Raw genomic sequence first — 102,300 nt, forward strand, 5'->3', positions numbered from 1 at the left:
TAACACTCTTTGACACTGCAGCAGAGCCAGGAGGACCATTCCTGCAACTCATTGCTCCGCACTCGGGTAAGTCCTCTCTAAGAAGTGGTTTCGGATATATCACCCACTTTGGCTGCAGCAACAAAACACTTATATTAATGGCTTCCAAAACATTTCCAAATCTGAGAAAGAAACTGTAATTCCCCCACAAAGTGTATGCTGCCATACTCAAATCTGTGTGTTTGTGTATATTATATATATATACAAATATTTTATATAAGTTGAAGATATTTATTATGAAGCTTGAAGATCCCACAAAGGCTGAACCAATCAGTGAAACAAATAACTAGACTATACAGATGATGTAAGTCCTAATCTTACCTCCTGGTATTATAGTAGTTGTCAGGGTGGCAATAGAGGTTAGGGCAGTAGGTTATAATTGGTCCTCATCCTTCTGGGTTATAGGGAGAAACATTGGCTAAGGTGTTTATGTCTGGTCAGTTCAGAGACTGCTACTGGAGGCACATGTAAATCAGAAGATTTGATCCAGTTGTATCATCCATGTCTCAAAGAATAGCACTCTCACCTCTGAGCCGGTCCTAGGCTCCTGTCCCACTACAGAGAGTTAAGCACCTAATGCAGGCTGCTGCTCCCAATGCAGAACTGAAGGAGTGCTGCACTGTTGGAAGTACTACCTTTTGGATGAGGTCCCATTTCCTCTCTCAGGTGGATCCTGAGGTATCCTGTGGGCACTTTTTGGAAGAAGAGTAGGTGAGTTCCTCCTAGTGTCTTGGCCAATATTTATCCCTCAACCAACATCACCAAAGAAAACAGATTATCTGGCCATTAGAGCAATGCAGTTTGGGGGGTCCTTACTATGCGCAAATTAGCTGCAGCCTGGCTACACTTCAAAAAAAATTACCTCAATAGCTGGAAGATGCTTTGAGATGCTCTGAGGTTGTGAAAGGTGCTATAGGAATGCAAGCCTGTCTTTTTATATAAGTCTCATTGCCAACTCCAGATAGAAGAAGGGGTGGGGGGAAAACAGGCAGTAAAAAATGGAAAAAGGGAAAAAACAACATTCATCAAGGAATGATCAGGTTAGCTGGGATCTGTTCTGAAATTGACAGCAGTTATATAGTTATGGGAATAATGAGAATCAATTGACTATTGTAAAAGTAATCTTCAAATGATGGGTCGTTTGTGTTGACTTTCTTACCACTCAGAAAAATATCATTCAGATAAAAGGCTACAAATTGATGCAACAGGAAAGCTTAGTGCATATCTACCACCAGCTTTGGAGATATTTGATACAGCGCCTATACTCCATTTTACAGAGGCTACCCGATCACAGAAGCTTTAAATAGGAGCTCGTGTCTGCTGATGGTGCACAACCCTAAATTGTATTTTTAAAAGAGACATCTCATGTAACCGATTGTTATCTTAAAACGTTAAGTATGATGAACATAATTGTAAGTAGAAATATTTCAAAAGTCACTGAAATAAGACATTAAAAAAAAATGTCAAACTTTATTAATAATCTTACATACGTAGAATTTACAGCACAGAACTAGGCCATTCAGTCCAATGATTCTGTGCCAGTGCTAATACTCCACATGAGCCTTCTCCCACCCCCCTCATCATCTCCCCTATCAATATGTCTTCTATTCTTTTCTCCCTGCTCTGTTTATCCAGTTCCCCTTAAATGCAACTTTTTGGAAGAGTTTAACTTATTTTTGGCAACTTTAATCAGACCATTTAAGGAGACTTGAGAGAATAGGAATGTGTATTCCCTAGGAAAGACTAAAGATAAACAGTGCTCATGGTTAGGAGACACACATCCACCCTAATAATGAACTCATAGGGTGGAATTTTATGACCCCTCCTGCCAGTGGGATTTTCCAGTCCCGCCAAAATCAATGGAATTTTGAACGGCTCGCCGCATTTTTCAGCTCTGTCCCTGCCACGATGGGGCCATAAAATTGCACACGTATTTTCCAACTCTTCCTACTTTTCTCCACTTTCAGAAAAGGTAGAAAGAGCCCCTTGTGTAGCTCCAGTTTGTCCATTGATTGAAAACATCGCTCAGCTAGATCAGCAATCATCATATATATTTGGCTATTAATTTTGCTGTCTTGCATGTTAATACTATTTGGATAGCATCTTTGCTAGTGTTTTTAACAACAGCATCACAGAGTCATTTCAATGTTATGTTAATTGCATTGTTAAGGTTAAAGATAAACAGGAGGAGGGTATTGACTGAGTAAGCATCTTGAGCACATATAAAAAGGGACTGCTGGGACACTGGGCCAGTTGGTAGGTAGGAGGCAGGTATATGAAATGCTGCATCCTGTAAATAAACCTACTATCAAGAAAAGGATTTGTGTTTATATTCATACCTCACCATCTGGCTTAGGATCCAGTTAACAGTCATTAGGGCACAGAAGGAGGCTATTCAGCCCATCGAGTCCATGCTGGCTTCCTGCAGGGCAATCCAGACAGTCCCATTCCCCTGCTCGATCCCCAGAGCCCTGCAGGTTTATTTCTTCAAGTACTTACCCAATTTCTTCTTGAAATCATTGATTGTCTCCACTTCCACCACCTTCATGGGCGATGAGTTTCAGGTTACTGTGTAAAATAGCTCTTCCTCATATTCCCCCTGTATTTCTTGCCCAAAATCTTAACTCTGTGCACCGTCCCCACCGTTTCCGCCCCCCCACAAAATCTTTGTACAATCAGCTAATGGAAACAACTTTTCTCTGTCTACATTGTCTAAATCTGTCACAATATGATTAATAAAATTTGATAAATTAGCCCTGAGAAAATAATTTTATAATCATGGAAAGCTGATTAATTAGTAAATTTAAGTTATATTTTGTTAACAATTCTTAAAAAAGAAGTTTTTCAGAATATCTTAGCTTCTGCCTTACCCCATGTGTGTGTTCCCGTCTTTAATTTGCTCGATGTATATAAATGTTGAAAAGTGATTTAATTTTACTGTTTTTTGTTTCCTGTTTGAGGTCTGAAAATCCTTTAACGTGATTAGCTGCTTGCAGAGCCTGATGACGTCACACCGGCTCCAGCCTGGGAATCCCCTGTGAATTATGCTACAATCAGTTGCAATACCACTGCAGAGTGAGAGAGGTAAATTCTCACCACAGAAATTGCCAGATCTCTCAGTGAGACTTACTTCGAGGTCAGAATCAAATGCCCTTACATCGTTGCTGACCGCAAACTCCAGTCCAATGTCAATTGTATCCCACTAGGCTACAATTGAATAAGAGTGCCCCCTACATGGTAGCCTTGGGTCTGGTATCCTGTGAGACGAATGAGTCATGTAAATTATGGAGAGATGCCTGAATTACTTTAGTCCCATGAATGATTAGGGACACTATTGTGCAAGTTTTTTTACCTCGTGTACATAAATTTAGGAGTTATTGTTCTGTTACTTGGAGAGTAACCAGGAGTTTGATGTGATTTTTATATTAAAGAAGCAGCATGTCTGCGTTGAGGCCTCAATAGTTCCCAGCATTTAGTAAACACTCAGGTGCTAGGATACAAAGGCACATATCCAAATTTGTTGATGACACAAAGACAGCTGGCATTGTAAGCAGTGTAGATGGAAGCAGAAAATTACAAAGATAGATTAAGTAAATGGGCAAAACTGTGGCAAATGGGCTTCAATATAGGCAAATATGAAGTCATCTACTTTGAACATAAAAAGGGCAGAACAAGGTGCTTTCTAAATGGTGAAAAGCGAGAAACAGTGGAGGTCCAGGTACACAGATCAAACGCCATGAACAGGTAAGAAAAATAATCAAAACGGCTCTAGAAATGCTGGCCATTGTACGCAGAGGACAAGAATACAAGGGGATAGAAGTCATGCTTCAGCTATACAAAGCCCTGGTTAGACCACACCTGGAGTACTGTGAGCAGTCCTGGGCACCCTACCTTAGGAAGGATAGATTGGTCTTTGAGGGAGTACCTGGCCTTCAAGGATTAAATCACAAGGAGATTGTACAAACTACAATTGTATTCCCTGGAATTTAGAAGGTTAAATTTGATTGAAATTTCTAAGATATTAAAATGAACAAATAGGGTAGATTGGGAGAAACTACTTCGGCTGGTTGGGGAGTCTAGTACCGGGGGCATAATCTAAAAATTAAAGCCAGACCTTTCAGGAGTGAAATTAGGAAACATTTCTACACACAAAGGATGACAGAGGTTTGGACCTCTCTTCTGCAACTGGGAATTGATGCTAGATCAATTGGAAACTTTAAATCTGAGATTGATAGATTTTTGTTAAACAAAGGAATATGGTAAAAGGTGGGAAGGAGTTAGGTTGAAACAGGTTCGAAGGCTGAATGGCCTCCTCCTGTTGTCACATTTTTAAGGAGGACAGTCCCAGTATCTTGGTCTCTCCACTTAACTGAAGTTCTTCAGTTTTGGATAAATATTTTCAAGGAAAAAAGTTACTGGGCTATGGGAAAAAAACAGGATAGTGGAAATAATTGGGTGGCTCTACAAAAGAAAACAATAGGTCAAACGGCCTCTTTCTGTGCTGCGTTGTTCATAATAGAAACCATAATGTGGACACACTGAATTCATGGAATATGATCAAATGCCTTTTGAGAAGTTGTAAGGAAAAAAAATTCTGACATTTTAACCTGGGAATTTTACCTGAAAGTATTGAGCTACCTCAGGAGAAGGGGTAGATTTGGAAGATTCCAGTTTCTGTAAGTTAATTTTGAAAGCTACAAAGGCCAAGGTCCATTCAGCCAACAATGAGAAAAAGAAGGGAAATGTTGGGATAAGTCCTGGTAATAGTCTGAGGCTGAACCAGACTCTTCACAACCTTTTTGTTGTATTTCATCCCATGATGAGATTCCAACCACATAACCACACTATCACTAAAGGCGCCTATTTCCATCACTGTAACAATGCCCAGGTATGCTCCTGCCTCAGCTCACCTGCTGCTGGAACCCTTATTCATGCCTTCGTTCCTCTAGACTTGACTATTCCAACACATGCCCGGCCAGCCTCCCACATTCTACACTCTGTAAAGTATTGGTCATCCAAATCTCGGCAGCCCATGTTCTAACTGACACGCAGTCCCATTCAGCCAGTCCCGTTCACCCATCTCCCCTGTGCTCAATGACCTTCTTTGGCTTCCAGTTAAGCAACACCTCAATTTTAAAATTATTATTCTTGTTTTCAAAATTTCTCCAAGACCTCACCCTATTTCTGTAAACTCCTCCAGCTCTACAAACCTCCAAGATATCTGTGCACCTCTAATCCTGGCATCTTGAACATCCCCAATTGTAATAACTCGCCTATGGCATTTATACCTTCAGCTGCTGAGGCCATAGACTTTGGAATTCCTTCCCTAAACCTCTCTGCCTTTCTTTCCTAATTTAGGACCCTCCTTAAAACTTACCTCTTTGACCAATATTTTGCTTACATGTCCTAATATCTCCTGATATGGCTGTGTCAAATTTTATTTCATAATGTTTCTGTGAAGCACTTTAGACATTTCATTACATTGAAGATGTTATATAAATACAAGTAGTTGTTGTTGAAGCGGTAGCTTGGCAGTGTCAAATTTAGGTTTTGAAATTTGTAGGTGGGAGGTGAAAGGGAGGACTAAGGAAGTAAGTAATTGCAAAGTTCTGAGCTGCCAGGAATGAATGCATTAGAGGAGACTGTTTACTAAATCTTGTTGGATTTTTACAACATTCCAACAGTTTCACAGTCACATTACTAATACCAGCCTTTTTATTTTTTAACTGAATTCAATATCAGAAACTGCTTTGGTGGGATTTAACTCACATTCCCTGGTATAATAATCCATGCCGCTGCATTATTCATCCACTAACATAACCACTACATCAACATGACTGGGCCCGATCTTGATTGCCTACATGAAATGGACAATCTGAGCATAGAGACATTCTCCATGCGAAAACTGGGGTGCTGCCTTTGTGCAGAGCTCCATCTCACTAAGACTGATTGTAATATTCAAATAAAACTCTAATACGGCTTTGTGCTAAAGCACTTTAGTCCTGGCTAATAGGTCAGCCATAAGCTAATGTACAGTGCATCGTGTGTGTGAAGATCTGGAGAGAGTAATCTATGCCTGATTTTCCAATTTCCAGTTGCCACTGGCTGTCTGATTTCTCCACACCCCCACCCCCACCTTCCGACATCCCTGATGACCTACATGTAGTCACTGTCTTGTGAAAGTAACTGAATAATAAGATAGGCTGATCAATGTTTCACTTTCCTTCAAGGTTGCGATTCCAATTAAAACTATACAAGCGCATCAGTAAATTTTAGCTACCCAACCAACTTTATCTCTGTGAGATGCTTTGCGTCTGCACTTTAATGAAAAGTCAACAAGTTATATATTATTGTAGACAGAACTATCTCAAGTCCCACTACTCTGCCATGAGAGAAGAAAACCTTCCTTTGTTCGATTTGTACCACTTGCACTCATCTCAGGTTCAAGTGCAGTTCAACTTGCTCTACAGTATTAAAAGCGTTAAGGAAGTTAATCTTTCTGACAACATGTCTGTTAACTAGTACACAGGCATATATCACAATCCATGTAAAAATATCTCCAGCATCTGCAGAACTTGCTTTAAACTTAGTGCTTAATTCACTGCCACTTCTCTTCCAGGAAAGCCTGCTTTGAAGTTCTGTTCTTCTCTCTGACCGGATTTCCATTTGTCTCGTTTGCTTTGTTCGGCTTCCTTGCTGTCCATCTCCTTCCTGGTATTCGATAAGCCGTTTACCAAAATTCACTTTCACAGCCTCATCTCCTTCCTCAGTGACTGTCTCCGGCTCCCCACACGGATTCCAACTGAAGTTCCATGCTTCATGTTTCGAATCCAGCCAGGATTACAGGCCTCTCTGAAACATACAGTGTTCCTTGGACTGTTATTCCAGCCGCATCTTGAGATCCACACTCAGTGCCATGCGCTGCCACATATATACTCTCTCTCTCTCTCTCTCTCCAGAAACCCCAACTTACCCTATCTCAAAGCTGTCCCCAGTTTCATTTCGTTCTTTGGCGTTCCAAAGAAAAATCACATTGGATTCGAAATGTTAACTCTGTTTCCCTCTCCACAGATGCTGCCAGACCTGCTGAGTTTTTCCAGATCTCCAGCATCCACAGTATTTGGCTTTTATTTCAGCATGTAAAAAGAAAATTGGGGCAGATTAACATTAAAGCCAGGCAGTTCAAGGATGATGTTAGGAAGAGATTCTTCTCACAAAGGCAATATAGAATTGTATCCCCATAAATCTGTTGAGATTATGGCCAGTGTTAATTGGATAAATTAAAGTTAAGGATATGTAACTCTTTCGAGTACATTCACAGTTCTTGGTTTCCGGGAGTGGGACATGAACCCACAACCTTCTGATTCAAAGGCGAGGGGTTAAGGATATGTAGGTGAACGGCATTAATTAAATAAGTACTTGAACACATAAAGGCTGTCCTGCACTGCAGGGGCTGGGGTGCATCATCACTCGTGGAAATGACATTTTGATTTTGTAAGTTTCCTTTCACATTCTTGTTTTAGTTACTGTGCCCCACCAGCGGCTGTCACCCCCTCTGATTTATTGATTTTTAGTTTCATTTATTGAATTTTTGTTTCTTAAAAAGAGCCTATAAAGGATGTCCTTCCAAGTGGTTTACTCAAAAGAGTATAAAGGGTGTCCTTGCCCTGTTAAGGGGCTTTCAATTAGTTCATTTGTTTATTGATTTTAAAAAGAGCATATAAAGGGTGTCCTTTATAGATCTGAGGGGCCTTCGTGGCTCCTTGCAGGCGTTGCCCGTCTTTTACCAGGACCTGATCAAAGTCTGGAACATGGTCGCCTCGTGACGCAGCTCTCCCCCCTCAGGAGTAGTGGCTATCGTCAGAGAGCTGCTGCTCAGGAATCCGCCCCTCCGTCCTTTTCAGTGGCTGGCGGAGAGGTGGGCTGTGGCTGCTGCGGTGACCATTATCAGGGACATGCTGGGAGGTGGAGGAGTGGGCTAGATGCTTCCACTTGAGTTGGCGTGTCCGTGGACGTCCGGCTCGCGGCCGATGCCATTCAAGACCTTAGGACGGCCGTGCTCGGCCCCGACGTTATACTGGGTCTCGAGGTGGCCCAGGTGCGTGGTGGTCTTCCGTCTGAGCATTCCCCTGTTTGAACGTAATTCCACATTGGCCCCAAGCCCTGAACCCTCCCTTGGGAGCTGGTGCTCCGCAATATGAGCTGCCTCGTGGAAATGCCCTCCGTGTCCTTTAGCACGGCGCGGAGGAGTTTTCTGTACGGGCTGCTGCTACACACCCTTCACTTCCTTGCCCTCGCCCGCTGCCCTGACACGCCCTGGCATGCCTTGTTGCCGTCCGGCAGCGGAGGTCCCCGTTGGGGGGCTCTCTACGGAGGCGTCCTCCCGCTTTCCATCGGGGACCTGGGGTGGAGGATTTGCATGCAGCAGTCCCCTATAATCGTAGAATGTGTCGGCTCACAGACTCCCAAGATACCTGCCCTTTTTGTGGAGTCCGTGGACCACGTTTATATCGGGTGTTGTAGGCTGCACTCCCTTTTCAGTTATTTAAAAAACCTTTTATTAATGTTTTGTTTGCACTTCAGTCCCACGCTCCTGATCTACGGACACCTGGTGCGGAAGGGGGTCGGGAAGGAGGCTAACCTCCTCGTGAACCTTCTCCTGGGCCTGGCCAAGTTAGCCATTAATAGGTCCAGGCAGTGGGCGATTGAGGGGGTTGTCCCACCCGACTGTCTGCCCCTCTTCCGCGGGTACGTTTGCGGCCGGGTGTCCCTGGAGAGGGAGCACGCGGTGTCTGCCGGCACCGTCGAGGCCTTCAGCGCCCAGTGGGCATCGCGGGGACTGGGGTGCTTTATTGACCCCTTTAATCACATTTTGGTTTGATGTTGTAAGTTTCCTTTAAATTTTGTCTTTGGTTTTGCAGTGACCCTAACTTAGGGGCTGTGTTTTACTTTATCCCTCATTTTGTTAATTTAGTTTAGTTGGCGGGCTTTAAAAGAGCTAAAGGGTGTCCTTAATCTTTGTAAGTTTCCTTTGTGGTTTTGTCTCTTGTTGCAGTTCCTCTTTAAGGGGCTGCCCCTTCAATTTGGTCATTTGATCTTTTGTTAATTTATCCCCTTTATTTGTTAATTTGATACTGAAAAGATTATAAAGGATGTCCTTGGAGAGGGAGCATGTGGTGTCCACCGGTCCACTTGAGGTCTTCCATGACCAGTGGGTGTTGCAGGGCTGGAGTGTATCATCAGCCCCGGGAGCATTATTTTAATTGTCAATAATAAAAACAGACAATGCTGGGAAAAGCTCAGCAGGTCTGACAGCATCTGTGGAGAGAGAAACAGAGTTAATATTTTGAGTCTGTATGACTTAAAGGGTCATGCAGACCCTTAACTCGTGTTTCTCCTCCACAGATGCAGTCAGACCTGCTGAGTTTTTCCCAGTATTGTCTGTTTTTATTTCAGATTTCCAGCACCCGTAACATTTTGCTTTTATTTTAATTGTCAAGTTGCCTTTACAGTTTTGTTTCTTTTTGTTACAGTGCCCCTTTAAGGGGCTGTTAATTAGTTAATTTGATTATTAATTCATTTGATTATTCTACATGGTGTACTCAAAAGAGTATAAAGAGACATTTGTGCCTGGGTGTCCTTGGAGAGGGAGCATGTGGTGTCAATAAAAAAAGTATGCTTGAGGCCTACTGCTACTGGTGGGTGCCACAGGGGCTGGAGTGTTTTATCAGCCCTGGGAATGACATTTTAATTTGTTTCCTTTAAAGTTTTTTTACACACTGCCCCTTTAAGGGGCTGTCAATTAATTAATTTGTTTTTAGTTTATTCAAAAGAATATAAAGAGACACTTTCCCTTTAAAGGGTGGCTAATTAGTTAATTCCTTTATTTGATACTCAAAAGAGTATAAAGAGATGCTTATTGACACTGTTGTGACACTCCTTCAGTTCTCTGCCCAAAGGCAGGTCTGACCTACAATGTCACAATCTCCACCATGGATAGGGCATGGAGGCAGGTGACAAATCCACTCCAGCTGGAACAGAGATTGAACCCTGTTCTGCTGGCACCAATCTGATACACATCAGCTGTCCAGCCAACTGCCCCCCCCCACCCCAAGGAGTCTGATTTGCAATGGCAACATACACTTTTACATGCATGTGGGTAGCGTGGAGCTATGGATAGTGATGGTAGAGGCTCCAATTTTCTTTCCATCATACGGCTGAACAGGAACCCCTTCTGCTCTTACTGCCTGCCATTGGTGAGTGTTGGGAGGATTTACAAGTTGATACTCAATCTGTTATTAACACCTTCCTTGATTATCAGGCCTGGAGTGGGACTTGAACATGGAACTTCTCAGAGGCAGGGATGCTACATCGACATCCCAAGTCCTTCCCAGTTAGGAGCTATGCATATATAGTGATTCACTTTGTGAATAAATCTAAAACTGAGTAATGATTGACTTCTGGTCACCTCCTTCACCAACTGGCTGCCAGGAGTTTAACAGCCAGGTCAACTGAAGGCTTCAAAACTGAGATTGTTAGATTTTGGTTCAGCAAAGGATATTGAGGGCTACGGAAGCAAGGTGGATAGATGGAGTTAAGATATAGATCTAGATCAGTCATGATCTCATTGAATGGTGGGACAGGTTGAAAGGCCTTGAATGGCCTCCTCCTGTTCCTACGTCCCGAGATTTTCTTGTTGCTGCATATCAGCAGATTGAACCTCCTGAGCTAAGTGCATACAGACAAATCATCTGAGAAAGGGAGCCCATCCGATTGTCAATTCAATTTGTCAAGGCACAAGAGCAGTAAGATTTTCCCCTGTATGCCCTCAGTCTTCTAAGAAACTAAGGCTGGGATTTTCCGGCCCCGTCGTGGGTGAGGAAGTGCCCCAGCCAGAAGTCCGTCGACTTACAGCGGGACCGGACGATCCCGGCAACGAGCGGTTGCGGAAAATCCCCCCCCAACTATAACTTATTTTTAAAAACAGGCTGCATTATCATAGAAAAGCATAATAGAATAGGAACGGCACAGAAGGAGGCCATTTGGCCCATTTGTATCCATGATGGCTCTCTGCAAGAGCAACTCGGCAAATCCCACACCCCTGCCTGTAGCCCTGCATTTTTTTCTCCTCATAGTTATACTCATATCTTATTTTTTTAATATAAAGTCAGCCCTTTGTGCTGATCAAAAGGATGCCAATTTGGAGGAATGGAAGATCTCCACTTTTGAAAGTCAAACCCAAATTTTGCATAGGTTCTACTGAACCTTTCTGGGATGAGTGCGAATCACAAAATTGACCATGCAAGTTAGCATTCTCAGTTTGCAGTGAAGAAAAACTTTGAACATTTTAAGGCTGTTTCAGTGAACAGCATGTCTCTTTATACCTAGTCATTTGATTAACATGGTTCCCAGGCTGGATTAGCATTATACTTAGCACCTTCTTTCCAGTAGCACTGTTTTCCTATATACGAAACAGATGCAGCTAAGTGGATGGTATGAGCGGTAGGAGATGACTGAGGAATGCAGTAATCCAGAGTTGGAAAAATGTGATTTTGATGATGGACACGATGCCAGGATCAAGGAAGATATCAAAATTACATAACAGTGGGTTTAGCCTGAGAAAGCAGACAAAGAGGTTCATCACATCAATATCAATTACATATAGAAACTGGTGCATGATTAAAAGGAAAGCTTTGGTCTTAACTCTGTAACCTCCTCCAACCTTGCAGGATCTCTGCATTCCTCCAGTTCTGGCCTCTAGCTCATCCGCAATTTTAACTGCTCCACCATTGGTGGTCATGCCTTTGATGGCCGAAGTCTGAGTGTCTGGAATTCCTTCATGAAAAACCTCCACCCCTCTTTCCTCCTTTAAGTCACCCCTTAAGATCTACCTATTTTGATCAAGTTTTTTGTCACCTATCCTATGGTTCATTGTCGTACTTTGTTTGATAGTGCTCCTGGGAAATGCTTTGGGATGGTTTACTGTGTTAAATGCACTATATAAACGAAAGTCAATGTTGCTGAACTGGTACAACAAGAATATTGATATTTCGATTCCCATTCCTGAAATGTTGAGAAACAGTTGACTTCACTGTGCTTTCAACTTCCAGGCTGGAGAAAGATTGGGTTGAAATAGAATTTTCATCTGACACAGCAAGTATTTTTTCCAAATTTCTTCTTTTTTCATTCATTCATGGGATGTGGGCATCGCTGGCTAGGCAGCGCTTATTGCCCATCCCTAATAACCCTTGAGTAGGTTATAGTGAGCTGCCTTCTAGAATTGCTGCAGTCTATGTGGTGTAGTTACACCCACAGTGTTGTTTCAGGGAAGTAGTTTCAGGATTTTTGACCCAGCGACAGTGAAGGAATGGTGATATATTTCCAAGTCAGGATGCTGAATGGTTTGGAGGGGAACTTCCAGGTGGTGGTGTTTCCATCTGTCTGCTGCCCTTGTCCTTCTAGATGGTAGCAGTCGTGGGTTTGGAAAGTGCTGTCTAAGGAGCCTTGGTGAATTCCTGCAGTGCATCTTGTAGATGGTACACACTGCTGCTACTGTGCGTCGGTGGTGGAGGGAGTGAATGTTTGTGGATACCACATCCACAATCAAGCGAGTTGCTTTTTCCTGGATAGTGTCAAGCTTCTCAAGTATTGTTGGAGCTGCACCCATCCAGGCCAGAGGAGAGTATTCCATCACACTCCTGACCTGTGCCTTGTAGATGGTGGACAGGCTTTGGGGAGTCAGGAGGTGAGTTACCGCAGGATTCCTAGTCTCTGACCTGCTCTGGCAGCCACAGTATTTACATAGCTAGTCCAGTTCAGTTTCTATCACAGTCAAAGTATCACACTGTCTTTACAGTGCAGAAGGAGGCCATTCGGTCCATCGAGTCTGCACTGGCTCTCTGAAAGAGCATTCTACCTAGTCCCACTCCCCTGCCTTATCCCTGTAACCTTGCACATTCTCTCTCTTCAGGTAGCAATCTAATTCCCTTCTGAATACCTCGATCGAACCTGCCTCCACCACCCTTTCAGGAAGTTTGTTCCAGACTCCAACCACCCTCTGGGTGAAAAAAAATTTCCTCACATCACACTTACTCCTTTTGCCAATTATTTTGAATCTGTGCCCTCCAGTTCTTGATGCTGTCTTGAGTGGGAACAGTTTCTCACTAATTACCCTGTCCATACCTCACAGGATCATGAATGTCTCTATCAAGTCTCATCTCAGCCTTCTTTTTGCCAAGGAAAAGAGTCCCAACCTCTCCAATCTATCCTCATAACTACAGTTCCTTATTGCTGGAATCATTCTTGTGAATCTCCTCTGTACTCTCTCCAAAGCCTTCATAGTCTTTCTTAAGTATGGTGCCCAGACTGGACACAGTACTCCAGATGAGGCCTAACTAGTACCTTGTACAAGTTCAACATGACCTCCTTACTCTTGTACTCAATGCCCTTATTAATAGCCCAAGATACTATATGCTTTAGTAACTGCTCTCTCAACATGCTCTGCCATCATCAATAACCTATGTACGTATACACCAAGGTCCCTCTGTTCCTGCACTTCCTTTAGAGGCTCTCCCTTTATTTGATACAGTCTCACCATATTTTTTCTGCCAAAATGAATCAACTCACACTTCTCTGCAATGAGCTTGATCTGCCACTTGTCTGCCCAATCCACCAACATGTCTATGTCCTTTTGAAGTTCAAGACTGTCCCCATCACAGTTGACAACATTTCCAATCTTCGTATCAACTGCAAATTTTTAAATCATGTCCTGCACACCATGTCTAGGTCATTAATATATATCTGGAAGAGCAAGGGTCCCAACATTGTCCCCTGAGGAACTCCACTATGAACCTTCCTCAAATCTGAAAAACAACCATTAATCACTACAGTTTCCTGTCACTCAGCCAATTTCCTATCCAAGTGCCTACTTTCCCTTTTATTCCATGACTTAGAATTTTACTCACATCTGTTGTGTTGCACTGTATCAAATGCCTTTTGAAAATCCATATACACCACATCAACAACATTTCCCTTATCAACCTTCTCTGTTACCTCCTCAAAAAACTCCAGCAAGTTAGTTAAACATGATTTCCCCTTAATGAATCCATGCTGGCTTTCCTTAATTATCCTGCACTTGTCTAAGTGACTACTGATTTTATCTCGTACTATAGTTTCCAGGAGTTTCCCTACCACTGAGGTCAAACTGACTGGTCTGTAGTTGCCAGTTTTATCCTTGCATCCCTTTTTGAACAAGGGTGTAACATTCTCAGTTCTCTAGTCCTCTGGCAGCTCCCGTGTCTAAGGAAGACTGCAAGATTATCACCAGTGCCTTTGCCATTTCCACACTCACTTCTGTCAGTACCCTTGGATGCATTTTAAGTAAAGATAGCCTTTACTTAACTCCTTCCTCTCGATTGTAAGTTTTTTTAGTGTACCAGTTATCCCGCCTCTCTCACCACAGCCTGGGTAGCTTCTTCTTCCTTTGTAAAGACAGATGCGAAGTACTCATTCAGCGCCTCTGCTATTTCTCCTGCCTCCACAAGTAAGTCCCCTTTTATTGTCCCTAATTGGCCCTACTCTTTCTTTTACTACCCTTTTATTATTTACATGCTTATTGAAGACCTTGGGATTCCCTTTTATGTTTGCTGCCAGCCTCTTTTCATGCTTCCTCCTTGCTTTTCTTATTAATTTCTTCACTTCCCCTCTGGTCCTTCTATATTCAGCCTGATTCTCCATTGTATTTTCCACTTGACACCGATAATACGCACGCCTCTTCCTTTTCGTCTTTACCTCTATCTCTCTCGTCATTCAGGGCGTTCTGGATTTATTTGTCCTACCTTTCCCCTTCAGGGAAATATTCCTTGACATTGCCTGCAATATCTTTTCTTTGAAGGTGGCCCATTGTTCAGCCACTGTCTTTTCTGCCAACATTTGATTCCAAATCACTCAACTCAGATGCATTCTCATTCTACTGAAGTTGGCTTTCCCCTAATTAATTATCCCTGCTCTGGATTGTTCCCTGTCCTTTTCCATGATTAACCTAAACCTTATGATATAATGCTTACTGTCCCCGAGAGGCTCTCCCACTGATATTTGATACACTTGGGCCAACTCATTCCCCAGAACCAGGTCCAAAAGTGCTTGTCCTCTCGTTGGACCGGAAACGTACTGCTGCAGAAAATGATCTTGAACGCATTCCAGGAACTCTCGCCCATCTTGTCCCTTTGCACTATTCCTATTCCAGTCTATATTTGGATAATTGAGGTCCCCCGTTATGATTACTCTATAATTCTTGCACCTCTCCGTAATTTATTTGCAAATTTGTTTCTCCCCATCCTTTCCACTAGTTGGTGGTCTATATACTACACCAATCAATGTTATTGCACCTTTTTCATTCTTTACCTCTAGCCAGAGAGATTCCGTCCTTGACCCCTCTGAAACATCCTCTCTCTCCAGTACTGTAATACCAAACTTAATCAATACAGCCACTCCACCTCCCCTCCCCCGCCCCACCCCTTTTCTTCCTTTCCTGTCTATCCTAAACACCTTTCACCCAGGAGTATTTAACACCCAGTCCTGCCCTTCTTTGAGCCAGGTCTTTGTTATAGCAATAATATCATAATTCCATTTGTCAACCTGTCCCTGCAGTTCACCAATCTTATTAACCACACTCCATGCATTCACATACATGTGCACATTTTTACTTTTCCCTTTATTCTGACCCCATCTAATGACTTCTGGTCAATGGTAACCCTCAGGATGTTGATAGAGGAGTATTCAGTGACGGTAATGCCATTGAATGTCAAGGGGTGATGGTTAGATCTCTCTTGTTGCAGATGGTCATTGCCTGGTACTTGTGTGGTGTGAATGTTACTTGCCACTTGTCAGCCCAAGCCTGGATGTTGTTCAGGTCTCACTGCATTTGGACATGGACAGCTTCAGCATCTGAGGAGTCACAAATGATGCTGAATATTGTGCAATCATCAGTGACCATCCCTACTTCACAGAATTGTTAAGGTGTAGAAGGAGGCCATTCGGCCTATCGTGTCTTTACCGGCTCTCTTGTAGGTAAAGGCAGGTGCAAAGTAGTCATTTAACATCTCAGCCGTGCCTCTTGTCTCTATGTGTAAATCCCCTTTTTGGTCCCTAATCGGCCCTAATCCTCCTTTTACCACCCTTTTACTGTTTATGTGCTTATAGAATACTTTGGGATTTCCTTTTATGTTAGCTACCAGTCTTTATTCATAATCCCTCTTTGCTTTTCGTATTTGCTTTTTCACATCCCTTCTAAGCTTTCTGTATTCAGCTTGGCTCTCAACAGTATTTTCTACCTGACACTTGTCATAAGCACACTTTTTCTTCTTTAACTTAATTTCTATCTCCTTTGTCATCCAGAGAGCTCTGGATTTGTTTGTCCTACCCTTCCCTTTTGAGGGAACATACCATCACTGTGCCCAAACCATCTCCTTTTTGAAGATAGCCCATTGTTCAGCTACTGTTTTTCCCGCCAACCTTTGGTTCCAGTCTATCCAACCCAGCTCTGTTCTTGCCCCATTGAAGTCCGCTCTCCGCCAGTTGATTATTCTCACTCTGGATTGACCAACGTCATTTTCCGCCGTCATCCTAAACCTTATGATACAATGATCACTGTTCCCTAAATGCTCCCCCATTGTCATTTGATCTACTTGGCCCAACTCATTCCAACTTCTGACCTTATGATGGAAGGAAGGTTATTGATGATTGGGCCTAGGGCACTACCCCGAGGAACTCCTGCACTGATGTCATGGAACTGAGATAATTGACCTCCAGCAACCACAACCATCTTCCTTTGTGCTGGGTGTGACTCCAACCACCGGAGAGTTTTCCCCCTGCTTGCCATTGACTCCAGTTTTGCCAGGGCTCCCGGATGCCACACCCGGTCAAATGCTGCCTTGATTTCAAGGGCAGTCACTCTCACCTCACCTCGGGAGTTCAGCGCTTTTGTCCATGTTTGAACCAAGGCTGTAATGAGGTCAGGAGCTGAGTGGCCCTGGTGGAACCCAAACTGGGCATCAGTGAGCAGGTTATTGCTCAGCAAGTGCCGCATGATAGCACTGTTGATGACTGATGGGGAGGAAATTGGCTGGGTTGGATTTGTCCTGCTTTTTGTGTACAGGACATATCTGGGCAATTTTCCACATAGCCGGGTAGATACCAGTGCTGTAGCTGTACTGGAATAACTTGGCTAGGGGCACGGCAAGTTCTGGAGCACAAGTCTTCAGTACTATTGCCGGAATACTGTCAGGACCCATAGACTTTGCAGTATCCAGTGCATTCAGCTGCTTCTTGATATCACGTGGAGTGAATCAAATTGGCTGAAGACTGGCATCTGTGATGGTGGGGGCCTTCAGAGGAGGCCGAGATGGATCATCCACTTGGCATTTCTGGCTAAAGATTGTTGCAAATTCTTCAGCCTTATCTTTTGCACTGATGTACTGGGCTCCCCCATCATTAAGGATGAGGATATTTGTGAAGCCTCCTCCTCCAGTGAGTTGTTTAATTGTCCACCACCATTCACGACTGGATGTGGCAGGACTCCAGATCTTAGATCTGATTGTTGGTTGTGGAATCATTTAGCTCTATCACTTGCTACTCATACTGTTTGGCACAAAGTAGTTCAGTGTTGTAGCTTCACCAGGTTGACACCTCAGTTTTAGGTATGCTTGGTGCTGCTCCTGGCATGCCCTCCCACACTCTTCATTGGACCAGGGTTGATCCCCTGGCTTGGTGGTAATGGTGGAGTGGGGGATATGCCAGGCCATGAGGTTACAGATTGTGTTCGAGTACAATTCTGCTGCTGCTGATGGCCCACAGTGCCTCATGGATGGCCTTGAATTGCTAGATCTGTTCGAAATCAATCCCGTTTGGCACACACAATGGAGGGTATCCTCAATGTGAAGATGGGTCTTCGTCTCCACAAGGACTATGAGGTGGTCACTCCTACTATTACTGTCATGGACAGATGCATCTGGGGCAGGCAGGTTGGTGAGGACGAATTGGTTCCCTCACCACCTGCTGCAGGCCAAATCTAGCAGCTATGAGATTTGGCCAGCTTGGTCAGTAGTGGTGCTACTGAGCCACTCTTGGCAATAGACTTTGAGATCCCTCACCCAGAGTACATTCTGCACCCTTGCCACCTTCAGTGCTTCCACCAAGTGGTGTTTAACATGGAGAAGCACTGATTCCTCAGCTGAGGAGGGTGGTATGTGGTAATCAGCAGGAGGTTTCCTTGCCCATATTTGACCTGATACCATGAGACTTCATGGGGTCCAGCTCGATGCTGAGGACTCCAGGGCCACTCCATCCTCACTGTGCTGGATGGCAATGTCTGGGACATTATCTGTGATTATGATTCGGTGAGGATGACTATGTCAGGCTGTTGCTTGATTAGTCTGCAAGACAGCTCTCAATTTTAGTTCACCTGGTTTCATTCCTTGTTGAGTTGTTTTTAGTTTGATTTCAGAATCAACCACATTGCTGTGGGGTGGGGTTTGGAGCCACTGAGTCACTTTATTAGTGAACCAGATGGGTTTTACAACAATCGACATGGTTTCAGACTTTTAATTCCAGATATTTTTTATTGAATTCTAATTCCACCATCTGCCATGGTGGGATTCAAACCCAGGTCCCCAGAGGATTACCCTTGGTCTCTGGAATACTAGTCTAGTGACAATACCACTATGGTGTTTTTAAAAAAAATAACTAACTATTGTAATGTTATTTTGCTATCTGCAGTTGGTAATACAATAACACCCATTGATTTGTGATGTGGATTCAGGTCATTTCAGCCCTGTAACAGGCGGAAACCTGACTGAAGAGGTTAAAGCAGGAGAGTTGAGGGGAAAAATGGCCACAGATTCAGGAGGTGTCAATATGTTTAAGGTATTAATCACTATGCTGTTTCCTGTGTTCTTAAAAAATGAAAGTACACATTCAGAAACTGTTGCTAGGAGAGATGAGCAGTTCTGATATAGTGCCTACAGCTGTCATTGCAAAATAGACAATACTAACGCAATATATGAAATCTGATTTTCAAAACACAACTCCAGAAGCATAGATCCGCAAACTATAGTCAAATTAAAAGGTGCATTATCAGTTTCCTTTTTTTTCTGAAATCCAGGGTTCACAATGAACAGCTTGATTTAGTTAACAATAAACCTACTTTCTTAAAATAAGAATGTAAGAAATAAGAACAGGAGTAGAGACCACAACAGCCCCTCGAGCTTTTCATGGCTGATCTTCTGCCTGCACTTTCCCGCCCACTCCCCATATCTTCATTTCCTCTGAGACCCAGAGTCTGTTTATCTCAGCCTTAAATATATTCAGCCACGGAGCATCCACAGCCAGGGGGTAGACAATTTCATAGATTCACACAACCCTCGAGTGAAGAAATGTCTCCTCATCTCCTGAACGATTAGCCCCTTACTAAAGCTACACACTCTTTAATAAGGTGGGGGGAGAGAGAGAGAGAGAGGAGGAGGGGGTTAAATCTATGTCGGAGATTTGATTGTTTCAACAAACCAGCCTGTATATGAAATCGACAAAGCAGCTACTGTCTCCTCCAGGAGTGGGTTCATTTAGTCTCCTGTCCTTGATATTTTGTCATACCGGTACTATCGCCTAGAGGGAGTTCGCTCGAAGTATTTGCTGACGATTGCATTTGCAGCTTGCAAGGAGGGACAACGCAGCTGCAAAACATGGCATCGAACACTTGCGTCGGGGATGCAACATGAGAGCTGCTGATTTTTTTTTTCCCCCCCCACCGCTACCGTAGATTAGCGTTTTTTGTGCAAACTAATGCACCGATCAAAAGCGGAGAACGCAAAACAAAACAGAACGATGCAACAGCAAAAAAAAAACCCCGAGAAGAAGTGGTTTCTGAAGCGGAATCCAAATGGCCCAAAGACTGGAGATAGGCTTGTTGCAAGAGGCTGCGGTTTTCACATGCAATGATCGCACGGAGGTGCAAAAATCGATTTTATATGATTCATGCTGCACTGGTATTCGTAACAATTTATATTAAAATACCTTTTTTTTCCTCTGAATAGATTAACCCATTCTGCGTCCAGTCTGCTTTTGTATGGTTATGTAATAGATTTTTATTGCATGCTTTAATAAAATTCTGTGTAATGGCGCGTGATGGTCATGTGTTTGATTGACAGGCGTTCAGAGATCTGCCTTAATCGCTGTGCCTTTCCTTCTTCTAATTCCTTGTTTTGTTTGCAACCAGCTTTTTAACCAAATAAATGTTGACGTGTGGAGATTGTGCACATTTTCCAAGGGCTGAAATGATTTAATCAGCTGCAATAATTATAAAATGACAGTGTTCGTCCGCGCAGATTTTCAGTGTGGGAGAGGAGGGTTTAATGAACATATTTTATATTTCAGCCACTGATGAAATGACTAATGCCTGGACGGAGTCAATGTAATTTACTATGTACGAATATGTTAGTTTTGCTTACGAACGTAACATTGAAATGTCATATCCCACTCCTCCCCCCACCCCCCACCCCGGCCGGGTCAACAAAAAACAACTTGTACACAACATTTCAATCCTATCTGATCTAGGGGGGGAAAAAATAAATAAAATAGAGCTAACTCAAGATGGTTGGAAATAACTGCCTTTCGATTCTTATTAATTATTTGCATAATTTATGGAGTCTTTCAGTGCAAGAGCCTCCATATTTCACAACCTCTGGCGAGATGACCCTGTTTGTAAAATTGAGAAATCCTTCCCATTGAGAACAAACAGCAGAGGAATTTCCCGCCTATAGCTTTAACAGGCTTTATTTCCCGTCCCCAGGAGAGTTTTGCATTGCATTCCTCTCGGTGAAAGTTAATTTTTTAATATTCATTTGGTTTGAAATAATCAAGTGACCAATTTTTCCTAAAATTAAAGAATTTCTGTTCAAAGACTCTGCCCTGGATTGTAACACATTGAGTGACCATCTTCAGCAACTCCAGTGTTATTTAACAATCCATCTTTCTCAACAATTCACTGCCTGTATTATCTAATATCAACGCTACAATCCTGATAATAGTAATAGTAAATAATACAAACACGCTGGAAAAATCTCATTGTTCGGGAAAGCACCTTGTGGTTTTTATGGTGGAATTTGTTCTGCTTATTTTGCAAGTGTTGAATGTTAATTAACTTCCACTGCCCCATGGGGTGAGCTCAAAAATGCCCAAATGATACTTTTTGTGCTAGCATTGGCTGCAGGAATGTCAAGGTTGCTGGGTCGGAGCCAGCAAATTTTGCACTTCTGTGGATGCACCGTGAGGTGGCGGCTGCTGAAGGTTTTCTGAAAGTAGGTCACTTTAGTTCTGTCCAGCTAATTCTCGTCCTAAAACCTATGCAGCTAGGAAGCCCACTTCCATATAGACAGCCTTAAAACATAATTCAACTTAAATCGATTCTCATTTCATGCAAGTGCTATCGAGCAACACCGTCTTCACATCCCCTCCAAATATCCAGTGCAGTTCATCGAGCCCACTTTCCAATGACATTATCTTAGCCCAGTGCATGTTTCATTGCAAGGTGCTGGGTTATGTTGATGTCCCCCGGCCGAATAATACTTGCTGAAAAAATTATTACACCAATAAAGTACACATCATCTTCCAAATCATCTTGAAGAAAGTTCTACAAAATGACCCGGGAAAAAAAATCGATTGTGGGCACAGCTGTTTATATTCACAATCAGATGGTGACTTGTTTGGTTTTGAAACTATTAAACTGTACTGCGGTCCTGAGTACTTGAACAGATAGTTCACTACAGTCAGCTGAGTTATACCTGTCTCAAGATATTACAATGAATGGACAGAATGTTTTTTTTTCTCTTGAGAACATAGATGGCAATTTTCCCTCTTATCCTTGCACTCCTCCTTATTGCCTATTGGGTCAGCACCAGTCAGTGAGTGTAGTAGCTCTTTCACACATCCATTAGCCCTCCTAACTGAATTAGAATAAGTGAGTAGATGGCCCAGAGTCCCTTTCTCCCTGCTGTGGTTGATGGAGCAGATGGTGAGTGGGCTGAAGTGAAAGAATAATTGGGATAATTATTTTTTAAAGAAAATGGAGAAGTAATTCCTAAATACTCCTAAATGAGCAGTAGGACCTTTGAATGGGCTCTTTTCATTTTTGAAATGAACAATCCCTCTATGTCCACTACCAATTTCCCTGTAGATTCACTGATTACCAGTGGAAAGATATGGACTTGAACAGGTAACCCGGTTGATAAATTCATCATAATGTACATTTGAAAAACTTTTTTAAAGATCAGACATTTTTCTCTTAAAAATACATGTTTTGTACACATTTATTTTCTAGCCACGAGAATTATTAATCTCAGTAAGGAAAATTGCAAGTGTACTTCAAAAAAAAATCCAAGCTTTAAAAATTCTTTGATGGGATGTGGGCATCAATGGCAGAGCCAACATTTGTTGCCCATCCCTAATTGCCCCTTAAACAGGGTGGCTTGCTAGGCCAATTTATGGGCTTTCACAACAATCAATTCATGGTCACCATTATTGAGACTAACATTATATTCCAGATTTCTTAATTGAGTTTAAATTCCACCAGCTGCCCATATAGAGATTTGAACCCATGTCTCCAGAACATAAGCCTGGATTACCAGGCTAGTGATATTACCTGTACACCACCATTTCCCTCCCAACTTTTGATTACATTTTATTACATGTTCTGAAAGTAACCTGTTCTTTTGGAACCACTGCTTACCTAGTCTATAATTTAATATTAATAAAAGCCAATTATCTCACTACCAGAAAAAAAAACCTGATAAATGCTGATTTTTACAGATATGGAAATAAAGTTGATGCTTGAATTTGTAGTGAACTTTTTATTTTTAAAAAACTTATGGGTACAAGAGAATTGTTTGTTGAGTAGTAGCTCCATAGCTTTATTGGTAGGGAAGTGGACTCATTCCAATGGAAACAATTGCCAGCTGAGAACAGGATTGGATTCAGACATCCAAGGCACTGTTATTGAGGATTTATTGCCAGTTCTTGAGTTAGGTTGCTACAACGAGCACTGTGTAGTGGCAGAACTAATGGAGCCAACTTACATTTCAGAAGCATATATCTTGTTACCCGATCAAGAACCAACATTGGTCACATCTGTATAAATGCTTGCACCAAGAGCATCCTATCCTGTATGCAGATAAAGGAGCAAAGTAGCAAGAGTTTGAATCAAGACCTGTTTGGGGAAAAAGGCCAAATATGTAGATTTGGTACTGACGCCATGCAAACCTATTTGGGTATGTACAGTAAAAAACAACAGTATAGTTCCTCAACCTTTAATGTTTAATGTATTACACATGCTTAGGTTCTTTAAGTTCTGTTATGATAAAATTTTACAAATCAAAATGATCGTTCAAATAAATTGTAAATCAACAAACCAAATGTATGACTTGAGCTTCGAAGGAAGGTCAACCCTTTGTTTCTAATGGGGTAGTAAAACAAGTATATTAGTTTAGGTTACATTGATTAAAAACTTGATGAACATCTGGTTGGGATGAAAATAAGATTGAAGATCATAGAAAAAAATACAGACAATGATCAAATGGTGTATAATGTGAATGCTGGGGTCTTGGAAATGCCCCATCAAGGCAGGCTTCTGGTCAAGGATGAATTAAGTGGGATTATATTATTTTGCACAAACCAATACTGGGAGGTGGATAGCATTGGAGTGATCAACAAGAAGAGTTCCCACTTACAGGAGGGACAGAGTCTTATCGATTAAAATTTTTCAATTGAATTCCACCCACACAAATTTAATACTGCAATAAGTTGTAAGTAATTTTCACACGTAACTTGCCAGTGTCATATTTTTACTGTGGTAATTGTTACCTGTGTAACAAAATAGAAACAATTCCAACATTTTAGCATGCCGGCATGTGTAGCTTTTGTTTATGTTTGAAAGTGTATGATAACCAAAGCAGTCCATTGTGATTTTAGAGGTTTGGAGAACCAAGGTGGGTTTAATTAGAAACAATATTTTCTAGACTTACTCTTTGCAGTTCACACCAAGGGATCCTTATCACTCAATTGGACAATCAAGAAGGTGACCTTAATTTACTCTTTACTGGAACAAAGATTTCTCCAATAGCCCAGTCTCCTTTCCTATGTGAGATCTGTAGTTCAATGGTTCTGAGGTGAGACCACAGCTTCCTTGGAATGAACTGCTGGAATGAATCTCAAGGAGGATTATCTGACCACCCCTGTGGCTGAAATAAGGTGGAACGACTTTGCTTGGCTAAGAATTCCTTGGTGTTAGGAATTGGGCATTTAGTGTTGACATCAACTCAGGTTGCTGGCCGAAGATGTAAATTTAGGATGATTACAGGTACAGAAAGGTGCAAAGTGCCAGTTTAATAATTTGGAGGCGGGAGTTTGTTGAAGGGATGCAACACAAATAAGATTTATTAAAAAAAAATTTTGGTCCATGGAATTCATTTCCCTAGAAGGAAAGCACTGCTCATTATTTCTTAAAATGCAGATTTTCATTCAACGTTGGCAGAATTTGGTCGCGAAATGTATTTGTTGTAGAAATTAACTGGTGGCTGGCTTTGGGGAAGGGAATGCTCCTTTAACATTCTGTGATGTGGGTGTGTGTTTGCTACACTTGAAAGCCATCGGAGGCAGTAGCGAGTCTTTATTGCCACCCATGGTTCGCTCGCTCGTTCACAGGCTCTGCTCCTGTTTGGCGCCGGGGAGAGAACTTGGCGTTTGGTCACATTACCGACACACTGAGAGTAGATCGTCAAACTGACTCCTTGTCTGGAGTACAAATTCATCATTTTAAGCAATTGAGAATATTTTTTTTTAAAAATGGATATGAAAAGGAGAATCCATCTGGAACTTCGGAACAGAACACCGTCTGATGTAAGCTTCCCACCCGCTTTCCTCACTGTAATTTTTGCAACTAAGATTATTTTTGGTGCTAGTTTTGTTGGCGTTACTTTCTTTTAAAAAAATTAAGGTAGCCGTGACCCTTTGGTGACCACATAGTTTCCATTTTGTTTATTTTGTAGCGGGAGCGCCGTCATGTTATTTTTGAAATGCGTGTTCTTGAAGGGGAAGGGGGGGAAATTTAAAAATGTGTATGTAGCCATAAAATATATTTTTGAGTGCGAGCAGAGAGCGGTTTAAGCGAGGCGGGAGTTGCTGTTATGTTGAAGTTTAACTCTTTGAAAGCTGGATTTTTTTCCCCTCCCCTGGAGGAGCTGAATAAATAAGAACTTTCTACTGTAGTGGGAGGCGTATCTCATCTCAGGACGTGGAGGGATGTTGAAGAGATGGTGTCTCTCTCTCTCTCTCTCTCTCCCTGGAAATTTTGTGCACTGCTTTGGAAGCCATATTTGTAACATACAGTCAAGGCGCCCTTTTAAGAGTATGGGGGAGGGGTATTTAATCTCTATGGAGAGTTATATTTTCCATTTAGAAAAAAAGTTCTTGCATTTTTTTGTTGACAAAGCTCTGTTCTTGAACGAATTTTCCAATGGAGTTCGATTGTAACATCAAATCTAAAAATCACCAGGCTATTTCTACGAATATTTTGTAACAAGGGCCAAATATTAAATATGCAATTTCGACTTGGGTTATCCAGGGATAATTTGTTACATTAAAAAAAAACTTTCAATATCGTCCGATTGCTTCCAAATGCGGAGAGGAAAAGAGGTTGTAGTTTAGTTTATTCATTGTGGGGTCAAATCATTTGCAAAAGGTAGGTTTGCTCAGTAAACTTTTTTTTAAAAAAAGGGGAGAATTTCTGTATCGTTTCTTCTGGCGTAGGAAACGGCGGAACCCGTCACACGCGGCATTCGGTCTCCAACCGAGTATTGCTCAGGAAAACGAGGCGGTTATCTTACAGCCAATAACCAAAACCGAATACACGAGGCTGCCCCAAGTTAATTTTTCTTTTATTTAGAGAATCGGGATTTTTTAATTTAAAAAAAAATTAAACCAGTGGCGGTGGCAGGGGAGGCAGAATCCCCAGCTCTGTACTTTGAGAGTTCGCCATGTTGGTGGCACGTTTTTCTCACCCAGGCAGCACTTTAAAGTCCTCCAATTCTTGAGCGAGGGGAAAATTGCAATGCAACATCATTTTTCTTTTAAAAAAAAGTTTCCTGGAATGTAATTAGAAGATGGAGGGAGGGGCCGTATCTTTTTAAATAAACACAACACACGATTGTATATAATACATGCTGCTCGCTTGTTTGTGGCGAAGCAGCTTTTCCCCTCTGCTGGGTCCGGGCCGTGTGATGATGGGCTGATCACCCGCCTTGCCAGTGCTGTGGCAGCCCCGGAGTCCAAAGGAGGGGAGGAGGAAACCTTTCCAGGGAGAGGCGAGTGAGCGGTTACTTTGTAACCCGCGGGAGGGCTCGTCAGTTTCCCCATTGTTTCGCCCTTATTTTTTTGCTACATCACGTTCTGAAATGGAACCTTCAGAGGCGCCGCTAAAGTATCCTCAGCGGAATGTATCCATTCTGCAAATGTCGCCGCCTTCCAATCGTTACTTTAAAGGGAAGTGTGTGTGTGTGTGTGTGTTTGGGGGGGTGGCGGGGTGGGTGAGAAAAGACTGACGTCACTGGAGAGGAAAATAAAATTGACGTTTTGTAAACTCGGCCCTTTTCGTTTTTCTTTTTAAGTTTATCTCTCTGAACCTCTTTCTTTCTCCCCCCTCCTCCCCCTCCATCTCCCCCTCCATACTCCTTCCAACAACACAACACCCTCAAAGTTTGCAATTGAAAGACGATCTACAAAGACTTAAAAGCACTGCAGTTCAAGACCATGATCTGGGGACGCATAGTTAGGGGTAGTCAGCGTCTGAAAAGGCGAGGTCAAACCTTTTGGGGATGAAGTTGGCTCGTCAGAACGAGTGTAAAGGGAATAAAAGCAAAATACCGCGGTTGCTGGAGATCTGACATAAAAACGAGTGCTGGGGGGTGGGGGGGACTCAGCAGTTTCGGCAGCGTCTGGGAGTTAACGTTTCGAGTTATGACTTCTTCGGAACCAGTGTAGAGGGATTTGGGAATGAGCCTGCCATTGATTGATTAGTCCTTGACATATTGCACTTTTTTTTCTGAAATGGCGCTGTTTTTCAAAAGAAGAAATTGTCTTTTTAAACTCGAGATCTTCAAGCTGCATCCTGAGACATGGCAGGGCCCAGGAGTGGATCCTGCAGTGCACAGTGGCCATTCCTGACATCAGATTTGTATTTGTTTGAACATTATTTCTGGAAATGTGTATTAATCAATGTTTCCTTCAAGGATAGGAGTTTCATTTCCTCTTTTAGAGAGCTGGCATTGTCAGATGTTCAGACAGGTTTCACAGGAAGTGTCAATGTTTTCTCTCCAATCCTCAGATCTCTGCACTCCTCCAGTTCTGACCTCTTGCACATTCTCAATTAGCCTTGCCTTCAGCTGCCTGGGCTCTAAGCTCTGGAATTTTCTCCCTAAATCTCTCTCCTCCTTTAAGATGCTCTTTAAAATCTACCTTTTTCACCAAGCTTTTCGTTTTCTCCTAATACCTCCTATATTTTGGCTGGGCGTCAAATTTAGTTTCATAGCCTTCCTTGAGATGTAATTACAAAGTAATTTTAGTATAATAAATAAAACAAGTTGTTTTAACTCTTTGTAACCAGGTTTACAAAGTCAGCATTGAGTGATGCTGAAAAAAGACATTTATTTGTCAAAGCTTTTCATCTTGCACTCATCTGGACAATTCGCAAAAATACCAAATGTAAGGGAAACAACAAATTTATACTCTGCGAAGAGGGTGCTGATTGGTTGGTGATGCTCAAGCTCTGTAGTACAAAATGACTATAAAGTCAACATTGTTCATTTGGATTTCTTCCTTGAATGAAAAAGTTTAATCCCAGCTGCTTGAAATCTGCACCCCTGCCAAAGTTTTTGTGGTTCAGTCCAGTGACTGCATGAAAATAGTGAAGCCGCTAACAAATTCCATAGTGTAAATCATGGCCCCTTTTGCTTAGAGCCAGTTTTGGTCAAACTGTCAAAAATTCAGGCTGATACTCCCAGTGTAGTACTGAGGGGGTGCTGCACTGTCAGAGATGCTATATTTCAGATGAGACGTTAAACTGAGACCCCTTCTGCCCCCTCGGGTGGATGCAAACGATCCTGTGGCACCATTTCAAAGAAGAGCAGGGGATTTCTCTCCTGTTTACTGGTCAATATCCCTCAATCGACATCGCTAAAAACGGGCTATCTGGTCATAATCACATTGCTGTTTGTGGGAACTTGCAATGTGCACACTGGCTGCTGTGTTTCCTGTATTACAACAGTGACTATGCTTTGAAAGTACAGTAAAATTTCTGTCATCAGGCACTCTACCAACCGGATTCTCGATTAACCATTAATTCTGAGGTTGGAGATAAAAGCAAAATACTGCTGATGCTGGAAATCTGAAATAAAAACAGAAAATGCTGGAAAAACTCAGCAGGTCTGGCAGCATCTGCGGAGAGAGAAACCGAGTTAACGTTTTGAGTCTGTGTGACTCTGCTCTGAAGAAGGGTCATACGGACTCGAAACGTTAACTCTGTTTCTCTCTCCACAGATGCTGCCAGACCTGCTGAGTTTTTCCAGCATTTTTTCTGTTTTTAATTCTGAGGCCGGGCCTGTTTTTTGATTGGAGATGTCAAACTCACCGGTAATAGTTATCGACGGGCCTGCCCTCACTTCGGTCTCAGCCTCCCGCTGCTCTACAGCAGCATGTTCCCTCAGTGCCACCCACTCAGCTCATGCACTCCTGCACCTCCCACAAGACATCAGCACCCGCGTGCTCATCCTGGAGGTTTCTAGCTGGGTTAAAAATGGAGAACTCACCTTGCATCCTAGTTAACCGACAGATTTGATTAACCAGCGCCTGCCATTCCCAGAGCATGCTGGGTAACAGCAATTCTCCTGTACTTTATTGGTCGCAAAGCGTTCTGAGACATCCAGTGTTTGTGAAAGATGCTATTGACATGCAGGTCTGCCTTTCTTTCAAAGTTTATGCTAAACATAATTGTACTGGTAGGCAGAGGTCCTCTTGCCCCTGGACAACAGCTTATACAGTGCCTTTGATGTAAAAAGTTCCAAGGTTCTTCACAGGTTATCAAATAAAATTTAACACCAAGTCACATATTAGGGACAACTTGGTCTAAGAGATGGGTTTCTGAGGAACAGCCGGAAGGAAGAACTAGAAGTGGAGAGGTTTGGGGAGGAAATTCCAGAGTGCGGGGCCCAGGCATCTGAAGGCATGGCTGCCAAAGGTGGAGTGTTTAAACTCGGGAATGTTCAAGAGGACAGAATTGGGGGAGCACAGAGATCTCGGAGGGTTGTAGGTTTGGAGAAAATTGCAGAGAGCATTGGCCATGGAGGGATTTAAGGACAGGAATGAGAATTTTAAAATGACGGCATTGTTTAAACAGGAGTCAGTGCAGGTCAGTGAGCTTGGGGGTGAATGGAGGGATTTAAGGACTGGAATGAGAATTTTAAAATGACGGCATTGTTTAAACAGGAGTCAGTGCAGGTCAGTGAACTCGGGGGTGAATGGGAGTTGGTGCGAGTTGGGACATGGGTTTTGGATGATCTCAAGTTCAGAGCATAGAATGTGGCAGACCAGCCAGGCATGTGTGGGAATAAAAGCAAAATACTGCGGATGCTGGAAACCTGAAATAAAAACAGAAAATGCTGGAAAACTCGGCAGGTCTGACAGCATCTGTGGAGAGAGAAACAGAGTTAATGTTTCAAGTCCGTGTGACGACTCTTCACAGTGTGTTGGAATAACCAAGTCTAGAAGTAACAAAGGCATAGATGAGGGTTTCAGCAGCTGATGAGCTGAGGCAGGTGAAGTCGAGTGATGTTACGGAGGTGGGACCAGGTGGCCTTACTGGCAGCACGGGTATGTGGCTGGAAACTCAAGCCAGGATCATATATGACACCAAAGTTGTTAAACAGTCTGGTGCAGCTTCAAATAGCTGCCAGGGAGAAAGATGGAGTCAATGGTTAGGGGTTGGCTAAAGCAATGTAAAATTTTCCAAAATTAATGGCTTGAACTAGACCATCCTGGCCAGTCTTGTAGGTGTCAGCTGAAGCTCAGTGGCTAGCACTCCCATCCCTGAGTCCAAAGGTTGAGGATTCAAGTCCCATTCCAGAGTTTTGAATACAAAATCCAGACTGATATCCCCATTGCAGTACTGAGAGAGTGCTGCACTGTCAGAGGTGCCGTCTTTCAAATGAGGCATTAACCTGAGACACGTCTCCCCTCTCAGGTGGACGTAAAAGATTCCAAGGATTCCTAGTATTCAAAGACGATCAGGCCAACATTTATCCTTGACCAACATCACTGCAACAGACTTTTAGTGTCATTATCGCATTTGCTGTTTGTGAGATCTTGCTGTGCACAAATTGGCTGCTGCGTTTCCTACTTTGCAACAATGACTTCAAAAGTACTTCATTGACTGTAAAGTGCTTTGGGACATGCTGAGGTCGTGAAAGGTGCTATAAAAATGCAAGTCTTTCTTTCCCCACTAGATTCAGTGTCACAATGGCCCTGGTAAAGGGGTTGACACTGAATCATTCTGATGTCACTGGCCAATTCCCATGTTCCAGCTGTTCCATATGGCATATCCTTTTTTATTCTTTTCATCATTAGGTGTGGTGCTGCTGCAGTTCACTCTATTTTTGACAGTGCATAGCTTTCTGCTTTATTGGATTGCTGCCACAAATCTCCCTTGTACATTCCCTGTGCTGAGGATGGAAATTTATAGCTCTCAGAATAACTGGTAACAGAAAAATATTCCACCAGTTGGGTTTCTAAAATTTTAACTTTAGAAAGAGCTGGCATTTATGTAACACCTTATCACATCTTCAGAACATCCAACAGTATTTCATGTGTGATTAATTCCTTTTTAGGAACAAAAGTAAGTTATTCAGCTCCTCAAGTTCACCCAGTGTTTATCCCTAATATCCACACCATCACTAAGATCATCTATGTCCACCTCTGTAACATCACTCAACTTTGCTCTGTCTCAGCTCATCTGCTGGACAATCCCTCGTCCCCTTTGTTACTCTAGACTTGACTATTCCAATACACTCCTGGCTACTCTCCCACACTCAACCCTCCCTAAACTTGAGGTCATCCAAAACTCTGCTGTCTGTGTCTCAATTCACAGCAGATCCTGTTCCCTATCACCCCCTGTGCTCGCTGACCTACACTGGCTCCTGGTCAAGCAACGTCTTAGCCTTAAAATTTTCATCCTTGTTTTCAAATCCCTCCAAGGCCTTGTCCCTCCCTATCTCTGTAATCTCCTCCAGCCCCACAACCCTCTGAGATCTCTGCAGTCCTCTATTTCTGGCCTGTTGAGCATCCCCGATTTTAATTGCTCCACCATTGGTGGCCAGGCCTTCAGCTGCCTGAATTCCCCTCCTAAAGCTCTCCACTCCTCTCCCTCTCTCCTCCTTTAAGACACTCCTTAAAATGTATCTCTTTGACTAAGCTTTTTGGTATCTGACCAAACATCTCCTTATGTTGTACAGAGTCATATTTTGTTTTATAATGCTCCTGTGAAGTGACTTGGGATGTTTCGTTATGTTAAAGGCACTATATGCTGTAAATTTAAGTTGTTGTTAACAAATATTACCAAAACAGATTATCTGGTTATTATCACATTGCTGTGTGTGGTATCTTGTGTGTGCAAATTGGCTGCTTTGTTTCCTACATTATAACAGTCAGTACACACTCTCTAGCATGGAATCTTTGACACCTGTTTAAGCAGAAGACTGGATTTCACCATCACTTTTGAAAGTTGACACCATTCCTGACACCTTGCATTGAAACTTGTTTCTAGATTATATGTTTTAAGACCTGAAGTGAGGCTTAAACCCACAATCATAGAAACATATTTTTTTTAATTTGTTCATGAAATGTGGGCGTCGCTGACTGGGCCAGCATTTATTGCCCATCCCTAATTGCCCTTGAGAAGGTGGTGGTGAGCTGTTGCCTTGAACCGCTGCAGTCCATGTGGTGTAGGTACACCCATTGTGCTGTTCGGGAGGGAATTTCAGGACTTGACCCAATGATGTTGAAGGAATATAACAAGACCAGAACAGAAAAATTAGGAGCAGGAGTAGCCACCCAGGCCCTTGAGACCATTCAACAAGACCATGGCTGATCTGACCTTGGCCTTAACTCCACTTTCCTGGCTGTTCCCATAACCCTGACTCACCCATAGCTCAATAAGCTGTCTAACTGAGCCCTGAATACATTCAATAACCTGGCCTCCACTGTTTTCTCAAGCAGAGAATTCCAAAGATAAAGGACCCTCCAAGAGAAGGAATTTTTCATCTCCATCTTGAACGGGAGACCTGTTATTTTTGAAACTGTGCCCCTAGCTCTAGATTCCCTCATGAGGGAAACATTCTCTCAGCATCCGCTCTGTCAAGTCCCCTCAGAATCCTATGCTTCAATAAGATCACCTCATTCTTCTAAACTCCAATAAGTATAGGCCCAACCTGCTCAACTTTTCCTCATAAGACTACCTCTTCATCCCAGGGATCAGCCTAGTGAACCTTCTCTGAACCGCCTCCAATGCAAGTATATCCCTCCTTAAATAAGGAGACCAAAACTGCACACACTACTCTTGGTGTGATCTCACCAATGCCCTGTACAGTTGTGGCAGGACTTACCTGCTTTTGTCTTCAATTCCCCCTTGTAATGAAGGCCATTCTATTTACTTGCTGTACCTACATGCTAACTTTTTTGTGTTTCATGTATGAGGACACCCAGGTCTCTGTACCACAGCAATGGCAATATATTTCCAAGTCAGGGTGGTGTGTGACTTGAGGAGGGGGGTTGACGGGGGGTATTTTTCAAGTGGTGGTTTTCCCAGGCATTTGCTGTCCTCCTTTTTTCTAGGTGGTAGAGGTTGCAGCTTTGGAAGGTGCTGTCAAAGAAGCCTTGGTGAGTTGCTGCAATGCACCTTGTAGATAGTACCCACTGCTGCCATTGTGAGCTGGTGATGGAGGAAGCGAATGTTTAAGATGGTGGATGGGATGCTAATTCAGAGGGCTGATTTGTCCTGGATGATGTTGAGTTTCTTGACTCATCCAGGCAAGGGGAGAGTGTTCCATCACACTCCTGACTTGTGCCTTGTAGACAGTGGACAGGCTTTGGGGAGTCGGGAGGTGAGTTACTCACCAGAGAATTCCCAGCCTCTGACCTGCTGTTGCAGACTTTGGCTGGTTCAATCATGTATAGAGAATGAGGCCATTCAGCCACATCCCTGCTGACTCTTTGAAAGAGCTATTCAATGAGTCCCACTCCCCCTGCTCTTTTCCCCTAGCCCTGCAAATTTTCCTTTTCAAATATTTATCCAGTTCCCTTTTGAAAGTCAGTATTGAATCTGCTTCCACCATATTTTTGAGCAGCACATTTAAGATCAGATTTTTAAAACCTCTCATCTCCCCTCTGGTTCTTTAGAATTTCTTCTTTTACCTTCCCAATTACTTGCTGCAGACTTGGTTCAAACATGGACAAAAGAGCTGAACACCAGAGGTGAGGTGAGAGTGACTGCCCTTCACATCAAGGCAGCATTTGACCGAGTGTGGCATCAAGGAGCCCTAACAAAACTGGAGTCAATGGGAATCGGGGGGAAAACTCTCCACTGGTTGGAGTCATACCTATCACAGTGGAAGATGGTTGTGGTTGTTGGAGGTCAATCATCTCAGTTCCAGGACATCATTGCAGGAGTTCCTCAGGGTAGTGTCCTTGGCCCAACCATCTTCAGCTGCTTCATCAATGACCTTCCTCCCATCATAAGGTCAGAAGTAGGGATGTTCGCTGATGATTGCACAATATTCAGCACCATTCACTACTCCTCAGATACTGAAGCAGTCCATGTCCAAATGCAGCAAGACCTGGACAATATCCAGGCTTGGGCTGACAAGTGGCAAGTAACATTTGCGCCACACAAGTGCCAGGCAATGACCATCTCTAACAAGAGAGAATCTAACCATCACCCCTTGACATTCAACGGAATTACAATTGCTGAATCCCCCACTATCAACATCCTGGGGGTTACCATTGACCAGAAACTGAACTGGACCAGCCATATAAATACTGTGGCTACAAGAGCAGGCCAGAGACTAGGAATCCTGCAATGAGTAACTCACCTCCTGACTCCCCAAAGCCTGTCCACCATCTACAAGGCACAAGTCTGGAGTATAATAAAATACTCTCCACTTGCCTGGATGAGTGCAGCTCCAACAACACTTAGGAAGCTTGACACTATCCAGAATAAAGCAGCCCACATGATTGGCACCAAATCCACAAACATTCACTCCCTCCACCACCGACAAACAGTAGCAGCAGTGTGCACCATCTACAAGATGCACTGCAGAAACTCACCAAGGCTCCTTAGGCAGCACCTTTCAAACCCACGACTGCAACATCTAGAAGGACAAGGGCAGCAGACACATGGGAGCACCACCACCTGGAAGTTCCCCTCCAAGCCACTCATCATCCTGACTTGGAAATATATCACCATTCCTTCACTGTCACTGTGTCAAAATCCTGAACTCCCTCCCTAACAGCACTGTGGGTGTATCTACACCACAGGGACTGCAGTGGTTCAAGAAGGCATCTAACCACCACCTTCTCGAGGACAATTAGGGATGGGCAATAAATGCTGGCCTAGCCAGCGACACCCACATCCCGTAAATGAATAAAAAAGAACCTGCATGCTAACTTTTTATGATTCATACAAGATCCCTCTTTACCACAGTATTCTGAAATCCCCATTTAAATAACATGTTGCTTTTCTATTCTTCCTGCCAAAGTGAACAAGTTCACATTTTCCCACGTTATACTCCACTTGCCAAATTTTTGCCCACTCACTTAACCTACCCATATGCCTTTGCAGACTCTTTGTACCCAGGTCACAACCTACCTTCCCACCTATCATTGCATTGTTAGCAAATTTGGCTACAATACAGTCAGTCCCTTCATCCAAGTCATTAATATAGATCCTAAATAGTTGAGGCCCCAGCATTAATCCCTGTGGCCCTGCACTAGTCACAGTTTGCCAACCTGAAAATGACCCATTTATCCTGACTCTTTGTTTCCTATTAGTTTGCTGATCTTCTGGTCATGCCAATCTATCACTCCACATGCTATGAGCTCTTACCTTGTGCCGTAACCTTTTATGTGATACCTTGTCAAATGCCTTTTGGTAACCAAATACACTACATCTGCTGTTACCCTTTATCCATCCTGCTTGTTACATCCTCAAAGAACTCTAATAAATTTCTGAGACACTATTTCCCTTTCCCAAAATCATCTGTCTGATTGTATTATGATTTTCTAAATGTCCTGTGGCTGCCTCCTTTTTAATAGATTCTAGCATTTCCCCAATGATGGATGTTAGGCTAACTGGCCTATGCTTTCTGTCTCCCGCCTTTTTTTAATAGAGGTGTTACGTTTACAGTTTTCCAATCCAGGATGAGTAAAAATATAAAAAAGGGAAAAATTAGTGAATGAGGGAAAGCTAATAAGAAATATAAAAGCAGACAGTAAAAGCTTCTACAAGTATATAAAAAGGAAAAATGTAGCTCAAATGAGCATTGGTCCTTTAGAGGATGAAACTGGGGAATTAATAATGGGAAACAAGGAAACCACAGAGACTTTGAACAAGTAATTTGTATCTACCTTCACTGCAGAATCTAGGGAATTTTGGAAGATTGCAACCAATGGATTCACTATCTCTGCAGCCACTTCCTTTAAGACCCTAGGATGAGGCCATCTGGTCCAGGGGACTTATCAGCTTTTAGTTTTCTCAAGTGATCATGATTGTTTCACGTTCCTCCCTTCCTTTTGTCTCTTGATTTTCCTCTATTTTTGGGCTGCTTTTTGTGTTTTCTGCTGTGAAGACAGATACAAAATACTTGTTCAAAGTCTCTGTCATTTCCTTGTTTCCCATTCTCAACTTCTAAGGGACCAACGCTCACTTTAACTGCACTTTTCCTTTTTATATACTTGTAGAAGCTTTTACTCTCTTTTTATATTTCTTGCTAGTTTTCCCTCATTCTCTAATTTCTCCCTCTTCATTATAGTTTTAGTCATCTTTGCTGGTTTCTCGGTTCAAGAAGGCAGCCCACCACCACCACCACCTTCTCCAGGGCAATTAGGGATGGGCAATAAATGCTGGCTTAGCCAGCGAAGCTCACATCCCATGAATAAATTTTTTAAAATTCCCAATCTTCTGACCTACCATTAACCTTTGCAGCATTGTACACCTTTTCTTTCAATTTGATACTATCCTTAATTTCCTTAGTTAGCCATGGCTGGTGCATCCTTCTCATACAGTCTTTCTTTCTTAATGGAATATACTCCAGAATTGAACACAATGGTCTAGCTGAGGCTGAACAAGTGATTCATAGAATTTTAGCATATCTTCCTTGCGTTTATACTCTCTTCCTCTATTTATAAAGCCATGTTGTGAGTCTAGATTCAGTAAACGACCATGAAACAGCAATGGTGTGAACTCTGATGGATTTCTTGCCATGTCTTAAACTCTTTATTTTCTAAGTAGTGACAAGTAGATCACATTCTTTACAACCCAAGGAGTGTTTCCTATCGAAATACAATGCGGCACATGGATGGTTATTTTTGTATCCACACTATAAAGTGTTACCCCACTACCCCACCACCGGCCCTGCCCCCCACCCACCCCCCTCCCCGTCTGCTTCTATTCCTTATTGCATAATTAAGAGGCCAGGAGTTGGCTTCTTCCCTTGAATGATATTGTTTTGTAATTCACCACTAGATAGTGTCTAGTTTTTTTTTACTGTACATACATTTATACTTTAATTTATTATACATTAAAGAGAAAAAAGACTTGTATTCATATAGTGCCTTTCACATCCTCAGAGCATCCCAAAGTGTTTTTCAGCCAGTGAAATACTTTTAAAGTGTGGTCATAATTGTAATGTAGGAAATGCAGCAGCTAATTTACGCACAGCAAGCTCCCACAAACAGTAATGTGATATTGACCAGATAATCTGCTTTCATTAAAATGATGATGATTGCACAATAAATATTGGCCCAGGACACTGGGAATAATATCGAATATTTTCTTCAAAATAGTGCCACGGGATCATTTGTAAGGGCAAATGTCTCATTTGAAAAATGGCACCTGCGACAGTGCAGCGTTCCCTCAGTACTGACACTCCGACAGCGTGGCGCCCCCTTGCTTCGGGCCCCCGGACAGCGCGGCGCCCCCTCGCTTCTGCACTGGAGTGTCAGCTTAGGTTTTGTGTTCAAGTCTCTGGAATGGGACATGAACCCACAGCCTTCTGCCACAGTAACCCAGGCCTGTTGATGTACCTGAATGGAATATTATTCTGTTTCTGTTCTCACATAAATGATCATTTGCTGTGTCCTGGCCAAGATTTATCCCTCAACCAACATCACTAGGACCAGATTACCTGGTCACTATCTCATTAATTGTGGGATCTTGCTGTGCACAACTTGCCTTCTGCTACATTTCCCTACATTAACAACAGTGACTTCACATTAAGTGTACCTCTTTGGCTGTAAAACACTTTGGGATGTCCAAAGTGTTGCAAAAGGGCCTGGCTGGAGCGTGTACATGGGGGCATAATCTCAAAATAAAGGGATGGCCACTTAGGGCTGAGGTGAGGAGACATTTCCTCATAGAATCATCGAATGGTTACAGCACAGATAGAGGCCTTCAGCCCATTGAGTCTGTGCTTGCTCTCCAAGTGCAATTTAGCAAGTCCCACTCCACCGTCCTTTCCTCGTATCCTGCACACCCTTTTCTCTTCAGGTGTTTATCCAATTCCCTTTTGAAAGCCACAATTGAATCTGCCTGAACCACTCTCGGGCAGTGCATTCCAGATCCTAACCACTCGCGCATAAGAAGTTTTTCCTCATGTCCTCCCTGGTTCTTCGTCAGGTTGGTAGACATTTTGAACTCTCTTCTACAATGTTGTGAGATCAATTGTAAATTTTAAATTTGAGTTTGATAGATTTTTGTTAACTTAAGGTATTTTGTTAACTAAAGGTATTAAGGGATATGGGAAAGGTGGGTGTATGGAGTTAAGTTGCAGATCAGTCATGATCTCATTGAATAGCAGAACAGGCTCAGGGCTGAATGGCCTCCTCCTGTATTTATATCCCTTACTTCGCTTCAGAAGTGACTTTGTACTTGCATCATCCTGTATATATTTTTAGGAGCATTACATTTATTGTAATACTGCTTATGTTTCCTTCAAACCATGGTATCCAATGGCTCATCTCATTGAATAACAATTGACAGTAAGGTAGTAGCCTTTGCAAAATCAAATTGTTTGTTACAAAATATAGCAAATAATACCCCTCTCAAGGGCATCAGGTTTGTTGCCATGTGACTGACTGTGCACCAGCATTTAGTTTTTCCTTCAGTTTGGAAGCAGTGAGGTTTATTTATAGCACACCCAAGGCGGAACAGTTAAAATTGGTTAACTCGGTTACAGATTTAAGATCAAACAAAAATAACCTGCATTTATATAGTGCCTCTAACGTGGTAACATCTCTGAAGGCACTTCACAGGTGTGTTATCAAACAAAATATGATATGAACCACAAGAGATTGGATAGCTCTTTCAAAGAGCCAGCACAGGCATGATAGGCTGAATGGCCTCCTGTGTTGTAAGATTCTATGCATCTGTCACTAGCTAATGTACCCACAAACAGTTCCAGAGCCATACCTGCCTGAGGGGCAAGATGGGGCAAATGCCTCTATTCCATATCCTTTTGCAGATTCCAAATGCCTCCATTTTTACACGTGAAGATATAGTGGGGGCATGGCGCCTGCTCTGAGGATAATCCTTCTGCGGGGATTGTAACAGAATGAAGGAACTTTAACAGTCTTATATGCAGAAGGTTCATTTCCTTGTGGTTTACCCAAAGAAAATTCATAATTGCAGGATTTTCCATATTTGCTTTTTTATTGCTGCCTTAAGCTATCATCTGATAGGTTTAAAATTAACTTTAAGAATGGAGAGAACAGATCCTATTAAAGAAAATCAGACACTGCAGCACGAGTCCAGTAGGATTTAACTTCTTCAATTCTCTACCTGGAGCCGTGGGAAGGGTGGAATTGCTTTCAAAGTCGGAGAATCAGTCATAACTGTTAATGTTATTCTTTTTTCTCTAGAAAAGAGAAGGCTGAGGGGTGACCTGATTGAGGTTTTTAAAATTCTGAAGTGATTTGAAAGGGTGAACGTAGGGAAGATATTCACACTTGAGGAGGAGTACAAAACTGGGGGCCATAAGTGTAAGATAGTCACTAATAAATCTAATAAGGAATTCAGGAGAAACTTTTTTTTATTCTTTCATGGGATGTGGGCGTTGCTGGCAAGGCCAACATTTATTATCCATCCCTAACTGTCCCGTGCTGCAAAATTCTAAGTAGTTCTTAAATCCAGATTAGACGAGATTAATTTCCCATTTTATAATTGCAAGCTTTTGAAGGCATTCTCGATAGCAAGCTTAATAAATTAGTCCAAAGCTGAGCTGTAAGACACCAGGAAGATAGCTGGTTTGATTTCTGATCTCAGCTGTAGTAAAGTTGACATAAGCATTCGAAGGTTAAGGAAGAGAGTACCTGTGCGGTTTCCTGTTCCTGAGCATTATTGCAAGAGGATAACATGAGGAAGGTTATTTGGGTTATCTTAGGTTTGCATCCAGAACAACTTAAAGAACAAAGCAAAATATTGCAGATGCTGGAAATCTGAAACAAAAACAAAAATTGCTGGAAAAACTCAGCAGGCCTGACAGCATCTGTGGAGAGAAAGACAGAGCTAATGCCTCGAGTCTGTATGATTCCTCTTCAGAACTGAAGAGGAGTCATAAGGACTCGAGGCGTTGGCACAACCTAAAGAACTCCTCCGGACAGCAGCAGTGACAAGCTTTGCTGTAAATGTGCTTGTGTGGACACTGGGTGGGACTGTTGTCAACGATGTGGAAAAGCAGCCTTGTTTCAAAGGTGAAAGGGTTATCTAGCACTGCTCCAGGCACCCGTGGATCTGTAACCCTGGAAAGGAGGAGCAATTTTGTCCCAGCCAAGAGGAGTAGGTATTCTGCTCCAGGCCTGCTCCCTGTACAACTTCAACAAGGAGCCCAGAATGACTCATGAAATCATAGAGTTATAGAGTCAGAGAGATCCACAGCACAGAAAAAGGCCCTTTGGCTCATCGAGTCTGCGCCAGTCAAACAAGTACCTAACTATTCTAATCCCATTTTCCAGCACTAGGCCCATAGTCTTGTATGCCATGGCATCACAAGTGCACATCCAAATATTTCTTAAATGTTATGAGGGTTTCTACCTCTACCACCCTTTCAGGCAGTGAGTTCCAGATTCCCACCACCCTCTGGGTGAAAAAATTCTTCCTCACATCCCCTCTAAACCTCCTGCCCCTTACCTTAAATCTATGCCCCCTAGTTATTGATCCCTCCACCAAGGGGAAAAATTCCTTCCTGTCTATCCTATCTATGCCCCTTATAATTTTATACACCTCAATCATGTCCCCCCCTCAAACTCCTCTGTTCCAGGGAACAGTCTATCCAATCTCTCCTCGTAACTAAAACTCTCCAGCCCAGGCAATATCCTGGTAAATCTCCTCTGCACTCTCACTGGTGCAATCACATCCTTCCTTTAATGCGGATTCCAGAACAGCATACAATACTCTAGCTGTGGCCTAACCAGCATTTTATACAGTTCCAGCATAACCTCCCTGCTCTTATATTCTATGCCTCGGCTAATAAAGGCAAGTATCCCATATGCCTTCCTAATTACCTTAACTACCTTAAGGACCGGTGGACATGCACACCAAGGTCCCTCTGAGCCTCGGTACTTCCCAGGGTCCTACCATTCATTGTGTATTCTTGTGCCTTGTTTGTCCTGCCCAAGTCTATCACCTCACACTTATCCAGATTAAATTCCATTTGCCACTGATCAGCCCACAATTTTCGTGTCAACCATCACCCTCTGCTTCCTGCCACTCAGCCAATTCTGGATCCAATTTGCCAAATTGCCTTGGATCCCATGGGCTCTTACTTTCGTTATCAGTCTCCCATGCGGGACCTTATCAAAAGCCTTGCTGAAGTCCAAGTAGACTTTGTCAAATGCATTGCCCTCATCTGCACACCTGGTCACCTCTTCGAAAAATTCAATCAAATTGGTCAGACATGACCTCTCCTTAACAAAACCATGCCGACTGCCCTTGATTAATCCCTCCCTCTCCAAGTGTAGGTTAATTCTGTCCCTCAGAATTGCTTCCAATAGTTTCCCCACCACTGAGGTTAGACTGACTGGCCTGTAGTTCCCTGGTTTATCCCTTCCTCCCTTCTTGAATAACGGTACCACATTGGCTGTCTTCCAGTCCTCTGACACCTCTCCAGTGGCCAGAGAGGTATTGAAAATTATTGCCAGCGCCCCTGCTACCTCCCTTGCCTCACTCAACAGCCTGGGATACATTTCATCTGGGCCTGGAGATTTATCTACTTTTAAGCCTGCCAGACCACTTAGAACCTCCTCCCTTTCTATGCTAATTTCTTTAATTATATCACAGTCCTTCTGTCTGATTTCCATACCCACGTCATCCCTCTCACTTGTGAATAACTGACACAAAGTATTCATTTAAAACCCTACTGACGTCTTCTGGATCCACACACAAATTACCTCTATGGTCCTTAATGGGCCCTACTCTTTCCCTAGTTATCCTCTTACTCTTAATGTTCTTGTAAAATAACTTTGGATTTTCCTTTATTTTACCAACCAATGTTTTTTCATGCCCCCTTTTTGCTCTCCTAATTTCCTTTTCAAGTTTCCCCCCTAAGCATTCTATACTCCTCTAGGACTTCTGCTGTTTTGAGCCCTCGGTATCTGCCATAAGCTTCCCTTTTTCTCTTTATCCAATCCTGTATATCCTCGACATCCAGGGTTCCCTGGATTTGTTGGTCCCACCCTTTATCTTTACTGGAATATGTTGGCCCTGTCCTCTCCCTATTTCCTTCTTGAATGAGTCCCACTGCTCTGATGCAGATTTACCTAAAGGTAGCTGCTCCCAGTCCACTCTGGCCAAATCATATCTGATCTTATTAAAATCGGCCTTCCCCCCAATTTAGAACTCTGATTTCTGGCCCATCCTTGTCCTTTTCCATAACAACCTTGAATCTAACGGAGTTGTGATCACTATCTGCAAAATGCTCCCCCACTGATACCTCTACCACTTGCCCTGCATATCTCCCTAAAATTAAGTCCAGGACCGCCCCACGTGATGAACTGACTCATCAGTTCACTAACCTTCCACTGAAGGTGCAAGCTCACCATTTACTCTGTGGGCCACCTTGCTGGCCAACGTCTGGTGCTCCTGCACAGCCTTGTAATGAACTGTTTACACAGAAATACTCTCCCCATCCACTCCGCACCTTGTTATAAACTCTGAATCCCAACTGAAATGAGTGACAGGCAACCACAGGCACCTCATCGCCTTTCTCAACACCATGTTGAGGTGTGTTAGGTGATGTAAACCCTGAGGTAGGAACTGGAAGAGGCCATTCAGCCCCTTGACCCTGTTCCATCATTCAATGAGATCATGGCTGATCTGTAATCTAAGTCCATATACTTGTCTTTCCCCATATCCCGTCATACCTTTTGGATAACAACTTTAAGCCTGTGATTGATAGATTTTTAACAGTTGATTGAGCATCAATTGCCATTTGTGGATAGGAATTCCAACGTTTACCACCCTTTGTGTGTAGGAGTGTTCCAGCAGAATATTGTGCTCTCACTGTTGGTGAGCTTGAAGGCAGGAAAGGCCTGTAATATAATTAGGAGGGATGGTGGCGTATCAGAACCCCGCTGCCTTCCTGCCTCCCCTGAATTAAGTTCTGGGTGGGACGGTCCTTGGTTGACCTTCCCATCCCGCCGCCTATTGAGTTCCTTAAGTAGCCAATTAATGCTCACTTAAGGGCCTTGTCTATCTGCTGGTGGTATTGGCCCTGCTGCAAGTGGGCCTGTGGCCATGCAGTGTGCACGTTAGGTAAAACCGTGCGTCCAGCTGGTCACCTTCAGGGGTGAGGGGGTCCCTTAATGAAAGGCACTCAGTGCCTGACTGAGGGACTTGACAGCAGGAAGAGGGGGCAGAGGACACTGAGAGCCATCCCCCTGCGCTTACTGCTGACTCCCCTACACCACTCTTCCCATGACACTCCTGCAATACCTCCTCCCCACCCCAGTGTTACTTACCTGTGGCCTGAGTTGCTCTGCACTCCCTGGACTCCAATGCCTGTCCTTCCAGCAGCAATAATGGTGTCCAGCGGTGCTGCTGAGCACAAGAGCAGCCAGCTTCTGATTGGCTGGCAGCTCTCGGTAGGCTAGTCATCCACCCTTTGGGTCTTGATTTTGCCGATGGCCTCGCCATTGCCTGATTGACTTATGGTTCGTTGGGCCTTCCCAAATACGAGCAGCGCCAGTCTCTCACCAGCTGTCCAGCAGCAGGCGAGACCCCTGACACCTCAACAAGATTCTGCCCCATTTTTACTCCTGAAAGGCTTGGCTCTAATTTTTAGACTATGCCCCCTAATCCTAGACTCCTCAACCAGTAGAAATAAGTTCACTCTACTCTGTCGGTTCTCCTTAATATCTTGAAATCTTCAATTAAATCACCCCTTAACCTTCTAAATCCCAGGGATGCACCTCTAGTCTTGTTTCTGATCTACATGAGCCTCCTGCCATGCCTCTTCACCCCCCTTATCAGCATATCTTTCCATCCCTGCCTCCCCCAAGTGTTTATCTAATTGCTCCTTAAATGCATCAATACTATTTGTCTCCATGTGATTATGCGTTCCACGTTCTGAATGAAGATGTTTCTCCTGAATTCCTTATTGGATTTAATTAATGACTATCATATTTATTTCCAGTACTTTTACTCTTCCCCACAAGTAGAAACACCTCTAGATTCACACATTGAACCCCTTCATAATTTTAAAGATCTCTTATCAGGTCACCCCACAACCTTGTCTATTCCAGGTTGTGATGTGCTCTTGAGGTGATTTTTATTACAGAGTGTACCTGGGGAACAAACAATGATGGTTGCTGTTTAGCCTTTCAACTAGGAGCATTTTTGAAGAAAGGGACACGTCGAAGCTTTTTGTCTTGCACTTATCGGGACGCTTGCCAAGAATACCAATATGGGGGAAGACAACAATTTATACTGTATGTGAAGAGAGTGCTGATTGTTTGGCAAAGTGGATTCTGGTAGGGGCGTTGTCATGGAGAATGCACCAGTGATGGTGACTGACAGTGAACAGCCAAGCATTGTTTGAAATTTAAACCAGGTAGCTTGACCATGATTGGTCAAGGCATTGCCCTGAGTAATGAGTCAGCGAATGGCTGTCACTTATTTTGTTTTGCTGAAACAGGCGCAATGTGTGTACATGTTCTCTGTCTGCAAAGGACAGGGTCCTGTGTATTAATATATATGGCTTCCAGTACACACAAATGTGCCACACCTTGAGCCCGGCTGACGATCTGAAATTGGTGTCAGTGTAATTCTTAGCACGTTGAGGATTATTTAGAAAATGTTGTCCAATCGCGGAATCACATCTAATGTTGGACACTATGTTTTGAGTTTTGCAAGCATGGGTTAGTTGGATAAGTTCTGAACCTTGCCCGTTGTGAACAGTGACTGGGACATGCTGTTTGATACGATCCACCAGTCTTTGGGACATACGGCCTACATACTGAGCATCATACCGACACTGAAATTCATATACCACATTACTCATTTGTGTGATAGGCAGAACGTCTTTTTGGCTTTGATGGTAGCATCCTGTTAGTGGTGAATACCACTAAGTGATCTGAGGTAGGCTGGGCACTTTTCAGGGCCAAAAGTGACGGCCTTAGGCCGGTTCATGAGTTTGCCTGATATACAGCACGAAATGATCCGGTCAGGGTAGCCATTATCCTGCAGGATGCCTTTGATGTGCCCTATTTCAGCATCAAGCTTGCATGGTGAGCAAATGGCTCAGGCCCTATTTACAAGGTTGCTGATAAGACGAATCTTACAGCGCGTGGAACTGTAAGAATCCCAACACGTATATTGACCAATGAAGGTAGGCTTGCGGTCAACCGTGGTAGAGAACCCCCCCCTGGCAGATTTCTCAACTAGTACATCAAGGAAGGGGAATTTATTTGACTGCTCCATTTCAAAGGTGAATTTGAGCACAGGATGGAGCCCCATTAAGACATGTAAGGAAATGCAGCTGTGGATTTAAATATAGCAAAGGTATCATCCACATATCGGAAATATGCGAGGGGTAGGAGGTTAGGTGTCATTCCATCAAAGACATGTTTCTCATGGAACCCAACAAAGGTGTTTGCGAGAGCTGGGTCTCGAAGGGATCCCTTGGCAATGCCATCTATTTGGATACACACAGGGTGATTAAAACTGAACTCCACTGTATGAGTTGCTGAGCTCATGGGGTGAATTTTTAGATTGGCGAGTGGGGTTTGGGCCTGCTCCCCGACATGTAAAATGATGTGGGGTAACGCCGGGCGGGCGTCCCGACATCACCTCACGTCGTTTACGTTTTCGGGTGGGCGGACGTGAAGCCGAGTCAGCAGTGCGCCCGCCCAACCTGTCAACGGCCACTTGAGGCCCTTTAAAGAAGTAATTGAAGTAATCAATGGACCTGCCCGTCCAACCTTAAGGCTGGCGGGCAGGCCGGGAGCCCCTGGCGGGCTTCTGAAAAAGCATCAAACCTCATCCACCGGCGGGATGACAGCGTCACACGAGGGGACATGTCAGAAATATTTTTTCTCATCTTTATTCAATGTTTGAAACCTGAGCCGATCTCCCTGAGGCAGCACTTAGCCTCAGGGAGATCTGTGCACTCTCTCGCACGCACTCCTGACTCAGGGAATCCACTGTCTCTCTCCCCCCCCACCCCGCCCAGCCCATACAGGGAGTGCATAGCGCCTCCTACGTAAGATGGCGAACTCGCCCACTCCCGCACAACCCCCCTGACGGGGAAGATCCTGCCCCATAAGTTCGATGAATATTGAATAATGAATACTGATTGACGCTATGGTGGTGGGTCTAGATTGCCATGATATAGCGCTGCAGCGCAAATACCTATGGCTTCCTTAAGTGGAACATTGGTGAATAGGCTAGCAATGTCAAATGAGCACATGGACCTAGGATTGCTATCAATATGCAAGTCCTGTATGACCTTCGCAAATATGGAGGACTCCTTTACTGTGTTTGTGGAAAACTTGGTCAAAACTGGTTATAACAATTCACCCGACCATTTGGTCAATTCATGTTGTGCAGGACTGGTCATAGAGCGTAAGGAAAAATCACTTTTGTGTGTCCCTTCGGCAGCCCATACATATACAGACATAGCGAACTGTGAGGACGAACCCTGTCATCTGTATCACACGGTAGCTCATCACTCAAAGCCTCGTAAGCCTCAGAGCTGGTGACCAAAAGCTTGGTTAGAGAGGTAGCTTTTATTGATCCTCTTAAAAGGAGAAAGAAGTAGGGAGGCAGGGAGATTTAGTGTGGGAATTCCAGAACTTAGGGCCTAGGCTGCTGAAGTCACGGCTGCCAAGCGTGCAACAATTAAAATTGGCGATTCGGAAGAGCCCGGAATTGGAGAAGTGCAGCGATCTCAGAGAGTTGTAGGATTGGAGGAGGTTACAAAGATCGAGGTGGGGGGAGGCCATGGAGGGACATGAAAATAAAGTTGAGAATTTTCAAATTGCAGCATTGCTTAATTGGGAGCTAATGGAGATCAGCGGGCGCAGGGGTAATGGATGAATGGCACTTAGGATGCAGGCAGCAGAGTTTGCATAGGTCCGGTTTATGGAGAGTGTAAAGTGGGAGGATGTTTTTCTGACCCTTATTTTGACTCTTCTATCTATGTCGCTACTTTGTAATACTGGAAACCTAAACGCAATAAATCAGAATGCAATTTTGCTAAGCAAAACGCATCAGTGTGGGTACATAGCCACCACCTCCACGTGTACACACTGTAAAGAGTTTTGATAGAGTCAATAAGGAGAAATTGTTTCCAGTGGCAGGAGGGTCAGTAAGAGGGACACAAATTGAAGATAATTGGCAAAAGAACCATACGAAACGATGAGGAGCTTTTTTTACACAGCGAGTTGTTGTGGTCTGGAATGTGCTGCCTGAGAGGGCGCTGGAAGCAGATTCAATAAGAATCTTCAAAAGGGAATTGAATACAAAGGGAAAGAAAATTTGCAGGGCCGCAGGAAAAGAGCTGGGAAAGTGGGATTATTTGGATAGCTCTTTAATATACCGTCACAGAGTCAGTGGGCTGACTGGCCTCCTCCTGTGCTCTATGTGGGTTATTTTACTTGTCTTTTTAACAGATGTGTTGCAGTAAGTGGTGTAGTTAATTCAACACTAGGATTAACTTTGTTACGATGTCAGTGCTGGAAGGCAGGTTTGAATTGCATTTAAGCCCCCAGACACAGTGAACCAGTACAGGCATGATGGGCTGAATGGTCTATTTCTGTGCAGCTATGATTCTCAGTAAAGGCACAAAAATATAAGATGAATCCGTCTTTGTCTGCTTACTGAATTTTTTGACCCTAGTGCAGAAACCTTGTCGTGAGACGGTTTTGTGTTTGGGCTTTATTTTTACAGCAAGGGCCTTGTTTGCTAAATCATCTTTGCTTTGTTCCAGGTGCGAGAGCTTGTCCTTGACAACTGCAGATCGAATGAAGGTAAAATCGAAGGGCTGACGGCTGAGTTTGAGAACCTGGAGTTCCTTAGCTTGATAAATGTTGGGTTGATGTCCGTCGCAAATCTCCTTCGCCTTCCCAAACTGAAGAAGGTGAGTCTTGAGCATGGTGACCATTGACCTGAGTTGGTGGAAAAGATGTCTTTTCGTTATGTCATAACAGTGTAATGTTCAGGATGTGGTCAGGTACGATTAGCTTATATTTTTATGTGAGGAATGGTCACTCAAGATCTTCTAGCAAGAGGAATCTCAATCCCACCCTCTCTTGTAAGGCCATTAATTGGACCGCCCGCAAAAAAAAGAAAGACTCGCATTTCTATAGCGCCTTTCATAACCTCAGGACATCCCAAAGCGCTTTGCGACCAATGAAATATTTTTCAAAGCCAGTCACTATCATCAGCCCCATTTTCATGGCGTTGGTCATCTCCGGAGCCTTTAAATGGAGGGGTATGAGGGGGCATGGTGGTATGAGGGGGCATGGTGGTATGAGGGGGCATGGTGGTATGAGGGGGCATGGTGGTATGAGGGGGCATGGTGGGTGGGTTGGGAACGAGGGCTAGAGGGCCGAAGACTCAGTGAATTGAGGCAGGTCTTTTAACCAGCTGGCCTTGGCGCTTGTCCACCTTATATCTGCCCATGAACGGCCTCCAGAGGCAGTGGGCCCAACTTGTTCATGCCCCTGCTGCCCTGAGTTAATATCGTGTGTGTAGGGGTGTCTGCTGAGTCAGCAGGTTTCCCAGATTTGAGTTTTGCACCTCAATGTTGAAAGTCCAGTCCCTAATGTAGGAAATGCATTTGGGCATAGCAAGCTCCCAAAATAGAAGTGTGACATGAAGCTAATCTTTGTTTTTTTTAGTGATGTTGCTTGAGGGGTAAATATTGGTGAGGACATTGGGAGAACTCCTTTGCTCTTGTTGAAAACAATGGCCATGAGATCCTTTACATCCACCTGAATGTGCAGGTGAAGCCTCAGTTTTAAGTTTTATTAAAAGACGGCATCTCCAACAGTGTAGCACTCCCTCAGTACTGCACTGGGGATGTTATTTTGGGTAATGTGCTTCATTCTGTAGAATGGTGCTGTAAACACCTGATGACTGACTGAGCCACAGCTCCTGATGGTGACTCCAATCTGTGCATCTGTTGGGGTAAATGGGGAGGATAAAGATGAATCCGATCTGTTTGTGGAAAATTCCACCTGTGTCTATGGAACTAGTGGAGGGATAACGCCTCATTTTCATTCGCCCACGTGCCCTCTTCCCCCTTCCCCTCCTACCCCTCCCCCGTGCGCCCTCTTCCCCCTTCCCCCCCCCCCGCGCGCGCCCTCTTCCCCCCCCCCCCCCACGCGCCCTCTTCCCCCTTCCCCCCCCTGCTCTGACACGCGCGCAGGGCCCTGTGCCCACACTGGGACACGCATGCTCCCTCCCCCATGCTGCTACAAGCGCCCACCCACACGCACACTTTTGTCGATGGCCACCCTCTCCCTGCCTACCCTCAGCAGCGAGAAAGCTTTCTCAGCACATGTTTCATGCTGGCGCACGCTCTCTTGACCCCCGCCGTTAATTGGCCAGTCAGTGCGAAATTGCGTTCGGGGCCGATCGAAGGTGGAAGCGCATTTCTTGTCCGCTTACTGGCCCGCCGATCGCCTGCGGCCGATTAAACGTAAGATTCAGGCGCATGTCTTTTTTCAGCAATACTCAAAGTCAATATTTTTAGCATCTTCACTTGTAGAAGACTGAGGGGATGACCTAATAGAAGTCTTAAAGATTATGAAAATGTTGGATATGTTTGGTGTAAACAATACGTTTCCATTTGTTAGAAGAACTATGATAAGATAGTCAATATTAGATAGTCACTAATAAATCCAATCGGGAATTCAGGAGAAACTTCTTTACCCAGAGAGTGGCGAGAACGTGGAACTCACTACCACAGGGAGAGGTCGAGGTGAATCATATAGATACATTTAAGGGGAAGCTGGAGGGAGAAAGGGATAGAAGGATATGCAGATAGGGTGGAAGGAATCTCCTTTGGATCATAAACACCACCATAGTCTAGATGGGCTGAATGGCCTGTGTCTGTGCAGTAAATTCCATGTAATTCTACGTCTGAATATTGTCAGATGTAATAGGGGGAGGGAGGCAGGAACCTGTACCCATCATTTCACTGCAACATGTGACTCAAGCTGTGGTTTAAACAAAATTGTTTCATTAATCTTCACCTTTCGGATTATTTAAGGGTCTCCCCTTCCTTTTCAAATCTGTGGGCAGCCTTTTTATGTTACTAATGTTGACGGGTGCTCAGACAATCAGGAAGATTTAATCATCTGGTATTGTGGCATTGTCTCTATTTGACACTAAAGGCTTTATGGTCACAAAAGCGAATGCACTATTTTGGATCATTTCCAAAACCTGACATGTCTTAATTATATCACCAAGATAATGTTCTTATAATTACTAGTGTAAAGTTACTGGATTGTGCTACTGTATTTACCATCAGTTTTTTCCCACCCCCCCCGCAAAATGTGAGCAATTGCATCTCCACAGTTTTAACATGTGAGCGAGATTGAAGTTACATACTAAACCTCCAAAACAACAGCCTGCATTTGTATAGGGTATCAGAGTCAGCCACCTAAGGCACTTCACAGGAGTCTTATCAGACAAAATTTAACACTGAACCATGGAAGGCAGTAATAGGTCAGGGGCCTCAAAGCTTGGTAAAAGAGCTAGCTTTTAAGGAGCATCTTAAAGGAGGAGTGAGAGAGGTCATGAGGCAGTGAAATTTAGGGAGGGAATTCCGAAGCTTTGGAACCTAGGCATTTGAAGGCAGGGCCACCAATGGTGGAATGATTAAAATCAGAGACGTGCACTGCAAATTTACACTGGGTTGGCCAAATTTAACTTCAAAGGGCATTGGATGATGCGATTAAAGTCTGACAGCACAGCTGGTAAATAAATAGTGAGAAGTTCAGCACTCGGCGTTGAAGAATTACTTCAAAACAGCTTGGATTCATATAGCGCTTTTAACAACCAGAGTGGTTCAAAGGAGCATTATCAATTCACAAAATTGACATCATTATTATTATTATTATTACCCAGTAGAATAGAATATTATTACCCAGTATTTACAGCACAGCAAACGGTCCACTTGGACCAATTGGATATGTTGATAGGGTGAGATGAAGAAGGGTAGGAGGAGGCTTGTGTGGGTCATAAACACCAGCATGGACCAGTTGGGCTGAATGGCCTGTTTCCATACTGTAAATTCTATACAAAATGCATTAAAAGTTCAAACTGCAATGATGTTGGCCGTGGGGAGTAACCCAATGGGATAATGGGTTTGAGCGCTGTATTGTAGTGTGTTTGGTCTCATCTGTGTTAATTCAGTCTGGTATTTACAGGCTGGCTGCTGTTACTCTATTGGTTATAGCTTGAGGTGAAGGCCCAATTTTGCCCGAACTCTTGCACACCTGTGTTTTTCCTTCAATCATGCTCGGTTTTTGAGTGTTGCTGGCAAGGCCGGTATTTATTGCCCATCCTTTTTGAAAAGGTAGTGAGCTGTCTTATTCTTGAACTGCCGCAGTCCATATGGGGAATGTGCTCCCACTGTGCTCTTTTGCGGGGGGGGGCGGGGGGGTGTTTCCAGGTTTTTAAAAACCGGCAACAATGAAGGGACGATGTTAGATTTCCAATCCAAGGTGGTGTCGGGCTTGGAGGGGAACTTGGGGGGCGGTGGTGTTCCCTTGCGCCTGCCCTCCTTGTTCTTCTAGGTGGTAGAGGATGCAGGTTGAAGAGAAAGAAAGACTGGCCATTCCTCTCGCAAGTTTTATAACCTCAGGATGCCCCAAAACGCTTTACCGCCGGCCAAGTGCTTTTTGAAGCATAGGTACTGTTGTCATGTAGGAAACATAGCAGCCAATCTGTGCACAGCAAAATCCCACAACTGCAGTTCGATAACAGCCAGGCCATTGGCTGTTTTAGTGGCTTTGATTGACAGATTGATATGGGCCAGGTCACCAGGGAGAACTCCCATGCTCTTCTTTGAATTAATTCTTTGGAAGTTTTATATCTTTTATTATGTTTTTATTTCGTCTCCAATCAAGCAATTCAATTCCCTTCTTGGCTAACTTAGAGACACATCTATGACTATCGTGCAGAACTTTACATGGGAATTTTACATTTATCTCCAGCTGTGTAGTTTCTTCAAGTGCCTTTGCAACCCACCCTCTGTCTATAAGAACATAAGAAATAGGAGCAGGAGTAGACCATTCGGCCCCTCGAGCCTGCTCCACCATTCAATAAGATCATGGCTGATCTTCTTGTGTTTTGATTTCCACATTCCCATCTAACCCCGATAATCTTTGATTCCCTTGTCTAACAAGAATATACCTACCTCTGCCTTAAAAATATTCAATGACCCCACCCCCACCGCCTTCTGAGGCAGAGAATTCCAAAGTCGTACAACCCTCCGAGAGAGAAAAATTCTCCTCATCTCTGTCCTAAATGGGCGACCCCTAATTTTAAAACAGTGCCCCCTTGTTCTGGACTCACCCACAAGAGGAAACATCCTTTCGACATCCATCTTGTCGAGGCCGATCAGGGTCTTATATACGTCAATCAAATCACCCCTCGCTCTTCTAAACTGCAGCGGAAACGAGCCCAGTCTGTCCAACCTTTCCTCATAAGACAACCCACTCACTCCAGGCTATGTGCCACTACCAGTGTTTTGAGTCATGAAGGGTATCGTCCTGGTTACATTTAATATTGGTTAATAATGGATGGGGATCTAAAACCCCTTAGTGAGCCTGATCCACACCTGTCCCCTGTCGGGAGTATCATCTTCTGGATGAGACACTAAGCCAAGGCCCCGTATGTTCTCGTGGGCTTAAAAGATCCTACAGTTCTATTTTGAAGAAGAGCAGGGGGGTTGTCGTTGGCATCATGGCTAATATGTATCCCTCAACCAATACCTTAAAAAAAAAATGGCGGATTATCTGGTCATTATCTCGTTGCTGTGTGTGGGAGCTTGCTGTGTGCAAATTGGTCCGCATTACAACGGTGACTACACTTCAAAAATTATTTCAGAGGCTGTAAAACACTTTGGAATGTCATGAGGTTGAGAAAGGTGCTGTAGAAATGCAAGTTTCCCCCCCCCCCCACCCCAGATTTCTGTAAATGTTTTCCTTTGTAGATTTTGGACAATTCTATTCTTCCAATAATTGTTCTGTTCATCTTTCCTGCATGCGGTTTACTTAGTTTACATTCAATTCTCCATTTAATTGCATACCGTGCATTTAACAGTAATATGCCCAAATCCTTCACTTGGTGTACGCAGTGAATCAGTCTTTCAAGGTCTCTTTGACCCTGGATGGAGCTTGCAACTCAGTATCCTCATCCATCACCATGACTGCCGAATTCCACCTCTGTGGTATCGCCCACCCCCTCACACCAGTCTCAGCTCATCCATGGGCAGCATCTTCCGGTCGGCAAGTGGGGGCGGGGCCCGCTCGCCGTTGCGTAAAATGACCCGGGCGATACGTTGGGCGTGTGTCCCAACGTCACCCTGCGTCATTTAGATTTGCAGTTCGGCCTATTAAGGCCATTAAAAAAACTAATTAAGATGATTAATGGGCCTGCCCGTCCATCCTTAAGGTTGGCGGGCAGGCCGGGAGCCCTGGTGGGCCTCGGGAAAAGCATCAAACCTCATCCACACGGGCGGGATGAGGTTTCATGAGGGTATTTAAATTTTTATGAAATGTTTCAATAAAAGTTATGGACATGTCCCAACTCATGTGACAGTGTCACACGAGGGGACGTGGCAGGGAAATTTTTTTATCAGCTTCATTTGAAGTTTTCAATCAGAGCTGATCTCTCTGAGGCTGCACTTAGCCTCAGTGCGATCTGTGCACTCTTCCACGCGCATGCGGGAAAGAGCGCACTCCCGGCTGAGGGAATCTCCCCACCCGCACTGGGAGCGCATAACCCTTCCTGGCCGATGTCACCCTGGGCGGGCCTTAATTGGCCTGCCCACGTAAAATGATTGGAAGACAGGCTGGCCGCCCGCCTGCGCCCACTCCTGCACCCGCTCCTGCACTTCCTTCCCCAGCGGGGGGAAAATGTTGCCCCATGTCTTTGTTACCACAAGACTCGACTGTTCCAACGCTCTCCTGGCCAGCCTCCCACCTCCCCCACTCTCCATAAAGTCCAGCTCATCCTGCAGCCTGTATCCTGACTCGCGCTAAATCCCATTCACCGGACATCTCTGTGCTTATTGATCCACATTGGCTCCCGGTCCAGCAACATGCCTATTTTAAGCTTTTCATTCTTGTGTTCAACCCCCCAGCCCCCCCCCCATCTCTGTAACCTCCTCCAGCTCTTCAACCCTCTGAGATCACTGCGCTTCTCCACTTCTCCTCTTCTTTGAACATCCCCGGTTTTTGTCACTCCTTCAGCTGCCTGAGCCCCTAACTACTCCACCTCTCCATCTCTCTCTTCCTTAAGAAAGTTCTTAAAGTCTAACCCTTTGACCAAGCTTTTAGTCACCTGCCCTAACGTAGCTCCTTATGTGGGTCAGTGCTAAATCTTGTTCACTAGGGCTTTGTGTGTAACCTGGGAATCTTTAGGTCCATTAAAAGGTGCTATATAAATGCAAGTTGATTTTTTTTAATTCATGGAAACTTTTTTTTTATACATATAATCCCAGCTCGAGCTAAGTGACAACAGGATTTCTGGAGGATTGGATATCTTAGCGGAGAAACTTCCAAATCTCACACATCTAAACCTCAGTGGAAACAAACTCAAAGACATCAGTACATTGGAACCTCTGGTACCTTGCTTTTTTTGTTCTTTCTGTTGTTGAGTCTTTAAAATGTCTGTTGTACGCTCTCTCTGCACCTGCTGGCTGTCAGGATGTTGCAATCTGCTGTTTTCTTTCGCAGAAGGTCAGCAGATTTTTCTAGAATGTGATGTCGATGATGAATGCCGTTGCATTAATCTAAAGCAAACCACCTGAGTTAAACTAAATATAGACATGGTGGAGGGGAGGGGGGGGGGCGGGAGCGGGTGGATATTACAGCATTACAGCCCCCTGCCAGCCTATTTAAAGGTGGGTGGACACATAAAATAAAATGGGTGGCTAGTCCACTGCCTCCGTGCCCACCTGTCCCACTTATTACAGTAGGCGAGTGGGGCATCAGGCAGCCCGCCCACCTTTAGGCTTATTGAGACCCTTAACTAGCCAGTTAATGACCTGCTAAAGGCCTATGTCCACCTCTGCTGCCGGTGGGTGGGGGAAGGCAGAAGGAAAGTGGCCAGTCCGCTACCTTTCCTACTGGGGGTAAAAGGCGGGAAGGAAGGATGGGAGTACCTCCTTGGGGGTCCCCTGTGCCCATTAGGGGCACCCTGCCAAGATGGTGCTCCACTTTGTGCCTCCCCCAACCCGGCCTTTAAAACCAGATCCTCCCCAGCCTCATCTCGCTCGGGTCCCCAAACCCTCACTAATCACAAGTCAGGAGTGTGATGGATGAGTGCAGCTCCAACAACACTCAAGAAACTTGACACCATCCAGGACAAAGCAGCCCCGCTTGATTGGCACCCCATCCACCGCCTGAAACGTCCACCCCCTTTGCCACCGGTGCACCCTGCCAACAGTGTGTATCATCTACAAGATGTGAGAGCGATACCATCTGAGCCATAGCTGGCAACAAGGTGATATCAAAGTGATAGTGGTGATGGGTGAAATGCTGATGAATACTTTCAGGAGATAAACATTTGGGATGTTAATTCATTTTGGCTCATCTTCAGTTTCGATTCGCATCCTGGTAAAATCTTCTAGCTTTGGTTGTTTATCTTATTGTTTCAATGTGTCAGTCATGACTCAGTGGCTAACACCTTCACCCCTGATTCAGAAGGTTGTGAGTTCAAGTTGTTGAGCACAATGCAGTACCAAGAGAGTGCTGCACTGCCGGAGGTGCTGTCTTTCAGATTAGGCGTTAAACTGAGGACCCCCCCTCCCCCCGCCCTCTTGGGTGTGTGCAGAAGATCCCACGGCACTACTCTGAAGAAGAACAGGGTAGTTACTACAGTATCATGACCAATATTTATCTTGAATCAACATTGCATAAAAAGAACAGATTATATGGTCATTATCAAATTGCGGGAGCTTGCTGTGCACAAATTGGCTGCCATGTTTCCTACGTTACAACAGTGACTGCACTTCAAATAGTACTTCCTTGGCTGTTAAATGCTCCTGAGGTGGTGGAAGCCGTGATAGAAATTTAAATTATTTCCTTCTCTGTCCGTCTATCTGTCTGTCTGTCTGTCTCTCTCTCTCTCTCTCCTGAAGGCCATGCTCATTTATAGAATCATTGAGCCATTTACAACACAGAAGGAGGCTATTCAGCCCATCGAGTTCCCTGCTCCCTGCAGAGTAATTCAGTCAGTCCCACTCCCCACTCGATCCTTGTAGCCCTGCAAGTTTAGTACTACATCCCTCTTTACCTTCTGCGTTTCTCTACATTTTGGTTTGTTGGTTTCTCTATTCTTCCCAGTAGTTTCTCATCCCGTTTGAACTTTGTAAAGGTTGCTTTTTGTTCCTCTTCTTGCATTTTGCCATTACTGCTCCATTTACAATAATTGAAACTGTTGACTAATGTTACAACCAGAGCTGATGTTACTTGCCAAACACACCAGGCCCCAGAGGGAACCCTGTCTTACTGATCATACGCTTTTTCTTGTACTTTGAAAACGAGGAGAGAAAGCTACTGATCCCAGAAGCATAGAACTCTAGTAACACCTTTAGGATTTTAAAACATTAAAGGATTTATTTACAAGAGGAAGAAAAAATACATAAGCAGCATAAGATTAAATTTATACAGTTGAAACAGACTTCCAAAACATCCCAAAAAAAAAACCCCACATGGTCAGAAGACACAAGTAAACTGCCTGGCAACAGCGCCCTTATAGATTTTTAACCGTAAAAATCCAGTAATGTTACCCAAGGCAAAAACTGCTGCCACTTTAGTAAAGGTATACCACGCGACTTCTCGCGCTCTTCCACTCTGCTGTGGAAATCCAAAAGAAAGGTTCAGAAACAGACTGCTTCCTGAGAACAAAGGCTTCTCTGGCTTGAAAACACGATGGCTGCTTCAAATTCACAACTTTCACACCTTCTCCCAGCACAGATCTGGTCTCAGGACCTCTCCCAACACAGTTACACCAGAACTCAACAAAACATCTTTCCTTAAATATCCTTTCCCCCTTTCATCTTAGATTCCATTGTCCTAAGCACCTCTTTGAACGCAACTTTTCCAAAATATAAAAAGCTTTCATGTTTTCCTTTTACCTCCACTTTTGGGTCAAATAAAATTTAATAACCTACTCTTGTTTACCTAAGAAATTTTTGTAAATTGTATAAGTTCCTTGTCACTTCTAAACTCCCTTTTGAAATTCAACAGCTGAAAAGTCAAGACCCTACTTATCCTATAATGCTAATTTTAAAACCCAATGTATTTACTTGTAATTCCAACTTCACCATAGTCCCTCATTACAAATGCGTGCATCCAGCACCTTTACCTTTCATCTCTGTTACCACAGGCAAGCTGTCTTTACTAAACTTCCTCCCCCCGCCCACCCTGAGTTTAATTAATCACGGACACACACACACACACCCTTCTTTACAGAATACCACCATATTCCCAAAATATTTTTTTAAAAATCTATCTTCACAAGTAATAAGAGGATTTAATCCATACAATAGGCTGCAAAGAATTCTCACAATTTCCTAACAGCATTGCAAATTATTGTAACCTCTGTGTAATTGATTCGTTTTAATCGTCAAGAAAGTTTTAACGGTGGCATGTTTGGAACATATTCAGGAAGTGATGGCCACTCTTTTGCCAGCGATGCAGTTGTATCTGTCTGAATATTCCTGTAAAGGGGTATGCCCCAGGAACACTGCCTCCCTTTCCCCCAGACCCCTTTTCATTTCCTGCCAAGACGGACAATCAAACACCATGGGCCTGGAGTTGCCACTTGGCTGCGATGGTTTCTCACCGTAACCGGTGGAAAGGATTGTAGAATTTTAATCTTCGTTCAGGGCAACTGAGGTTTCCACTAGCTTTTGATCTAGTTCTAAGCACATCTATCTAGAAGCAGGCCCCGTCCACAAAATTGGCTATGGACTTGGGTCGAGTCACTCCCCATTGGGGGTTTCTGTTAATTGCCCTCGTTTACAAACCTCTGAGGAGACTCTTAAAAACGAAGAAGTATTTTTTGGACGCAATGTTCTTACGTTGTTAAAGGTTTTGAATGAAACTTTAGGAACCAATGACCCAATGTAAACATAAAATAAGTTTTCTGTTCATTAGGTGGTTGTCTAGTTTTTAAGTCAATTTTGGGTTACTCACGGTTGATGGATTAACACTCTGAGTAAAAAAAAAACTTTATTTGCGATGAACTCATTCTCAGCTGAATTAATCAAACTTTACCAAGTTACTGTTCTTAAATATATCGAAGAGCATCTTTTGAAAAGCAATTAAAAAAAAAAAATTATTTAAATAAATGCCATCCGGTTGCACTGGATCATGGCTGATTTTACATTCACTGTGATGTAAATGATTTTGTGCAGAAACTCAGGGGAGTACTTTTCAAAGTGGACCTAGTTTTGGCCGCAATTTGCGCCAGAATCACTGGGCAGGAACTCTGTTTAAAAACTTTTAGCGAAGAGCAGACTGAGGGGTGAGCTGCTAGAGATGCTTTAAGATAATGAAATGGCTTGATAGGTTAGACGTGGAGAAAATGTTTCCTGTTGCAGATAGGGCCTGAACTAGAGGCCATCAATGTAAGAGAGTCACTAATAAATCCGATTGGGAATTCAAGAGAATCATCTTTATCCAAAGAGTGGTGAGAATATGGAACTTGCTACCACAGGGAGTGGTCGAGGTGAATAGTACAGATACATTTAGGGGGAAGCTGAATAAACACATGAGGGAGAAAGGAACAGAAGGGTATGCTGATAGGGTGAGATGAAGTAAGTTTGGGAAGAGGCTTGGGTGGAGCATAAACACTGGCTTGAAGCAGTTGGGACAAATGGCCTGTTTCTGTGCTGTAAATTCAATGTGATGTTTCCTTCACAGAAAAAGTTAGAAAACTTGAAGAGTCTGGATCTTTTTAACTGTGAAGTGACAAACTTGAACGACTACAGAGAAAGTGTGTTCAAGCTCCTCCCACAGCTCATGTACCTGGATGGCTACGATCAGGAAGATCGGGAAGCTCCTGACTCAGATGCGGAAGCTGATGGGGTTGATGATGACGAGGATGATGAAGGTAACGGCCGTTGTTCTAGGGGACAAACCAATACGAATGCTAAATTGGTGCACTATGTAATGATGTGTAAATCTAACTTCTGTTTCTCTCTCATATAGAACGAAACAGCACAGAATGAGGCCATTTGGCCCGTTGTGTATGTGCTGGCTCTTTGAAAGAGCTGCACAATTACCATAGATTGTGGCGTATAAGTCAACTTGGTATATAAGATGACCCCATTTTTCCAGCCCCAAAAATTGTGTTTTTGCATATCCTTGACATATAAATTGAATCCCTCCTCCCCCTTCACCCTTGCTAAACTTGCACTAGTATTCAGCCTCAATATTTCACCCCACAAATGCATAATTTACTTTCACTATAACTGGCCACAAGGGATCAAGCAAGCGATATAGGTTGTACTGCAAAGATCCGTGGGAGATTAAGACATGCCCACATGGAGCAGACCTTGTGTGGCGAATGACGAAGAGAAATGTGCCTTCCAAAAAAACAAATGAAGTACGAAGCTGATTTCAAGCTAAAATTTGTAATACTCGCTATCTCGTCAAATAACCAATGCTGCAGTGAGGTAACCCGGTGTTAGTGAAAAACTGGTGTGAGAATGGAAGAAGGAGGAATCTGCCCTGAAGACGATGTCCCAAGACCAAATGTGCCATGAGAACAGCGACCAGCCACTGCTCTGATCTTGAGTAGCGTGTGTCGGAATGGTGCCTCGAAAATCAACAGAATGGTTACTTTGTCACCAGAAATGCAATGTGTGTACGCCCTTAAGCAGGCCAAGTCAAACCCCAAGTCAGGCAAAGATTTCAGACTCAAAAGATTTGCAGCTCTGAAGAAGACTCATACGGACTTGAAACATTAACGCTGTTTCTCTCTCCACCGATGCTGCCAGACCACCTGAGTTTATCCAGCATTTTCTGTTTGTATTATTAAAGATTTCAGACTAACAAATAGTTGGTGTAACCACTTAATAGAACGAAACAGTCTAGTGTTGCGGCAGAAGACCAAGAACTTTCGGAGACTACCAAAAGACCTCGATATGAAAATGACCAGTTTCCAGTGCTTCTTAATCAGACTGCAGCAAAGACACAAGTACCCATTGTGTCACATCAGCAATGTGGATGAAACACCTATGAATTTGATGTGCCCAGCAGCCGAACTGTGGAGTGGAAAGGTTTGAAAGCGGTTCTAGTGAAAATGACAAGACATAAGGAAGCAGTGGTACCAGCCTGCATGGCTGACGGAGCAGAATTAACGCCTATGGTAATTTTCAAACGTAGAACCATGCCGAAAATCAAGTTCCCTGCAGGAGTTTGTGTGCATGTCCATGACCATGTTTGGATGGATGAGGATGGAGTGAACTTGTGGAGTGATTAATGTGTAGAATAGGTGTCCAATCTGCTTCAGAACTTCGTTCCCTCTAGACTTGACTATTCCAATGCACTCCCAGCCAGTCTCCCACATTCTACCCTCACGTAAACTTGAGATCATCCAAAACTTTTCCAAAGAAGAGTCATATTGAACTTGAAACATTAACTCTGCTTCTCTCTCCACAGATGCTGCCAGACCTGCTGAGTTTTTCCTGGGCTTTCTGTTTTTATTAGCAAAAATGTTTGTGAGGTGCTATGGTTGAGAGTGACGGTTTAATTAAGTGGATGTGTTGAAATCTTCCCAGAAATATATTACGACTTAAAGACAATTGCGTCCTTCTATTCCATTTATATTCTCCTAATCTGAATGACAAGGCAAAAGAGTGTCATTGAAAGGGATTAAAAAAACACGATGAGGCCTTTCAAGTAATCAAGCTGTTGGAATGGGATCTTTGTCCTGGGCAGCTGTCACAGATTTATACCAGGCTTGTGGAGATTGTGTGACCTCCCAGTTACAGGCCATGTTAGAAAGTGTAAACTTGCCACGGGTGAATAGTAAGGTTTCCATGGAAAAATTTGAAGATTTTTGTTTAATCACTTGTAGAAGGAGAGGAAGAGGAGGAGGAAGATGAAGAAGAAGATGGAGAAGAAGAACTTGACGATGAAGAGGAGGAAGATGAAGAAGGGGAAGATGACGAAGATGAAGTCAGTGCAGAGGAAGAGGTAAGAACTCAATGGAAATATCAAGCCAGTCCTGCCGCCTTTGATGCTTGCTTTTAGCACTGGCTGTGGAGTCTACATTGTTTTTTTATTAATAATTTTGAGGTTCATATTGAAAAGCTTGGCTCTGGTGTTTTAAGTTGCACTGTTTAAAGCTGGTTAAAATCTTCAGGAATGGGAACTTTTGATTTTTTTTACTTATGGTTGTTGAAAGTGATAAGATGTTGAAATCAGCACAGCAGGTAATGATTAAAGAGGTGAGATTTGCGGTTATTATAGAATCATACAGTCCAGATGGAGACCATTGCATCTGAGCTGGCACTTTGAAAGAGCTATCCAATTAGTTCCATTTCCCTGCTTTTTCCCCAAAGCCCTGCAATTTTTTTCCTTTTCAAGTCTATATTCAAATCCCTTTGAAAGTTCTTATTGAATCTGCTTTCAGGCAACGCATTCCAGATCGTAACAACCTGCTGTGTAAAGAAAAAAATTCTCACCATCTCTACACTGATTTTTTTTTTAGCCAGTTATCTTCAACCTGTGTCCCCTGGTTACCAACCCTCTGGCCAATGGAAACCGTTTCTCCTTATCTACTCTATCAAAACCCTTCATGATTTTGAGCTCCTCTGTCAAACCTCCCCTTAATCTTCTCTGCTCCTAGGAGAACAATTCCAGCTTCTCCATGATAAAAGCAGAAAATGCTGGAAAAACTCAGCAGGTCTGGCAGCATCTGTGGAGAGAGAAACAGAGTTAACGTTTCAGGTCTGTGAGCCAACTTCTCCACATTTAGTAGTGAACTGTTGAACTATAAACTTAATTGACCTGTAGAAATAAAAAGATAAAATTTTGTAGAAATGAGTGGATGATATTCCAAGTGGAGTAGATTTATGCATGATTTGTGCACATTTAAGGTGAGCATTGGGGAATGGAACACTTTCCGTGTTTAGTATTCCCAGGTCAGATGCGACTCTTACCCAACAATGTGACTTAGCTCTAATGATGCAAGGGGGGTGTAACAAGGAACCAGGCTGTCTTGAAAGACGTTGCTTATATGTGTGATTATGTGCTATAAAGCTGTGTCTACCATGGGATAGATTGGGCCAGGTTTCGGCAGTCGTGAGTAGGACCCTCAATGGCTGCGAGTGGGGGGTCTTTCATCTGATTGGTCTGTGAAAAATTTGAATCCAGACCCTCGAGGTGAAAGGTTAGTGTCTAACCTACTGTAATGCCCATTCTCATAGATTTATATTTCAAAATTGGTACTGTATGGATAAGTCAATGTGAGGACTCCTGTATAATGTGCAGCTAAATCGATTACTGTTTCTGGTTACTAGTTCCAAGATTCAGTGACTTTCTTTGCCCCATTCCTTTCCATTTCCCATGGAATAAAAAGAGGAGGGTGTCATTGCTGTGGTGCAGTGAAACTCTGGTCAGACTTTACATGAAGGACTGTGTCCAGTTTTGGGCACTGCACCTCAGGGAGGAGATATGAGCCTTACAGTGGGTGCAATGCACATTCAGCAGAATGATACCAGAACTAAAAATGTTAATATAAGGACAGGTTGCATTGACCAGGTTTGCATTCCCTTGATTATAGAAGATTGACAGATGATCTAGTTGTGATATGATAATGATACCCATCTCTGCCTCACCACCACCTCTCTCAATCCTTCCACTGCTGCTAAATTAGACTGCTTATCCGACATCCAGTACTAGGTGGATAGAAATTTCCTCTAATTAAATATTGGAAAGACCAAAACCATTGTTTTCAGTCCCTGCTCTAAACTCCGCTCCCTAACTATGAACATATGAAATAGGAGCAGAAGTAGGCCATTCGGCCCCTCGAGCCTGCTCCGCAATTTCAATAAGATCATGGTTGATCTGTTTGTGTTTCAAATTCCACATTCCATCTACCCCTGATAACCTTAGATTCGTGTTAGACAAGGGAATCAATCTAGAGGAATCTATCCACCTTAAAAATATTCAATGACCCCAACTCCACTGCCTTGTGAGGCAGAGAGTTCCAAAGTCGTACAACCCCCTGAGAGAGAATTTCTCCTCATCTCTGTCCTAAAAGGGTGACCCCTAATTTTAAAACTGTGCCCCCAAGTTCTGGACTCAGCCACAAGAGGAAACATTCTTTCCATGTCCACCTTTTCAATACCGTTCAGGATCTTATATACTTCAATCAAGTCACCTCTCACTCTTCTAAACTCCAGTGGGAATAAGCCCAGTATGTCTGACCTATCCTTATAAGACAACCCACACATTCCAGGTATTAATCTAGCAAACCTCCTCTGAACTGTCTGCAACGCATTTACATCCATCTTTAAATAAGACCAAAACTGCACACAGTAAACAAGATCTGGTCTTGCCAATGCCCTGTATAACTGAGGCATAACACCTTTCCTTTTATGTTCAATCCCTCTCATAATAAAGGATACCATTCCATTAGCCTTCTTAATTACTTGCGGTATCTGCATACTAACTTTTTGTGACTCATGCACTAGAACACCCAGATCCCTCTACACCTCAGAATTATGCAGTCGTTCTCTGTTTAAATAATATTCTGCTTTTTTATTGTTCATGCCAAAGTGAACAACTTCATATTTTCCCACATTGTACTCCATCTGCCAGATTTTTGTCCACTCACTCAACCTATCTATATCCGTCTGCAACCTCTTATGTCCTCTTCCATCCCCATCCCCCTCCCTGAACACTCTTGTGTAGCTGAACCAGTCTATTTGCAACTTTGGCATCATATTTAACCTGAAATAAATTAGGGAGACAGTGGCATAGTAATACTGTCACTGGACCAGTAATCTAGAGAGCCAGGTTAACACTCTGGGGACATGGGTCTAAATCCCACCACACCAGCTGGTGGAATTTAAATTCAATTAATAAATCTGGAATTGAAAGCTAGTCTCAGTGATGGTGACCATGAAACTGTCTTCTATTGACGTTCACTAATGTACTGTAGGGAAGGAAATCTGCCATCCTTACCTGGTCTGGCCTACATGTGACTCCAGACCCACAGCAATGTGGGAGAGGTGGTGGCATAGTGGTATTGCCACTGGACTGATATTGCAGAGACCCAGGGTAATGCTCTGGGAACCTGGGTTCAAATCCCACCACGCCAGATGGTGATATTTGAATTCAGTAATTCTGATGATGACCACAAAACCATTGCCGATTACTGTAAAAACCCATCTGATTCACTAATGCCCTTTAGGGAAGGAAATCTGCTGTCCCATAGGGATGGGCAATAAATGCCGACCCAGCCAGTGACACCCGCACCCCATGAACAAATAAAAAAAAAATGTGGTTGACTCTTAATTGCCCTCTGAAATGGCCTAGCAAGCCCTCAGTTCAAGAGCAATTAGGATGACACCCACATCCCAGGCAAGTATAAAATATAATTTCTGACCTTGTATTGTTCCATCACTAAGACCACATATTTCCAACTCCATAACATCACCTGACATTGCCCTTGTCTCCATTCACCTGCTGCCAAAACCCTCATTAATGCTTTTGTTACCTGTAAACCTAACTGTTTGAACCCACTCCCGGCTGGTCTCCCACATTCTACCCCACCTTAAGCTTGAGATCATCCAAAACTCTGCAGCCTGTGTCTTAACTTGTACCAGGTCCCGTTCCACTATCACCCCTGTACTGGCACCCGGTCAAACAATGCCTTAATTTTAAAATTCTCATCCAGGCTTTCAAATCCCTCATGGCTTCACCCCTCCCTATTTCTGTCATCTCCTTCACTCCCACAGCCCTCCAAGATATCTGCATTCATCAAATTCTGGTCTCTTGAGCATCCCTGCTTTTTAATTGTCCCACCATCGGTAGTCATGCCTTTAGCTGCCATGGCAAAACTCTGGAATCCCTTCCCTATGCCTCTCCGCCTCTCTATCTCACCTTCTCCTTTTAAGACGCTCCTTCAAGTCTATCTCTTTGACCATGCTTTTGGTCATCTGACCTAAGATCTCCTTATGTGGCTCAATGTCATACTTTGTTTTATAATGTTCTTGTGAAGCACCTTGGGATGTTTACTGTTAACGGTGCTATATAAATATAAGTTGTGTTGAGGTGTTTAAGATAGTTAAAGAGTTTGATATGGTAGATAGAGAAACTATTTCCTCTGTTGGAGGTGTGGTGGAGGCAAGTTCAGAACAAGGGGGCAGAACCTTAAAGTTAGAGCCAGGGGTGATGTCAGGAATCGCTTCTTCACACAAAGGGGAGTGGAAACCTGGAAACTCTCTCCTTCAGAAAGCTGCTGAGGCTGGAGGTCAATTGCAAATCTTAAAATTGAGATTTAAAGATTTTTTTTGGGTCAGTGTATTAAAGTTTACTAAAGCAAGGTGGGTAAATAGAGTAAAGATACAGATCGGCCATGGTCTAACGGAATGGCAGAACAGCGCTGAGGGGATGAATGGCCTTTTCCTGCTCTTCTGACAGCTGTGCCTTACTCTGACCTGGGCGATTTGCATTAGTTTATTTGCTCCCTATCCAACACAGGATTGTAGAAACAAACTGTTGTCTGAATCTCCAGCTCAAACGCCTACTTTGTTTTGAGGGAGCGCTCTTCAGATTTGTTAGAGCTGAGGGCATGGGTCGTGAAAAGGACACAATCTCAGCAATCAGTGAAGGTCCAATCAGAAGACCTTACAGCACAGAAGGGAAGGCAGTTCAGCCCATCATGCTCGTGCTGGCTCTTTTCGAAAGAGCCAACCAATTTAGTCCCATACCCCATCTCTCTCCCCATGACCCTACATATTAATCCTCTCCAACCACATGTCCTTTTGAAAGTTCCTGTGAAATCGGAGGGTCCACGTCAATGTTCCCTCTAATTTTCTCCATCCATGTGCAGAATTAATTTTGTTTGGTGCATCAATATCCAGGTAATATGTGGATGTCCTCCACCAGTGGAAACCTCATTTCTTTAACCTTTCACGTTGCATTCTGGTGGCTGCAGTGTAGCCATTCACACCTCATCTGAACACACCTTGCCTCTCTTTACTATACCCATTGCCATTTGCACTATGAAATTTTTGTTATTTAATCTCCCTTGACCTCCACCCCATCACGGACCCTCCCCTTTGGTATTCCTGGCCCTTCCCCTCTTGCACTGACTTAAAGACTCTTAACGTTCCTGCCTTTCTTCACTTCTGATAAAAGGCTATTGACCTGAAATGTTAACTCTGTTTCTCTCTCTGCAGATGCTGCCTGACCAGCTGAGTATTTCCAGCAGTTTTTATCTTTATCACTAATTAACTTAACTAGTTGACCATCTCCTGCAGAGCTTTGATGATGAGGGCACTTTCAGAAACTCAGTTCATAGAAAAGAAAGAGCTTACATTTATATAGCGCCTTTCACCACCTCAGGACGTCCCAAGTTGCTTCAAAGCCAGTGATGTACACCCATCCCTCCGTTAGCACTCCTAATGTGTTCCTAAAATCAGCACGCTAAACAAGAACATGCGAAACAAAAATCACTTTTCCATAAGAAACCATGTAATAGGGTGGGTTACGTTCCTGATTCTGTAAATCCTCATGTTCCTGGTCCACACTGGATCCTTACCAGCCAATGTGAGCAGCTGCATTTCTGCTGAGAGAACATCAAACCCAAAATTGCGCCTCAGAAACAAATATTTGTGCCCACAGATCTCGGGGTCTCTCTGAAACTACTTACTGGTTCTTAGCGTGTCAAACAAACTGTTCACATGGCAGCTCCTATTCTCCCCCCATCACCTTCTGGAACTCTCTCGCTCTTCCTGCACTGTCATTGGTTGAGCTGCCAGTGAATCAGCTGTTGCCATGTGGCCTGCCCATCTGCATCGAGTGGGATCAGACACCGATGGAAATCCGGCCATATGTGGCATCACAGCTTCATAAAGCATTGATCGGCGGAGCAGCAGAATACTCTTCACATGCCATGTATGCGGTGTTGATGATTAAGTTTGCATCCGCGCAGGCATGTACCGTAGAGGGAACTTAAGTCCAGGTACTTAGATCATCAACATGCCTTGAACAGATACAGACAATAACCACCAAAGGCTAATAGAATGCTGGTCTTTGTATCCAGAGGGGGTGGAAGTCATGCTTCAGCTATACAAAGCCCTGACTAGAGCACACCTGGAGTCACTGTGAGCAGTTCTGGTCACCACACCTTAGCAAGGAGATATTGGCAATGGAGGGAGTGCAGGAATTTTCCTGAGTTATCCCTGGACCCCAAGGGTTAAATTACAAGGAGAGATTACACAAACTAGGATTGGATTCCTTGGAATTTAGAAGGTTAAGAGGTGATTGGATTGAAGTGTGAGATATTATGGGGAATAGATAGGGTAAATCAAGAGAAACTATATTTGCTCGTTGGGGAGTCTAGGACTAGAACACACAGTCCAAAAATTAGTCAGACCTTTAGGAATGAATTTAAGAAACACTTCTTCATGCAAAGGGTGGTGAATGCTTGGAACTCTCCCCTAAACGACAATTGATGCAGGATCAATTGCTGATTTTAAAATTGGATTTGATAGTTTTATATTAACCAAAGGCATTAAGGGATATGGGGCAGAGGTGGGTTTATAGAGTTAGGTCACAGATTATCCACGATCCCATTGAATAGTGAACCAGGCTCAAGGGGTTAAGTGGCCTCTTCTGTTCCTATGCTTTCACCTGTCTTTCAGGGAGTTCATTCCAGATCTTAGCAAGCCTCTGTGCAAAGACATTTCTCCAGTTACAGACTCACTTGCCTACATTACTTTCCAAGAAACCCTCCAGATGGAAGCCTGAAAATGGAAGTTCATTTTGAAGTCCCTATTGGCCATTTTGTCTACTGAATGGACGTTTCTGTCAATTTTCATGCAATTTTAATTTGAAGGAAAGATTTTTGTCTTTTCTGACAATTAGCTCTGTGGAAATTAAGACTTTAGGTAGATCTGTTACAAAACAATGGTTAACAAATAGAGTTCTGGAGTGCATTATGTGCCCTTATATTATGGACTGGGCCTTTCCAGAATGGTGTCGGGGTTGAGGGACTTCAGTTATGGGGAGAGAGCAGAGATGTTGGACTGTTCTCCTTAGAGAAGTGAAGAGAGATTTGACAGGAATGTTCAACGTTATTAAGGGATCCAAAGAGTTAAGTAAGGAGAAACTGTCTCCAGAGGGTGTAACTAGAGGACACTTTTAAAGGTAAAAGACCAGAAGAGAGATGAGGAGAGTTTTCTTTTACACAGCAAATTGTTATGATCTGGAATCCACTGCCTGAGAGAGTGGTGGAAACTGATTCTATAGTAACTTTCCAAAGGAGAATTGAATAAATACTTGAAAAGAAAAAAAATGCTAAGCTGTGGGGAAAGAACAGGGTGAGGGTGGGGCAGGGAATGGGACTAATTGGGTAGAATCTTTGAAAGCGTCAGAATGGTCTCCCATCTGTGTCGCGTGATTCCATGTCACTGTCTGGCATAGAAAGATCCAGTGGCTAGAGTTGGAAAACACAGTTTGTGCATTGGGCCCCACACAGGCAGCAGGTGAAGAGTCTCTCGAGACCAGCGGTGTCTAGAGCAGTTTGTGTGCTTTGATCAGCACTGTTGATTTAGCTTGGCAGCCCAGGATGATACAAAGTGGGGGCTACCTATCACAAAGCTAGCCTGAAGATGTAGATCCAGGTTCTACCTAGTTTAATGTCCTTCTGTAGGTAGTTCTTGGGTAATATCATCTGACTGAATTAACACTGCCAGCGGTAATTATTGACCACAGAGATAAAAACAAAAAACTGCGGATGCTGGAAATCCAAAACAAAAACAGAAATACCTGGAAAAACTCAGCAGGTCTGGCAGCATCGGCGGAGAAGAACAAAGTTGACGTTTCAAGTCCTCATGACCCTTCAACAGAACTAAGTAAAAACTTAGTTCTGTTGAAGGGTCATGAGGACTCGAAATGTCAACATTGTTTTTCTCCGTCGATGCTGCTAGACCTGCTGAGTTTTTCCAGGTATTTCTGTTTTTGTAATTATTGACCATATTGGGAGCGAAATTGAATCCAAGACAACCAATAGATTATTGTGTACATCTTGTTTTAGCTGTGTGACAATTTATTTCATTTAAAAGTACCCCTGGTGAAATTCGAGCAGTGAAGGAGCTACCTGGACGGTGCTTAGGAACCTGGAACTCACTTAGACTGACAGATTCCCTTTTGCATCTATTCCTGTACCTCAGTTTGAATAGGAAACTGAACGGTGCTGCACTAACAGTTGGCACTATCTGCTGCTTCCTGAGGAAAGAAAGGCTTGCATTTGCATAGCACTTTGCACATCCTCAGAACATCTCAAAGCGATTTACATATAACCTAGTGTTTCTCTGAAGTGTAGCCATCTCTGTAATGTATGAAGCACAGCAGTCAATTTATCACATTTCTGTTTGTGGGAGCTTATTGTGTACAATGTCCAGATAGTGTGTTTTAGTGATGCTTATTGAGGGATAAATATTGGTCCAAGACACTGGGGAGGACTCCCCTGCTCTTCTTCAAAATGGTGACCATGGGGGTCTAATGTGGAAAGAGGCAGGAACTAGTCACTTGGGGATGAAATCGTGAACCCTGAGATCCAAATGGAGTTTCAGTCACTCTTCAGTCCGGCCAACTGAAATAACTTGTAACTAAAATATGGTTCTCTGTTTGCAGGAGGGGTATGAACATGATGGTGAGCTTGATGAAGAAGAGGATGATGAAGAGGAGGATGAGGATGACGGTATTATTTGTCTTCTGATTCTTGCTTATTTAGAATTATAGAAATCAGAGGAAGGCCATTTGGCCCATCGTGGCTTTATCAACTCTTTGAAAGATCTATCCAATTAGTCCTACTCCCTCCTGCTCTTTCCCCATAGCCCTGCAAATTTTTCCTTTTCAAGCGTTCATCCAGTTCCCTTTTGAAAGTTCCTATTGAATCTGCTTCCACTTCCCTTTCACACAGCGCATTCCAGATCACAACAACTCGCTGCGTAAAACAATTCTCCTCATTTCCCCTCTGGTTCTTTTGCCAATTACTTTAAATCTGTGACCCTCTGGTTATCAACCCACCCTGCCAGTGGAAACCATTTCCCCTTATTAACTCTATCAAAATCCCTCAAAATTTTGAGCGCCTCTACTAAATCTCCCCTTGACCTTCTCTGCTTTTAAGGAGAACAATCTCAGCTTCTCCAGTTTCTATGTGTAACCGAAGCCCTTCTCCCCTGGAACCATTCTAGTCGATCTCTGCACCCTGTCCAAGGCCTCGATATCCTTCCTAAAATGCAGTGCCCAAAATTGTACCGAGGACGTCAGCTGAGGTCTAATCAGTGATTCGCAAAGACTTAGCATGAACCAAGCGTTAGTTGTAGCCACTTGTTAGGAGGATAGATGGGTCGAGCAGCCAAGCAGAATTATTACGAGCTATAACTTGACATTGGAATCACGCGTTCTGTATCTTGGCACTGAAAACACTTGTGTTATTTTACAGAGGAGGAGGAAAGCACTAAAGGACAGAAGAGAAAACGAGACACAGAGGATGAAGGGGAGGAAGATGATGATTAAGAATCGAAGTGACCTGAAGGACTATTTAGTACTGGATGGGGCATAATGCCCCCCCCCCTCCCCACCCACCCCTCCCTCCCTCCCCCAACCCCTGATCCCTACCCCAGATTGATGACTGTTGGATACCTGCACAGCACTGAATTATCACCAAGCCAGCAGTTGCCAATGTCTTGACATTCCTTGTATTTATAAATGCAGTTAATCCATATTCCAAAACCCACATGGAGTAGTGAAACTGGGTAGAATTTGGTCCAATGCTTTTATGATGTTGGGGTTTCTTAGGTTTCCTGCTAAGACTATTTCCATAGCAACGAGAAGGGATGAGGTGATTTGGATAGTCATGTTCGTAAATGACTGCCTGTTACAGCGAGGTTATAGCATCGATCTTTATGTAAGTCAAAAAGCTTTGTAAATAAAATCTTAAAATTTTTGGTTTGTTCTTCGATATTGCAATACCATTTTGGGTGTTATTTACAAATGCAAGATGTTTCTAAACTAACAGTTTTTGGAAAGTTAATAAATGGTTTCTTTTAAAAAGGCAGTATTCATTTTTACTATCAGTTTCTGGGCAGGCACAATAAGTCGAGCTCTTGGTGGGTTTCATGCGATTGAGTAGCTGAGCTGTGTAGACTAGGGAGACTTGGTTCAACCTCTGGTCTGTGCAGAATTAACCGATCTCAGCCCAGTTGGTAAATAGCAGTGCAGCAACTTGCCTCAGCAGCCCTCAATGGCCAAGGTTCCCTCCTTGTGATTGTTGTTCAGCACCCAGCCCTGCTAAGGGAGCGACCAAGGACAGGAGTGATGCCCAACATGGTCAGATAGTCCCTGTCAAGGCACATGCACAAATAATGGCCACTAGGATGAGATACCTTGGGGTGAACTTCTGCTGTGTAACTCTACAGAACAATGAGTAAATGCATTCGGGAGAGGGGAAGAAGGGGTTAGGAATGAGTAAAACTATTCATAAATCTATCTGTGGATGCCTGGAGATCATTGTATACTTGAGAAGCTATCTCTAAATATCTATGTGCTACTGCCCAAAATGGGACATTCACCTTAGACACAACAGAATTATTCTGCTGTTAATTTACAGGAGACGCCTATTAAATAATAATGGATTCTTCGCGATTACAAGGTAAGCCAATTAATGGACAAACTCTGGGAATACAGTAGCTCTATAGGATGAGCTTCCTCTTGTTCTGTAAAAACTCCCCATGCTTAATCACTATGTTTGGTGTTTTCACTTGCCATGCATGTGAATGAATGCTATTCTGACTAATTGTGGTTATGTTTTCTGAGAAGCATTGTCACTGATTTTTCTTAGTCAGTAGAGTTCATAACTGAGTTTTGTTCACCGCAGTGATAGGTGTGCCCTGGATTTAATGCTTCCACGAATGCCTTTCAATTTCATTCAAAGCAGTTTTAAAACAGCACTGACTGCCGGAAGATAGTTTAGTGCAGCTCGCAGTGCACAATTACTGTCCCAGCGTCGTTTTGCTTTGCAATTTTAAAAGTCTCCAAAATACTGATTTTTGTTTTCTCCAGCAGAATTGAAGCATGAGTCTCAATGTAACAAGCTGAACCTCTCACATGCCAATTTTACCGGGAAGTGCGCTGTGTTGGTAAAGAGTCCAGTGCATCACAGTAATTCATCCTACAGAGAACTTATCACACCCACCAGTTATTGGGGTCTTAAGCCTGTCAGATATGTACTCATGGAAATCCCGACCCTTTTCAGAGGGGGCACCTCACCGTGTCATATTGGCATCGGAGTTAATGGTCTGGGTGGACCTGGAGGAAGGAAAATAGAAAACAATGTACAATGACCTTGCATCCTTAAACAACCTTTGACAATCCGATAGATTGATAATCAGATAAGAGGCATCCAAAATATGTAAACGATCCCGAGAAAGAAACTATGAACAAAGTAGAGGATTTTGCTTTTACCAAATTGAAGCCAAGTGACAAATCTTCCTAAAGTTAACAAAGCACAACTATAGGATGATGCCATTTGAACCCACAAACTAGGAGCAGGAGTCAGCCACTCAGCTCCTCGAGCCTGCTCCGTCATTCAATAAGATCATTGCTGATCTCACTGTAACCTCAACTCGACATTCCCACCTACCGCACCCCCCTCCCCCCTTGCTTATCAAGAATCTATCTAGCTCTGCTTTAAAATTGCCAATCACCCAGGGTTGGTGGGCCTCCTATGGGAGGTTCCTATTGTTCACAATGATCTGATCATTTTTTTCTTGGCCTCTAGAATTAGCTTGTATTTTATTACTTTGGAATGTCAGTACTATTAGAAACTCTTTTATTTCCATAGTGCCTTTGGGTCAAAATCCTGGAACTCCCTTCCTAACAGCACTGTGGGTGTATCTACACCACAGGGACTGCAGTGGTTCAAGAAGGCAGCTCACCACCACCTTCTCAAGGGCAACTTGGGATGAGCAATAAATGCTGGACCAGCCAGCGATGCCCACATCCCATGGAAGAATTTTTAAAAAACATACTTGGGGGACTGAATTTTAATTCTGGGGTCCAGACACTGATGATGTGACCATTTCCAGTTCTCACCCCATCCAGGCCTATGCCCAATGACCAATGTGATATTGGAACGGTTGGTCAATCAGTGGCCAGGGTTTTATGCTGGCTGTCCACTTAGGGACAGTGGGTGGGCTCCTGAGGCTGGGGTCCTATAGGAGGTCCTCCAACCCTGAGTCATTGGCAGCCCACCATCAGTGATGGAAGCTGCTGATGTAGGTAGGAGAGAGTGGGTGTGGGGGGACTCCAGATGGAGAGGCCCTCTGAAAACTGTCAGCTGAGATGGGTTGGGGGAGGGAGGCAGTTTAAAACGTATCTGGACCACTGGCCCCTCCACCCCCCCGCACTCTGCCACTGGGAAGCCACTTCTGTGCATTGTCTGGGCTTTGGCTGCTATGGGTAGCCCATCAGCCAGCCTCAGGCATTGCCTTAAATGGCCCTTTAATTGTTTCAATAGGCTACCACTGCTTGCAAGAGGGTAGCTGTCACTCAGCCTCTTACTCCCACCAGCTAGTTCCAAAATGGCCCAGAGGCGGAAACATGCCGGAAAACTGGCATGTCAGCTGGTGATGGAAATTGCAGCCTCACCCACCTTCAGCCCTGCCCCTTCCCAAGATTGAGAATTTTACCCAGGGTGTCCCAAAGGTTTTACAGCCACTTAACTACTTTTGGTGTAGTCAATGTTCTGATGTGGAAAATTCAGCAGCCAATTTGCACACAGCAAGATCCCACAAGCAGCAATATGATTTAATAATCAGACAATCTGTGTTAGTGGTGTCAATTAAGGGATGGCTGCTGTCCAGGACTTCGGGGAGAACTCCCCTGCTCTTATGGGATCTTTTACACCTATCTGAGAGGGTAGACAGGACCTTGATTTAATATCTCATCTGAAATCAATGCTGCACGGGGAATATCAATCTTGATGATGTACTCGAGCCCTGGAGTGGGATTTGAACCATCTACTTTCTGACAGAGGTGTGTGTGCTGCCCACTTGAGCCACAGTTGACGCCTTTAGCTAATATTTTCTGATGGTCTTGGTCCAGGGTGACGCAGAAACATCTTTGTGTTAAATAGGGTTAATGAGAGATGGAAAAAGTGAAAATCATTTCCCCCCACCCCAAGTGCCTTTGGCCTCTGATAAGCCTGATTTTCAGGTCTGTGATTTCGTATGAATAAAGGGGCAAAATATGCAATTTTTAATGTTTTAAAAAATAGTCTTAAGCTGCTTTTAAAAGAAAAATAATGAGCCTTTGTAAAGCACTTCTTGTATTCTAGGTAAGTTACGAAGAGATATACAAACTAATTACTTACTTTTTTGAGTCTAATCACTGTTATGAAGGCAAATGCACAGAAAGCTCCCTCAGACCTCAAATGAGATAAATGACCAAATAATCTTTTTATTTTATTGACATCGGTTAAAGGATAAATGCCAGGCAAAATTCCACGTTATTCAAAATAGTACCACAGGGTCTTTCACATCCAGCCAAGGAGGCCGAGGCTTCAGTTTAACATCTCATTCAAAAGATACCTTCCCCAGAAGTGTAACAATACTTCAGTAACGCACGGGAGTGTCAGCCTGGGTTGTGTGTTCAGATCCTATAGTGCGATTGAACACAGGCTTCTGTCTCTGGAAATGAGGTGGAAACCAAAATGCAAAACCAAGGTTTTCACAGTCCAGTGGGCATTGCATTGAGACTTCAGCTTTCAATGGCTTTTAAGGTTATTGCAACTCTATTGCAGTTCCTCCAATCGAGGAACTTCCAACTGCAGAGTATGTTGAATGATGGAATGTTTGGGGTGGTGTTGGTGCAGAGGAAGAGCAGCTAACAGTGTCTGCAGGAGTAAAACTGCCTGCTTTTCCTGGGCTTGAGGGATCTGTCCGAGAATATCCCCAAAGTGTGAAGGTATTGTGATTTGGGGGTACGTATTTTGTTGAGGTGGTGTTCAGAGTCTGAATGTGGTCAAACATAGTTAAATTGCACCTTTGGTAATAAAGTTCAATAACCACCACATCACTAAACCCATCAATTCCTGTTTGCTCCTTTATCTAGTTTGATGTTGTTGATTTGCCAGTTGCTTGGCCATGGATCTGGGGCTGGAAATTATTCATTCCCTTTCTGTCTGTTGCCACATGAAGATGGACTGATATTGGGTCTGCCCATAATGTTCACCTCTCACGAGAGAATGACCCACCATATGGGAGTGTAGTGCTGGTAATGAAAGGTTATTGTCCTCATTGTTGGATATGCCCAGGAGAACACTTTGATCTTGATGCAAAATGATAGTGTATGTATGTTTAGTCTGTGCCAAAACTGTGACATTTAAGCATTCTTAAGGAACCTAAAAATTGAGATATCTGAACTTTAGGGAGCGATACTGACAAATACAGATTTTGCAGTTGTCTCCTTTGAAACAAAATCTGAAATCTGTAGGAATTGATTTGCACAGTTTGAAATGAGAGTTGTTCTACTTTTAATTGTGCCTTCTGTTACAAGATACCTAAAACAGCATTGATTATTTGCTATTTGGATTTGTTTGAAAAGTTTTTTGGAGACTTATTAAGGAAGATAACAATGATGGTAAATGACTCATTTCTAAATTTCAAATGGTTATGGTTTAAATTAAATTTTCTGCCAGTCTTCCTTCTAGACTACAATCTAGAATTAATTATCAGGGTTTGAATACCTAACCTATGTTCAAATTGAGTTTAATGATAAATATGAGTATAAGCCCTCCTCACTGCAAAACAACATTGGAAAAACATTTTGGGCAGGATTTTTTTGCTCAGTGTGTGGGTGCGCGCCCAACATGCCTGAGCGTGAAATAAAGCGTGTTGACGTCGGACGAGTGTGCCGATGTCAGTGTGCACTCTCGCGATAGTTCGGTCGGTGGTTGCGCACTGGAGCCAGCAGCGTGCCCACCAACAATTAAAAGGCCTGCTAAGGCCACTATGTTAACAATTGTGCTGAATTTTTCACTGCCCACTCAACCTAATGGTCGGCGGGCAGGCGAAAAGGCCAAGCGGCCTTTGCATTTTTTAGGAAACCTCATCCATGGGCGGAATGAGGTTTCCCCCAAAGCTAATAAAAATAAAATGAAAATTTTACACTTGAATTAAAAACATGTCCCTGCTCATGTGACAGAGTCACATGAGGGAACATGTCTTACGATATTTTTGTTTTGTTCATTAGTTTTTTTAAACAGGGTGCCTCAGGGAGATTGAAGCGCTCTTTTGTGCGCGAAGTGTGCACTAGGCCCACTCGTCCTCCTCCCCCAACTGCACAGGCAGCACTGCCGCTCGCGTTCCATGCTGGGCAGGCCTTAATTGGTCTGCCCGTGTAAAATCGCGGTACAACGCCGATCACGGGCGGTGGTCAGCTTCCCGACAGCCCCTGCCCTCCCCTGCCAAGCACCCCTGCCGAGGGCAAAATTCTGCCCCATAGATGGGTTCAAAAGTAGATTCCCTTAAGGAAAACCTAATCAACTCTCTAACAGCTAATGAATGCAGGTTCGCCAGGAATTTTGGAATATGCTTACACTGAAGCTGTTTATATTGAGAAACTCTTGGACAGTATGAGCAAAACGTGCATGGAGGATATTACGAAAGAGTTAAGTTTTTAAAAATGTATTGTGAAATTGGGACAGAGAAAGTGTTTTTCAGTAAAAATCGTTTTATCTTTTCCGGTTGCTGATGCTTAGATTAACTTGTGCTTGATTATCTTCATTTATCAACTATAAGCAATTTAGTAAATTGAGGGTGTGGAACTTTTTATTTAACTTTGCACCGACTTTACAAAATTGAGTTAATCAACAGGTAAGTTGGAGGGATATATTTATGGTTTGAAAATGGCAATTGACTGAGCCCTGCCTTCAAAGAAACACACCATGTCCACGCGATTCCCAGTTGCATGGCTTATCTTAATTGCGATATGTACAGGAAGGCATTATTCGATGGAGGAGTATTACTGCAGGTTTCTGCAGATAAAGATGTAATATAATCACCTCAAACCAAAAGGGAGGAACATGGAACATAAGAACACAGGAAGAGGAGGAGCCTATTCGGCCCCACGAGCCTGTTCCGCCTTTCAAATGAGATCATGGCTGACCTGTGACCTTATTCCATATTTACTTCATCTTTACCCCATGTTACGAAAATACAAACTAGGAGCAGGAGTAGGCCACTCGGCCCCTTGACCCTGTTCTGTTATGGCTGATCTGATTGTAACCTCATCCACATTCCCACCTACCTCCAATAACCTTTCACCTCCTTGCTTATCAATAATCTATCTACCTCTGCCTTAAAGATATTCAAAGATCCTACCTCAGCCACCTCTTGAGGAAGAGAATTCCAAAGTCTCACGACCCTCAGAGAGAAAAATTTTCCTCATCTCTGTCTTAAATTGGTGACCCCTTATTTTTAAACAGTGACCCCTAGTTCTAGATTCTCCCACAAGAGGAAACATCCTCTCCACATCCACCCTGTCAAAACCCCTCAGGATCTTAAAGGTTTCAATTAAGTTACTCTTTTAAACTCCAACAGATACAAGCCAACCTTTCCTTGTAAGACAACCTGCCCATTTATCAACACTTTTTGGCTTACAAAGATCTATCAAGTTCACATTTAACAATTGATCTGACATCAATTACCATGAACAGATCTTACTTTGTCCAAATTTCTTGACCTGGTTTACCTTTCCATATTTTCATGAGAAGCCCTCCTTTTCAGCCCTTTTCAATGATGTGAGCTTAATAATTTGAGCAGTATGTTTCAGAGAGTCCAAATTTTGGGTCACTTTTTATTCTAGACTGCCCTGCTCTCTCGTATTGTGGTGTCAGTAGTGAATGTTTATTGGAGAAATTGAGTAGAATATTTTTTAATATGCGGAACTTTGGCACAACTCTTTGGGAATGGGCCAAAAGAAGAGTGTTAGTAACCCCAAGCGAAGTGAAGATAAATAAAAAGCTCACTTTTTTGATTTATTGCACAATGTGCTCATTGAATCTGATTTCAGTAACAAGATCAGCTCTCTGTAACACTCAATGATCACTAGATATGTATTCAGATGTATCACTGTTGGGAGGGGGGAAATATTTTATATATAATATATATAGAAAATGTATATTTCTTCCTTGTAAGGTGTAGATGAACTTGGATCAATTATTTATAGGTAGGAGGCAGATTCGAAACCCCAAAGTTCATTTGTGAATAAGCATGTCAAGCTTCAAGTGTAAAACACCATGCCTATGTCTGAACTCTTTCTGCAGTGAGAGTTTGAAGGGATTTGTTTTTGGTATTTAGTTTTTTTGTCATATAGAATACTGGAGCAATGCTTTTGATGATAAACCTTTGTGTGTGCATGTTTTTGGTTATCTCTTTGCATTATCTGTCAATTGTAGCCAGCAGACTGTGATTAAGTGCACTTGAAGCCACACTGTGGGGTCTATGGCTTTACTTTTGGTGCAGGATGTTCCTGTTTATTGCACTGTTTTTGCTAGGCAGGAAATGGGAAGGAAACAAATGTGACAATTTAATCCTGCAGAAGTAACAATAAGAATCACAACAGAATCCAAGGAGTCCATAAAGACCAATGACAGTGATAAAGAATTTTGTTGAAATTGATCCTCCTATTTCGGCCGCTTGTGCATTCCCGATTTCCTTTCCTTCATCGTTGGTAGCTGTACCTTCAGCTGCCTGGATCCTAAGCTCTGGAATTCCCTCTCTACATCTCTCTTTTCCTTTTAAGATGCTCCTTAAAACCTACCTCTTTGGCCGTGCTTTTATTCACCATCCCTAATGTCACCTATGCGGTTCGGGGTCCAATTCACCCGATCGTGTTCCTGTGAGAAGGCGCGAGTTGGTATATGACACTAAACAATAATAATGTTCTCGCTTCTCTGATCCTGATAAAATTTGATATGTAAAGCGTCTTTCTTTAACTTGTCTTCCAGCATTTGGGTTTTAATCTGGTTGTTACTCCTTAGCCAATTTGTCATCTTCAGCTTGCTCTTTGTGGCTGCAGATACAGTTTGGAAGATAACCTGAAGTTTTCTATCTGAGCTCAGGTACAGACTCCACTATGACAGAGGAACGCTGTACAAATACAATTGTTGCTTTGTCTTGTGACTCAGCTGCTGCTGCCGACCAAGTTTAAGTTTTTTTGTCTTTAAGTGGAACGGGTTGAAAAAGTGCACTCCTCCCACTCCATAGCTCCCCCTCTTCTCTGTCCCCTCCCTCTCCCCAGACCTCCCTTCCTCCTCCCTCTCCTTCCAGTACTCTCCCTAACTCCCCTTCTCCCTCCCGTCCAACTCCCTCCCACTCTCTCCTTACTTCCTCTATCCCTTCCTCCCCTCTCTGCCCTTCCCTCTACCCTTCCCTTCCCTCCCACTCTCCCCACCATGTCCCCTTCTCCTTCCTTCTCAGCCCTTCTCACCAATCTCCTGCTTCCTTTCTCCCTGCCCCTCCACCCCTTACCTACCTCTCCCCCTCCCTACCCTGGCACCACATAAAACAATGATACAAAGACTAATTGTTTGCTTTTGACCCTATTCTTTTAGAGTGAGGGTATAAGATTATTAAAAAAAACTAATTAAAATATCTAAAGTACATGAAGTTAGAGTATCTGTGAACTCCTTCCCTCCTCTCACTCCTGCCCTCACTTCTCTTTCCCTCTCTCCCCTCCTCTCCTCCCTCCCGTACATACTGAGCTCTGCACCTTATCGTGAAGGATGATGATAGATCCCCACTCACTCTTCATGGATGGGTAAGTTGTTGATGAGCGGGTGTCATTGGGAAATTGACTGATAAACATCACAGCTGAGTCCAATCCAGTCATTATCCCAATAGATGCTGGTACACAATTCCCAGCAGAGGTTCCCAGCTGGATAGTGACTAGGGAGCAAAACACTCCCGGCCGCTCCCCACGTCAATCGTCCCTTTCCCCCATCAGGAGATTCTGGAACCCCCTCCCCCCCCACCCTCCCACCTTCCCATTGGCACCAGACCTGATGACGGGGGAGATTTCTACCTGTCCTTTATTGTGGCCGGCTGCAAGGTTCCCACTCCCACCAGTCAGCCAGGTGGTGGATCTGTCTGGGGTGAAGCCCTGCTATTAAAATCAATTGGGAATCCAAACTCTATGGGTGTTGCCATCTGTTTTGGAGCCTCATGCCCACCATTCCTGCATGTCCCCTCCCCACACACTCGCCCCTCCAGGGCAGGGACCATGACTGTGCCGATGTCATGAGTGACTTCTCTGGACAAACACTTAATCTGATGCCCCACTGACTAACTGGGTTTACGCCTGTCAATTGTAGAGGATGTTTTCATTTGCAGGATGCAAGAGAGACCTTACAAGATATGTCAGCTTAACTGTGAATAAAGGTTAAAGCCCCATTTAACACATTTCACACTCTAATCCCCTGTGGGCCAGTCAGGCTGATACATGGGAAGCTTTTGTTACTTCGTCAGAGAGTTTTGTAGATTTCTTCTTTCTGTGGACATTATTCTCAAGGGTTTTAGTGGAATGAGTGCTGATCTCATTAAAACATAGAGAATTTCTTAAGGAGTTTGATAGCCGAGTTGCTGAGAGGCTGTTTCCCCCTGACTGGAAGTCTTGAACACGGGATCACAGTCTCAGAATAAGGGGTTTGTGAGCCTTTGGAATTCTCTCCCCCCAGAGATGTCCGGATGCTCAGTCATCGTGTATATGTGACAGATTTTTGGATGCTAAGGAAAGTGATTGTGGGTGTTTATAACCTGGTAGTAAGAAATAGAATTAAAGTCTGGTGTTTATACACATTTTAAAAAATTCATTCACGGGATACGAGTGTCGATGGCTGGGCCGTCGTTTATTACCCATCTCTAGTTGCCCTTGAGAAGGTGGTGGTGAGCTGCCTTCTTGAGCCGCTGCAGTCCCTGTGGTGTAGGTGCACCCACAGTGCTGTTAGGGAGGGAGTTCCAGGATTTTGACCCAGCGACAGTGAAGGAACAGCGATATATTCCCAAGTCAGGATGGTAAGTGGCTTGGAGGGGAACTTGCAGGTGGTGGTGTTCCCATGTGTCTGCTGCCCTTGTCCTTCTATGTGATAGAGGTCACAGATTTGGAAGGTGTTGTCTAAGGAGCCTTGGTGAGTTGCTTTTATTTACAGAGACCCACACTGGGCAGAATTTAATTCCTTCTCCTGAGGCACCTTTGGGGGTGGGAACGGAGTGGGGGGTGCACTCTGTCTTCCTGCCTCTGCTCCGATTAAGTTTGGGGCAGGAAGGCACTTAATCACACAGCACAGGAGGCCATTCCACCCATCGTGCCTGTACTGGCTCTTTGAAAGAGCTATCCAATTAGTCCTACTACCCCCTGCTCTTTCCCCATAGCCCTGCAAATTTTCCCCCTTCAAGTATTTATCCAATTCCCTTCTGAAAGTTCTTATTGAATCTGCTTCCACTGCCCTTTCAGGCAGTACTCTCTGGATCACTGAGTAAAAACATAAAATTCTCATCATTTCCACACTGGCACTTTTGCCGATTATCTTAATACTGTCCCCTCTGGTTCCTGCCTCTCTGGCTTCTGAGTGTTTTGTCTTGAAGAATTAAATGATCAACACTGTTATGTAACATTACCAAACGAAAACTTTCTTTTAAAAAACTTGAAAAGCAAAGTCTACTGCTGAGAAAATGAGAAATAATTGTACTCGTTATGCTAATAAAGGGTGACTGCAACCGAACAACGTGTACAAGAGAATTACTAGTTCGGTTGAAGGGTGTTTACTCATCTCTGGTAGAAGACTGAATTTTTTAAAAAATGCATATATACATATATTTATTTATATGTATATATGTGTGTGTGTGTGTGTTTATATATATATGTAGATATATGTAGATATATATATGTAGATATATAAATTGAACTGTGTAAAATGATGCTCTGTACATTTTCTGATAGACATCTGAACGCCTTTCTGAAAATGAATTCTTTGTAATTTCCTGTTAAATGCAGCTATGGGAAAAGGGTTAGACTTGCAGACTGTAACTGGGTGGGATGAAATTGCAGGTTGCTGTTGTATGAATAGCTGCAAATGAAAGGATGTTATCCCATCATCTTTGTGCCAAAGCAAACAAATTATTTCTGTTATCATTGAAGAAGATGATTTGTCTGCAATACAAATAGTTTGTAAATATGTTTGCAATAAAATCTTCTGAAGTACAGAATACAATGCCTTAACAATGTGAGTGGGCTGGTAGAAGGGGAAGTGGCTATTTGGACTCATTATGGCTTCTCATTTGGTTTCTGTGCTGTGTATACACCAGCATGGACCAATGGGTCGAATGCCCTGTTTCTGTGTTGTAGACTTTGTATTACAAACAAATTATTAAGAGATTGATTGATTAAGAAGATCAACAATGGTGTGTTTCCATTATCACCTTAGTTAAGGAGGGATGCAAATGCATTGGAAGCAGTTCAGAGAAGGTTTACCAGACTAATAGCTGGAATGGGTGGGTTATCTTATGAAGAAAGGTTGGATAGACTAGGCTTGTATCCGCTGGAGTTTAGAAGAGTAAGAGGTGTCTTGATTTTTTAAAATTCATTCATGGAATGCGGGCTTTGCTGGCTGGGCCAGCATTTATTACCTGTCCGTAGTTGCCCTTGAGAAGGTGGTGGTGAGCTGCCTCCTTGAACTGCTGCAGTCCATGTGGTGTAGGTACACCCACAATGCTCTTGGGAAGAAAGTTCCAGGATTTTGACCCAGCGACAGTGAAGGAACGGCGATATATTTCTAAGTCAGGATGGTGAGTAACTTGGAGGGGAACATGGTGTCCCATGTGTCTGCTGCCTTTGCCTTTCTAGATGATAGTGATCGTGGGTTTGGAAGGTGCTGTCTAAGGAGCCTTGGTGAGTTCCTGAAGTGCATCTTGTAGATGGTACACACTGCTGCTACTGTGCGTCAGTGGTGGAGGGAGTGAATGTTTCTGGACGTGGTGCCAATCGAGCAGACTGCTTTGTCCTGGATGGTGTCAATCTTCTTGAGTGTTGTGGGAGCTGCACTCATCCAGGCAAGTGGAGAGTGTTCCATCACACTCCTGACTTGTGCCTTGTAGATGGTGGATAGGCTTTGGGGAGTCAGGAAGTGAGTTACTCGTCATACAATTCCTAGCCTCTGACCTGCTCTTGTAGCCATAGTATTTATATGGCTAGTCCTGTTCAGTTTCTGGTCAATAGTAACCCTGAGGATGTTGATAGTTGGGGATTCAGTGATGGTAATGCCATTGAATATCAAGGGGCGATGGTTGGATTCTCTTTTGTTGGAGATGGTCATTGCCTGACACTTGTGTGGCGTAATGATGGGACATCCACATGGCACTTCTGGCTGAAGATTGTAGCAAATCCTTCAGCCTTATCTTTTTCACTGATGCGCTGGGCTTCTCCATCTTTGAGGATGGGGATGTTTGTGGAGCCTCCTCACCCAGTGAGTTGTTTAATTGTCCACCACCATTCACGACTGGATGTGGCAGGACTGCAGAGCTTAGATCTGATCCATTGGTTGTGGGATCGCTTAGCTCTGTCTATCACTTGCTGCCTATGTAGTCCTGTGTTATAGCTTCACCAGGTTGACACCTCATTTTTAGGTATCCCTGGTGATGCTCCTGGCATGCCCTCCTGCACTCTTCATTGAACCAGAGTTGATCCCCTGGCTTGATGGTAATGGTAAAGTGGGGGATATGCCGGGCCATGAGGTTACAGATTGTGTTCGAGTACAATTCTGCTGCTGCTGATGGCCCACAGCGTCTCATGGATGCCCAGTCTTGAGTTGCTAGATCTGTTCGAAATCTATCCAATTTAGCACGGTGGTAGTGCCACACAACACTAAAACATATAAGATCCTGAGGGGTCTTGTTAGGGCGGATGTGGAGAGGATGTTTCCTCTTGTGGAAACATCTAGAACTAGGGGTCACTGTTCAAAAAAGGGGGTCGCCCATTTAAAACAGATAAGGCAAAAATTTTTTCACTCAGAGGGTCATGAGTCTTTGGAACTTTCATCCTCAAAAGGTGGTGGAAGCAGAGTCTTTGAATATTTTTAAGGCAGAGATGGATAGATTCTCGATAAGCAAGGGGGCGATAGGTTATTGGGAGTAGGTGGGATGCAGATTTCCGGTTACTATTAGATCAGCCATGATCTTATTAAATGGTGGAGCAGGCCCGAGGGGCTAAATGGCCTACTCCTGCTCCTTGTTCAGATGTTCGTATGTTCCACTACAGATTGTGACAATTATTAAAAGTAGATTTAGAAATAATCGTTGTTTCAAGACCTAATAAGTGAACATAGTAATAGGAGGAGGCCATTCAGCCCCTTGAGCCTCTTCTGCCATTCAATTAGACAATGGCTGATCTGTACCAACTCCATCTACCGCTCTTGATTCTATATCTCTTAATAGCAAAAATCTATTTCAATCTTGAAAATTTCATTTGATTAGTAGCCTTTTGGGGAAAGAGAGTTCCAGATTCTTGCTATCCTTTGTATGAGAAAGTATTTGTTATCTGGTTTCATTCCTAGACAACCTGGCTGTAATTTTAAGACTATTCCCTCTTGCTCTGGATTCCCCAATCAGGGGAAATAGTTTCTCTATAATTACCTCTGAAAGTGGATGGTGCTCCTGTTAGTTAGTCGACATGTCTGTAAATATAGCTCAAAAACTAATGGACAGATTTTGACAAAACTTGGTACACAGCGTATGGCCCAAGGAAGAAATGATTAGTTTTTGGTGAAAATTCAGGTCTGGATCCTGGAATTTTTTTGAAGGATACGTTAACATTAGTTGGTAGATATGTTTCACTTTTTTTTTAAAAGAATAATGTGGGTTGTTTTACTTAGAATTGCATTGGTTGTTTTAGAATGTTGCGGATTGTCTCAGCTGCTGTGGTGGAATTTGTCACAGCTGTAAAAAAAAAAGTGAGCAGAGTTTTCAGAGCAGGTTGTTGGATGCGGATTGGCTTGAAGCTTCCTAGGTGAGGTGGAAGTTCTTAATAAAAAGATTTCTTTTTTTCAGCTTTTGTAGTTACACAGCATCAACCAGGCAGGGAAAAACCTTGAGGTTAAGAGCTGCATAATTGTCATGACACTGAATTAGCACAGCTTCACGGTGGTATACCCGCTACTGAATGCCCTCTTCGCTTGTTACCCTATTGATTTTGCTCAATATGGAACATATTGTAATATCTGTACAAGATCATGATGACATACTCAGAATCTGTTTTTATCCCTCTGAGATTGTTAACCCAATGGAATATGGAGTCAATCCTGGGTTGTTACAATCTGATATGATAAATGTTCATTCTGAGTTTACAGTTACAAGGGTAACATGACGATAAGGCAGGATATCTTATCTCTGTAGGTCAATACAATTTGAGTTGTTTTCCTTTTAGACAACAACCCAAAACTACCAAGAGATTTCACCCATTTGTGTGAAGTATTGTTGCAGTTGTTGGTGCCAATTTCAAGCACATGCACAAAAATTATAATGGTAATTGTTTGAGTAGAGTTATTCACTTGCATATTTCAGCAGGACAAGGAGGAGCAGGAAAGAAATTGAATAGGATAAAAAGTAGATAAACGGGAAGTGCTGAAGTCTGGCAATGTCAAAGTAGAACAGTCACCTGGACTGAACGAGTTGCCTCCTGGGTTGCTGAGGGAAGCACAGGTAGGAATTGCACGGACTGGCCACAATCGTTCAATTCCGTTTAGATATGGGAGCGGTGCCAGAGGCCTGGGGGTGTTGCAAACGTTATACCCCCTGTTCCAAAAAGGGGGAGAGGGTTTAACCCAGCAAACTAAGGTCAGTCAGCGCATCGTCGGTGGTGAGGAAACTTTTAGCGATGACAATCCGGGCCAAAGTTAACTGGCACGTGGAAACAAATATCGGTTAAAAAATGAAAGCGGATTTGTTAAAGGCAAATTGCATTAGACTGACTTGATCGAGTCGTTTGAGGTAACGGAAAAGTTGATGAAGCTGGTTTATTCTGTGTATATGAACTTTCAAAAGAACTTGTTGGGCAAAGTTGAAACCCATGGGACTAAAGGGACAGTGGCTGCGTGGATACAAAATTAGCCAAGGGACAGAAAGCAGAGGGTAGGAGTGAACAGGAAAGTACATAGTTGTGTTTCCCAGGGAACAAAACCAGGACCAGTGCTTTTTTTTGGATATATTAATACCTGGACTTGGGTACACAGGGCATAATTTCAAACTTTGTAGGTGGCATGAAACTGGGAAATATAGTAAATAGTGAGGAGGATCAACTTCAGGAGGACGTAGGCTGGTGAAATGGACTGATACGTGGCAGGTGAAATCAACACACACAAGTGTCATTCATTGTGATTGGAAGAATTGTGGGGGTGGGGAGAGGTGGGGGACAATATTAACTAAGTGTTATTTGTAGGAAGGGTTGCAGGAACAGAGAGACCTGGGAGTGAACATACAGAAATCTTTGAAGGAGGCAGGACAAATTGAGAATGCTGCCAAAAAAGCCTATGGGGTCCTGGGCTTTATAAATAGAGGCATAGAGTACAAAAGAAAGGGAGTTATACTAAATGTTTCTATCACCAGTTAGGTCCCAACTGGAGTATTGTGTCCAATTTTAGGGACAACACTTTAGGGAGGATGTCAAGGCCTTGGAGAAGGTGCGGAGAAGATTTGCTAGATTGGTTACAGGGATGAGGGTCTACAATGTGGAGTGTTTGAGCAGCTGGGGTTGTTTTCCTTGGAACAGGGAGGTTTGAGGGGAGGTTTAATAGAGGCGTTCAAAATCATTAATGGGTTTGGGAGGGTAAATAAGGAGAAACTTTCCAGTGGTAGGAGGGTCAGTAACCAGAGGAGACACGGTTTACGGTAACTGGTAAAAGAACCAGAGGTGCTATGAGAGAAGGAAAAAATGCAATGAGTTGTTGTGATCTGGAGTTCACGGCCAGGAAGGGTGGGAGGAGCAAATTTAAAAGAGAATTGGACAAATGCTGGAAGCGGAGGCTTTGCAGGGCTATGGGGAAAGCGCAGGGGGAAATGGGATTAATTGGATAGCTCATTCAAAGAGCAGGCACAGTGGGTGGAATGGTCTCCCCATGTTCTATATCATTATCCGTTAAATGATTGTACACTGAATACTGTGAACTGAGCAAAACACATTTACTTGTCGTGATGCTTCCACCAAGTGCTGCTGTGTTATTGTGCCCTCTGTTTCTGCTTTCACTGTACCTTTGGTTTTGACGAAAGGCGATTAACCTGAAACAATAACTGTTTCTCCCTCCACAGATGCTGCCAGACCTGCTGAGTATTTCCAGCATTTTGTGCATTTGGGAACAATGCGTTGAAGGTTGCCGTTCTGATGCACAGCAGCACCACCAGCAGACACCCAGCGGTACTGCAGGTAGGAACAGCACCACCAGCAGATGTTTGCTGAAAATGCTGCTGAATGTAACACTCATTTGATCACATCCATCTTTGGAGCAGGGATTATTCTCATTGGAGCAGAGAGGTTAAATAAGAGATTTAATAACGGTGATCAGAACCATAAATGAGTTCTTCTGGCAACAACAATTTACATTTAGAGAGCAGCTTTAATATGGTAAAATATCCCACGGTGATTCACAGGAGCGTTATCAGGTAACATTTGACCCTTAGCCACATAAGGACATGTTAGGTCAGGTAAAAGAGGTAGGCTTTAAGAAGCGTCTTAAGGGTGGGAACAGGGAACAGGTCCGGAGAGAGAATTCTGGAGCTTGGGACCCTGGAGGTTGAAGGCACGAAGGCTGCCACTGATCTAGCCGATTAAAACTGGGGATGCTCGCTAGGCGAGAATTGGAGGGGAGCAGAGGTTTTGGAGGGTTGTGGGGTTGGAGGAGGCTACAGGGGATGGGGAATGGTGAGACTGTGGAGGGATTTGAAAACCAGGATGAACGTTATTTCAGCTGAGGCGTCGTTTAACCAGGTATCAGCATAGATCAACAAACACAGGGGTGATGAGAAAACAGGGCCCGGTGCAAGATTTACTCCATCAAAATGCCTCATTTTTATTTATCAAGCATATCAGGCACTTGGGGTCACCTCCCCTCACATTCAGAATGATACAGCACAGAAGGCCATTCAGCCCATCATACCTGTGCCAGCAATTTTGCTCATTAAAAGCCTCATCTTGTTACAATCATGAGGTTTGTAAGATTATTACATTTTGGGACTGCAGCTTTAAATTTGGGGTAAACAAAGGGGGTCATGTGACCTGCTCTGCAGCCTGCCTTACAGTAAGTCTGGGTGGTTTGATTGTTAGAGATCAAAGGAAGGCTTAGATTGTTTACTGGGAAAGTACAAGTTATTTACGCTTGGAGACAAAGGCAACAGTCTCTGAGTTTACAATGAATAGACTGAGTCTCCCAAAGCCCCAGAAAGGTGTTGTAGGCAGTGGCTTGTAAACAGTTGTGCTATAAACTGTCCATTTACTTCTAAGGTGAAAGAATGTTGGGGTCAAGAATAGCTAATCAGCATTTCTACATGGGTGCAAGGTTATTGTGTTTCACGTTGCCATGGGGAAGAGGGCAGAGGAAGCCATTTATGAGTGAGGTTACTGGCTTCCCTACAATTCAACGAAAATCACAGACAGACAGCAGTTCCATGTGGTCAGCAGAGAGAAGAGGCTGCTTGGCTTTGTGAGCTATCACAATGGGACGTGGGAGGGAGAAGGTCCGAAGGTCTCTAGTTGAAGATCCACATCCTGCAGCCTTCTAAGGATTCCAGGAGATTTACTCTGGGATGGCTAGGGGGAAGAAGAATCATCAGAACGGGCTTTACTGTAGGTGGTGGATTTAAGAAACTCTCCAAAAACCATGGAGAATACCTGGAGACGGTCCATGTGAAGTTACTACTCGTTGAAACGGAGATATGGGAACCCACCGGAAGTTGCGAGTAACCCAGGACTGTAATTCTGTTTGTGAGTGTGATAAGTCTAAAAGGGGAACGTTCCTCTCCTACTTCAAAGTAAATGTTGCCTACAAAAAGAAAATAGTGTAAGTCAATAGTAGTTTTAGTCATTTGTTACAGTAAAAGTTTTAAAGTCTGTACCCGTGACACAGGGGAGCAAAGTCTGAGATGAAACTCTTGAACTTGAAAAAGGTTCCCCCAACTTTTCAAACGGCTTCCAACTTGGATGATTTCCGAGCAGGTTAAATTATTTTCTAGGATTTTCCACCGTTAATTATTCACAAGTTCTTTTGACATTTCTCTACCTACAATTCCATAATTCTCTGTTACCTCAGCTATATTAAACCCCGGTTGGAGTATTGGGTTCAAATCTGGGCCCACCTCAGGAAGGATGAATTAGCCTTGGAGGGAGTGCAGTGCAGATTCAGCAGAATGATACTAGTGTACAATAACATGCTAAACTTATATAGAGCACTGGTTTGGCCTCAACTGGAGTACTGCGTGCAGTTCTGGGCACCACACTTTGGGAAGGATGTTAAGGCATTCGAGAGAGAGTTCAGAAAAGATTCACAAGAATGGTTCCAGGGATGAGGAACTTCAGTTACATAGATAGAGAGGAGAAGTTTGGACTGTTTTCCTTGGAGAAGGTTGAGAGAAGAGTTGTTCAAAATTATGAGAAGTCTGGACAGGGTAGGTAGGGAGTAACTGTTCCCATTGGTAGAAGGATCGAGAACTAGAGGGCACAGATTTAAGGTAATTAAGATGCAATGGAGACATAAGGAAAATCCTTTTCATGCAGCAATTATGATGTACACTTCAATTTCAGAAAGTGATTTCATCTTCAAGGATTAAGGACATTCTGGAAGAATTTGTGTTTTAAAAGACATTGTCCATTAAAGGGTTAATGCAGGAATCTGATTGCTATTCCTGGAAAAAGCATCCTTTTACAAGAAAGGGTCATGAAACAGCTGAGAAAAAACTGTAAACTTCTTGACCCGGGTGAACTGTGTACAAAAGGGGTCACATGGGTTTCATGGCTCTTAAAAAAAAAAACGATGCCTGGAAGGCTGTGTTTAAAAAAAGTGGGTTTTGGTTTTGCTTTGAGAAAAGGAAGACCAACTGCTTGAGAAAAAAGACAGCAGCCTTTTGCCGTCTAGAGCCAGGCCACAGCCAGAAGTGAATATAAGCTGCTCCTGAGATGCCCTACATGCTGGAATAGAGCACCCTCGAGTATTCCATGAGTCCACCTGAAAAGCAGTGCCAGCGTCATTGACTATTTCATGAATCAGTGCTGGAAGACCAACTGTATAACCCAGACGCCATTTGAAGAACTCCACTGTCTAACCTTTGCCTTTGAACCATTGACTTGTAACCTTTGGCCGAATCCCTCCATTTCTATTTTATTTTGTTGTTTTGTGTGTGTGTGTGTGTGTTTTTGTGTGTGTGAGAGAGACACACTTGGGGTATCTCGAAAGAGTAATTAGTATAATTTCATTTTCCATACTCTATGTTGATGAGTTTTGCCTTTCTATTTGACAAGATTTTATAATAAACTAATAAATTTGAAAGAAGCCTGGTTATAGTCTCTTTTGTTCTGGGTACCAGTAGTGAAGATAAACAATTGGCCAAGTTGGTGAGTAAATTGAACTTTTTGACTAATGGTACAACCTATGGAGTAGTGGGGCTAGACCAACTATGCACTCCTCTCTTCCTGGTCGTTACACAGGTGGTTAAGATCTGGAATGCAGTCCCCAAGAGTGTGGTGGAGGCAGGTTCAATCGAGCCATTCAAAAAGGAATTGGAATATGATCTGAAAAGGAAGAATGCGCAGGGGTTACGGGGAGGAGGCAGAGGAGTGGCACTAGGTGAATTTCTCAGCACAGACACAATGAGCTGAATGGCCTCCATCTGTATTGTAACTATTCTGTGAACGAGGACCAGTTGCGTAGACTAAGCCTGTACTCCTTTGAGCTCAGAAGATTGGTGGGTGGTCTGATCGAGGTGCTAAGCTGATTAAAGGAGTTGATGGAGAGAAACTATATCCTCTGTTGGGGGTTGAGTCTGGAACAAGGGGGCAGAGCCTCAAAGTGACAGCCAGGTCGTTCCGGGGTGACGTCAGAAAGCACTTCCTCACACAAAGGGGAGTGGAAATCTGGAACACACTCCCTCACAATGGTTACAACGGGCTGGATTTTCCATCCCCGCACACCACAAGTCAATGGACTTTGGGCTGGGCCATCGAACCTCCAGCCACAACTGGGCTGGAAATTCCTGGCAAATGTGTCAATTGAAATTCAACATTACGGATTAAAGGGGTTACGAATGGCAGACAAATGGAATTAGGATTGCAGATCAGCCATGATCTAACGGAATGGTGGAATGACCTCGAGGGGCTGAACGGCCTCCTGTTCCTGTCCTTTATGCATAAATATTCACAAATGAATACTTTGGAGATAGTACGTGAAGCTTTAAAAGCTGTAGTAAGTTAGATTGATTGTATCAAATTTGTGTATACAAAGTCAGTTTGTGAATGGCACAATGTTATTCAAGAGTCAACTAACTTTTTTTTAATGTTACCTTAACCATTTAATAATGTTTCAGTGACTTATTTTGATTGGTAGTATTTGAGGTATAAAATAATTTTTAAAAGCATTTACATTTCAACCAAAGTACTGCACACAAGAACTTGCCGTTAATACAGATGGGAAAATGAATACATTTTCTTGTTCCAAGCTGCACTTAGAGTCCTCATGCCCTTTGCTTCAATTCCTGTTCCAGTTTAGTTAGTCTTTTCTCAAGGATTTTAAAGTTCACCTTGTGCATCATCAGAAATTGTCCATTCAGGTGAAAGACCGGAATGTCATACTTGTACCTCTCGAACCAGACAGAATTTTCTGGAACTGTGATGTCTACTTCCTGCAGGACGAACTAAGAATTAAAAGATAATCACAGTCATTATGGTTGTATTTCTATGTTTGCTTCATACAAATTTACCGATCTCACACAGGACTGGTAAACTAAATGTAGGTTTGTTTTATTTGAAGATGTAGTACAGGATTGCTCATCAGACAGATTTACTATAAAGATTCAACACCTATTGTTAACAGGAAAGTGCAGCTGCAATTCCTTCACACCCCATGCTGCTAGTTAAATTGAAAACACCCTCAAAATCTGCTGGCCACATGGTTTACACTCTGGCTACTTGCTCATGAGCTTATTCTTTCTTGAAGCGATATCACAACAATTATCTGAAATGGAATTTAAGGGGAAGCTAGATAAACACACGAGGGGGAAGGGATTAGAAAGGTATGCTGATTGGCTGAGGTCGTTTGTGTGCAGCATAAACATTGGCACAGACCAGATGAACCAAATGGCCTGTTGCTGTGCTGTAAAATTCTTTATGTAATCAAGGGTAAAGTTAAGACGGCAGGTTGCATAGATAAGGCTTGCATTTATTTCCTTGAATATAGAAGATTAAGGATTGACCAAATTAAGGTGTTTTAAGATGGATTAATGGATTTGATAGGGTAGATAGAGAGAAGTTGGGAAGAATGTTAGTGTTATTGTTCAAAATTATCTGCCTCCCTTTTATATCTGATGTACCAGAAAAAAGGCTGATTGCTCTCTTTATTTTTAAGGCTTTGTACCTATGGACCAGTTGGGTTGATGCTAAAACTGCCGGTACTGGTTGCATGTCCTGTTGGGGAAAAAGTACAACTCAAATTATAAAAAGAAGCAAATCCCAGAGATGTTTGGCCAGTAGCTGAGACAGAGCGATCTAGTCATATCTCAGATGGGATCTTTCACCAGAACCAGAACTGTATTTTTTGGGCAAGTGACAATCATGGCATACTGCTGCATGCTCTTGACAAAGCTGTGTGAAAAGGGTTACTACTTAAACTCCAAAACAATGGGGAATCAGGAAAGGATAAGATATGGCTGAACAGTGGAAAGTAGCAGGTATTGAAGTGCAGTGTTAGTGGGGATATGCAGGTTCAGGAGAGCAGGGCCAAGAGGGGAACGCTCATTATTTCAAATAATCTATAATTTAAGACAGCATCACAAAAGGAAACTGGATCTATACTTGAAAGGGACAACATTTGCAGGGTTATGGGGAAAGAGAAAGGTGGAATGGGACCAACTTAGATGGTTCTTTTAAAGAGCTGGCACAAGCACGATGGGCCGAATGGCTTCCTCTGTAATAACAACGCCAATAACTTATATTTATATAGCAACTTTAACGCAGTAAAATGTCCCATAATGCTTCACAGGAACATTTCAAAACCAAATATGACGCCAAGCCACATATTAGGTCAGATGACCCAAAGCTCGGTCAAAGAGGTATTTAAGGAGCAATCAGACCAAGGATCCAGAAATTCAATGTGAGCTGAAAACAATCTGTAGAGATAGCAAAACAGGTGGCTGAATCTGAGGTGGCAGCCTTTGAAAAATCAGTTGAATCAAATAGGGAATGGGGAAACACAATGGTAGATTTAATTTAATATAGACAAGTGTTAAGTCCTACACAAGGAAGGAGATTCACAAAAGGGTGTCAACATGTTTAACTATGAAGCAGAGAGAGATCTAACATCCAGCAAAGCAAATAAAGCAGTTTACTATATAACTAAAACAGCACAATACAAGTTAGAAGTACTGTAGTCATGATCAAACATAAGAAATAGGAACAGGAGTAGACCATTCAGCCCCTCGAACCTGCTCCGCCATTCAATAAGATCATGGCTGATCTTCTTGTGTTTTGATTTCCACATTCCCATCTATCCCCGATAACCTTCGATTCCCTTGCCTAACAAAAATCTATCCACCTCTGCCTTAAAAATATTCAATGACCCCACCCCCACCACCTTCTGAGGCAGAGAATTCCAAAGTCGCACAACCCTCAGAGAAAAAAATTCTCCTCATCTCTGTCCTAAAAGAGCGATTCCAAATTTTAAAACAGTTCCCCTTAGTTCTGGACTCACCCACAAGAGGAAACATCCTTTCCACGTCCACCTTGTCAAGACCATTCAGGATCTTGTATACTTCAATCAAATCGCCCCTCACTCTTCTAAACTCCAGTGGAAACAAGCCCAGTCTGTCCAACCTTTCCTCATAAGACAACCCACTCATTCCAGTTATCAATCTAGTCAACCTCCTCTGAACAACCTCCAATGCATTTACACCCTTCCTTAAATAAGGAGACCAAAACTGCACACAGTATTCGAGGTGCAGTCTCACCAATGCCCTGTGTAACTGAAGCATAACATCCTTACTTTTATGTTCAATCCCTCTCGTAATAAAGGATAGCATTCCACTTGCCTTCTTAATTACTTGCTGTAACTGCATACTAACCTTTTGTGACTCATGTACTAGAACACCTAGATCCTTCTGCACCTCAGAATAATGCAGCTGTTCTCCATTTAAGTAATACTCTGCTTTTTTGTTCTTCCTGCCAAAATGAACAATTTCACATTTTCCCACAAACTCCATTTGCCAGATCTTTGCCCACTCACTCAACTTATCTATATCCAATTGCAACCTCCTCATGTCCTCTTTACAACATACTTTCCCACCTATCTTAGTGTCTTCTGCAAATGTAGCTACCATCTCTTCACTCCCCTCATCGAAGTCATTGATGTAAATCGTAAAAAGTTGAGGCCCAGTACAGATCCCTGTGGGACTCCACTTGTCACATCCTGCCAATCGGAAAAAGACCCATTTATGCATACTCTGCTTTCTGCCAGCCAGCCAATCTTCTATCCATGCTAATATGTTACCCATTACACCATGCACTTTTATTTTCCGTAATAATCTTTGATGAGGCACCTTATCAAATGCCATCTGTAAATCCAAGTACAGTACATCTACAGGCTCCCCTTTATCCACTGTGTATGTTACTCCTTCAAAAAAACTCCAATAAATTGGTTAAACATGATTTTCCTTTCAAAAAACCATGCTGACTCTTCCCAATTGCCTTGTGCTCTTCTAGGATTCTGATCAGACTGCACTTTTAACACAATACTCTCCTGGTCACCCTCCAACCTTGCATCCCTTGTAAACTTAAGCTCATTTGAAACTCTGCTGCTCGTATCCTAACTCACACAAAGTCCCGTTCACCCACATGCTCATTGACCTACACTGGCTCTTGGTCTCTCACTCGATTCTAAAATTCTCATCCTTGTTCTCAAATCCCTCGAGGGTCTTGCTCCCTATCTCTGTAACCACCAGCCTTAAGGAAATCTCTGCACTCCTCTAATCCTGGCCTCTTGAGCATCCCCGATTTTAACTGCTCTACCATTGGTGGCCAGGGCTTCAGCTGCCTGGGCCCTGAGCTCTGGAATTCTCTCCATAGTTCTGGTCACCAAAACTTCAAGGGAGAAAATCAAACACTTGAGGGTTATGCAGTAAAACTATGAGACTATTCATGGCAATTCAAACCAAAGGCCATGATTTCTCTTTAATATCCATTCACAGGTTGTGGGTCTTGCTGGCTAGGCTAGAATCTATTGTCCATCTCTAATGGTGGGGAGCTGCTGCTTTGAACTGCTGCAGTCCCTGTGGTGAAGGAATACCATCTTTCCTAACGGTTTAATATACCCAAGTGGTTTGCTTGACTAGACTGGATATGGACAGCATATTTTCTTCCCTAAAGGACATGGGTGAATCAGATGGGTCTCATGGTCACTTTCACTGAGACTAGCCTTTAACTGCAGATTTATCTAACTGAATTTTAATTCCCCTGCTGCTGTGTTGGGATTTGAACTCATGCCTCTAGACCATTAGTCCAGGCCTCTGGACTACTAGTAATATCACCACTACATTACCATACTCATAATGAAAATTTCCAATGTTTGAAAAGTGAAAATACCCAGTGGATTAATGAAAATGGGATTTTTTTATTGTATTTCAGAGATGTTGTCTCACTATTGAAATCCAGTGGAAGACACTAAATCCACTTTAGAAAAAATTGTATCATTTTATGTACAAGTGAGTTATTAATCTTGAGTAAAAGAATATTAACTGTTTACTGTTAGATGAGATTCCACAAACTGGTAGCAGGTGTGCTAATAGCTACACTAACAACCAATTTAAGATAATCAGTTGAGCTTGTAATGTGGCTCATTTACACTTGCTAGAAGCAATATACACAGGCAGGGACCCATTCTCTGCAAACAAAAGGAATATGTTCAAGCCTTGTGCCTTTTTTGATTACCAGGGAGCTTGAGGAACCTATACTACCCCATTGCTTTCTCTATGGCAATGCCTTGGCTAATCAGAGTCGACTTGCCAACCAATCAGAACCCTTTTATCCTGTAGTATAAACTGTTGTGATTATTTGAAATTTGGCATTCTGGTGTTTGTCCTGAGGAGTGCAAGATGAAAAGATTCAGCAACATCTCTTTTCAGCAATTCAAGTTCTGTACCAAGCGACTGATCAACAACTATCTAAAACACTGAAGATGATGAATACTTAATCATTTACTTTGCTTAAAGGACCTGGGTTAATTTTGAAAGGTGGTTATTGTATCTAATTTCATACCCTGTGTCTGTATGGCTCCAATGCCTCCTTGGCTTCGTCGCAAAGTGTGCAAGCATCCTAAGGATATAAAAATTCAACCTGCGTGTTAGTGAATAACTATCCAATAAAATACAATAAAATATTCCAGTGACTTAAACTTTTGCTTAACTATATTATCCACGAGTTTGTACCAAACAGACCGTGCACGATTGAAATACTAACAACGATAATTTGCACTTTTCACTAAACATCTCAAAATGATTCACAAGTGACGACTTTCCAAATGATTCACGAATGAGGATTGTCATCACACACTGCTGATTAGTGAGGGCAAAAAGTAAAGGGCGGAATTCAGTTGAACCCTTGTTAATTTTGCTTAAACGATATGACGGCTAAGAGAAATTTTTCTTTTTTTAAAAAATTACAACCAATTCCACATGAATGTTGGTTCAATTTGGGCTGCTGTCACCTACGTTAGTGAAATAAAGTACAGTTCTCCCCTCTTCGTCATGTATTCAGCTGGACTTAAAGGGGAAGCTGTTTGTACTTAGCCAGGACAAAGTAACATCAATGCCTTCGCGTTGCCCCAGAGCAGATTATAAACTTTTCAAGGTGGATATGCCAACTGGTCAGATTAGGAGAATATGATTCAAAAGGGTGTGCAATATTCTTTGTTTAAAACTAGAAAACCAATTTTGTTGATGCACCAATTCTTCAAATCTCCAGTGGAAGATTGAAGCTCTGCCTTCAATCCATTGTCCACCCAAATTATGAGGAAGTGGGACTGATTGGATAGTTCTTTCAAGGAGCTGGCACAGGCACGATGGACCAAATGGCCTTTCTTGCTGTACGATTCTAGGAAGTATAGTCAGTTTGTACTGTACCTTGGTAAATAGCGTTAAAACTGGCAGATCCTTCCTGAGTGTAGACGTTCTTCTTAATAAAAATTCCAAAACAGATTGTGACGATTGCCCAAATCTTATACAGTGAAGTAAATACATTGCTCCAGTGTGCCACTGAAAGTAATTAAAATGTCATTAGACGGTGCATTGATTTACTTATCAATAACATAGGACATTTCACCAAATCAAACTTCCAACTTTCTCCTCCAAGTGGACATGTTGCTATAACATAATAATTCTCTCAGGTTGTGCAGGGAATTGGTTCTGCAAGATCTTTAAAAATCAAAATGGCTCCTGGAGTGAGACATCTTGCAGTGTGACCCATTAGTTAGACTTTATCCCGCCGCCTTCAACTTTGGAATGCTTTGACGCTGTAACTCACTAAGGATGAGAGTGGTGAGGGCAACAGGGCATCTGGGACCTCAGTCAACATTGGGACCCACAGTCTACCTCCTTAACCAATGAGATTGAAGGATTGAAAGAGAAACAGAGGAATTATGGAGAAAAAATTCTGGTGAATTAGAGTCAAATCGGGGACAGAAAGAGAAATAAAGAGAGGGAAAGAGAAATAAAGAGAGGGAAAGAAAGATTGGATTGAGAGAGATGAAAAAAAAGACAAAGGAAAAGCAATTTGACATTTTAAAATCTATCTGTAGGAATGAGATTCCACAATTAAATTGTTCCCTTTCTAGACCATAAAGATAGATTGACATTGCATTAACAATTATCACATCATTAAAACAGTGCTTACGTTGTTAATTACCAGCTGTCACTTTGTGGCAAGTTTAATAGGCAATTAATGTGCAAATTCAGTAAATTCTTGAAAATAACGAGGAAGACGAGAGTGAGTTGCTGTTTGTATGAAGCAGGAGGAGTGGAGTAAATCAACCATCAAGTTCTAGAGATTCACAACTCAGTGTATCTTTTCATCCCCTGAAAACGCCAGGCAATTTGTGTACTAATAGCAGCCTGTATCATTAACACACCACTACTGTTCCAGCCCAATGACTATAACAAAGACTCTTTAGAGGTGAAAGTCCTTGTACATAACTTTTGTTACGATCGCCACAGAAACCAACTAACTTTAGAAATTTGAACTTCCAGTTAATATCTGAAGAGATGACATGACAAGATTTCACAATTTAAGACTTTACTGTAACAAAAGACAAAAAGAACTGACTAAACACTATTGATATAGGCAACTTACACTTACTACACTCAGGAAGAATCTGCCAGTTTTAACACTCGTTATCAAGGTACAGTATAAGCTGATTCCAAAACAGATCATTGCCCTTTTTCTTTTAGCGCAACTGAAAACACACTTCACAGATGTATTTTACACTGTCCTTTAAGTAGACAATCAATTCTCCCGGAATCAGTCTAAGGTGATTCTTAGCTCTCAAGAGTTTACTTCTGTTCTTTTCCTTTCTCAGCCTGGGAACGTTTAACATCAGAACTGTCTTTCACAGTGAGCTTTTTTTCTCCAGAGGTTCTTCCTCTAGTGCAGGCAGGCTAGGCATATCCTGCAGGCTCGTTTGAGCTCCTCATGAATTCAGTCTTTTCAACCCGAGCGCAAGCTCCATCCACATTCGTGTGTGGTGAAACACAACATCTTGCTGCCTATAGTTGCTCTCCCTCTCCTGGATCCTGGCAGGCTAACCTTAGCTGTGAGCTTTCAGGAATATCTTCCACCCCTCCCCCACCAAAGCTCATTTAATGAATCACATGGGCCTTATATCCAGGTGGAAGTGCTGATTAACTATCCTTTAAAGTAAATGGACAGTTTGGAGCACAACTGTTTACAACCTGATATTCTCAACACGTTCCTGTGACTTTGGAGACTCACTGTCTAACCACCGTTAGCACACAGGCTGCTACTGTTGTCTCCAAGCCTAGACGCCTTGCACCTTCTTCCCAATAAAACAATATGGGCCCTCTTTAACCTCTAATCAAAGTACTCAAACTTGCTGTCAGACTTCAGAACAGGTCACTTGACCCTTTCATTTTTTTTTACCTTAAAGTCACAGTCCCAAAACATAACAATCTTATAAAGCTCATAATTATAACAATCTAACAAAGAAAATCTACACTGGTCCAAGACAGGAAATCTGTTTTGCACTCTCACTTATTTTTTTGCTAAAATTAACGCCTGGAGGATTTTGACCTCAAAGTGAACAAGTGTACAAAATATTTTGCAATATTTAAGGCGTCAGTCTTGGTTCAGTGGGTAGCACATTTGCTGAATCAGAGGCCAGCAGTTAAGTCCCACTTCGAAGACAGTAGACTGATACTCTCCAGTATTGTACAGAGGGTGTCGTACTGTCGGAAGTACTGCCTTGCAGATCGGATGTTAATAGGAGACCCATCCCCCCACCCCCCCCGCCCTCCCCTCACCCTCCCCGCCCCCCCCCACCCTCCTGCCACCCCCCCACCCTCCTGCCCCCCCCCCACCCCCACCTCCTGCCCCCCCCCACCCCCCACCCTCCTGCCCCCCCCCCACCCCCACCCTCCTGCCCCCCCCCACCCTCCTGCCCCCCCCACCCTCCTGCACCCCCCCCACCCCCCCCACCCCCCTGCACCCCCCCCACCCCCCACCCCCCTGCACCCCCCCCACCCCCCACCCCCCTGCACCCCCCCCCACCCCCCTGCACCCCCCCCACCCCCCACCCTCCTGCCCCCCCCCTGCCCGCCCCCCCCGCCCCCCTGCCCGCCCCCCCCGCCCCCCTGCGCCCCCCCCGCCCCCCTGCGCCCCCCCCGCCCCCCCCACCCCCCTGCCCCCCCCACCCCCCGCCCTCCTGCCCCCCCCCAACCCCCCACCCCCCCCCCACCCCTCCTGCCCCCCCCACCCCCAGCCCCCCCCACCCCCCAGCCCCCCCCCCACCCTCCTGCCCCCCCCACCCCCACCCTCCGCCCCCCCCCACCCTCCTGCCCCCCCACCCTCCTGCCCCCCCCCCGCCCCCCCCACCCCCCTGCCCCCCCCACCCTCCTGCCCCCCCCACCCCCCTGCCCCCCCCACCCCCCTGCCCCCCCGCCCCCCCCTGCCCCCCTCGCCCCCCCCCGCCCTCCTGCCCCCCCCCGCCCTCCTGCCCCCCCCACCCTCCTGCCCCCCCCACCCTCCTGCCCCCCCCCCCACCCTCCTGCCCCCCCCACCCCCCACCCTCCTGCCCCCCCCCCCACCCTCCTGCCCCCCCCCCCACCCTCCTGCCCCCCCCCCCCACCCTCCTGCCCCCCCCCCCCACCCTCCTGCCCCCCCCCCCCACCCTCCTGCCCCCCCCCCACCCTCCTGCCCCCCCCCCCCACCCTCCTGCCCCCCCCCCCCCCCCACCCTCCTGCCCCCCCCCCCCCCCCCACCTTCCTGCCCCCCCCCCCCCCCCCCCCAAACCTGCCCTCTCAGGTGGCATGAAAAAAATCCCATGGCAGTATTTTGAAGTACAGGGGAGTTCTCCCTGGTGTTCTGGCCAATATTTATCCGTCAATCCACATGCAGCGGTTCAAGAAGATGGCTCCCAGCCCCTTCTCAAGGGTAATTAAGCACGGGCAACCAATGCTGGCCTTGCCAGTGCCACCCCCATCCCACAAAGAGTAAAGAAATCAGTAAAGCCGATGATCTGGTCATTATCAGATTCTGTTTGTGGGAGCTTGCTGTGTGAACATTGGCTTCTACTATAGTGGCTACACTTCAAAAGTATTCCATTGATTATAAAACTTTTTTGGTGGTCGTGAAAGGTGCTTTATAAATGCAAGTCTTTCTATTTTTTTTCCCCTCAACCAACATCACTGAAACCACAAAGTGGCTTAAATTTAGGGTTGGCGACAGGAGTCCACACATAAATCTGACCATATTAAGAGAAAACTCAGAAGCACGGTGAAGGAAATAATATCAAAATAGGGCAAACAGGAAAATCGAGGCCCCAGGCGATAAATCCCTTGTGCAGGCATGGGCATCGACAGGTGGAGATGGGGGATAGGCCAACAGTGATCTTACCATTCATTCTAAAAAACAAAGCAAAATACTGCGGATGCGGGAAATCTGAAATAGAAACAGGAAGCTGGAAAAGCTGGGTTCAGCCTTTACACCATTTCCTGTTCTTATTACCATTCCAAATATCATCTGTAACAGGACAGTAGCCACCTGCAACTCTGCTGCCATTACACGCAAGAGCTGAAATAAAATGCTAAGTTCCTGGGGAAATGCACCCAAAAAATAAATACAAACAGGGAGCATGGCCACATTTCAGATTTCGGTCGCTCCAGGAAGGTTATTTAAACACCCCTCAGTCACCTGCTGCCGAGCCAGCTGCCACTACAGGTACAGGTAATGCAGCAAGAGCTCACTCCGGGCTCCCTGCTCGCCTGTCAATCAGCAGCAGCCACAGCCGCCTAGGTCCATGGTCATTGTCCATCAGCCAACGACAGGCACAACCACCCACCCCACTGTAAAATCAACCCCTTCTTGCTATGCCGTGGCCAC

The 102,300-nt window shown here is 43.6% G+C and overlaps 2 protein-coding genes across 4 annotated transcripts; one reads left to right on the top strand and one right to left on the bottom strand.

The window, feature by feature from the left end:
* Positions 1-19,946: 19,946 nt before the first annotated feature.
* anp32b (acidic (leucine-rich) nuclear phosphoprotein 32 family, member B) lies at positions 19,947-71,451 on the top strand. Of its 3 annotated transcripts, XR_013574238.1 has the most exons (8): positions 24,747-24,981; positions 47,883-48,032; positions 54,636-54,758; positions 59,068-59,257; positions 61,229-61,347; positions 62,003-62,103; positions 70,027-70,093; positions 70,841-71,451. XR_013574238.1 is itself a non-coding variant. In XM_078534985.1 (7 exons), exons 1-7 carry the CDS (start codon positions 20,028-20,030, stop codon positions 70,912-70,914), a joined length of 774 nt encoding a protein of 257 aa, XP_078391111.1. In that variant the 5' UTR covers positions 19,947-20,027; the 3' UTR covers positions 70,915-71,451. The 3 variants fall into 3 exon arrangements, 2 of the variants coding, with proteins under 2 accessions (XP_078391111.1, XP_078391110.1); XM_078534985.1 differs by lacking the exons at positions 24,747-24,981; positions 62,003-62,103 and adding an exon at positions 19,947-20,078; XM_078534984.1 differs by lacking the exon at positions 62,003-62,103 and having other exon boundaries at positions 24,748-24,981.
* Positions 71,452-90,983: 19,532 nt separating this feature from the next.
* On the bottom strand, positions 90,984-97,957 carry cunh5orf63 (chromosome unknown C5orf63 homolog). The gene is made up of 4 exons (XM_078534990.1): positions 97,812-97,957; positions 96,949-97,005; positions 92,102-92,339; positions 90,984-91,221 (listed from the first exon to the last, which is right to left on the bottom strand). The coding sequence occupies exons 1-3, from the start codon at positions 97,926-97,928 to the stop codon at positions 92,160-92,162; spliced, it is 354 nt and encodes a 117-aa protein (XP_078391116.1). The 5' UTR covers positions 97,929-97,957; the 3' UTR covers positions 90,984-91,221; positions 92,102-92,159.
* Positions 97,958-102,300: the final 4,343 nt, after the last annotated feature.

This window comes from Cetorhinus maximus, unplaced genomic scaffold (assembly GCF_964194155.1).
Source record: "Cetorhinus maximus unplaced genomic scaffold, sCetMax3.hap1.1 HAP1_SCAFFOLD_184, whole genome shotgun sequence".
NCBI lineage: Eukaryota > Metazoa > Chordata > Chondrichthyes > Lamniformes > Cetorhinidae > Cetorhinus > Cetorhinus maximus.

Excerpts from the sequence above, each read along its gene's own strand:
- anp32b (XM_078534984.1), top strand. The coding sequence starts at position 24,928 with ATGGATATGAAAAGGAGAATCCATCTGGAACTTCGGAACAGAACACCG. Across the intron at positions 48,033-54,635 it reads GCCTTCCCAAACTGAAGAAG|CTCGAGCTAAGTGACAACAG; the intron begins GTGAGTCTTGAG and ends ATATAATCCCAG. Across the intron at positions 59,258-61,228 it reads TGATGACGAGGATGATGAAG|AAGGAGAGGAAGAGGAGGAG; the intron begins GTAACGGCCGTT and ends AATCACTTGTAG.
- cunh5orf63 (XM_078534990.1), bottom strand. The coding sequence starts at position 97,928 with ATGTATTTACTTCACTGTATAAGATTTGGGCAATCGTCACAATCTGTT. Across the intron at positions 97,006-97,811 it reads TTTTAACGCTATTTACCAAG|GATGCTTGCACACTTTGCGA; the intron begins GTACAGTACAAA and ends TTATATCCTTAG. Across the intron at positions 92,340-96,948 it reads TGGAGCCATACAGACACAGG|TTCGTCCTGCAGGAAGTAGA; the intron begins GTATGAAATTAG and ends TTTAATTCTTAG.